Below are 116,968 nucleotides of genomic sequence, written 5' to 3'. Positions count from 1 at the left end.
AATGTAATAATAAAAATGACAGGTGAGAGGAAATGAAGTGAACTGGGTATTACGCTGCAGAATTTTGAGGCAGGTTGTTCTTCGGATGGTGAATTTCATTTGCTCGACATCTCTGAGATCCGCTCGTTCTCCTGGCTGCTTCGGGAAGGTTCCAGTTCTGGGACGTGCCGGCGCCGCGGGACAACGGCTTCCTCGGAGCGTCACGCTTGACTTCTCATAAATCGTTTTCTATTAATTTTGCGTGTTTTTCTCAACGCGTTTCGTGTGACAGAACGTTCTGTGACCCCAGTGTCTTCGCAGTGTGCTGCTTCCCTCTGAAGGACGCGATGCCTTCAGGTTACTGTTGTTTTTCAGAGATTCTGCCCTGAGGGGGACGATCGAACCCTCTGGAGCGCCGTAAGAAACACAAACAACGTGCAGTTATCATCAAATATGAGTTTATTTTTATTTATTTTTTTTTTTATAAATCATCCTTACAAAATTGCCATTGATCTATTTCATTTGTGACCCCTATAAAAGTGTTCTCTTAATTACAAGGTAGGAGGGAGGAGAAGGCATCAGGACAGCTGGGCTTGACCACGACCGCTGAGCTCCACACACGGTAGCTGCTGATTGGGTGTTTAACTCAGCCAATCACTGATAAATTAACAAAAAAAAAAACAAAAACAGGAAGTGGTCATGCGTCGTCGCCGTGGCGACGGTGTCCAAAACGCAAAAGGTGGCTTAAGAGAACGAAAGCTGTGGCTGATCCAGTGTATGAAGGCGGGGGCCCCCCCCCGGGCCCCCCCCCACCCGGCCCGCGGTGCGTTCGCTGCCCGGCTGCAGGACACGACACCCGTCGGCTGTTAAAGAACTCACATGATAAAAGGCACAAAGCAAGAAAGAGACTGGATTCCGGGGCGCTCGGCCCACACACACCCCTCGCCCGGACAAACCTGGTTCCTTTTATTTATTAGTTCGTTTCCTCTCCCAGTTGTGTTGAACTTCAAAATGTTAACTTGCATAATGTTTCCCCACCACCACACTCCTGATTCAAACGGGTGGAGAGGTTCCCCCCCCCCGCCTCGACATCCATCACTCTCTGAACCGCTGCAACCAGAGCCGGACCCTCACCGTGAAGGTTCCCGGTTCGATTCCCAGTGGTCGGTACAGTCCTCTGAATGGTGATACCAGGACTCAACCGTTTCACAGCTCTCTACACCGTCCCTCTTGCATGGCAGCGATGTGTGGATGTGACACAGTTAAAGCAACCAATCACATGAGAATAAAGCCAATAATCTATCAATAGTCTGTATTATATACAGTGGTATTGATAAAAAAGTTCTTTCTGATGCAACTTAAACATTTTTGTCAATTATTTTACAGTTTTACTTGATTTCCTGGTCATCATGTGGTTGGAAAGACACTAAATATAATACCTGCAGCCAAAATGTAATTAATCTGAATGCACTGTGTGAAGCTTTCAATCAGCAGAGTGGATTCTGCAGTTGTCAGTGTTACATTATTTCTTGCTGAAGAGGTGAAAACGCCTCGGAGAAGTAAAGAGCTTTCAATCCCCGTTTGCTCCTCGGCAGGAGTGAAAACCTCCTCTGAATTCCGGTGCGTCGGATGAAGCCCGAGCTGCTTGTGAACGCCGTGTCACGGCCTCACGCTCCCCGTTTTAAAGCACAAAGGCACAACAGCAGAATCCGAACCTGAACCCGGCTGCTTATTATTTTCCTCCTGTCTTCATCCAGAATTTACAATTTAGCTCCCGCGGAGAGCGGAGATGGAGCGGCCCTGCGAGCCCCGGTGAAACTCTCAGAGTGTGATGGATGCTTCGGCGTGAAAACCTCCAATAAAACAAACAAAAACAAATACCTGTGTGGATTATTGTGCACAGACAACAAACTGAATAAATACCACACACTCCCCCTCAACGTCACCGGCCCCACACTTCTAAATTCCTCTTCCTTTCAAAAATAAATATATGTCTATGTACAGAGCGGGGATCAGTGATGGTGGTGGGTTTTCTTCTTTGTGTGTGTGTGGATGATCAGCTGAGGAGGCGGCGCCGCTCCTCTGAGATGACGAGCAGCGACGGATCGATATGGACACACGTGATATGATGGTTTGAAGACGAAGAAGAAAAAAAAAAACCCATGAAGGTTGGAGTTTCTCCTCGATGGTTCCAGGAAAAACGTCCAAACGTGATCTTCGAAACAAAAAAAACAAAAAAACAAACAAACACAGGAGCTGGACGTGACTGACCGGCGCTCAGCATCCTGAAAACAAAAACCCGTCGGCGTGGCGCCGCGGCCGAGCGTGTGGCGCTGATTGGCACGCCCGGCCGGGGCGTCACGCTGGCGGGAAGGCCACAAAGCACGCCGCTCTGAACCCGGAGGTCCAGAGAGCCGGGTTTAGTCGTTCTGGCCGGCGTCACGCCGAGTTCTGAACGCAACCGAGCAGAACTCTTCGTAACACCCGTGAGATAATCTAAGGTGCGAAACGTGGGGCGCTGGACCGGCGGGCTGGCGCTCACGGGGGCAGCGCAGGACGAGGGGTTAAACTCAAAGTGCTGAAGGCGCTGCCCTCCTGAGGCCGGCGGCCCGTTAGTGTTCGCTCGCCAAGTGAAACGTCAACAGAGCTCCAGGAGCCGTCGGTTCAGTGGCTGCGAGGCGCTCTGATATGTCCGAGGAGGGGAAACAAAACATCTGGCCGCGACGCGACGCGCAGTGAAACTGGCTTAAAGGCAGAACTTGATGGCAGAATGGCACTGATGTCTGACAGAAATCAAACTAAATCCTCTCCATAAACATCTCCTCCAAAAATGATGCCGGGCACTGAAGACCGGCGAAGTTTCCTCTGGAAGGACGGCAGATAAAAGGAGGAAAAGGAGGAGGAGGATGTGGAAGAAGAGGTGGAGGAAATAAAATGTGACAGAAGAGCTTGGGTTAGAAAGCAACGTTCTGCTTCATTTCATCCAGAAATGTTCATTTGGCTCATTCCAACGGAGGGAAAATGGACTTCACTCCAGCTTATGGTTGGATGAGCCAACTTCTCAGGGCTCACACACACACACACACACAGACGCACATACACACACGCGCACACACAGACGCACATACACACACGCGCACACACACGCACAGGGAGCGTGAGCGTTTGATTGTGACGGGGGTAAAAGATGATGAACATAAGTGGGGAAGAAGATGAGAAAAGTACGACTGCTGTGGTGAAAATGGGACATGAAATGAGATGTTGTTCAAACTTGAGTGAGAACAGACGCCGATGGAACGTCAGAGAAGAACCGGACGCCCGGGGACCGGCGGGGTGCGTTTGATAAAGCTTCAGAAAAGAAAAGAAAAGGGGGGGGGGGGGGGGCTGATGGCTGCTTTCCAGAGAGGAAACTGGTTGATTACATTTTGAGCTGCAGAGATGAAAGCGATTAAAAGAAAAGGAGGAAGGGGGAACAGTGAAGCCACGGAGCTGGTTTGTACAGAAATCAAACCAGCGTTGGGAGCGGGGTTCCAGTCCGGTCCGCGGTCCTGATGCGGACTGTGGAGGGTCCCCAGGATCTGTCCCACTCCGTCCCTCTTCTACCGACCTGCGTTTTTGTGCCCAGGCGAGCCGGAGCGTCGTACAAAAAAATACTCTGTGCAGGAGTCCTGGTCGTCAGTAGTGCGTGCAGCGCGTCTGCACGTTTTGGCGCCTCCACCAGTTCGTGGACTGTTTTTTTTTTTCTTTTTTTTTTCTTTTTTTGTCCGAACGCCATCTGCTTGTTTTCGATTCACCCCCCTCCCCCCCCACCGTCCCTCCGGCGCGTTACGTCCCGGCGCCGTGGTCATTGGCAATGTGCTGAGTGGAAGACAGAGCTGCGTCTCTCCCCTCCACCGGGTCCCGCCCCCGCGGGGTGGGCTCGCCGCCCGGGGGGCGCCGGTCCTGTCAGAGCTTCTCGATCTCCCTGTATTTCTTGCGGAGGATGGAGACGGCGTCCTTGAACAGGACGGTGTCCAGCCGCATCTGCGAGTGGACCAGCGGCATGCCGCCAAACCAGCTGGCGAACCGGTTCATGCAGGTCTGCCGCTGGGCGAAGTGTTCCGGGTCGGCCCAGCGAGACGAGCGAGAGGACTGGAGGGGGGAGACAAGAAGACAAGGAGGGGGGGGGGGGGAAGACACGTTAGGAGGCCTGCTCCGGCATGAATCGCAGAAACAACAGGGCGAACTGAAAGAGGATAACGTGGATGATGCCGGTGTGGCGGCGCCGCCGCCGCTCCTACCTGTCCCATCATGGTCTCCTTGTACTGCTTCTTCTGGGTGACCTTGATGGGCGGCAGCCTGGTGATGGCCGAGACCAGGAAGTTCATCAGGATGTCCTCGCAGTTGGCCATCTCGTCCACCTTGCTCTTCAGCTTCGTGGGCAGGTAGTAGGTGTACAGGTAGTGATAATATCTGGGAGGACGGGAGCAGAGCAGCGTGAGACACCGTCTACACCGCGACGTCTCAAGGGAAAAAGGAATCGATTTCGCGTGTTTAATCCAGAAAAAGGTTCATGTTTACACGAAACTGTATAGAAACTTTCATTTTTAATCAGTTCTGATCAAAGTCTTCTGACTGGAGGCCATGTTAGCATTAGCATGACGGTTAGCTTCCTTTGCTTCTCTTCATAGATCAGGTTTTAGAGCATCTTCCTCCCACTGGTAATAGAAGAGACGGCAGTCCCTGAGTAACTGATTGACTCTCTGAGCGACGGTTGAATTGAAGCTGACAGGCGTGCGCTTCCACCAAACTCAGGAACTGTTCAGGGCCGTGTTGCTCGCAAATTGACATTTTTTTTTGGGGGGGGATAAAACATACTCGGTGTCAAAAACGCCGGCTTTTCCCGAGGCTGTGCCACACTGAACATCACACCCGCTTTCTAATCTACAGATCGGCGCATCAAAGTGCCGTTTGAAAAGACAGACAGGAGAACAGTGGAGAGCGCGGCGCCGCTGTGATCCCGGCAGAACAGAGGGAGAACAGACGGCGGTAAGCAGGCTCTCACCTGTGGTAGATGGCGGCTCCGGTCAGCACCATGGAGTAGTCGTTGGTCCACTTGGACGTGTAGCCCCAGCGCTCCTTGTTGCTGTCCCAGAAGTGGCTGCGAGCCGGATAACCCACGATCCGCTCGGGAAAACTCTGCCAGACGGTGAAGGCGAAGTCCACCTGAAACACACGGCGGATTCCTCTTATTACCGCCGTTCGTCATCTGCAGCTCATTCAGCCTTTATTACTCTTTAATAAAGCTTCACAGGCCGCGCTCTTAAGAAGTTACCAGTATTTCTTTGGATTATGCAGATTTGTTGATATATTTTTAATATTCCACAGGAGCTCCTCAGAACTTCTTAAATTTATCTACAGTCATTCTTTGAACAATGCGGCTTTTTGGCAGCATAAATTATTAGAATAGCGACATTTCTAAAATAAAAAAAATATGAATCAAAAAGACTTCCTATTATTGCATCGTAACTTCCACATAGAAGCAAATCCAGCTTCTGGCTGCTGGAAACTGAGTCTGCTGATGCTTTTAATGAGGAGCTCCGTTCATACAGCGGGCTGTTTTTTAATCTCTCAGGCCCCTGTGATAAGTTTGCATGTCTCTATTTTCACAAAACTAAAAAATTTACTACAGAAAATGACTCCAATCTCAACGTAAAGCCAATTTTAAGGAAAGCTTCTGCTGCAAAATCCAGTGAAAAAACACAATCCGAGGTCTAAAAACCAAGGCTCTGTTTGAAATTTCTACAATTTGCTTGGTGGTTTGGCCATATTGGAGCCTGTTTCTGGTCACGTTTTCTGGATCTGGAAAACCTGCAGACTGAAAAGGAACGTCTCTCTGTCAGCTGATTGGTTCCTGCGGATTTCCAGCAGTCATATCTAGTAATTAACAGCATGTAGGACTTTCCGTGTCTTAGATAAGGTAATGTCTTCCTGGAGATGGATGATTTATCAGTACAATTAAGCACCTAATCAAAGCCTGACTGGAACAGGAACGTCTTCAGTTATGTTCTCGTAATGTTGAGGAACCAAATGAAGGTTTAGTGAGTTTCATTTCACCAAAAACTGCGAAATTATTTACAGTCGATTATGTAAGGCAAAACACAAAAGAGCGAGTGAGGCGGGGGAAAAAAAAGAGACAAGAGAGGCAGCGCTAACGAGAGAATGAGAACACTTCAGTGAGAACACAACAGAGGCAAAAAGCTCATCAAGCACAAAGCCGTCGCTTCCTGAGCAGCCGCCTGCAGCCAAGCTAGTGTGGCGGCGATCAAAGAGCTCAATCAAATAATTAGACAAAACCATCAGAAAGGCCCGGGCCGCCGCTCAAACGGCCCGCTCTGCATTACACCGCATGTTACACACCAAACTACACCCAGAGAGCCTGGAAAAACACACACTTTATCTGCTCATCCTGCCAGAAGTTTTCACATGTGAACAAATCCCGGAGGGGAGGAAGAAGAAGAAGAGCCAGACGCTCTTTCTCTTCTCTCTCGCTTGCAGTGGGGGGGGGGGGGGGGGGGGGAAACAGAAAAAGGAGCTGAATATTGTTTCAAAAAGGAAGAAGAAAACTTTCCATGACTCTCACAGTCGTACATAGTTTCCAGCTGAGCCAGGATGTGGAGAGTGAGTCAGGACCATAAAAAACATGGCCGCTCATTAAGAGGAGCCGCTGTTGATCCTGAGAGTCTGGGAACGGAGTGTGCTCCAGCTGATCCAGCTGCCCTGATGCAGACCGGCGCGGGGCTGACTCAGTGTTTTCAGGGGACGACTTTTCCAGTCGGCTCTGCCATCTTGATCCTCTGCACAAAACAGCCTTTATGGGACTTGTTCAAAGCAGCATCTGGCTTCCCATGGTGCCGCGCCAAAACATGTCCCCGGGAAAAAAAACAGCACCAGGACCAGAGGGACCGGACTCCAGTCCAGAAAACAGGAGGTGGAAAGAGAGAGGGGAGCGAGGCCCTGGCAGTGAAAGGTGGGGTAATTTAAGAATCCAGCAGCGGAGCGAAAACTTTAAACGGAAAGTAGATCAGAAACGGAGGGAGGATGCAATAAGAGAAAGTTTTCTGCCTTGTTTAGTCTCAGGGGGGAAAAGAGAGAGCGCTCTGTGTGCTGCTCTGCTCTGAGCCGTGGACATACCTCGGTGGTGGACAGCACCGTGTCTTCGTCCAGGCTGAGGACGGCGTCGGTCTTGATGCCCTCGTAGGGAAAGAAGCGGCTGCTCATCACCTGCAGGGGGCGACACACAGGGTTAAAACAGAGCGAGTGGACTGGGAGACGCGAAAACCACCAAACCCCAACAAGCAACAGCTGAGTCACTTTCCCGCTCGGATTTTTGCATCGTTGTGCTTTTTGTTTACACCGACTTGGTTTTTGCATGCACGCTGTGGCTTTGTTCATTTGTGTTGTGACTTCTGCATGCTTGTGGTTTTGTCGTCATGTTGCAGATTTTTCACACCCGTCGTGGTTTTTTGCATTTGTTTTTGTATTTCTCACTGCGGCGACTCGTCTCGTCCTGCAGAGAACTGGGCAGAGAGACTAGTTAGGATGAAGATTGACAAGATAATACTAACCTCAACTGTTTAAAAGTTCATTTATTTTGTTTTTTGGGAAATGCTGTTTCGATTTCAGTTCCACCGCAGCTCACAAAAAGCCTAAGAATTAAGGATGCATGAGGTTTAATAAATGATGCATCGTCTGTTGTTGTCCAACAAGACGATACTTTAAACTTAAAAACCAGACCTGGAGGCGCAAAAACCCTGAATGACACATTTATTAGATCCAATCGTGAGAAAAATAATTCAACTTTGACCTCCTGTCAGCAGAAATAATCCAACATGCCGATATTCTCCACAACGTACCGATAGCATCCAGCTTCTGGAAAATAATGAACTAAAGAGGCAAATCTGAGTCCTGTTTGGGGAAAAACAGCTCAGAACAGGTGAACTGCTTCCTGCGGAGTTCGCTTTGTTTTCGTGGAGGTGTTGATTCAAAGACGACACTTTTCATCTGACTTGATTGAACATGACGTTTCCATGGAGACGCTGAGATCCTGTATCAACGAGCCGCCGCACCTCGACGGCAAAACCATCTTTTCTCCTTTCAGCAGCTCGATGTTCTGCTTTTTGACAGACCGGATTGTGTTTTAAAAACAGAGGAGATGATGTGTCTGGACGTCCTCCATCACTACATCCATCAATCCAAAATTTCTGTTTCATAAACGTTTAGAGTGAAGGTCGCAGTCGTGTTAACATCCAGCAAAAGTGAAAAGATAAAAAAAAAAAAAAAAGAAATAAAAAGTAAAGACATCGCAACTTCTCTCTACTAACAAATCATCTCTTCTTTATTTCCCACCTCTGCTGCTGAGTAGGAAGCACAAAGTTCCAGTTTACAGGTTGGTTGTTTTTTTTTTCCCTCCGCGGCTGAAAACAGCTGAAAATCGATGAGTCGTGAGTTTGAATCATGACGGTAAAAACACAAAGCTAAAAAGACGCTGGAAATGTGAGTGGAGCAGGAGGAAAACCACCCAGCTGCACCGAGAGTGAACTCTTCACCTCACCAGCGGTCACGATCATTTATTCATCTGAAAACACGGAGTGTGGCGGCTTGAGAGGAGCGCAGCGTCGTACCGGAGTCGAAGGCTGGGGGGCAGTGTTGAGCCAGACTTCTATAGCTTTGGCTCTCTTTGTTGGCAGTCGAGGTGAATTCGATTAGCTTCAGTGGGTTAACGGAATAAACCAACATAGATGGTTTCATCTATTCCTCCCATTTCTGCTTCTTTCGCGACTTAATACGCCATCTGGTGGTGGGAGCTCGTATTGCAGCGCTAATCAGATTGACAGACTTATTGACTTCAGATACTTTACAAGAAACACATCGCAGAGTTGCTTTAGAGAAAACCTCAGGGCTGTTTTATTGTTTTCTGAGAAAATTTGACGCTTTGCTGCTTCAAGTTGAACCCGGCCGCTCGGAGATCTCACTCTCTGGATCTCCGTCGACGGAGATAAATGTTTAGGTTCTTTGCTTCCAATATCTACTGTATACATTTTTAATGATTCCACACAAATTCATGTGATTCGGGGGAGACAGCGCTGTCACGGAAATCACGAGAAAAGCCAATATCCGACACTCCACTGCGGGCTGCGCCCCGTCGTTTTCAACAGTGATGGAGTGCTCATACACGTTTCCATTACTGCTGCGGGGTCGTCTTTCTCTTTTAAATCAATAAAAACACATAAACGCAGGCAGAACCGGGGCCTGAGTCATGTATCTTACATGTGACACTTTCCCTCTTCCCCCTCGCTGTGCTGAAAACAGAATATGTATATTTAACAGACGCGGAGGAAACCAAACTGTATAATACATGCCGGTCCTTGAGTGTTAGCTGGAGGCAGAGAGAGGGATGGTGGATGGTGGGCGGCGGACGGATGGAAAGATCAACATCTTGAGGATATTTAGACGGGAAGTGTTTGGTGTGTTGCCGTGACGAGAAAACAGCAGCCTGTCGTCGGCGAAAGAGCGTGCGCGCCGTAAACGAGATGTGTGCATCGACTCACACAGCCTCCCACACGAACGCCGGGCGGCTCGCATAAACGCGCGGCTCTAATGGACACAAACACATCCACAGGCGGCGTGCGCGCCGCCCGGAGAGGCTGTTATTTAGTTATTCAGCACAGCTCTGAAGGTCAGACCGCGGTGAGAAGCCTCCTTCTTTGAAAACACCACCTGCGCTGGAGAGGAGCTCTGCATTTGCATTTAGGAATAGTTGGTGTTTCGCCTCTTTTCTCCAGAAACACCTGCCATTGTCATGACGCCGGTGGCGTCACGACCTGCAGGTTTACCGCTCCTGCAGCCGAGAGCAGCGACAGGCCGCGAACACACACACACACACACACACACACACACACCATGTATTTCTTCACGCGACACGCTGCAGGACGGCGCGGTGGGAAAACACCTCAGACAGGCACACACCTGCGTCAGGTCTTCACACACTGGCGCCATTTCAGGAAGAAACCACGATGTAACCGGCGACGGAGGCTGATCACAAACACCACCGTCAGCCTCACAGTGTCAAAGGTCAGCAGGGCCGTCGACGTCGTCAATCATCAACAGACACCAAAGATACACGATCGCAGACACAAAACGTCAAACAAACAGAATTACTACCACTGTTATCTCCTCTCGTTCTTTCTGATTCTTCTTATCTCACACCATCCTCTAAGTTCAAATTTAGCACCACGACAAATCAACACGCACTCACTGCATTTTACAGGTTTCCTTTCCTGAAATTAAGGATTCTGCAGCCTCACTCTTTGGAGACCTTCGGGAGAGTTTCTTCGGAAATCCGCCTCCTCATGGATCTGTGCTGCTCTGTCTTTATGTAACAGTAATAACCACGCTTCGCGCAGAAGAAAATAACCCGTCCTGAGCTTGAGTTTGTGTTCACATGGATGTAACGGAGCGGCGGGGTCAAGAGCGTCTGCTTCTCATCCACCCCGAAACGCTCCGGAGGCAACGGCAGCCGAGGAAGTCGGAGCCGTCGCTCATTTCGGAGGCGGCTGAGTGACAGAAAGAGAAAGCGCAGCGCCGGCACCTCGTTCAATCCGCCGCAACGTGATGGAGAAAACACCAGCGAAGAAGAGGAGGGGGGAAATAACAGCCAGAGAGAGAGAGAGAGAGGGGGGGAGCGACAAAATGAGGAGGAGAAGGTGATGTTTCCAGCCTCCCAGATGGTTTGTCATGTTAGAAGTGAGACATATCAGCCTGCGGCGTCCTGCTGCTCTCCAGGAATGTGAGCTCTTACAGCAGGAATCTGCCTCCAGCACTTCACCTCCTCTCTAAAGGACGGCGGGGCGGTGTGTGTGTGTGTGTGTGTGTGTGTGTGTGTGTGTGTGTGTGTAGCCTGTCTCACTGCTCTGGGACAAATTGTGAACGTAATTCCCAAAGAACTTTTTATCTAAAATATCTCCCCACATTTGCGGTCTTATTTGAATTTTAACCATCAGCTCTGGGAGTTTGATGGCGGTCCCGGTCGGGCGTCTCAAACCTGCTCTGAAACCTTTTCGAGTGACTTTCCTGGAAACAGAAAGTGTGAGAAAAGCGAGTCAGCCTAACAGCTTCTGCAATTCCTCTACGAGCTCAAAATAAAGCCGGGACTGGAAATGTTCTTCACCCGCTATTTCAACTGAGAACGGAAAACTTCTGTTGCGTTTTGGGCGCCTGTTTACACGACGTCGGCACTTCAAGTCACTCAAAACAGACTTTATTCCAGAAACGGCACCGAGAGTGGAACGTTTTTTGAAGTGATTCGACTCCGTCTCCGTAGAAACGAAGGCAAAACGCAACTTTCTTCTGCCAATGCTCAGTATATGTACAAAAACAAAGTTTCCCTCCAGAGTGTCCAGATTCTCCTGGACCTGGATCCATCATTTCTTCTTCTACAGACAGAGAATCACAGTCACCAACTAACCCCAAACACATGCTTTTGAGCGATAGGAGCCGAAAATCTGTGCATAAAAAAAAAAAGAGAGGAAAGAAAGGAGGAGGATTAGAGAAAGAAGGAGAAAGAGGATGAAGCGAGGGTGAAGAAGGAAGCGGCAGGAAAAAGACGAGAGGAGAGAAATTCCTCGCTTCTCTCTGTCAGTGTGAGGCTGAGGAGCACAGCATGGCTCGGCACGGTAAACACAGCAAACTGCGCACACACACTCACACACACACACACACACACAGAGCTCGCTCTTGGCGGACACACGGCGGCCCCCCGCTGTGACTGACAGCCTGGGAGAAGCACTCGGAGCCGTGGGAAGAGCTGCACCATAAACCGGCCCACCGCCGGGTGACTGACACTGATGTGAGAACCACTTCCTGTGACTGGCAGGTGGAGTTAAGTCCTCGCGGGAGGCGCCGGGACGGGCGGAGGCACGGCCGTGAAGCGTCGGCACGCCGCCCTGCAACAGATGCACTTCACCTTCAAGAAGCCATTAAAGCTGAGATCAGCGGGGTCAGGAGGGGGTCAGGAGGGGTCAGGAAGGGGTCAGGAAGGGGTCAGGAGGGGGTGAAGAGCCCCTCACAGCCTAATGAGGCCGTCATAATAAACGCCACCGAGGCACGCTCCGGGGTGAACGTCAAAACCCCGGACGGCGAAGGAAAGTGTCGTTGGTGAATCTGTTAGTCACAGAAACACAGAGAGGGAAGAATTCTGGGAGGAAACATGGCTTCAGGTTCAAGTTCAATTGAAATGATGATTGGCTTCAGTCACTGTTAGAAACGTCATTGTCATCAGTAGTTTGTTGTGAGCTGAGGTCCGTTCCTGTCTGAAGTGACGGATGTTTGGTCTCCAGGTCTGACCTTCCTTGGTGTGAGAGAGTCGCCAGCGAAGACTAAACAGTCTTTGTGTTTAATCTCTGAAAAGCTGAGCTGTTTGAGGAGATTCTGACAGCTCCTCCAGCAGCCTGTCAGGCTCTATTCTGTGACTTGTCTCATCTTGTATGATTCTCTAATAAATCTCACACTTTTCAGCTGCTTTCAGTCTGATTCCTGTTCCTGTCTGCTTTTGAGGTTTCACTGGGAATTTCCCCGACATTCACCTTCTGCCAAAAGTCGATTGTGTCTAATTACAAACTAAATTCACTGTTGAGGCGATCATTGTCGACGTGGACATGAATGTGAAGGTCGGCCACTGTTAAGGTTTGACCTTAGCTGAACATAAAATCTGAGAATTCAGAAGGACGGCACACCACGACGAACAAAACCGGTCTGAGTTTTCCAACAGGATTTCTGGTTAGTTTCAGTCCCTGAACTGATAAGAAGACTGTTGCTTAAAGATTTCATCCCTCTTAATAAACATAAGATTGCGTGCTTTTGAACTGTGGGAGAAAAACACGTGTGCACAGGGAGAACATGCAAAACGCTGCTCTCTGAAGCATCCAGGTGTGTTTGTTTTCCCTGTTGCTCAGCTATTCATCTCATTTCGACACCTTTGTAACAAAACATTATTATGTTGGCGTTATTTTTCTAGTCATGCATCTAATTTCACTTTTATTTTGAATAATTTATTTTTTCCTGTATTTGTAAGCGAGTCCCTGTTTGTTGAGCGCCTCGTTTTAATGGCACCTCATGCTATTATCCAAATTCTTTACAAGGATTTTCAGCTATCCGGATCAAACATCCGGCAGATGAGCCGACAGTGAAAACTCAACCTCGCAAATGAGCAATTTAAAAATAGACTGCAGTGATTAAACCTAACATGAGAATGAGCCGCTCTCGGTAATAAATAATGCTGCATTTTAACAGCTCCTTTGTCTCTCCAACACATGTTTTGCCGCTTCTTTTCTGCTAATTAGATATTTGGTTAAGATTGAATAATAAAAAAAAAAACTCCACACAAACACAAATTAATGCTTTAAAAATAATCAACAGGAATTGCCATTTCTACGAGCTTATCAGTCGAACTCTTAAAAAAAAATAAAAAAAGCCTTCGCCTTTCGGGCAGCCTGAGTTTATTTTAACGTGGTGTGTATTATTGTCATTACGGAGCTTTAATTAAAAGCACACAAACTGTCCTCTAATGGAATCAGTGCGGCACAAATCGAAACTCATTAACTCGCACAAACTCTCACGCTGGGTTCAAACCGTGGCACCGTACAGTGCAGCTACTGTAAGAGTGTGTGTGTGTGTGTGCGTGCGTGTGTGTGCGTGTGTGTGTGCGTGCAGGCTCACCTTGTTCTCCCCCTCCAGGACGGTGAGCGGCACCGTCCCGAGGTTGGGCCAGCGGTGTCTTCCCGGCAGAGCTTTGTCACAGTTGTACAGGACGATGATCTGAAAGGTGGAAACAAAGGCTGTGATCCGGGAACCAGCGGCTGTTCGCCACGCTCAAGCTGACCGGGTTTCATTTACCCACAGACTCTGTGACCCCTCCCCCCCCCACATCCGCTTTATTCACACAACATTCAACATTTTCAATTGAAAACACAAAGCTGTCTTTGCGTTTTGATCGTCCGTTTACACGACGCTGCTCAGTTAGCTTAGCTTTAGCATCTAGTGTCGCATGATTAGCTCAACATAAAGGAGTGATGCTAACATTAGCATGTCTCCACTCTACCCGTTATGTATCGGCAGCCTCCAACTGGGAGGTTTCCATGTTGGCTGTTCAGATTTTTCCTACCTGGAAGTGGGAATTTTCCCACCTTTCAGATATTAATGAGCCCACCAAAATTCAGCTCCTCCTCAGAGAAATCCGCTTCCTCCTGCTCATGTGACATTTACATGCCCCGTGGCCAGAAAATGTCACCTTATCACAACCTGCCCGCGAGCGAAGGAGCCGGAGGGGCGACCCGAGTGATAAAACACGTTCAATTATGGCTCCGCACTGCTTTTTTTTCCCCCCATTTCGGTCCATAACCAGCCTCGTCTCTGCCGTGACACTGAACACATTATCCAGGCCGCCCGATCCGCCTGTCGCCTCTCCTCCAATCACACCATGTTTTACATTAAGAAGTCATGTCCACGGTCGCACTGGTGTCATGTTTTATATGACTCCACTGCTGCTCGGCGACCTGCGGGTCAGCTGACTCGCTGCACACCTCATTAATATTTAATAGGAAACGCACACATGCAATCCGGTCCCGCCGCACACGCAAACACACACGCGTGTGCGGACGGCTACGCTCCGTCGCCGTTGTCACGTGTCTCAAATCTGACATGATAAATCTCGATGTAATAAAAACCTCCACCGGCAGACGGTGAATCCGCGGCGCTGCACCAGTTTAAAACGAAAACCTGTTCAGGAGGGAACCTCCGCTTTATCTAACGATCTGCCCGACATCAGCGAGTCTGCTTCATCTCCGAAGGTCCAGTTGAGACTGGATCTCTGTGTAAAACCCTCAATCCGAAAACATGCTGGTTAGGCCAATTAGTGGCTTCAGTGAGAATCTGTGTCTGATCGTCCGTCAAGCTTCAGCCTGTTCAAAACTAACTTCCTCCGACGTTGGAAAAACTGGAAATCAGCAGTAAGGTTGCTGGTTATGATGCAGTTTGTGTCTGGTTTTTGCTCTAAATGTCAGAAAGCTGGACTCTGTTTGGGCGCCACAGTACAAACCTGCTGCTCGAGTCCTGGATGGGCAATGAGATGCAATAAAAACATCAACTCCACTGAGTGAGGAACTCACAGATCCAGGCAGAGGAGCTTCTGTCTGAGCGACCGGGTCCATCTGGACCTTCTAGAGGAGGTCTGAGATCTCTGAGCCTGGCTCTGCAGGTTTCCTTCTGGTAAAAGAGGTTTTTTTCTTTCTTTCCACTGCTGCTTTCTGAAAGGTGGTTTTGTTGCATTTGACGCTGTATAAATAAAATTGAAATGAAGTGAATGTTGACAGACTGAATAAACGACACTCTGACTCTGAAGGCTCCCAGAGAAAAGCGGAGCAGACACTGGCACCTTTCCTTTATATCGAATTTCAGGTATCTTTGTACTCTGAGGTTACATTTCACTGTTCGATGTCTCCGTTAAGGTGACCGCAGCAGCTGGAGGAGCAGGTACACCAACCAGACACCAGGAAGAGCGGCAGCTACAGCTGTTTGATGAAATGTAAGATCACCACACTGTCATCAGCGAATGCATAAAAAGACCAAACCTCCTCCTGTCACTGGAGGGAACAACAGGTACCGCAGTGTGTGAATCCACCGGTGCAGGCTGATCAGAGGCAGATGGCGCCCAGCCCTTCCCGGGTGCTGCCGGCGGCCTCGTGCGCGAGCGCGAGCGCGAGCGTGCATAAATGGCTGCAGGAGGAGCGGCTCCCGAGGAAGAAACGCTTCCACGAAAAAAAATATGCGTGCGCGGTGGCACGCGCCCAGCGGGAGGTGCGCCGTATCAGAGAGCGCTTCAAAGGCGTCCTTGTGTCCAATTTAGCCTCCTCCACCCTCGCTGTTCCCTCATTCATTTATTTATAACCCTGCCTCCACCCACCCTCTCTCCTCCTGCGTACCTGCCTCTCCGCTCGGCGTGCGCAGAACGCAGAATGCAAACACTAAAAACAACAATAAGGAGGCGGCGTTTATTCCATCAGCCGGCTGTTACCGACCAAACGGCTGCTCTAAGTATCAATAATGGCGTGTGTGGCTGGATTTTACAGCGCAGAGCCAAATCAAAGCTCACCGGCAGTTTTCACTTGAGAGGAGATTAAATGAAAAAAGAAAGTGTGGCTGGAAGTCATCAAATCTGGAATCACATTTTCATTTTCTATCAGGCAGTTTGGCCGTAAAGAGTGTGTTGCTGGTCAGGGCCTTTCTGTGTGGAGTTTGCATGTTTTTCTTCTGAGAGAAGAAGAAGAAAGCTTTTTAAGAACTTCATATGGAGTGGTGAAACAATTCCACAATAACCTTTAAAATTAAGGTTTTTCTTTGCTGTGGTGGAGAGCGGGGATGGAAGTATGGAGAGGCACTGATTTCATCCTCGAGATGCGTCATTACAGCCTGAGCACAGAGAACACAAGACGACGTGTCCACATTTTCACAAAATTAAGGCTGCAAATGACAACAATCTCAACAAAAAGCCAAATTTAATGAAAAATTCGGGTGCAAAATACAATTAAATGTCCTTGAAAGTCCTCTAGCTGTAGCATTCTGCTTGTTTTTCCAAACTCGCCCTGACAGCGTGGCTTTGATGGCAGCTTTCATAGCAGCATCTCTGATATCTCAGCTCAGTGTTGTGACTGCAACTCTTAAGAAACGTGTTAAAAAAAAAAAAAAAATCAATGTGTTCTGAGAAATGTCTCCCATTTGCTTCGTGGTTTGGCCGGACTGGGGCCTTCTGTGGGCCGGTTTTGGGCCCACGGGCCTCATGTTTTGACACCAGTGATTAAAAATCAAATTATTTGATGCGCTTTATCTATTGATGAATTGGCTCTAGTCACTATGGAGGAGTCTCCGGGACGGAAATAATCCAGCATCTCCTGACCACACCTCCAACCGCTCACACACCGCAAAAACACACAAAACACAGGCCTGCTTACTCACACACTGGACACACACACACACACACACACATACACACACACACTCAGCCATCAGGGAGCAAATTCCATTTCATTTCCCGCCGTGGCGAGGGGCGAACGCGGGAATCAATACACGCCATCTCCAGCTGTGCTGAAGGGGCTCTGGCTGCCATGGAGACAGATGTAGAGCTGCTCCAAACTGCTGCTCTAATTCAATCCATCGGAGCAAGCACACACACACACACACACACACACACACACACACACACACACACACACACAGATGCATACACACACACTGTAGCGTACCTGTGCACAGTACTGGGACTTGGCCACAGCAACCAGCAGCTTGACGATGGGCTGCGACTGCGACACCAGCGGGGTGACCATGTGGATGACGGCCGTGAAGTTCGTCCCTGGTTTAAGACCTGGAACACAAACACACACACACACACACACACACACACATGAATTTCACTCAGAAAACGTCTCTCAGAGCAGCTCTGTGTGAATTCATGGCTCTTTGAAGAGGAAGGAGCTTCACGTCTGTTTTCGGGGAGGTATTGACTGGAAACCAGCCGCTCAGAAACCGCCGGTTTAATTGTCAGTGATGTACGTTTTCCAAACCAGCCTTAAAATATTCAACAATGTTAATGTGTTCAGAAAACGCCAAATCTCCCGATCACTGAATATTTCATTCTGAAAACTCCTCGGCTGGATCTGCAGCCTAATAAACAAACAACTGACGGCGGATGTGACTTTAAATTCGCTCTGACTTGATGTTGGAATAAAGTAATTGAGGCTGAAAATGAGGAGGAAATAAGATATTGAGTAAGACGGATCATAGAGGACGTCCAACTTTTCCTAATTTAAATCTAATCTAAGTCAAGGCAGCAAAGCATGGCGGGGAGGAGACGCATTAGAGGAGGCTGCTTCCCGCCACACAGCAACGCTTTCCTCAGACTTGCTAAACTGTCCTGGTGGTTCGTGATGGGAGGAGCGGAGGACTTCAGACGCCTGGGATCTGCGTTTGTGCGCAGCTCATGAAGAGACGCTCATCAAACATTGAAGAAAACCTTGAGGCAGAATTACTGTTGTGCAGCAAACTCTAAATTTTTTAATGTTCATGCTGTTTCCTGCTTCAGCGCCGCCGCTCGGTGACGCCTCCTCAATCAGGACCCAAACGTTTGGAGCGGAGACGGACGATCGAGGCTGCAGGAAACTATCTGAGGGGCATTAATACGTCCAATCGTAAGAAACTCAGAACTCAGGTGACTCAGAGGTTTAAAAACCCAAAACTGATGAGTTTCAGGTCGAGTTCTGAAACAAAGAAAACAATAAAACTGTGGAGGGAAGGATGGAGGGAAGGATAGAGGGAGGGAGGGAGGAATAGATGCAGGGATGGATGATGGAGGGATGGATGGATGGATGGACGATGGATGGATGGAGGGATGCAGGGATGGATGGATGGATGGATGGATGGATGGAGGGAGGGATGGATGGATGGATGGTGGGATGGATGGAAGGAGGGACGAATGGACAGATGGACGGAGGGATGCAGGGATGGACAATGGATGGATGGAGGGATGGATGGATGGAGGGAGGGATGGATGGATGAAGGGATGGATGCAGGGATGGATGGATGGATGGATGGATGGATGGATGGATGGATGGATGGAGGGAGGGATGGATGGATGGATGGATGGATGGTGGGATGGATGGAAGGAGGGACGAATGGACAGATGGATGGAGGGATGCAGGGATGGACAATGGATGGATGGAGGGATGGATGGATGGAGGGAGGGATGGATGGATGAAGGGATGGATGCAGGGATGGATGGATGGATGGATGGATGGATGGATGGATGGATGGATGGAGGGAGGGATGGATGGATGGATGGAGGGATGGATGCAGGGATGGATCGATGGATGGTGGGATGGATGGAAGGAGGGACGAATGAACAGATGGATGGAGGGATGCAGGGATGGGCGATGGATGGATGATGGATGGATGGATGGATGGATGGAGGGAGGGAAGCAGGGATGGATGGATGGAGCGTGAAATGAATGGATGGAAGATGGACTGATGGATGGATGAATGGACAGATGGATGGAAGGATGGATGGATGGATGGAAGGATGGATGGATGATGGGTGGATGAGGGATGGATAGATGGAGGGCTGCAGGGATGGATGGATGAATGGAGGGATGGATGGAGGGATGCAAGGATAGATGATTGATGAATGGATGGATGAATGGATGGATGAATGGATGGATGAATGGATGGATGGCTTAATGGATAATGGATGAATGGATGGATGGATGGATGGCTTAATGGATAATGGATGAATGGATGGATGGATGGATGGATGGCTTAATGGATAATGGATGAATGGATGGATGGATGGATGGATGGGTCTCTGACAGGAAGAACTCGGCCCTAGTAAAACTAGAGACAGAAATGTGGCGTTTCAGCAGACGTCATCAGATTTCCTCCGGTCTCAGAGCGTCTCTGGTGGACGGTCCCCGATCAGAACAAACACTCTGTAGTTTTAATGTGTTCCAGGAAGATTCAGCACGACTTGGACGCCACGGAAAGCGGCATGAAAGCCTCCCCGGCGTCTCTGCAGGCCGGTTTCCGTCACTTCACTGAGTAAACGCAGACGTCGGAGCTCGTTTCTGTCCGGGAGTGAAAACCTCCCGCAGACGTTCAGGAAACTGAAACCCCCCTTCATCACGGACTTCCTGTAGCCTCTCACTTTCTTCACTCCTTCACTCTGCAACATGCAGGTCATGAAGTTTATCTGCAGAATGTCGCTCGGCCACGATTTAACGGACACATTCCGTCAATACGGTGGAATGACGACGGTTTGCTCAGAGACCTGCGACATTCGGGACCAGTGGAGAACGATTTCCAGGCTTTAGGCTGAACAAGTTCATCTGAAGCCACAGAACTTGTTTAACTTTCAATAAAACACAACTAACAACCCAAACAGTGAAGTTCTGCTATATTTACTGCTGCTCTCTTCTACTTTTGGATGGATTTCTCATAAAGAAAAATCAACTTTTCCAGAGAAGAATCTTTTGACTTGTTCGTTTCAGTTCAGGGCAAATCAATTTCTACTCATCAAAAACTAACGTTGAGTCTTTTTTGACAGTTTTCTTTCAATTTGGTGATTTCCTTTGTTGTGCTCTTCCTCGGTGAGGATTTCCAGCAGCTCAACTTTATTACATGTAATGACTGTGCTGAAAATAAACACAGAGACACCCCCCCCCCCCCCCCCCCCGTTTTATTTGATCCTGCGGAGGAGTTTTCTTTCTTATCTTCTTCCATCCACGTGAGTTACGACACCTCGGTGCGATTCTCGCCACATCTGTAAACTCCAGCCTTCATAACTCATTTTTATCCGAGTGAATCCAGATGTTGCATCAGGCTTTACAGGTGTAGTTAATAAAAGTGTCCACTCACAGCTTTTTGATGCTTCTTTAGTTTAATTACTCTTAAGTTGCTTAAAAAAAAAAAAAAATCAAGTAATTTGCAGCTTCTTATTTAAAAGTCCATTCGGCTGAAGCAATAAAAGCAATCTGCGCCAGCTGTGTGAGTTAACATGGATGATGAGACGCACGCGCGCATGTGCGTGCGTGTGCGTGTGTGTGTGTGTTGTTATTGACTCCCACAGAACAAGAATTAGTGTCACTTGGAAACAAACTCTGCTTCTTTGATTTTCCTCATTTGCCCGTCAGCGACGAGACACCTTGTCTCCTCCAAACCTCTCCGCCTTTAATTGCTTCCTCTTTGACAAACAAATAAATGGGCTGTAATCCGCTCTGTCACCGCGCACGTGTGTGTGTGTGTGTGTGTGTGTGTGTGTGTGTGCGTGCACGTTTCAATCCGCTCTCCATCGGCTGCTGAGTGTGAGTGTGATGATGGAGTGGAGAGGTGAGGGATGGAGCGGCTGCCGGGGTGAGGATGTGGGGGGTGGAGGGGGTGGAGGAGGTGGGGGAGGGGGTGGAGGGGGTGGAGGAGGTGGGGGAGGGGGTGGAGGAGGTGGGGGAGGGGGTGGGGGAGGGGGCCTGCTGAACCGTGGCAGTGCTGACTCAAAAAGCCGTGATGGACGGAGCGGTGTGTCAGCAGGACGATACAAACATCCGTCAGACGCCCAGTCGGCCGCCGCACTCGTTTAGGAGACACAGCCGTCAGAGGAGGGGGAGGGGTGGGGGGGAGGGCAGGGGGGTGGAGGACAATGTACATTATTCCTACTGTTCACTCAGGATCCAGAAACCTCCAGAATCTGTGGTGGAGTATTAAACTCAAAGTGATGAAGAGGAAGTCTGCTCCTGCAACTCGTTATGGATCAGTGTGTGTTTGTGTGTGTGTGTGTGTGTGTGTGTGTGTGTGTGTGTGTGTGTGTGTATGTGTGTGTGTGTGTGTGTGTGTGTGTGTGTGTGTTACTGACCCTGTGTGGCGTAGTAGAAGGGGAAGTCTCCCAGGTATCTGGAGTAGGTAGGGAGGATGAAAAGCCCCCCGGGGTGGCTGTTCCACATCAGGCTGCTCCGGGAGCCGTGCTCCAGAACCCGGTCCTCGATGATCTGCACACCCAAACACATACACACATGTAAAAACACACATCGTTCAACACACACGCCGACCGCCACTTCTTTAACCTCGAAATACATGAATACGGTGAACGACTTGTTTCCCATCAGATCTCACAATGTTAGAATAGAAGAATAGAAGAGGAAAGCTCTCAGACTCAGGTGGCGGAAACAATCAGGATTTGATCAATGAGCCCTGTAATCACAGTTATGAAACGTTTCGCAGAGAGACGGGAGTCTCCGTACAGAGACGGAGCGTTTCGCCACCACGCCACTTCTGACGTCCCCGTCCTTTATCGGCTCACACCGGAGCGCCGAGGCTTTTTATTCACAGGCCCAAATTAAAGCAGGTGAGAAACTGTTCTGAAAGTGAGTCTGCAGGCGGCGGATGAAAGCGAGAAGCCGACGGAGCTTTCCAAATGTTTGCTTTGTATCAGCCTCAATAGCGGCGATCGATCGTGTCAGCAGCGAATCGCAGAGGCACAAAGCGCAGCTGAGAGAAATCTATGTTATTGTGTAATTTTTCTTCCGCTGACAACCCTCAGACTCGAGTCTTTTTCCTTTTTTTTTTCTGGAGAGAGAAAAGCTCAGTCAGTCATCGGGATCAGTCACAAAGAGGAGAGAGCTGGTGGAGGATGGGGGGGGTGAGGAGGAGGAGGAGGAGGAGGAGGAGGAGGAGTGAAGTCTTCATCAGGGTGTGAGCAGCAGTCAGTCCAGCTAGAATTCAAATGGAGTGGCTCACAAGCCAAAACGCACAAGTTTGATGCGTTTTGACTGCAAATAAATCCAAATTTATTCAAATGAAAACTTTCAAAATAAAAGTTTGGTGGTGTAAACGGACTCTAACGGAGGACAAAGTCATCAGCAGTCAGTCAAACCGGGACTGGAATGGAGCCGTCAGTCACACAGGCGCGTCTCTCTCTCTCTCTCTCCCCCGGCCGCCGTGCCCTTGAGCCAGGCTAAATTGCTTCAGTAAAACAGACACAGGTTTGTGGCCGTGTTTTATGGCTGCTATTGAATCTGCTGGCTTGGTGACTCCAAGGAGGCGAGCTCTTCAAATTGTAAAGAAGAAGAAAAAAAACTAACTAATAATGTAGCTGGAGGCGACTTACTGTAATCATATTGACAAAAACAACATAAAAATTCATGGCAGGGAGGCGGCGGCGTGGAGAGAGAGAGAGAGAGAGAGAGAGAGAGAGAGAGAGAGAGAGAGCGAGAGAGAGAGAGAGAGAGAGAGAGAGAGAGAGAGAGAGAGAGAGAGAGAGAGAGCGCGAGGAGTCGGCCTGTGTGAGTTTCTTTTACTTTCTCTGAGCTTCGTCCCCGAGGCCAGTCGATAACCATTTGCCTCAGAAAAACAGATTAACTTGCAATCCGTTAACTTCTCTATAAAAACACTGCCTGCCTGCCACCTCAAAGTCCCCCCCCGCCCCCCGAGCCCTTTACACCTTATGAGGGGCAATTCTGCTCGCTCGGCTGCGGCTCCTCCCCCGTCGGCGGGCCTCAGCCGGGACATGATGGACGACTCAATCTCACCTCCGAACAGCCACAATCAACCAATTAGAGCATGATAGATAAATCCTGCCGCACACTGCCGGCCGGCCTCTAATAGGTGGGTTTAATAGGTGCGGCGGCAGCACACATCCGCGGATATTGACCTTGTGATTGGTCGAAACGGCGCCGCGTCCTGACAGGAAACAGCGCCTGATAGGCCTGACTCGTGTTTCCCTGCCAGCCTCGGACCGGCGCGCAGAAACACACACGGTCAATGAGGAGTGCGCTTGTGAAGGAGCAGATTCAATCTGTCATGGTGTGAGTGCGTGTGTGTGTGTCTGTGTGTGTGTGTACAGGAGCAGCAGGATAAATAATCCTTGTCGCTCGTTATCTCGGCCGCCGCCGCCACGCTGCCATCTACATACGTCACCCGTGCTCCTCTTCACCCTTTCTCCCTCCACCCTCTTCCTCTCTTTACAGGACAGTCAGTCAGGATTAGGCTTTTAGCCTGCGCTGTGTTTGATACACAGATGCACAAACACACACACACACACACACACACACCGAGTCACAGGCCTTCCGCTGTGTCACCTTGCACTTTACTGAGGAGCGACAACATGTCAGCAAGGTTATGGCTGGGTGGTGCCGGGCGTATCTGGCCTGACACATCTCGACATATGGAGATGTGTTCCTGACTCCGAGTGTGTGTGCGCGCGTGTGTGTGTAGCAGTGGCTCACACACACAGCCAGATATCAAACAGACCAGAGATGTAGAGCAGACTGAAGTCAGACTGTAGATAGTGAAGCCATGACAGTGTGTGTGTGTGTGTGTGTGTGTGTGTGTGTGTGTGTGTGTGTGTGCGCCAAAGTCAAATTCAGATGTAGGACTTAGGAAGTCACACTGTTAGTGAGAGGGCCGGATGTTTGGGCTTCGGCAGCGCGGAGAAGAGGGAAATTAAAGGTGTGACGGGGCACCTGAGTGAAGGAGGCGGCGTGAAGCCAGATGGGAGTTCAGGTGTTTCTCCACAACCAGAAACTGCTGCTTTCAAATGAATAATGAGCGACGAAATGCTTCTACATAAACAAATACGCTACGATGAAGGAAAGTTTCAGTGGATTTAGCGTCGCTGAGGATGGGCCTGGATGAGAAACTTATTACAACCTTTACTGACGATCATCTGTTTTTCGTTCTGGAACAAATTGAAGTGAAAATCTTCTCTTCTCCGAATGTCCTCTGATTGCTTTGGCTTTGACGGACGCCGTTTGGAGCAGACAGAAACACGTCTCAGTTCAGAAAATAATCTATTTGATACAAACTGCATCCTGATCGGAGCTGCTGAGCTTCTTATCATACCGGCCCCATGATGAGAGCGAGCTCAAACAACAACACAGAGATGATTTATTCACCTTTACATGTGTTGAAAGGGTCAAACCTTCTTCAGAAAGGCACTTTGTTTCTTTAAAGTAAACATTTTCCCTTTTTTTCCCACTTTTCCTGGAGTGTGGAGGTTAAATATCTCCAGTAAACCATGTGAAGGTTCCTGTCAGGAGCTTTTCTAGGAAACTCTGTGGAAAAACATCAGCTGGACAAACCTGTATTTGGGTTTCAGCCTCGTACCAAAGTGTATGTGTGTGTGTGTGTGTATGTGTGTGTGTGTGTCCACTCCTCACCCCCAGTGTGGTCAGTATGATCTTCTCCACGGAGGAGAAGTACGCCTCCCAGAGGAGCTGCGTCTGCTGCCGGAGGGCCACGATCTTTTCCTGGTGGATGGAGCGCACCGTGGAGGGAATCTGAGAGGAGACGGGACACACACTTCAACGTCACACACTTCAATGTCACAACGCGTTTTAGGATTTAGGTCAAGAGGATGGAATCTCTGAGCTCTTTATGTGTAAGTAGCTCCACTTGAAATCAGAGACAGATAAAACTTCAGCAGTTCAGAATATTTACAATCTTATTAATCAGCGACACCAACGGGAACGGATCCTGTGAGTCTGAAGGTAAAGGTGTGTGTAGGATGGCCGTGAGTCACAACCTGAGCTGAAGGACACAGAGGAGGAGTCACGGTTTGATTCCCTCTTCTTCAAATATATATATACGTTTTAAAATCTGACAGTTTTTATCTGTCAAGTTCCAGTTCTTCTCTCTGCAGTTCATTTGAGATATAAACATCTTGAATATTCTGAGTGCAACACGTGGCGCTGCACCTCTGACGGAGCTCCTCCATTAGAAAACTCAATGTCAAACAATATTACTACACACTTCATTCAAATTAAGATTTAATGGGCATATAATTACTTTTTCCCCCATGAAGTTTGAGCTATTCCAACCAAATCCATTTGCTCATTCTATTAATTTGCCCTCTCGTGTAACAATGTGTGGCTTTGAGTGACGTTTTGAGGCGAGGACTCGGCGCGCCGCTCTGGCTTTTCACAGTTTTTTTTTTTTTCTTTTTTAATGGAGCTGTCAGGTTGTGAGAAAAAACCAACAGAAAAACAGAACTTTAACAGAAACGCTGTTTCGTTTCAGCTCCTGTGTGGCTTCATGTCAGAGAGCGGATGGGGGTGAGGCGGGGCGAGGGGGTGGGCGGGGGGGGAGATGGGGGTGAGGTGGGGGTTCAGATGGAGCGAGGGGGTGGGTGTTGGTTCAGACGGGGGTGTTTCTACCTGCAGCAGGAGCCGCTCGTCGCCGATGACCGCCGCCATGTTCCAGTCGATGACCTCTGAGAAAGGCATCTCCCAACCGTTACTCAGCATCACCGGCACACACGCCGCCTGAAACACACACACACACACACGCACACACGGTGTTACAATTATAAATGCTAAATCTGTCATTTTTCTGCTATCTTTTCTTTTTTGCAGATCCTGTAAAGACGTTTTAAGTGAAAACACACCACATAAATAGATAAATAAATCTTCTGGACGATACAAATGCTTTCCTTCAGTGTCTTGACTATCTGAATGAGTGTGGTTACATGGTGTTTTTAATTCGGAATTGCTTCGTCTTAATAAAGTAATTCAGAATTATATTCATGAGTGTCGTATTTACATGGAAAAACTAAGGATTAAATCCTCTCTCACGCTGACATCTCCCGGAAGTAAACAGCGTTTTTCTTTCGTCTTTCTTTCTCCATTAACTTTGACTCTACTGCTTTGAAAATGTTTGCGTTGTTGAGCGCCCGTCGATCCGCCCGTTTCATTACATCCAATTCTTCTAAAACCGCCGTTACATAAATCCTCTTCATACGAGTCGAAACGCGGACCGCGGGCCGCCATCTTGGAAAATGGCGTCATCACAACGGAGCATGCGCACAACGACCGGAATGAAGTCGCGCCTAATTAGCATATAATTCCACTTCCAAAAGGAGAATGAACCCGCCGGTCTATTCATATTTCAACTTAATTCTGAATGAAGTTTTTAGGAGTTTATATGGTCATTTTAAGGTGGGATTAGGCTTTATTCTTAGGCTTTATTCTGATTTATAGAGGAATAAAAAGTCCCATGTAAACGCACTCCTGAGCACTCCTCAGTTCTACCTGGTCCTGCTCTTTTAAGTTCTTGTGAGGAGAACCTGGAGTCTACTGGAAATGTGGACAGTGGGATCAGAGAGCGCCGCTCACGCACAGCTTCAGTCTGATAAACAGAAATGAGTCTGAACACAGCGTCCAGATAAGCAGGACGGTAGCTTATAGGAGCAGATAACAAGGGTTTCAGCCCGGCTCTGGTGACTGATAGGGACGGAGAGTGGAGATAAATAGATAAATTCATAAATAAATTCATAAAGAAATGGAGCATCGGTGAGATAAACGTCGCTCTGTCTGTACTGAGAGCGCCATGTGGATTAATCAGAACCAGGAAGCGTTTAGTCACAGAGCTGCAACATTTTCAAACCACAAGAAATCAAACACACATACAGAGAATCCCTTAATTACTTGTTGTGTTTGTGTTTATTTGAATAGTGGAGAATCCTTCAGGAGCCTCAGAGCCTCTGGATTCTCTTTCTGTGAGAGTTTCCTCACACGTCGGGTCCAGAGTGGAAACAATGGGCGGCGTGAGGGTTAATGAGAAGAGGTGAACATTTAGAGTTTCACAAAAACAGAAGGAGGATTAAAGAGGATGAAAAGGCGGAAGAAAGTTTATAAATGAATATTTAAACAAAAAAAGAAAAGACGTTAGACAGCGAAGCTGAATGTGACCTTTAGCAGAGGAGTGGCAGAAGGATGGAGGGACGAGAAGAAACATGGAGGGAACAGCTGCCGTGTGTGTGTGTGTGTGTGTGTGTGTGTGTGTGTGTGTGTGTGTGTGTGTGTGTGTCACGTAATGCCGGCTCTGTCTCTCCCGGGTCATAAAGGTGTCAGCTAAACCAGAACTGGCCCTCTGGCTCTGCTGCTGTCTCCTCCATGTGCACGTGCACATGCACGTGTGTGTGTGTGTGTGTTTGTGTCCTGATGGTGAGATAAGCGCTCCTGTGTGGACGGCGGTGTGCGGCGAGCGGCGGTAAAGGACAGTGCGGCGCTGCTGCAGGAGAGCAGGGTACCGATGTGAAAATGGAGGCACAGGAGCAGAAAGGAGACGTGAAGCGAGTAAAAACGAAGAGACGGAGATGAAAAGACGTAAAGGAGGCGGCGGCAGACAGGTCGAGTTCATACAGGTGTGTTATTCTCACCTCTAATCCTTTCAAATTAAAATGGAACTCTGATTGAAAGCATCTTTAAGGGTTAATTTACTACTAAATAATAAACTACTTGGTTACTTTGAAAACATTTTGAGTAAATGAGATGTGTCACATCTATTCGATCCACATCTGCTGATATATACTCAGCGTTCCCTCCACGCTGCAGGGAGCTCTGCTGAATCCGTGACTGAGAAGTGCGTGTCGCCACGGTAACCAGGTGAGTTTACGTGTTTCCCACCTGCAGCGTCTCCAGGAAGCGGAACGAGCCCAGCCGTCTGCCGCGGGGGACCAGGCAGAAGGTGGCGTTGTGGAGCGTCTCCTGGTAGTCGTACCTGCGGACACACAAGCAGAGCGGCCACGTCAGTACACGGTTCACACACACACACACTCACACAAACAAACACACACACACACACACACACACTCAAACACCAGACCAGGAACGGAACAACGTCTGTAATATATACACACAAATTCAAGGACAGATGCTTAATCCCAGTCACATCCACGTTCAATCCTTTTGATTCCTGGACCTGAATGCCTTCCTCCTGTCTACCGTCTCTCTCGGAGAGCAGGAGGCAGAGCCCCCACCCACCCCCTCCCCCCCCCACCCTCCCCCCCCCTCTCCAGTGAGCTGTGTCTTATTGCTCTCCAAACAGGGTGATCAACCCTGCCAGGGGTAATGAGCTGAGAGTGACACCTGCTTCCACCACACAGCTGCCTCACACAGCGTGTGTGTGTGTGTGTGTGTGTGTGTGTGTGTGTGTGTGTTTTGACAGCCCGTGTCTTCTGATGTGCTAACACTGGAGATGCGTGTATGAACCGTGTCATGTAACACAGACCCCATCTTCACGTGTTTCATCGCACGTCAGTGAAGGTCGTTAACTTTCACATCAGTCTGAAGTCACACAGTTTGTTTCCTGAAATTTCTCAGATGTTTCCTTTCACACATTCACACACATAAGCACACGCACACACACACACACACACACACACACAAAGATGGGTGCAGGGGGAGTGAACGTGTCTCTGCTGCAGGATGAAAAGCAATAACTGCGTAAAAAAAAAAAATCAATTAACTCCACTTTTAATATATTTGGTTGATTTCAGCTTTAGATTTCTGTGATTTTCTTTCACAATTTTAAGTCACTTTTACCTAAGAAGTTACAGCTTCTGCTTTAAACACACACCCTGTTTTCTCCTTTAGCAAATGCAGTTTTACAATACTGTTGAAAAGGTCTTTCCGTATCCAGGCTTCCCACTGTTTTTCACATTATTACATTACATTTTAAATAAATACAACTGCTTTTTGAATCTCTGCATTTTAAGGAAAGAATTTATTTCATACAGGTGTTTCTGGCATGTTTTGGTCTTAACTTCATTTAATTTTAACATCTGGACATTTTCACCTTTTGTGTGTTTTCGTGTTTAATGATTTCTGAAGCGCTGGTTGAGTTTAATGTTTAAATTTTGATATAAACACTGATTGATAAAATACCGAACTTGACGATGACGACGATCTTCTGAACGACGCACAGATTGTTTTCAACCTCCGACTGTAAAACCAGTAAAACCCAGATGTTTTCTCAGCATACATAATGTCTACAGTGTTTTTTGTGTGGAAAAAAAGTGTTTGGTGTGTGTGTGTGTGTGTGTGTGTGTGTGTCTGTGTGTGTGTGTGTGTGTGTATGTGTGTGTCTGTGTGTGTTGGGGAGGGGGGTTAAGAGACTGGTGAGGCAGAAAATCATTTCTCATTTAGCCATCGTCTATACAAGGTGAAGGTTACAGGACACACGCACTTATTGATGGTGCTGTCTGAGAGTGTATGTGTGCCCGTGTGTGTGTGTGTGCCCGTGTGTGTGTGTGTGTGTGTGTGTGTGTGTACTGTAGCTCACAGAGGAGTGTGACAGTGGCTGCTGATGCTGCCTCCTGTCTGTTCCTGTGAAAATGGACCGAGCCGACGGGTCAAAGCTGGAAATCAAGTACAGTGTGTGCGCACACACACACACACACACACACACACACACACACACACACACACACACACACACACACACACACACACACACAAACACACACACACACACACACACACTGTTTTGTCTCGTCTTTAGCTGCCCTCTAATAAAGTAGTGGAACATGACAGCCTGTGATGAGAGTCCCGCCCTCGCTCACACCTACATGCACAGCACCTAACACAGTTATCTCACACACACACACACACACGCCGTGTGTGCAGGCGACAGCTGCACGCCCTCACATTGACGTCCCGTCACCTGTCGATGGAGACGAAGAAGCTATCTGGGCCCATATTTCCACACCAGCTGTCTGCCTGGACGGTGTGTGTGTGTGTGTGTGTGTGTGTGTGTGTGTGTGTGTGTGTGTGTGTAGCAGGCACTCATGTCATTGTGGAGACATGAAATCTGCAGGAACAGATTCCGGGTCCAAACCGAGGCCAGAACCGAAGTGCAGGAATGTCGGAGTGATTTAAGAGGCCAGCTTCGTCTCTGATGGTACAAATGTCGATTATTTCTTTCTCATGTCGTCCAAACCGTCACGACAAGAACCTTTCAAATCTCGGAGCTTGCTGTTCCCTGGCTCTGTAGTGTAGTGGACAGAGCGACTGGGTCCATGTGTAAGTCGTAGTTCGATTCCCAGGCAAGCCTTCATTCATTTAACAGGTTTATTGAAAGCAGTGTAAACCTGACCTGAAATACCACACACACACACACACACACACACCGGAGCCCTGGGTTCAAGTCTGAATTCACAGAAAGAAGAGAAAAGAGGAAGTTCTGATGTGAGACCGTTAGAGTTTTCTTCAGCCTTTTCGTGGAAACGGAGGCTCTGGGGATCAGAAGGAGTTCAGTATCGAAGTACCATAAAGGTCAGGCTGCGGCGAGGGACCCGGGGTCTGGTTGACGTGGTAACGGCATGCACGGCTCTTTTCCAGGCTGCAGCGTCGCTCATATAACATTCAGTGGAGTCTGGAACTCCTCCTGGTTCGAAGACGTGAATGGAGGAGAAGTGGGACTCTTTCAATCTGCTGGATGACAGCCTTTCTTCTGTTTTGAACTCGCTGCAACTCTCACTTTGATGGATAATTAAATATGCATAAAAGGCAATCGGTTCCTCTTTAAATGTATTTCTGGTGTGTTTGCATTTTCATTTTCCCGCCTCAGTCTTATTCTTGCAAGAAAATAACATTTTAATTCAAATCAAACCAAAAGAGATAATAAGAACGCTGCTCCATCCTCTGGAACCTTTTCTTTCCTCCTGTGGCAGCAGGATACGACTCCTCCACTCCTCATCCCTCATGATTTACCTGCCGAGCACCTTAATCTGATTAGAACTGGGACTGCGTCTGAAACAGATCGTTTTCTTTTTACGAGGGAGTAAATCGGCGGTTTAGAGGTTGGAGACGTGCGAGGAGGTCGCAGGCGGAGCGACCCCACCCTCACCTCGTCCCCACCTGCTCCTCCCGCCAGTCGTCCTGCTGATTTGTGTTTTCCAGCGGTCCCACCTTCCTCGCTCGCCTCTGTCCTCCTGACCTTGAGCTGGTGGTGAAACCCTGAGCCGAGCTGCTCGCCTGCAGGCTTAGTGTGTGTGTGTGTGTGTGTGTGTGTGTGTTGATGAAGGCAGGGTGGGGGAAACAGACGGAGGAGTCACTGAAGTGGACTGACGAGGTGATGGAGACGAGGAGACGAGGAGACGACCTCCGCCTCGACAGCCCCGAAGCTTCACCTGCGTCCACGTCCGACTGCCGCGAAACACTTCGCCGCCGCCACCGCCAGCCCTGGCGGCAACATCCAACGCCGTCGCCATGGCAACGTGTCATTAAGCGCCTTCGTTTGCAGCAGCTTAATTACCCGGGAATGCTGCGTCACCGTCGGAGACAAAGGTAACGAGGCGATGGATGGAGGACGAACCCGGAGGCTTTTCTCCTCCGTCACCCCACGATGCTTCACTCCCAGACGGAAGACGACCAATAAACTCAATGAGTGGAATAAATACACGAGAGAGATCGGGATTAAACGCACGGCCATGTTGAAATAAAGCACCGACATGGATGTGAAGGTTGAGAGAGCGAAGCAGTCTCATTCAGATCACAACAGCGATCAGCAAATGTAAACATGACATGGCGTCACACGTTCATCCTGGTCCGAGCTGCCAAAGATCAGTCCGATCAGGTCGAGGCCTCGTTTACACGAAAACGAGGAAATGAATCCTTCCTGAATAAGAGGAATCTGTTAATCAGACCAGCTGAGAGTGAACACGTCCAGGATATTCTCCTCATGAGATATTAAGAATGAGAACATCCTCATGTTCACGACAGGAGAGAAGCAGAAGCAGGAGGATAAAACATCCTAACACGGACAAAAGGTTAAGTGCTGTGAATTAGTTCCTCCTCCTGTAACGGCGGCCCGGATTCCCAGGGGTGCAGTTGGGTGGGTGGCCTCCGCCTCCCGGTCCGTCTGCAGACGGCCGGACTGGCCGGTCCCTGAGCTCACAGCTCCACAAAACCTGCAGCAGTAATTTACTGCTTACTGAGACTCCTGGCGGTCCTCTCCCCGGCCCCCGCCGCCGCCGCCGCCCCCTTGCTAATTTCGTTGTCTCTTAAAGGGGGGTTCTGTGCGAGCTGCTGGAATAACGGGCGTCTGCTGATGGCTGCAGGTGTTTTCCTGTACTGTATTGCAGTGGGGTTTGTGAGTACGCTCCTGAGGTTTTGTAACAGGGAAAGAAAAAGAAAAAAAATTATCTGGTAAAAAGACTTTCAACTCATCAGATTAAAAATTCATGATGAAACCGAGCTGCGATTTCTGCGACCTGCGTCGCTTTCCGCACTTCGGAACGGAGGCGAGCCGGGCGGCGCATCAAGGAGTGTAAAAGTTATTTATCAGCGTGGATGTCGTGTCGCAGATGTGCTCGTTTGTCTTGTAAATAACTGTGGAACAGACTAAGGACGGATTCCAGCGGTAATTAAACAGGCGCCTCCTCATAAACGCTAAGCGTCTAAGTTGAAGCATATTGTTGTGTGTGTTCCCGTGAGAGCGCGGCAGATGTGCGGCTCAGTGAGCCGGTGGGGGAATGAAAGGGGGCTCCTGAATTAATGAGATGGTGTGTGTGTGTGTGTGTGCGCGCATGTGACAGGTATGGCCTAGTGGGTAAATGTGTGTGCCACTGCAGCTACATGCAGGAGTCAGCATCCAGATGTGTGAATTTTCAAACCTCCTCCTCTTCCTCCTCCTCCTCCTCCTCCTCCTCACTCTGCAGCTAATTCATTAGCCTAATTAGAGCTCATTAGCCGGCTTATGCTAGTTTGAATTAGCTCTCCTGCTGCGGGATGACCCGCAGGTCTGCGTGGCCAAACAAACAAGCTTCCTGCGGTCGGACCGACTGCAGCCCTGAGGTCTGCTCGTGTCGGCGGCGCGCCCGAGCGGAGAGGCCGGCGAGGTTCGCAGCGGCGGCAGCAAAGGAGGCGCGGCGGTTACGGGAGCAGCCGGGCTGAAGTGTAAAGCGAAACCACAGGAGCAGCTGAGGGGAGGCGCAGCGCTGGCGTGAGCATGGAGCCACACCTTCAGGACAGGCTCCAGGGGCTGCGGAGTTTGCATGTTCTCCCTGTGCATCAAAGGGTTTATTTGGGATTAAAAAATTAACACTGAACTCAACCGCAGCCTTTGGATCTTCTGTCACACTCATATATATATTTGGTTACTTCCTGGATAGTTTTCTGACTGAAAAAACATCAATGAGTTAAAAACTAAATAAAAATCCAGTTGGTTTACTGGACACACGAATATCTGCCAGAAAACATGAAATATGAAGCGGCAGATAAGACCTCTGTCAACAGGACTGTAAAATGACCCCGTCAGCTGAAACCAAAGCCGTGATGTAAAGAAAACCTGAAAAACCAATCAGCTCCCCATTAATCAGACAAACACACCCAGCGTGAGCCGCGTCCGGCCAACGCCGCGCCGCGCCGCGCCTGTTATCACAGATGTGGCAGCAAACAAACCGGAGCGTCGGGATCCTCTGGTCAGCACCGTCTCTACACACACACACACACACACACACACAACATACGTCCATCAGGCAGACCCACAGCCTGCCATGTAAGTCCATCATGTGTTGGGAGCCTTCCCTTCACCGTACTGCGTCCTTCAAAACTGACCAATCCCGCGGTGCGCGGCACGCATCCCCGACAACACGGGAGCAGAACTTGGTTATTCTGCGAGCTTCACCCTTCACGGCTAGCGTACATTAAGTTCCCCCATGCTGCCGGGAAATGAACCCTACTTGTCAGACTTTGAATGGAAAGTCTCCGGTAATTCTGCGCCGCAGCATGAATTCAAAAGTAACCAGGTGTCAGGAATTTCTGAGATGTTACGCTGGTTTGCATAGCTGCGCTGGATCCATGTTAAATGAGAGTCGGTGGGGAGAGCAGCTCCAGGTGGGGGGGTGGGGTGGGGGGTTGGAGGAGGCACCAGCCTACATCAAAAAAAAAAAAAAAAACATGGTGGCACACGCGCTCATATGCATGCAGATTCAAACTTCTGAATCAGTTCAAGTCAGCAGCCTGTTCTGCCCCTCCAGCTACCCCCCCACCCCCACCCCCACCCTAACCCACACGTGTAAGCTTGAATATTTTACAAACACCCCGATAACGAGAAGTCTTCCTGCCGCGATGCTAATTCGGTGTGACGGCTTTATCCTCGCAATCTTTTCAATTTGTCCTCTCAGATTTTTTCCACCGCCGACAGATGGAGGCAATTTTTCAGTTGCATTTAGTGTCTGTGCAGCAGTCCGAGTCCCCCGCCGCACACCCGGCTCCCCGGCGGACGGGAGGCGAGGCCGAAGACGACCATCGGCCACCACCATCACCATCATCATCATCATCGTCACGCCGGTGACTGGCACCTCGCCCTGTGACGAGGGGTCCGGACGCCGCACACGTTCACCGGAGACCAGCTGTGCTGTTCCAGATGGCCCTCAGGACGCCGGCTCCTGTGTGTGTGTGTGTGTGTGTGTGTGTGTGTGTGTGTTCATATGTGAGAGGCAGTCTCAGATTTAGACATGTCAGCACATGCTCTGCGGCCGCCGCATTTTTAACACTGACACACTTTGTCATGGAGGCCAGTGAGACGAGGGACGAGGAGGAGGAGGAGGAGGAGGAGGGGGAGGGGGAGGGGGAGGGGGAGGGGGAGGAGGGGGTCACCGACACGTCCTTTCATCTGACACACCAGACGAACGCCGCCGCGGTCCGTCCCGCCAACGTCACACAAGCAATAACAAGCCTGAGCCGCTGCCTCTCTCACGTCCTCGTTCATATCTGCACACACACGCACACACGCACACATGCACGCACACACACACACTCTGACACCTCCGCCCATTACGGTGGTCCCATCTGCCGCCGGGAAGAGCTCCACTCTCCTCCAATAGGTGAGCAGACACTTAATCGCACCTAATTTCTTGTCTGCAGACCCGGCCTCATGTAATCCCTCTGAAGACTCCTCCAAATCTCCATTTAAAGCCGGTCCTGGAGCCACCTGGGTCCCTGAACACAACACCCCCCCCCTTCCCGTCCAGAGACCCCCGGGGAACCCCGCCCGGAGCGCGGCGGACGGACGGCGGCGAGCTTTCATCGACCATCAGGATCCACGCTTTGAAAAATCGGCTTTGTAAGAGTTTGGAGAAGCAGCTGTGTTTTCCCAACACACACTCTGAGCTCTGACGGACTTCAGGTGGACCACGAGACGAGAAAATCCTTCAGGGAACAGAACTTCGAGCAAATATATTCAAACTGTTCTGGATGGAATGTGTTAATAAGGATTTATGGTCATGAAAAGGCCTTTATTTTAAACGACTCCTTTAACTTTGTGTTTGGAGGTTCGATACACACCATGACAAACACAACAAGCTCCTCCAAAAACATGCAGCTGTGCTGTGAGACGGAACCAGCAGGTTTAGAAATGTTCCTGTGATCGCATTTAAAAAAGAGAGTTTAGTCTTGTTTTTTTAACATGAAGGAAAAAAAAAAAAACATTAAAAAGTCAAACAGTCGTTCAGATTTATTTCCTTTTCCTGCTGCACTGACTCCAGTTATCCTCCTGGTTCATTCTTGAGATTCTCCCACCTCCCTTTAACCCCAACACACACACACACACACACACACACACACACACGCATACACACACACACCCAGAATCATTTGAGAGTGAGTTTGACATCAGCATCAAACACAGGCTATGTCAGCGCCGCATGACATTGGAGAGCAGCATGATGTCGGAGACAGTCAGCGCTCCCAGGGTGTGTGTGTGTGTGTGTGTGTGTGTGTGATATAGAGAGAGGGAGGAGGTACAGCTGTCAATCACAGCACAGAGGCGAGCAGAGCGATACGCTACCCAGTGGGTTCATCAGCACCATGTGTCAGTCACACCCCGAGATCACACTGATTGTCTGTCGGCACCCATCGGGGTGTGTGTGTGCGTGCGTGCGTGCGTGTGTGCGTGTGTGTGTGTGTGTGTGTGACAGTGAAGTGGGCGTATCTGGTCTGGGGAGAAATATCACGGGGAGTGGGATACAAAGGACAAGAGGAAAAAAAAGTGATAATGAGAAGAAGAAAAGAGGACGAACCGTCCACAATGATGCAATTATGATTCAATTTAGATTCTTGCATCAATTATGCAAACATATTCAAGAGACATGTCAAATATTGATAGGCTCTTCAACTCCTCAAACTGTATTCATTAAGGAGCCAAAACCTAACCCCGGCTCGCTCATTAATCATGGATGGATGTCAGCTGGAGGTCCGCATTCAAATTCAGCGAGCGGCCCCCGAGCGTCCACACCAGCCGAGGCTGCCGCGTGAGTGTGTGTGTGTGTGAGAGAGGGTGTGTGTGGACCTGTGACCTGTTACCTGTGAGTGTCTGCAGAGCTGCAGAGGGGAAACGTGATATTCTGCTGAGGGAAAGTGAGCCGGCGTTATTATTGGAAGCTGAGTCTGCCTGGATGTGAGAACTATTATTACACCTGAGCACTGAATGAGTCGCCTCCATCTCTCCATCTGTCTCTCTCTCTCTCTCTCTCTCCCTCTCTCTCTCTCTCTGTTTTTAAGCAGCTCGACACTGGAATCTCTCAAAAGCATCTAAAAATGTCACATTCAGGGATGTAAGCATGAATCTCCACATGTTCTCCAACATACTTTTTTCTTTAAAGGCTACATGAGGAGTTTTATAAGGATGTATTAACATTTATGGACAAGCATCTGGATCAGGGGTGTCAAACAGTTTCATTTTGAGTGAACTGGACTAATGAAATAACCTTTAAATTTCACCTTCACTGGTTTAAAGCTTTTTGACAGCAGAATTTGTCCGAAGCATCTCTGTGACCCAGAAAAAAAAGAAGTACTTCCACTGAGAATCCATCCTCTTAAGACTCTTTTTAACATTATTCTATAATTAACAGCCTCTTTTAGTGACAAATCAACACAAGCGAGCAGGAAAACAACACATGCCAGTGGGCCAAACTGGAGGGTCATTATGATGGTCATCAATCTATTATCATCAGCCGCTGATTGGAAAGGATAAATTAAGCTAATTTGCTCAGACAAAGTCACAAAGGAACTTTTCTTGAAATTGAAATCAACTGAAGTGAATAAATACACCTTTTCTTGGTGCAGTTTGACACAACAGAAAGGATAAACAACAATACGCTATCGACAATAATGGGAACTATTTACTATGGTCTTGGTGCAGAAGCAGCATTTCCGCCGTTTCCATGGAGACGGCGCCCAAAAGCTGCTTTTTTTCAATAATTTATTAAATTTACACCCAAAACAAAACAAAAGTTTTGCGATTTGAAAAAGTTGTCGTGCAGAAGGGGGGGTTTGAGCGTTAACTGACAGCGGCGCTTCAGGCTACGAACCAGCACACCTCGGTCGAATGACACAGTGCGCTGTCATGTGACTGAGGCAGGGTGGGGTCACAGCGTCGGGGTCAAAGGTCGCGGAGGTCCCCACCCAGAGGAACAAAAGCAGGAGCGAAGCCTTTCAGCGGGGATCTGAGTCTGTCTGGAGAGGCTGTGTATGCAAATCTGGGTTACATCAGTTCAGTGTGTGTGTGTGTGTGTGTGTGTGTGTGTGTGTGTGTGTGTGTGTGTGTGTGTGTGTGTGTGTGTGTGTCTTCATGTCGGACCACATAGTGTTCGTACTAACTGTGATGACGAAGCCAAAGTGCAAACCTACTTGGCCCGACTGGAGGCCTCCCCCCGAGCGCTGCACTTGGCTGGTCGTGTGTGTGTGTGTGTGTGTGCTTGTACATGGAACAGCTGTTCTGCAGCGCTACGCCGGGAGGTCAGGGGGAGACACGGGCGTCTACAGCTGTGGCCCCGGGGCTTGTGGGAACTGTGGCTTCAACAACGTGGGAGAGGAGGCGAGCGGCGAGCGGAGGGGCGAGCGAGGAGCAGCGGGACTGAAAAGAGCTGCATGTACAAGAAAACAAGTGGAAAAGAGAAAGCGTGGTTGATAATCCCTCAGAGACCGGCGAGGTCACGGCAGAGAGGCGGGAGATAAGAGGAGCGTTTTCCAGCCATCAGACACTCTGCTTCCTCGGGAAAACCCTCAAGTTTAAGGGAATTAATAACAGTCACACGTTCAGAAGCGTCTGGACTCCGCCGTTAGAGGCCAGGCCCGCGGGCCACGATCGCACGGTAACCACAATAAAGAGCCGGCGCCGGGGATGACGCTCATTTCGGGACGGCACATAATGTGATCAGTCTGAGGAATCGCTTTATAGTTTTGCGCAGACAATCATGAGCTGCTGCTCCGGCAGAGAGACGGAGGCTGACAGCAGAAACTAATAAGGCTGCTGCTCCGGGAGAGGAATGGGCTCATCTCTCCGAGGCACCCAGAAAAACTACTGGAGCTGTTGTACACCATTTCCAAGAACAAAAAAAGCACCTCATCGACGCTGAAACCCAACACTAAATCCCCTCTGCCTGACACACTCGGCAAAAGAATAATGTGTGCAGCAAGAATAATATTTGCAGCCTGCATTATAGCGGCGTGCGAGAGGAGGAGATGGAACTGGGCCAAAAAACTAATTTATGGCCTTTGTGGAAGCCCCTCATAAAGAACGAGAGCGCAGTTCACTCCGCCGGCTGATCTCAGTCCCACCGCCTAAAATCATTAAGCGTCTGCACGGATTCAACGCAGCTGTGGGTGTGAAAAAAAAAAAAAATCAAGCAGGAGGAGAGTCCTGGCAGACGGATGTCACGGATGCTGTTTGATTTTCACCTCTAATCAGGCCACTCGCTACACCGCTGCTGCTCCTACGTCTCGTTTCAAAGCAGCGATACGTTGAGGAGACGAACTCACTCAGATCTGTGTGTGGAGGAACTACAATATATCTTCGACTGGATCTGCGTCTCGGCTCCTTCACGGCCTTATTAACTCAGGTTTTCTTCCACAAGCACCCGATGAAAAGTCTCCACTCCAGCTACAGAGTGGTGTTCGGCAGATGTTGAAGTCAACGCCGACGAAAACCGGCCAACAGCCACAGAAACACCGCCAAACTCAGAAGTGTCTTTTTTCTTTTTTTTAAAAGCAGAATGTGTTGTTAAGTTGAGTGCATCCATTTCAATTACAGACGAGCATCAGATAAAGCCAGCTGGTAAAAACACACATTATTTTTATGAACTCTTCTCATATATGTGACGCCGATGTGAGAAATCTTTCCCAATTACAGATATTCTGGAGATATAAGAGTGTGTGAAGCACTTCAATGAAGAGTTCAGTAAATTGCCTGAACTGCGTCGATGTGGGAGATAAGAAAACGCAGCAGTTTTCTGCGCTTCCCCTCCCCGATCTGATTGTGACACGCGTCCCGCAGCGGCTACGACGCGGGCGAGATTTCCTGCAGCTGATAAAATCGTGTGGTTTTAATACGCAGGCGTGGCGATGGAGCGGAAATAATGCAGAAGGTCACAAACAGGAAGCGTCCCGGTGTTACTCTCTGTGCAGCAGAACGGCGAAGAGGATAAAGATTCACGTGAGGTGAAGAGAAGAAAACCGTCCAGCTGGCTTCAAAAACAACCTTCATTCAAAACAGCCACAGGAAAACCAGGGGGGAGATTAAATGATGGGTGAAGGTGACCTGGTCGATTTTCAGAAACTGAAGCTCCACTGGACGATTTAGCAAGATTCAAAATACTAACATTTATTTTATGTTTCACTCCCTTTAAGGGTCCAGAAAAACCTCCTCCACCCTGATTGGAGAGCTCCCTCATCCATCCATCCATTTCCATGTACATCCCCATCAAACCATGATGTATTTGTGACAAAACGGATAAAAGTTCCTCAGACAGACGGTCGGAGCTCTTCGTGCTGATTCCAGCAGGACGTCTACAGCTCCAGGGTTCGTCGTCCAGCTTCGTGTCGAGCAGCAGATCTTCTCAGCATCGTCACGACCTTTGCTTAGCCTTCCTCTCATTTCCTGCCGTCTCTCCACCGCCGGTGCACATTTCTGCAGACGTGCGCTTCTCTCTGTTCCCGTAAAGGCCGGCGCCGCCACGGCGGTTTGGTCAAAGTTAGCATTTCCAGACCAAACGCTCGCCAACGCTGCACTCTGCAGAAGATCAGAGGCGGGAGGACCAGGGTTTGATTCAGCAGCGTTACACACCCTCAGTGACGAGGTGAGCTGTCCAATCAGTCCGGGCCATGATGATCTCTACCACAACACGTCTATGAGGACAGAAAACAGTCTCTGTAACGCGGAGAACAGAAGCGTCTCTTTCCTAAGACAGCATGAAAGAGCAGAATCACTGGCTCGGTACGGGAATCGTAGCAATCCGTGCCTCTGAGACTTTCCTTCATGTGTTTCTGTTCATTTCTCCTCTGAGTCTGGGGCCATCACCGCTGCCTTCATGTCCCTCCGTCTGCTCAAGGATGAGACGAGGACGAGAGAGGTGAGCAGTGACAAAAAAAAAAAAAAATGAAAAAGCAAAGAAAAAGTGCTGTGAGAGAAAAAAAAAACCCTCAAGGATGTTACAGAGAACATTGGACGAAGCCAACAAGACAGGGACTTTTCAGAAGTATGATTAATCTGATCTGGATACAATCTGGAGACCAGACAAATGTTAATGTGAGATCAGCCTCTTTCCTCCTCTTTTTCTTCTCCTCTTTTCCATTAAGCAGAGGAGGTCTGGGGCATTTCTGCGGGGCAGCGGAGCAGAGAGCAGCCTTCTCCTCTTCTGCCGCTAACAGAGGGATATTGTTGCCGCAGAACCGTGACTTCGGTTACCGAGCATTCCTGCCTCTTCATTTCAAAGACAGAAACTTTAAAAAGGTAAGGCGAGGTGGGAGCGAGAGAGAGAGAGAGAGAGAGAGAGAGAGAGAGAGAGAGAGAGAGAGAGAGAGAGAGAGAGAGAGAGAGAGAGAGACAGAGAGAGAGACACAGAGAGACAGAGAGACAAGCAGGTGCAAAATAACACGGCGCCGAAAGCAGGCCGAGGAGAGAGCGGCGGGAAACGCTACTGAGAGACTTTCTCAGCCGGACAGGACTGCGTTCATCCAGCTTCGACACCTCTTCATCCAGCTGAGGGTGAACATCACCAGTCCATCAGAGGACAAACACAGACACACACACACACACACACACACACACACACACACACACACACCGAGTGTGAAACGTGCTGCGAAATATCCAGACAAAACAAACGGACGTCAAGATAAAACAGTCAAGGTTATCAACCATAACCTTCATGTTCCCCTGAAAGCTACAAACCCGTATATTCTGGTTTTCCTCTCACTTTTCATGACTTCTCAAGTCGTGGAGGAGACGTAAAGTGCAAGTTGATTGATTAACGGATCAATGAACCACTTTAGTCATGAAAACTTGCTTTTTGTTCTTCACAAGAACTACAGCTAAACAAGAAAAGACTTGAGTTCCAACAACAGTGAGAAATACACACACACACACACACACACACACACAGAGCTATCACTTCTTTTAAATTCAGCGGTCGTCTTTTCCTCCGGCCAAATAATCTGGCCGCTTTGATCTAACTCAGCGAGCGAGTGTCATCTCCAATCCGAGCATGTAATTCCCTCCAACATTAGGCGGCGGCGGCGTGTTGTTAGTCACCGGCTCTGGCAGAAGGCCCCGATTTCACTTCCTGAAAGTCACAACAATCCCACCACGGCAGCTGCATTAACCACCCGAGACAAATAGACCTCCGTCTGGCACACACACATACACACACACACACACACACACACACACACACACGGTGAATATAAGAGTCGAGAACACTCTGAATAATTTCATGCATACACACCCGTTCCCCCTGTCACACACACAAACCCGCGGAGGGAGATGGGACAGCATTTAATCCCACAGTAATGGATTTAACTCCAGCTGAGAGTCCAATTACTGCAGCTATAAATGCTAATGGTAGCGCTAATCATAACAATGGCGGCGCAGCTCGGAGCTGCGAGCTCGGACACGCTGCCTTGCTTCGCCCCGGTAACTACGCCACGCAATTACAGCCGAACACATAAAGCAGGCGACTCCAGCTGATTTCATCTGGAGCATCTCATCACTGCCTGCCTGCAAACACTCCACAGTCTCTCAGGTTCTCTGTTTCAACGCTGCTTCAAAGTCCGACTGAGAGATACTAGCTTACGTTAAAAGTGTTCATCGAAAACAATGCTACTGTTTCTGTTCAGGTTCACTTCAATATTCCTCCTTGGTTTGCTTCAGCTGGAGGTTTCTCTGAAAACTTGATCATTGAATGAGCCACAAAGTTTATTCCCGCTGTAACTGAACACTTAACTAGTTTAAAAAATTCTGTGTCTGTGAGTTTATTGAGTTTACAGGAGTGGTCTTCATGTTTTTCATCATGAATTTCAGTAATAACTACAGCTGACAAACAGCGCCAACTTGTGGCCCAGTATGCTAACTACACCATTTTCAGCATTCTCGCTGTTACCATGTAAAGAGACATCGTTTTCAAAACGTTACCGTGTAAACGCAAAACTAGTCTTGAAACAAAAACGCAAAAACAATGCGTCTCCTCTTTAAATAACACGTTATCTGATATCCGTTATGACTCTGTTTCAAAAGTCCTCCTCCATAACCTCTGAACTCTACTACATAAATCAATTTTCATGAATTCAAAGAGTCTCAAATAAGAAACTCAATCATTCAATTCAAAACTGCAGGATTAAGCCTTTACTTGTAGTTCCACTTTTCACCACAAGGTGGTGTAATGAGCCACTGTCAATCTCACCTCTGCACACAGTAACCGTGAAAAAGAAAAAAGAAAGGCGGCGCCACCACGTGTTGCACAACAGCAGAATCAAACAAACCTCACATGCTAAAGCTTCTTCGGGCGCCGTTAACGGTTAACGTTTCAGTTTTGTTTCAGCTAAACTGAGACGGGAAAACGAGCTGACGTAACTGAAGCCATAAATTCTTCTTTTTTTTTTTTTTTACAGTGTGGGCGGAGGCAATTAGTGGGGGTGGGGAGGGTAGCTGACTGAGTTAACCTTTGAAAATATCCAAACAAAATCTCTGGAAAGAAAGCAGCAGTGCAGTCAAAGGAAGTATCTGTCTGGTCATCTGCAGAGTGAACATCACCTCCTGTCTTTAACTGGGTCACACACACACATACACACACACATTCACACACACACTCACACACACTCGGAGAAGTTCAAAGGAGCCAATAAAACATTTACAACATGGTTAAGCCTTTTTCTTCCCCCGCTTCGCTCTCAATCTGCTTGGTGAGCGTGTTTGGTATCCTCCCTCCGTCGCGGTTCTGGGAGCTGCTACCAGCCTGGACTCCTCGTCTTTCTGCCCGGCTCTGCCAGCGACCTTGGGTTAAACACATTTAATTAGCGCTGGCAGGATCTCCACGCCGCCTCCTGCTGGCAGCCCGGAGACGAGACGAGCCCCCGGTCCGACCAGCTCCAGCTACACGCTGTGTTTGCGTCGGCTGCGAACGTGTCCGGCAGATCTCGCTCTCCTCGGGCCTCGTGGTCACTTTGGGCCGAGCCAAGGTCTCGAAGCAGGGAAAACATTCGTGAACGGCGGGGATCTCCTTGTGAGAGACGAGCCAAAGATCCTCTTCACTCGCCGGGTTTCAGTCGACCACAATGGAGATGCTTTGAGACTCTTTGAGGCGAGGACTCGTGCAGCGCGAGACACAACAGCCACACACCGAACACAGCCTGAGTCGGGAGCTTCGATATATACACCAGCGCACGGCGGCCTCTCAGACTTTTGACGGGGAGCACTTATGTGGAGAGGCACATGCGATCCGGAGAGGCGGAGGCCTAATGAGAGACACCAGACAGGGGCAGCGTGGCACAATGCAGCCGGCTGCAGCCTTCAGCGGTGAAAAGACGAGGCTGGTCTTCAAATTCCACGTCTTCCCCTGTCAAGAGCCACTCCATGGATTTAAGGACGGGAGGCTCTTCTTCTCACTGTGAATGCACTGAGAAATGGAAGATCCCTCTGACTGAATCCAGAGTTGAAGAGATATTGTGGTAGAAAAATGAGCATTTAGGATAAATCGATCTGCCCTCCAGCCTTAGTTTGGATCAGAGGAGCTCTGGGTGAAGAGCACAGTTCACCTTGGACAAATCCCTCACAGGAGGAAACAGTAAAACACACAGTCCCTCCCCCAGCTGAGGTAACTCCACCAGCAAGTCTTCAGTTCCAGAAAGAAAGTTCAATCAAGAAAAGTGCAATCCATTATGAAGATTTGTTCCCAGTAAAGTAAAATCAATGTGTCAAGAAAAGATCTGATGAATGAAAGGAAGGCTTTCCAAACATGCCTGTAAATAAGTCCAATGAGTGAACCCATTTTTCCAAACCTTTGGGATTCTGAGGAACTACTTTTTCTTCCACCCGAATGTGAAGTTTGGTTGTCTGAATGCCTGGAGCATGCTGATGAGGACAAATCTGGAGAACGATAAAGTCTTTCTTACTAACATACTCTCTCACATTTGAAGAGATTCTCAGTGTTGTATCGGTGATATGCCTAAACGTCACGATATCTCACTCCCTGCTGTTTTAACTGCCCCCCCCGACCCCCCACCCCCCTGCCTCTGCCCTGGTCCTTCTAAAGCAGCTCAGCTCGTGCTGGTCTTCTTCTTACTACTTCAGTTCGGAAAGACCACATTGGTGATTATTTGCTTCTTCAGGTAATAAATCCAACATACTTTCACTAATAAATTCCAGAGGGCGAGATGTGGGTGAATGCTGGAGAAACGGCAGCACCAAAGAGCTAACCTTTAGTAAATGAATGGCAAGTAATTGCACGCATAAATCAGGCTTTCCTAAAGGCAACGTAATTACAAAGTGTAGGAAAACCTTCTTGGAAAACATGGACCATAGAAATTAAGTTTTTTAACCTACTTATGACTCATTATGAAGAGAATTATATTGGATTTATCTGGATTTTATTGCTGAGGAACTGTCAAATAAGTACAGTAAGTGCAATAACTGAGTGTTTCTACCTTTATTCTCCAGATAAATCCAACTTTAAATATCTGACAGTTCTTTAATATCAATTCGACTGTAATTAGAAGCTGTTGCTACAAATGAGTGATGAATCTAGTCTGTGTTTATAAGTCTGTAATGACTGGTACATGGTTTCAGTCAGTCGGATGTGGAAAAGAGCTGCAGAGCTGCTGTCTCTCTGTCCTGCTCAGAAATTCTGTCCGTTATTATTCTCTATTCTGTTAACATCTCTTTTTTAATAACGTCATAGCTTGTGCAGATTACAATAAAGAGGAACATATTGTGGGAACACAAAACCAATAATAAAGAGCAAACAGATAACGAGCGAAAGTTCTTTGCAGAAGAGGAACATCGGATTTCTCTCCTGAGGGAAATCTACACAAAAACAGGAAATTTAGGTGAGCTTCTGCAAAAATCACAGCAGCATTTTGGGGTTAAAATAAATAAATAAATAAAAAGGTGAAAAAAAAAAGAAAGAAATAAAACGAAATACTTCATTTGCTGGAGAAACGAATCAAATCGGCCTCACTTGGTTTTGAAATGAGAAAAGAGCAATTCACCAGACAGGAGCAGAGAAAATAAAGCTCTGAGAGCTGATGCAATCTACTTTGCAGTGGAACATCTGGGGAAATAAAAAGGTCACACAGATTTATATTTAGATGCCTCGGGGAGAAAATATGCTCCTCCACTCCGCTCTGCAGCCACGAGCTGACAATGGTCCTCGACCCAGAGCCGAATCAACGCCGCGTTAATGGCGGGCGGCCCCGCCGCACGCTGAACGGACGCCGGGTTTGTTTCTGAGAGCCGTCCGGCGGGAGCGAGACGTGCACGTCAGCTCAGACCGACAGGAGATCTGCAGGAAAAAAATGCTCATCTAGACAGTCTGGTCCTTGAATCACAATCTCAGAAAACCTGATTAAACAGTCAGGATGAACAGTGCAGCTGCTGTTCTGCCCCTTCGCCCGAAGCAAAACCTCCACACTGCACCCGGACCATGCCTTTACTGTCAGACTAAACACACTTGAACACAGAAATGCTCGATTTCAAATGCAAAATGCTTCTAAGACATCATATTAAAACCAGAACAGCTGCACTCGGTAGTATGCAGCCAGTCTTTTACAGAAAAACAGTCACAAATGTAGACAATTTCCATCCAGGAAATTATAAACTTTGCTCGATTTAATGTTTCCAACAAATTTTAAAAGCAATAAATGAAATATGAGGGAGTTTATGAACACTTTAAAGTCTTGAAATATCTCATGTAGAAAGATATTCTTATTTGGGAAAAGAAAATAGTGAATATAAAGCACCTGAACCTCTCATTGAGGTATTCTGTTCTTAGCTATTGTTCTGTGTGTGTGTGTGGTTGGATTGATTACAAATCAAACCAACAGCGCCCACTAGGGGCCCAACATGCTCACTACATAGCTCTCAGTGATTCTGCTGTTTTCATGTAAACGTGAAACTTTTCTGAAACGAAGCGTTTTCAATCGAATCGTCATGGAAACGGGGCTTAAAACACGTTTCTTCAGTTTTCTTGGTGAATGTATGGAAATGTAAGATGAGTCCCGTCTGGTTGAAACAAACATATAGTTGGAACTGATTTGCAGCTGCATGCGTGGCTCTGATTGTTGTGAGCTGCGGCGTTGCTGCGGTCAGATGTTCTCGGCTCTCGGGCCGGACGGCGCTCGCCGCTTCCCTTCCATACTAAGCTAATGCTGCGGATCAGACGCCTTCAATCTTTCCCTGCTAAAAAATACATCTCCCAAAATGCCGAAGTGCTCCCCCGAAGCCTTTCAGGCCGGATTTATCCTTGAGCGGAGGAGCTGCAGAATAAGTTCCAGCGGTGCGGTTCTCTTACATTAAACACGTCTGAGGTTTATTCATTACAGCCCGGCGAAACACTCCCGCTTTTTTAAGTGCGGGCTGCCTAATTTTCCAAATCGTCCGTCTTTGATGTAACACTGGCCTTTCTGCTGGGCGCTGGGAGTAATGTCAGCGGAGACGCTGATCGCTGGCATTAAAGTCTTGTTGAGCTGTAGGTGCTCTAACATTAGCTGCCGGCTGACGGCGTTGCCTGGCGTTAATGTCTCTCCTCGTGCTACGCAAGCTGAGATCTCATCAGTCTTCTTTATGACTGTTTGTGTTGGAAATCTAACCCCCTCGGGGACGCGCCTTCGCTCGAGAGCGAGGGGGAAAATATACGGCGAGCATGCAGAAGCGGAATAAGTCGAGCACCGCGGGGACTCGGCGGCGGAGGGAGCCGGGGAACATTTCAGACAAATGCAGGACTAATTAGGGCGCGTGAACAGGCCCCGGGGCGCCCCGCACGGCCTCCGGGGGCTCGGAGGGCTCCTCCGCCGCCTCTCCAGCCTCCAGGACGCGCTGTGATTAATGCCTAAGACGCTCTTTTAACCCGTCGCCGGTTCTCCTGGAGCACGGCGAAGGCGGCTCTTCCTCAGGAGAGACCCGTCGACGGGAGATATCCGTCAGCGGACGCTCCCGGAGCCCTCGCCCCGTCAGGAGACCATCTGCCGCCTGTCCTCTGCAGGGGCTGATCGGCAGCGAGCGATCGAGCGACAGAGGAAATGAATCTGCGTCTCCATATTTGTATCTGGACACCTGAGGAGCCGTACAGGATATTGGACAACGCTGCTGATTTGGGTTTAGTTCAGCCTGGAGATTATTACAAAGCGCAAGAAATGTGAAATAACAACCTTTTTTTTCCCCCCCTCCTTTTTTAATGGATAGCCTGGAGTTCTCACAGAACACAATCAATAACAAACGGCTTTTAAAACGCAACATATACAAACTTATTTTTAACAAAGTGCATCGACTGTTCATTAAGGTTCTGGAGTTCGTGTGAGGTGAGAAAGCGACGAGGGACGAGATTATGGTGAATTCCAGAGTATGAAACAGATTACCCGGTAAAGCCATTACATGGTGACTCAATTTGGGAATTAAGTGGCTAATCAACTTAAACGCAGATTAAATGTAATGGGGAGACGTCAGCGGTGCTTCCAGGGTCAAAAAGTAGCAAAGATCCCTTTAAATCCTCCATGAAGGAGTTCCTGCCACTGTGGCCTCACAGCGGGAAGATGCCCTGCCTGCCCCGAGTTTGCACGGTCTCCCTGAGCTCGTGTAGGAAAGCCTCTGAGTTCGTCCTGTGATGGAGCCTGTGTGGATCCAGAGGCGTAAAGACGCTCGGTTACGAGTCCGCTCTGCAGGAATACGAGCACAGAGCTCATTTATCAGCGTCCCTTTATCTCCAGAATTCACCGGTGGTATCATTAGCTTTACGATCGCCTCATTGGTAATAATTTGTTTAATGTTTGGGGCCGAGTGCGATATTAAAGAATGTGATAACGAAAGGAAAAATCCACCCATGCCGTCCAGTACGCGTGTCTTTAGTCTAATAATTATCTCCTCGCTCTCATTAAAAGGAAACAATCACCTCATTTCAGACAAAGCATATGGAAAGCAGGTCTGGAAGTCAGTGCCAAACATAAGGCCCGTGGGCTGAAACCAGGCCACTGGAGGCTCACCGAACCACCAAGCAAACACTGACAGGAAAACAAGCTCGCTTCACAATGCAACAACTGTAAGAGACGTTTTTCAAACATTTCTCTGTATTTTGCACCAGAAGGTTTCATTTATCCTGTATACTCTGAAAAACAAAGAAAATCTTCAAAGTTCAAAGTTAAAGGCTATTTTACCAAGATGAAAATGGACTATACTGTACGTGCAACCTGAACTAAAACACTCTAATGTAGGTGAATGGATCACTATTCATTATCTTATTAATGTCTTCAATAATGTTTTACAGTGCGGAGTGACATTTAATGTTTCTATACAGTTTGTACCAGTGGACCAATATTTTCCTTTAATGCCCAAAAATCATAATTCTAACAATTATAGTACTAAAACCCATGTAAAAAGCTGCATGTGATTGTATATATTTTAGATTTCTATAAATAATAAAACGTGGGTGGACACACATTCACTTTATATGAATATTTTCTTCCTTTAGAGAGCAGTTAAACTACAAAAACCATCAATGGTCCTACACCAGAAGTCAGAGGGGACTAAAAGAAGAAGTAAAAAAAAGGTTTTAAGAGACTCAAAGGAAATTATGGAACGTTTCTGTATTAGCCTGAAGACAAAATGTTTTAATCAGCGAGCTTCAGAGGTGTTTAGACATAAAATATTAACTTTTCCATAATACTGTTACACTTATTCGTCATAATTTTAGCGTTTTAGCTTCCAAGACATCAGCTAAACAGTATTTAAAAATGTCAATAAAAATATTTAATCAAATGAAATAAGGTTTTTTTTTTTTTAATCTACAATATTGATTTTTACACTTTTCTTTTTAATTGTTGTAAAAATGTTTGGATGATATAAGTTTGGATATACCTGTGATAAAACAACTGACACTTTAATGTTATTTTTTTCCATTTTTTTTAATTCACTGACGCAATAAAGGTGAAACCATAAATAGTAAAGCAAGTTTTAGCCTTAGGTGGGTTCCCATGTGATTCCCTGTGTGTGTGTGTGTGTGTGTGTGTGTGTGTGTGTGTGTGTGTGTGTGTGCTCCTCAGACCCTGCAGAAGCGGCTCGCCGTGGCGAGGGCGACGCCGGCCTCCTCATTACGGCCGAATTAGGCCGTATCGGAGCGGTAAGCTCCAGTAATCAGACTACTTCGGCGGCGCCACTTAATTGGCTCATCGCTCAGCCGACACTCACTCCGAGCACATTAAAATAGAACCGACTTCTGCCATTAATCTGGGACTTTGACAAGGAACGAACAAGGAAAGCGAGGAGTGTTGTTCCACAGTAACAGCCGGAGTGAACAGTCGCTCCGCACATGCTCGGTAGATCGGCAATAACAACAACGCTTTCCTCCAGCTGATTCTCCTGGTCCTGTCCTAACTACTGTAATAATGTGTTTTTCAGTATAAACATGAGAAATGAGACCAAACATGTTGGAACAGAAACACTATGAACTCCACCGAAAAGAAACGGGAAGTCAGTCTGGCTTTCTCCTGTTTCAGTGTGACTGATTCCAGCAGCTCCCTCCGTCCTGCCGCTGTAAACGCTCTTCATTGGAGGATAAAATGAAGAAGGAGTCAGTTTGAAGAATGTGAGGAGGAGAAAGTTCAGATGTTTGTTTTGAATTGGGGGCAGGGGGAGAAAACAGGCGCTGAGACAAGGTTGCAGGCTAAACCAGGACACCGAGCGGGAACAAAACAGAAAAGAGAAACAGGAAACAGATGAGCGAGGGAGATGGACTCGGGCCGGAAATGAATAAAGAGGAGCGGGAGAAGGCGACGGACCCGGGCGGGTCGACTCGGCGCTCGTCTTTTTAAATGAAGCCCGCTCTCCGGCTGGCACGGTTCCAGATGGAAACCCTCTCTGGAGGGGAGTCCTCCACACAGCTCCGCTGGGAAACGGCTCAGACGCACCAATGCAGCCTTTTGTCATGGAGGGCGGGGGGGGGCAGGGCACCACGGTCAAGGAGAGGAAATAAACAGGGTGGGAGCGATGTGGGCACAGACCCGGGCTCCACGGGGGGCTGAGGGGACCCGGTCCACACTGGCTCAATGCATCCTATAGATGTTCCCTCCGTGTGTCTCCGATGCAGGCCTCGCCCCCCCGCCGAGGGCGGGGGCTTCACACTGCGAGCCGTGATGTGATTAAGAGCCGCAGCTCTGCGTGTCGCGTTTAAAACTGAAAACACACCTCGAGATTCATGGGCTGGGAAAGACGGAGCGAGCTGAGAGACTGAATCCTGACAACAAAGCAGGCGGAGAAGAGCCGCTCACTCTGACCAAGCACCAAATACACTCTGAACTCCAGACGGACCATTTCCACTGTCCGATCCAGATGCAGCTGACTGCAGATCTTTGAAGGAGGAGGCTCAGACGCTGTGTTTCTAGCTGCTACTCTTCCAAAAAATTTTAGAATCCCAACTATTTTTCTTTGGATTCTCCCCCAGACGATTTCTCTCCAATGATTTGTTAAAAATATTTCAGTGACGCCAAACACACATCAGCACTCGCATCCCAAAGGAGGAACCAGAACACATTCATTCCAGATAAAAGGATTTAAATCGCAAAAGCGTCAGTCAAACCTGCACACGCTTCTGTCTCGCCTCATCTGCTCTGACCTGACACTTTGTTTTCCACTCTCACCTTCCCAGAAGTCAAACAATCTGTTGTTGTTCATTTGACAGAAAGTCTCCAGCGAAAGCCTAAAAACATGTGTAACGGTGAAGGACGTGCTCCACTTGTGTTCCAGATAAAAGGCTGTAATCGTGGGGATTAGCGCCGTGTGAGAGCCGGCCGGCCTCGGTTTGAGTGAATGACACCTGTAACGCCGCCGCTAACAGCCACTCCATCGCCGCGCCGCACTTATCAGGCTTTTTGGAGCAGCAGTGAAAAGCCAATCTGGCATCACTCACCACCTTTCCTTCACTATCTGACTCAGTGCGACTTGTCAGGAAGCCGCGATCCTCCGCCGAGCCCTCCCGGGATGACAAACGGCGCCCGTGTTGACTGAAGCAAAACAAGCCTCCGGCCGTGCGGCGGCTGCTAAGCAGGACGGCCTCCTGCTCGCTCGCCGGGCCGGTTATTTGTTTACCTTCCACCAGCTGACAGCCGGTTGAGTTTGGAAACACAACGGAGGGGAATATTCTGCAGCGATTTCCTCCATAAGCCCCTTGAGAGTGTTTACTTATCAGTGGGCACACACCCCTATCAACGCCGCCGCCGCGACGCTCCGCCAGCCGGGGAGCGGCGGAGGACGGCGGGAGGCGAGCGCCGGCTCTCTGGAAGCCTTTGATACGTACTCCAGAACATACATGGCTACTTCAGCGGCTAATGCCGCACTCCTCGAACACGTCTGTGTGTTGGCGGCGAGGGGGGCGGCGGGGGGCGGCTTACGAGCATCAGGGAGTAAATTCCTCACTCTCCGGCTTCCCCTGAGACCCGTTCTGCTGCCTGTAGATAAGTGTGGGACTCAGGCTCGGTGGCAGGCGTGCCGAGGTGAAGCGGATGCCGCGGCTGGGGCTCAGGCGGCGATAACCGAGCGCGGGCCAGGACGGAGGCCTGCCGGCACGCCGCCCGAGGAAGCTTATGAAACAATATTAACATTCAGACGTCAGGTTGGGTGGCAAAAAAAACAAAAAACAAAAACAGATGCCTATTGTGACCCACACGAGCCCAGCGAAATGAAATATAGAGGCTGGAACGGTGTCAGGCTGATCCACTGAGCTGTGTGGGCTTCATTACTCCCGCTATCCCTCAGCGACCAACACAATGCAGCCGGCGCCGCTGACTGCTGTCTCCTCTCCATACATCGCAAACCAAAGCACCGTCACTTCTAATTACGTTTATGGGGAGCGGGACCGGGTGGCTTGACGGCATACTGGAGGAGTGTGTGTGTGTGTGTGCGTGTGTGAAGGAAGACAGGACGACACACAGCTGAGAGGATCTGACAGGACTCGTCCCTCAGCGGTGGAGTCCACCATGGAGGTGCAGACACACCGAGAGAAGAAAGCAGGACCCGCCCTCCTCTTCCAGCAGTAACGAGCTCGTCCTCACATCAGCGGTCGGAGCCGTTGGAGGCAGCATTGACAGTTTACATTACATCTCTGTGGGCATTATTCCAGGGACGGCTCCAATTTAAGCATCCTTTGCCTGCAACACACTGAGCGGAGGATGAAGGGGGATGGGCGCTGAATTCAGTACTTTCAGAGGCGCCTAATGAATTCCGTCGGTACTGCTGAGTACTGAAAACGGTACCATGCTGCAGTACCTGAACGCATCTTTGTGACTGTGAGGGAGTGGAAGAGAAGGTGATTTTCCATGCCGGACCTGAATGCAGCGCTGCACGCAGTAGCTAGCATGTCAACAAAACAAGAGCGACTAGAAAGCGCTCCAAACCACCGCTCCTCTTTTCAAAATACGATACAGATTACACTCGCTGTGGCGGCAATACTTCTCCTGGTTTAGCACAACATTTTTTTCAAGGCTGAGAAGTGCAGTATTTTCAACAGCTTCACATCTACGGCTACAACTCCTGCATTTGGCACTATTAGCACGCCACCATCTGTTAGCACGCTAGCCTCTGTTAGCACACTAGCATCCATTAGCGACTCGTCTGCAGTCAGCACCAAATTAACATACACTGAATGTTAATTAACAAATTAACATAAAAGTACCGAAAATTAGTAATGTTGAGTACCGTTGCCGATTCCCAGTTACTGGGTAAACGGTACCGATTCGGTTCAGATGTCAGCAGTACCCATCTCGAAGGATGAAGGAGGAAAGCTTTAAAAAAACACCAAAATGTGTAGAGAAATGTTGGCAAGAAGACCAGAAAGATGAAGTCTGAATCATTAATCCATCCGTCCTTCGGCAGGCTGCACCTGGACAGGTCAAACGACCCCCAGGCAGAAAAACCTCCACACCCTGGACCCGTTTACACAACAACGTTTCAAGGGGAAACACACTGTTTTTGCATTTTTGTTTGAGAAGAGTGTTGCGTTGGCATGGCAATGTTTCAAAAAATGATGTTGTTTTCATGGTAGACCACTAGTGGGATATCGTCCATCTCCTCGTGTCATGTAAATAGAGCCTCAGATTCAAACCAGGGTGCCCCTCACTGTGAGCCTGACGAGCTTACCACTGCTCCGCCATGCCCAAACATTTATCATCATAAAGTAATCATCATTTTCAGATTACCTCTTGTACACATTGAAAACAACTCATCTGAACTTTCTACAGACTTAAAAACTAAGGAAAGAAAGTTTCAAAAAGCTGAAACAAAATGGCTTAAAAGGTGTTAGAGAAGCACTTTAGACCATGCTGGAGTCTGGGACGCAGTGTGTTCGTCCCAAGGCCGCTTCTGGGCTTTGTTTTCTAACAGTGTACACTTAAAGTTCGATGAGTGTAACTGTAATTTGTGGCGAGACCATGTGAGTCCCTGCAGGGCACGGGAGAGGACACGGCCGCTCAGAGTCATGCTGATGGAAAACAGGGCGGCGTGGGAGAGTGGCGGCGGCGGTGGCGGCGGCCACTGGAGCGGGGTTAACATGAGCGAGGCCAGGGAGGAGGAGGAGGAGGAGGAGGAGGAGGAGGAGGAGGAGGAGGAGGCGTGGAGGAGGGAGTGTGTGTGTGCCGCTTCCACCTCCACCACTTTGTCTGACTGATGAGTTCAAACAGGACATGGTAATAGCCTGTCTCCAACATTCCCCTCACCATAAATCTTTCCGCGGAGAAAAATGGGAAAGCAATCAGGTGGGAAGACGGTTTTCTGTGTGTGTGTGTGTGTGTGTGTGTGTGTGTGTGTGTGTGTGTGAGGAAAAAGAGAGAAACACAAAGTGAAACAAGACAATAAGGGACATATACAACATGGTCATGCACTGCGGGGAGGTAAGAGAAGGAGAGAGTGTGTGTGTGTGTGTGTGTGTGTGTGTGTGTGTGTGTGTGTGTGTGTGTGTGTGTGTGTGTGTGTGTGTGTGTAATCGCAGGTAAAACGACAGGACACGGGATGATGAGTGGCCACTCCGGCACTTGAGATATGAAGCTTGTTTTAGTGCGCATCAAAAAATGAAGCTGTCGTTCTCGCCCGGCACTTAATATGATTAAGGAGTGAGAGACAATAGAGAGCCTTGGCCTTTTCTTTAAGGCAGTTAAACCATTAAACGGCCAAAGAAGAGTTATTCTGCCGAGACTGTTGGCAGCAGGCGCAGCGGGCGCGGAGCGCAGCCAGAGATTTAAAGCTTCACGGCGAGATGGAGACTGAGAGGGAAAGATGGAGATGGAGAGGTGGAGCAGGTGGAGGAGGGGAAGGAGGGGAGGGGGGGGGGGCTGCCTCAGCCACTAACTCATATATCTGAGTGAGGAGTGTGAATATTGATCACTTCCTGACCCGTCCTGCTTATCATTCCACGCGTTATGGCGACGGGTATTAATACGCACGCCGGCAGCCCCCGGCGCGAGCCGCCGGAAGGCAAATGAAATTGTGTGCGTTGGGAAGTCGGCGATGCTGAAACACACACACACACACACAATCACACACACACTCGCTCACACAGGCTCTCCAGTGACTAAGATGTAGGGCCTCATCAGACGCACAATGCAGCCAGTGTGCTCGGCGCGCCACATTCAACCACGGGCGCCGTGCGACAGGCCTGACAGCTCTGCCAAACAGCCCGCCGCAGCACGGCGGCCAATGGAGTCGGAGTTTATTGAACGGGGAAGGAGGGACCGAGGGGGAGGAGGGGTGGAGGACGTGTGGAGTGCGAGTGTGAGATAAAGAGTGAGGGAAAAGTTCATTATTGGCTGCTGCAAGAGAACAGGAGGGAAGAGTGAGCGAGGGAGGAGGGACGGCTCTTCACAGACCTTCGTGATCTGAACCGGTCTCGTGAGCGGCTGAGGTTAATGGTATTTAATAAGCTACACCGGCGGCGGATTCATGCATTTATTACAATAATGTTGAACTGTGCCACCTGGAAGGCAGAAAGCTCAAGTTCATTTACATAAAATGTTTTATGTGCTTTTCAAATCCGATCACCTGGAACATGCAGCGCGCCGGGTTTTACACATTTTCCAAGGACAATCTGAGGAGTTTTTCTGTTGATTACAGCCTTTATTGAGAGCGCGCACGCTAACAGCACCACCAAAACGATCCTACAAGGCCGTGAAACTGATGATCCCAGAGGACGGAGCAGGCATCGCGGTTGATAACCTGTGGTCTTACAGTGAGAGAGGTTCACAGAGGCTGAAGCACTGCAGCCATCTATTTCCATATCGAACTCTCTCCCGACTAGAGCAATGGCTCAATTCTTGATTTGCTTTATTTATGTATTCCCTGAAGGCAGCAGCATGCAGTATGTAAATGAGCTACAGGATCATGTCGTGGTTAAAATGTCTGTTACCTTCACTTCAGTGCAGAACTACACTGCATATACAGCAAAAAAAGTACTTCAAGGGTTATACAAAGCCCAGTTTTATTTCAGTTTAGTAAAATTGCATATAAATGACTTTGGATTTTGGTGCTAGCTGCTCGTCACCACATACGATTTTTGCAACATCTTTGTTTTTTACCAACACCATCACTACAGCCGTAGATGTAAAGCATAAAGCCAAAACATGCAACTGGATCGCTGTCAAAATATACATGAACAAATTCCCTCCATGAGCCTGGCAGAACTATGAGGTGAATGAGCAGCAAGTTTCATGTCTCATCCCGAGTATTGATGAAACAGATGAAGAACTCATGATGAATGCAAACCGTGACTCAGTCATTTCAAATCTTTCACATGGGAAAAAAAAGAGTGTTGCCAAAGCTTAATTCATCTGTTTCACCATCAACGTACCAAAAATTACCATTCACCTTTCACATGTAAAAAAAGGAGTGGTGAAACGTGGTTAAGACAAATTGTGTGGCCAGAGCAGTTTTCCCAGGACACTTGTGTTTTCTTTGTTGCTGCAGCTGAAAACGTGCTCACACTCGCCACGAACAAGCAGAAGATCAAGTAACTGAGGTGATTACGACATAAGAAAGCCTTTTCTTTTTTTCCACTGGTGCGATGGTGAAACACCGAATCCCGACGGTTTTAATGAGGCAGTTAAGCACACACACACACACACACACCTAATTCCAGTGTGTTATCACAGGTGTTGTCTTTATGATGAGCCAGATTCAACGTGGTCCAATAATTTCATTAACAACCAAACTCTCATAAAAGCACATCATCCGACAGGGTTTTCAGGTACTCCGTGGAACAGCACCAACTAAAAGCTCAAATCCTTCCTGAACAATATGTCAAAGTGAATAAAAGAAGTGATTGTGCAGAAAATGAAACGACGGGAAGAGAAGTTCCAAAAGGTATCTGGCAAATAAAATCCGACTGTATCCTGAAACGTGGTTTTACAGATAATCAGCTGTTTTGGAAACTCCACACAACCCGTGTGTGACATCAGCAATGTCGTCATGGAAACGTGACATGCCCTATGTCGTAACGCTCAGTTGTCATGGAAACATGATGCACCTCCAGTCGTCATGAACGGTCGCCATGGAAGCGTGACAACAGCTGTATCCCTATGCTCAGACGTTGTGGAAACATGACGTTGTCATGGAAACATGATGCTCTGTTAGATGGTGCAACACTGGTACCGGAGCAGCAAAAGCAGAACCAAATTAAGTAAAGTAGATGAAAAGCACACTTTGGTCTCCACCGACAGCCGTGCAAACGGCATTTTGAAAGCAGCTCCTGATATATTTGACTGTTTTCTGACGGACATGTGACTCGCCTCCCACGAGCGCTCGGATCCCACTGACTGCCTCCAAGCAGAGACCTTGTAGAAGACGGACGATGTCTCACAAAATAGTCTTGACATTGAAAATTAGCCTCCGGTACCGGCGAAACATGCGTCAGGAACACACAGTCCTCCTCCTCCTGGCCGGGGTCAAGACGCCCTGCACCGGGCGAGGCAGCGGACGCCACGACCGCATCGCTTCCAGCAACCGGCGTGGGAGAGCGAGCGCGGCGGCCTTCAGAGCTCTGCTTGTCTGCACACAGTCCGCAGAGAGCAGACCAAACAGCCTCCCACCGCCCGCCGCAAACAAGCAGCAGACCTCACACAGCAGAGGGGGCCGCGGGGGCCGGCGGAGGGCAGGTAGCTCTCTGGAGGAGGGAGGACGCGTTCGGGAAACGGCTGCAGGGCTTGTTTTGATCTTTCGACCAGTTATGACGACACCTCCGAAATATTAACTCCGGGCAGTGAGTCCGTTTCCCTCTGCAGCCGCCTGAAATGCAAATCCACCGCCGAGCCGCTACACCCAAACAAGTGGGTGTTAATTAACCATGCAGGGGGATAATACGCAGTAATGCAGTATGTATTATTTCCATTGTGTGGGCATGTAGGCAAATGTGTATGTTAATGGAGGCCGACGCCGTCTCCGCAGCGAGACCATAATTTGCAAGTTGCACAACCAGACAAATAAAAGTCCCTCACGACGACATGCAGCACAGACAAACACACAGCGCCGGCCTTTCCCAGCATGCACCCTGGTTTGGGAATTCCCAGAGAGTCGCAGGAGCGTCGCTGCAGCCCCACATGTTTTCAGAGGCAATCAATTTCAAGCTCACAGCCAAGAAAAACAAAGGCGCAAAAAAAAAAAAAAGGAGCTTTAATATCGCCTTGAATTATTAAATCCCTGCAGCGCTAAAACAGTGACCCGCTGAACCGGCAGCCGGCGCCGACAGTCGACTGTCGGCTCGCTCGCAGCTCCACACACACAAACACACTCGCCGTCTCGCCACAGGAAGCAGCCATGACAGTTACAATCTAGCAGGTTTGACTGAAGAATACAAATATCTTTCGTATGATCTGATTGAATTCTGAGGCTGTTTGGGGTCTCGGCTGTCTGAACAGGATTCAAATCACAGCTCAACTTATTCCAGATGGATTTCCTCAAGCAAGGTTTATTTCCTGCCATTAACACATAAGATCTTAATTTAAAAAAAAAATAAGAATTTTTTTTTTCTTGATGTTTTTGAAAAACTGAGGAACCGATTTGGTGATTCGTGATTCAGAGAATTGTAATAAAGTGATCAAATAAAGGTAAATTTTTTGGTAACAAATGTTGATGATTAAGGAACGAAACAAAAAAAAAACCCTACATGGAACAAGAGGTTTTATGATTGAATTTTCCATATATTCAGATTAAAACCAAGTTAATTTGTTACAATGACTGGCTACAATAAATAAATGGTCTTAGAAAAACTGTTCTGGGTTCCAGTTTACAGAGAATTAGTTTTACTTCACATTTTTTATTATTTCTAATGTAAATGTTCTTATTCTGTATGGCAGTTTTTTTTAAGCTGAATCAACACCAACAAGCTGCTCTGGAGTTAATAAAGTACTTCTACTGGTTAGAAAAGAAAAAAAAAAGAAAGTACATTTCAGAGATGTTACAGATTGCAGGAGAAGTTTGGACTTGGTTGACAGAACACTCGGTTATTGATCGGTTCAGGTTTATCATCTGAAGCAGAGAAAAAATCCACAGAAGATCCGCGCTCGGCTCTCCAACCTTCAGAACTCCACAGAGCCGCTGGCCTCGCTTCAAACTCATTCCTCTCCTTGCATTTTGCATCACGTGATCATATGGATTAATAACAGCCTTAAATCTTCACAGAACTGAACCGGTGCCGTCTTTTTCATCTATCTTTTGTGAAATAAAAACCAACTTTCTATTCAGCCCAGCAGGCGCTACTGTAAACCTTGCCCTCTGTTTCAGTTTCCTTCTGCCTTCTCCCTCTCTGTTCTTCTCCTCTTCAGCAGATAATCTCTCTTTTTTGGCAGACAACAGAGGACGAGAGTGTCTCTTATTGGGCCGGTTGAGAGACGTCCATAAAGCTGGCCGGAGCACAAACAGAACCTGCCTCTTATTTACACATGTGTGCGCGACGTGTTCCAGGCCTGTTTTGTGTGCGAAATTCGGGCTTCATTAATATGCCGGGCATGTTTTCTATCCCACCCTGCCAGTTCTCACGCCCCACCCAACCTCCCACACAGCTTCACACACTCTCACACACACACACGCAGACACAGACACACACACAGAGGAAGGAGGAAAAGTTTTCTTACCTAGACGGTGTTGATCGATGCGGATGACGGGCGGCGGAGGGAGGCGGGGAGAGGCGGAGAGAGGGAGAAAACACAGGGAGAAAGCTTGATTAGTGTGCGAGTTCAACACTTCCAACCTCTCTGACGGCGAGTTAAGCTGCTCTCTCTTGTTGGGCTCAAACAGGTTGATGTCTGGAGTGCGCCTGAACAAATCCACCGTGCTCTCCTCCGGGTGGAAACACCCTCGGCTCCCTAAGCTTTCCCTCACTCGCCACGGGAGAGGCCATGTTGGGCTCTCGGCTTTTGATTGCCTCAATTTCCACGTCTTCATTCTCCCCTGCTCGCACCTCTTTCAATTCCCCCGACGGCCATTTCACCCTCTCACCCTCCCTCCTAATCTCCACCAGACCTCTACACTCTTAACCCTTCCTCTCTTCTCCTCTGGCTCTCCAGCCTCCTGCTTCCCGCCGTCCAGCCACTTGGAGCGAACAGACAGAAGCACCCTCTCGTGGGACGCCGGGCGGCGGCGAAAGCCCCAATTAGGAGCCGGGAAACCAGCAGGGGGGGCCGTCTTACATCAGCTTCACATGACACAGGTGACCCTTCACTGCACCTTGCATCATTTTATCTTCCAGAAGAGAATATCCACTCCTCTCACTGCCCCTCTGGAGGCGGACATCAAAAACCCAAAGGATGAGCTGAGACAACCACAGATAGTGACCATGGGAAATAAAACCGCTTTTCACTTAAATCTGTGTTCCCCTGCAGAGCCGGGGCCTTCCCGCCGTACGGGATGGTGATACCCGCTCAGAGCTACACCGGACGGGCTCTCCGGCAATCTCATTATTCGCAGCTTTCAGCGGTAACCTGATTTCAGAGTGGTGTAAGCTCGACCACTGCTTTCTTCTCACAGGTGAAGGGATTACCAGGAACCTGGTCACCGCAGACAGGATTGTGGAGCCGGAGGAGCTTAGAGTAAGACGTGAGCCCAGAACCTCGCTCACTTCTTCAGAGATCTCTGAACAAAATGGTCATTACAGGTTCATAAAAACATCCGGGATGGGTTTTTCTGTTTGCACAAGAACAAAAATACTTAAACGCTCAGCTACAATTCACCAATTTACAATACAATAAGGCCACTACGGAGAAAAATGCTGCATTGTCACACAGCTAAAGTGGTGTTATTTTGAAATTAGTCACTTTACGAGCCTGAATTTACACCTCTCTTTGAATGTAGCCAGCGATCTGCTAACAGCAAACTAATAAAGCTAAATCAGCGGCTAAAACGCGGCCGACTGAGGAAGTGGCTCCGGTTTGACATTAACTGTGGCTTCAGAGCCATCAGAGTGAATAAGCACAGCCTGATTGAGAGATAAGAGATTTGTAACTGCTGGTGATAAGAGTACCGTACACACCAGCACCAACAAGATAAACACATTTGTGCAACACTAACAGTTCCAGTTATCTTCAGTGTTGCACACAAACGAACCAGCAGATGTTTTTAAAGCAATACATGACATACAATGTCTTTCATTCTCCATCATCCATAAAAGGTATAACGGTTTTCAATTTTTTCCAAAATAAGAGATGGCGGAGTGTCGCGCTAAACAGAAAGTCAAATCTGTTCAAAAGAAACAAAATTCACAAGCAAAAAATTAGAGCTGAGTGCATCTTTTGCAGCGAAAATTTGGTGTATGAAAGTGTTCCTCACAGTCTCTTTCTATAATAAAGCCGCTGCATCGTCTGCGTAAAAAAAATTCAGAGGAAAACTTTCCATGGCTGAACCTGAATTCACCCACAGCCAGCTGGGATCGGCTCCAGGACCTGCAGGCCTGAATTTAGGATGAATGGACGGCGCTTCTTTAGGTAAACACGGACCTCTCTTTGCAGTGTTTTCAAAACTGTAGTCAGATTTGACTAATTTGAAAACAGTCCACACAGCTCTCTCTCTCACACACACCCACACACCCACACACACACACACACACACACACACACACACACACACACACACACACACACACACACACACACACACACTTCCAAACTCTGTCGTTTCAGGGTCCAATCACTCCTCACTGTAAATATTCCAATCTGCCTTTAAGCCTGCCAATTACTGGGAGATGAGGACACTCAGCAGCAGAATACGGTCTGAAAGTCCCTTTTAAGTCGGCCAGGCGGCTGTTCAGGCAGACATTCAGTCAGCCGCTCACACAGCCTGCGGCGACGGGAAAATTTCCTGCGGTTCAAACAGGAAGAGAGAAAAAGAGTCATCTTGCTGAGGCGGCTAACGTGGCCTCGTGTGGCTTCCAGCAAGCCCTTCAGATGACAGGCAACAAGCACGAGGACGTGTGTGTGTGTGTGTGTGTGTGTGTGTGTGTGTGTGTGTGTGTGTGTGTTGGGGGGGGGTTCTGTGTTTGTTTGTGTGTACAGTGTGGGAGAGGAGCTGGTAGGAAGTTGTGGTGAGAAAACAAACAGTCAATCAACTGCTGCTGATGAGTTTCCACTTAAGAGTAAGAAAGAAAATAAATATCTAGACTTTTCCAGTAAGTGTCAAGACGCGAGTGTGCTACTCTGTAATAAAGTTATTTTGATTTTTCTGTGGTTCGAAATGTTGGTTTGACTAAAACAAGCAATGTGAGCGTGTTTGAAGATGAAGGTACGCCTTAAGGCTCTACTTCAAAAAGGGAATTACTTTTTGAATCACTGGTTCGTCTATTAGGAGATTATTAATTCATTTTTATAAGTATTCCATTAGTCAGGTGAGTGTCTATGAATAAAATATACATTTTCTATCACTCTTGGTCCAATACGATTTTAGGAAAACAGACTTTGAACATCTGTGGTGTACAACACCGTATCATCAGCAAAGTGTCGTAGTATTCCAGAACTCACTGTCTGAGACCACATGTTCAGAGTGAAACCAACCTCAGAGGTTTAAGAAGAAGCCACAGAGCAGGAGATCACCACCAGCCGAGGCTAAGAGGCATTTTAACCGATCTGAGGTGAAATGGAAATGTCTTGTTTCTTCAGGTCTTTAACATTTCAGTGAGACTAAACCTCATGAGCTGAACTGATCCCTGCACCCCAGATCCTTCAGATCTTTTACTTCCACCGTAATAATAAAAATATAACTGAAACAGTGCCAGATTGTCTCTGAACTTTCAACTTTCACTCACCACTGTACCCCCCTGAGGTCGTGACCTTTTCTGATATTTCCAGGAGTCATATCAGCATCAACCCTGATGTTTTTATTTATATCCAGTAAACGCGACAAACTTTGGGGGAATGTCGGTTGTAGCGTTAAACAAAAAAAGCACCAATCTGAACGTTTTTAATGTAACTGATTAAAAATGATCTGAGAAAATGAAGCCTCACAGTCGATTAATCGACCAAAGTGTCTGCACATTAATCTCTCGTCTACTTTCAGCTCCAAAACACAGACGATCGTTTGCTTTTGGTGTTTGAACGGTGTTGAAAATGTGGACTTTCTCCGCCGTGTACTTTCAGGTCGACTCTCTCCTCCAAACTCCGGGGATGAGAGGGAAGGCCGTTGACCTTAAAACAAATCACAGATTGGTTCCGCTGTGACAAAAATTACAGCGAACCGGAGCTGTCGTGTGGATTAGGCCTCCCATAAATCTTTGCAGTGCGGGTGAACAGCTGCATCGAGCGCCCAAGGTGGAGCGCCGCGCTCTCCCGCCCCTTTAAGGCTTCGCTAAATGCCACGCCGCCGAGTGCAAGAGCGCACAGGAGCAAATTCATGGCCACTAAATATCAAACGAGGTTCTGCCAATTAACATGCAGGGAATATATTAGAGGGAAGAAAAGCCTGAAGGAGCCCTAATGGGAACCGTAACAGTCGTGCTCTTTGGAAATACGCATGTGTCGTGTTTATTGGGGCTCCTTTGTGTGAGCTACAGCGCTGGATGAAGGTGAAAGAGGTACTGAGGGAGGGGGTGGGTGAGGAGGAGGGCGCACTGTGTCCAAATTCATGTTGGTGCAAAGCAAAGACAGAAAAAAACATGATTTGAAAACAAATAAAGGGCAAAGTGCTTACTGGAAAGGTTACACAGTTATCACTGAGGTTTCCGACCACTTTTTGTCAGAGTGTGTGAGGCGGGGAAAGGTTGATAGTTGTCAGGTCCGGGCACAGCACACCCCCTCTCACCCCTCCTCCCCTCCCCCTCTCCTCTCCCCGCCCCCCCCTCAGGTGTTTTGACATTTTAAGTGAATTTAAGCACGGCGGCCTTCTGTTGCAACCCAACGCCGCCGCCGCGGCAGCAGTCTCCATGCCGACAGCAGCACCGGCAGTCGTCTCCCACAACCAGCCCTGACATTTTGTCTTCTCCTCGGTACGAGGCGTGTGTTTGTGTGCGTGTTTGTGTGTGTGTGTGTGTGTGTGTGTGTGTGTGTGTGTGTGTGTGCGCACACGCGCCTGCTGAAGAGCTGCTGCTGCTGTGCGCTTCCTTCCACCCACCACTTTTCTTTAGATAATGTAAGAGAAGAAACCTGCACTCACTCAGGTGTCAAACCGCAGAGGAAAGTCTGCGTGGGCTACAGAGGGAGGGAGAGGAGAGATGGAGAGGAAATCCTCCTCTCCTGCACGCCGGCGCTCCCCTCCAGTCCAGCTCGGCGCCCAGACAACGCAGGACTTTGCCGCAGGGCCGACTCTGGCTCCCGCAGGCCGCCGCCGCCGCCGCGCCTTTTCAATTAATGACTATGGCAAAGCATAAAACCAGCCCCCTCTCCTCCTTTTGTCATTGAGATGCTGCATAATTAGATTAGATTCAGATTACCTGGATTATTTTCCACGAAATGATCATGACCGCACTCTGCTGGTAATTCGCACCCTGTGTTTGCACGTGGTAAATAACCTCCGAGCACTTTCACACACGAGGCCACCGCGTTTCAGGCAGGAGCCATCGAGGCACTGAAACCAGGAACCCAAATGTGTTTTCACACACTCTCAGATGCACAGACTGTGAATCTTTTTTGTCTTAATACTCTGCAGAGAGGAGCTGGGGCTTTTCAGGAGCTTCACCGAAACCACCAAAACAAAATATGCAAATATTTCTTGTCTGTGGATCGTTTAAAATCAGACCTTTCTGCTAATCCATCAATCAATCAGCCTGTTAAGTCACATTTTAGGGCAGGTTACATCCTTATGTGTGCAAATTAAAATCCCAATCAATTTGGAGTTTGCATGGCCACGTCTTGAAAACAACGATCACACAACAGCAGAACTGCTGAAACCAAGTAGTTTGCCTGTTGTCTAAACAGAACTTCGCATCTGGTTCCATCAAGAGGAGCCAGAGCAGAGAGCTTGAGTGACGATAGAAAGAATCTCCTCTCAGAAGGTCACGTCTTCAGCAGCGGTGACACGATCATCGACTCGCAGAAGAGCGTCCATGGCGTCGCCAGAAACTCCCTGCTCGAGAAGCATCGAGAAAAGCGTCCAGTAATGTGTCTCCAGGTTCCCCGAACGCACCACGCCGCTGCCAGACAACAAATGCTAATGTGAGGAGGTGCTGATGGCGTGCAGACCCACGCTCACCGCGCCTCTCTTAATTTAGTGACTCTCCAGCACCTTGCGAGGCTCGAGCGCTCGTTTCAGGCGAAGCCCGGTGACTCCGGCTAATGAAACGCAGCCTCGAGTTTCAGCTTTGTTGGTTGTGTTGTTTGTTTGCACAAAGACTTTTGAGATGTGTATGAGAAGGAATGACGAGCGGGCCAATTAACTCGCCTCCGCTTTACTTCCCCGTCGGGACCGAAGGTTCCCGGGGCAGATTTACCCCCTCCGCTGCCTCTAAATGATTCGGGTAGGGTGAATTCACAGCGTCTGAGGTTGAGCTACTTTCTTCTTGTACCCTCGTCCTGTAAAGTAGACTGGGACACCAGAAGCCTTAATTGATTCCAGAAACGCTGCGCCGCTCCTCCAGCTTCTCGCCACTTCTAACCTCTGGTATTTCACCGCATTTCCCCTGCACGGAGGCAAACGTCGAGCTATAGATCAAGCGAGGACAGGCTGTGATCTTTAAAAAACAGACGCCGCATCCTCCCCCGTGAGATACAGTAACGCTGGTGGGAGGGTTCCGACACACTGCGAGCCCTGCTTACTTCCTGTTCTGGAGATGCAAATCGAAGCAGATGTAATGATTAACAGATACAAAGAGCTTTCTGCACGCTGCCAGCGACGCCAGGAGGAATGATTTCCCTGACGGAGCGAGTAATCAGCCTCTTTGTCTGAAAGTGAGCGAAGCAGCAGCTGATTGACAGAAGCCTTGTGAGAAGAACTGCTGCTCTGTGGCTAAAATATCATAAACGTGATCAAAGGGGTCAAATGAAACCGCCGGACATGAAAATATTGACCTGGTTTACAGTAAGAGGGAACCGAAGCTATAAAACTGCAGTCGTGACATAAAAGGGGAATTAAATGGCGAACTGAGAAATTGTAATGCTGACATGTTGACGGAGTTATAATACCTGAATATTCCTGTGATAACCAGTTAGAGAGCAGCAGATTCCCAGTTAACAACAGAGTTAAAACCCTAAATATGACGCAGCAATCCTATAAGTAATGGTTAATTACTGGAAACATTTAATAATTGACTTGAAAAATCAGAGAAAAAAAAAACAGTGTCTGGAGCAGCTCTCTGTAAAGCAGGAGGATTGGAACGATAAGCTGAGTGAATTAACAGCTCAAAGAGAGATAACTGGAACTTACATGAAGGCTTTCTGTGTTCTCATGACTTCAGGTACATTTGATCCTGTAGCTGATCAATAGATCTCAAGTATAGAGAGCATCCAGGAAGAACTTCAGTGATACTGAGGAGCTGCTGATCCAGTCATATGACCATGAAGTCAAGAACAACCAAAGCAAAGCAAACCAAATTTTTTTCAGAAATCAAAATATACCTAAATATAATGAAGTAATGGCAACAGCTGTGGCGCCAAAACCCCCAATGATAGACGTGCTTTTCTACTGTTTCGTAAACATTTTAGCTGAATTTAGAGATCAACGAAACAGAAAAATCTAAATGGTTCAATCCCCTGAAAGAGTGACTACCTATAATAAACAGAGCCGGGGCCTTTAAAAGCACGTCTGCACCTAATTATTATGTACTTAACATCTATTCATTTGCTGGGCAGCGAGAGGCCGATGCTAATCTCATCTGGGTCAGTACACGAGTGTTTATGGGCACCGCGCACACACACACACACACACACACACACACACACACACACTCGCCCACACACACATCATCACCAGGCCTCTCTGGCCACTCTGGAAAACAATAGTATGGACAAACAGGAAGCTGAGCTGGGCACTTCCTGTGGTTCTTCCAATCAGACACTTCCTTCACACTTCATTCCGTGCCTTTGTGCCAACGTGTGTGTGTGTGTGTGTTGCAGACATCCTGCGGGGGTCGGTTAGAGAGTTCCACAGAGGGGCAGGGAGCTGCTATAAAAACATCAAACGGCAGCAGCAGCAGACAAACAGCCAGCGTCACCAGAGAGGCGGCGGGAATCACGGCAAATCAAAGCCTCGCCGAGCTATCCGGCCGAGGCACCACCAGGAGCACACACCTCCGTGTGTGTGTGTGTGTGTGCAGCCCCAAACACCCAGAGAGGGAGAGGCTTGGCTGACGTTAAAGCAGAGTCTTGTGCGTTAAGCTGCTGGAGATGACCTGACCTGGATAGAAGCAGCGGGCCAATAAATAAATAAGTCAACCAGACAGTGTGTGTGTGTGTGTGTGTGTGTGTGTGTGGTTGCATGTGTGTGAGATGAACATCAATGTGGATGTTGTCTATGCATGCATGAGTGGGAGTGTGTTCACCAGGTCGAGATCAATGTGCATATAAGGTATGGACACGAGTGTGTATGTGTGTGTCCCCTTCACTGTATATTGTGTCCACCTACACATACATGTTGTTGGGTGTGTGTGTGTGTGTGTGTGTGTGTGTGTGTGTGTGTGTGTGTGTGTGTGTGTGCAAGTGTGTGTGGATATTTGTGTGCCGAGTTAGTCCTGCTACCTCAGGCGCTCGAGGGCTGATATTAATGAAGCATTTCTCTCTGCGGAGCTCCGTCAGTACAACAAGCCCCTGACGTGATTAATAACTGCCTCCATTCCCTCGTGTGCGTGTGCGTGTGCGTGTGCGTGTGCGTGTGTATTCGTTCTGTGGGCACTTATTAGCGCCGTCTGATGCATTGATTACACTGATTTTACAAGCCAATTTTAGCCTTTCATATTAATGTCCTTGTCCAGACAAAACACTGCTCAGATGAAAAAGGGTCTATTATGCTTTTCCATATTTCCTGTCACATACATAAAGCCCCACGCGGGAGCAAACTAATGACTCTAACCACATATTCAGGCACCTGCTTCAAGGAGACAGCCCCAGCTTTGGACTGAGCTCAGCGCTGTTCTTCGGCTTCAGTGACAGCTGGACGGAGGGGCCGGTCAATTAATCAGTCAATCGGTTCGTCAGTCAGTAAGGCAAGCCAATAAAGGGAAAAAAAACAGAGAAAAAAATTCACGGTAGTGCCAAACAGAACGAACAAACTGAATTCACGAATTAAATGAATGAACAGACAAAACAAAACAAAACAAACATACATGACGGAACGTCACAGAAAAGGGACAAAACCGTCAAACACAAAGAAAACCAATAAGAAGAAACAAAAATCACAAACAGAATGGAAAGAATACAATAATAACAATCAAACTCCAAATGAACAGAAAGAACTAAGCAAAAAAATAAAAAATAAACGGAACACTCAGATGGAGAGATGCATGTTCTCCCTGAGCACCTGTGGGTTTCCTCTGCAGGCAGCGCCGTCGGGTTTAAAGTCCCCGCTGCGTTTGAGGGTTTCTCTCTGAGTTTCTCTGCCTTTCGCTCATTTTCAGCTCAGATCAGCTGGAGCTCCTAAATTTAGATGAAGGTAAAACAGAGGATGGATGAATGAAGCAGCGGAGGTCCTGAATCAAAAACACATCTGAATACCGGCAGGCGCCGAGGCGCTGCGGCTGCCTGGAAACAGTCCCATCCCATTTTTCTTGGGGGATGAGTCGATTTTTCTATTTTTATTACTTCTGTTACCTGAGTTCTGGCTCTGTGCCGATGCAGACCCCCGGTCTCATACCCCAGCGGTCCCATTTCCCCAAATTTACAACTGGGATTATTTTTATGGTCGACTGGAGCCCGAGCTCGCTGGGGCAGCCCCCCGCGTCGGCTGGCTTTTCTTTCTTTATAACGGCAGTGACAATGAAATTGGCCGGCGCCTCATCATACTGGTCTGCGTCCGTGTTTCCCTCTTTTTACGAATTGCGACTGATACACCGACTGAATCCTCTTGTAAAAATGTGTATCCTGGTTGATTTACTTTAACAGAAGAAATACCGGCCAAAAATATTATCTTTTTTTTTTTTTTTTTAAATAAGCTTTAAAAAAAAAAACAAACCCTTTATGTTCTCCCAGGCTCTTGTTATTTCCACATGAGAGCGTTTGCCCTCCGAGGCCTGAGCAGAAGCCAAGTCAACATTAATGAGAAGAGTACATTACGGCAGCGCTTCCTGTTTATGGCGGCGGGCTCGGTCCGCCACTCCGCCGCTCCTCCTGCCAGTCTAATAAGCTTCATATCGGTTGTTGTCTTTCTCCGCAGGACGCCACGGCGCTTAAAGCTTCCGGTTGTAATGAGCCAAACGGTTTAATGCGACCACAAAACAACGACGCAAAGCCGAACGCATCTATTTTACATGACAGGCAAGATGAGGCAGCGTGAGGTTTGCAGAATGCGTTGGTTCTGCACGTAATGTGTGTAAAGTAAGTAGGTGTGTGTGAACGCCGGCGCGTGTGTGCAGCCACATTATCTCCTGAGCGGCTCGCAGCCCTGCTTGGCAAGGCGCTCGCCATCCATCTTCATTTCCCAGGGTGCCAGCGGCGCGGCGTGCGAGCCAGGAGACGCCGAGCGACAAGCGGGACGACGGAGATGCTGCGGTCTGCATGCGATCGTCCAGGTCTGACCGTTAAAGCGACCGAACGCCGAGGTGTCGGCCCTGTCAGGAAAAAAGTGTAGCCATGCTGGCATCTTCAAATCAGATTTAAATTTTCAGTTTTGCGCACTGAAGCGACGCCTTGCAGTGAAACTTAAAGTCGTATCTGTGGAGGAATTACTGCGATGCAGCGGCCCACCACTAGTCGGAGCTGCAGAGCTGCCGGACAGAAAGTCCCGGGGCGAGACGTCTTCTCGCTAGACCGGCAGTTTCACAGAACCCGGAACTGAAAACACGACAGTGACAACCTGCAGCACAGGAAACCAACACTCTGATCTGACATGAAGAATTTATGACCAAACTGAAGGTAAAGCTTTGAGAAAGCGAACAGATGGGAGCTAATAGTTGAGCCTAAATACAAAGCGGTGATTAAATGAGTCCCATTTCCACCCGTCTTCTTCCCCGCTGTGTCCGTGCGGGGTCGTCCGGCTCTCATCACACACTATATATTTCAGGGCACCATGTTTAAGTGCTTCACTAAAAATTGTGCTTAAGTTTTCAATGTTTTTCTGAGCGTTTCCCTTTCTTAAGCGTCGTATAAAATCTGCTTAGTGGGCAGAGGAACATGACGAGTCGCAGCCAAGTTTATCGAATCTACTTTGCAGGGTGTAATAAAGTGCCGGAGTCAGTGGGAGCCTTTAAAGAGATCCATTGCCGTCTGATGAGATGACCTTCATTTGTATTTCTCACCACTTCTGTCTCCTTAAACTCTCTTCCAGCCTCCTTTCCTCCTGTGATGGAATTAGACGTTCTCCACGCTCGGCTTGCAAGACGCTATCTGTTGCACTTGATTCGGCGGCCTCCCGTACGCCTGTACATTAACTCCCCCTGACACGGGACGCCTCAGTGAGCCATCAGCCTCCCGACAGATCAACTTCGCAGAGCGCGATCAGACTCGGCGTCGGCGCTGCCAGCGGATGAATGGATCCACATAAAAATAATGGGGGGAAAAATGAAAACACGAGCGCCGGCTCGGCTGCCAGCAGAAACAAAACCAAATGGACGGGAACCAAAGCACACATCGCCAGCTTCTGTTTCCACTCGCCGTCGCACCGCTTCAGAGGAACACGTGCCGCTCGTCCTCCGCTCTTCAGTCTCCGTACGTCCCCGAGGCGGAGGAATTAACAGTCTGATCACGATTTATTTCCACCAGTGGTGAGATATTAATATATGCACAAGAGTAAATGATCAAGTTTCCTGCTGTAGGTCAAAATAATCATCCTCATATCTGATGCAGAACCTAAATCATTCATTTGAATTAAGATGAATTGTGGTGATTGTGAATATTAATGATTCAGTGCAATAAAACAGTATAGGCTAGTGCTTCAAAATCCTCATGAGCTGCTGATGTTATCAACAGTTTCATTATGATGGATCATTTTTTCTTCTTTTTAATGGGAAAAGAGAGGAGAAATGATGACGGTTTGTGATTAACGCCGCGTCGCGCAGCCTTAATTCACCGCGACACTCGAGCAAACCAACTCTGCTAATAAAGCGAAGCGCGGGACAGCAGGAGCAACATACGGCCCGTCCTGGTTGGTTGACTTTAACCTCGCCGTCTATATTTATATCAGATGGTCAAGAGAGTGTGTGTGCGTGTGTGTGTATGTATGTGTGTGTGTGTGTGAACTGGGACGCTGTCGGAGCTCAACGGATCACATTAATATAAAAAAACCCCACAAAAACAGGTGAAAAGCGTCCAGTTCTATTCCCAGAGTTGCATGTTCTCCCTGTGGCTTCACCACAGCTGTCTCCAACAAACCAAATGCAGGTGTAGGTGACGGACTTCCTCTTTTATTCGCATTAAATCCCAATCTGAAGGCAGACTTCCACCCGGGAGACGGCGCCTCATGACAGCTACGATCGCCTGAATCTGGACTCGAACTCCGGATTGTTGTTCAAGTCAGCAGGAAAAAGCATGTTGATGTTTGTTCCCTCTCCGCAGGCTCCGTGCATACATTTGGTAACGACGTGCGTTTTGCATGCCGGTCCTGCGTCAGCAGAAACGAGAGTTATGGGCCGGCCGGCCGGGTCCGTGCACGCTCTTCCAGGACCCAGTGACATTCTCCAGCGCCGGCTGCCTTCGCCCGCCGCAGCCAGCCATCAATCTTTATAAATCATTCAGTTCTCCTGCCCTGCCCTCCACACACAAACACTGCGAGGACACGCTCGTACACACACACACACACACACACGCTCGTACACACACACCTCAGCACTGGTTTGTTTTCTCCTCTTCTCCTGCAGGATCGCCACAGTTCACAGATCCAGCTGAAACCGGAGCTAAATGTTGTGAAAATGCGCCTGAAACAGACTCTGCTCATGACACACACACATACACACACACACACACTCACACAGTCTAACCGGATGTAAACTTCAGATCCATAACATTTTCCGATGTCCCTGTTCGGGACGCAAAGGTCGACTTTTACAGAGTTTTCAGCCACTTGAAGCTTCCCAGCAGTTCAACTGGATAAACTGAATGTGTAAGAGTTGTGACATTTCCCCGGCCGCCGCCGCCGCCGCCGCCCTGCATGCTTATTAAAGCTCTCCTGTGATAAAAATCCTCCGGTGCACATCAAGCGATGGGCATTAAAGTTTCATCAGCAGCTGCAGTTTGAAGGAAGAGCTCGGTAGTTAGCGCGAGCGGCGACGGCCGCTCTGGCAGAACAAATTACAGGGGAAGGAAGAACGGGAGCGAGCTGGAGAAACAATACAAGAAAGTCATCAAGACGTAACGCAAGGTCGGCGACCACAAACGAGAGAGGAGCGCATTAGCAGTGCTACCTGAGTGTTTGGAGGCTTTACTGAACCAGCAGACAGACAGTATGACCATATTCTGATTTACACAGTAATAATTAGCTAAGCTTGCGAGTCAGGCCATTAAAGGCTCTGAAAGTGACCAGCTGCACTTTTTAGAGAAGTGTAGGCTAATTCTGCAACAGCCTTGTGATTAAAGCTCCCTCACCAGCAGACCGAACCAGAAAACACTGAATGAATGGGTTTAAAATGTCAGACGCCGTCCACACAGAGACAAAGGCATGATGAAAAAGTTTCAGGAAGTGAACAAAACCCCAGGAACCTGTGTGGTATAACGCAAACGCACAACACACAAGTGAGAAAAGAGTGGTGTGTGTTCAGCAGCGACTCCAGTAACTGCCGGACCGTGATGGAACGGTGTCCAGGAAGTGTCGTTCTTTTAATGGATGGAAGGATGATCACAAACTACAAGAAGCAGCAACACTGAGCGGCAACGTGCACATTCAGGAGCGTCACGGAGCGTCCTGATTGATCCACGTTCAGATTACAAGACCGAACAAAACCCGCTTCAGACACCACTGAGTTCCCTCGCTGTTACGATCATCTTGTTTCAGTACAATGAGAATCCCCCACCACTGCACAGCGCCGGCTCCAAAACAAGAAATCAAACACTGTTGTTGGGGATTAAAGGTCAACTCTGCTGCAAGTCTCAACAAAAGACAAATGAAGAAGAATTTAATAGTTGCTCCTCCTGATTGGGACCGTGAAGCAGCGGCCTGGATTACAGAGAATAATTCATCAACTCCTTTTATAACTCAGCTGGGACTCAAGTAAATTTAAAGGATTATGAGGAAGGAAAGAAACCAAATTTCAGTGTTTTGTGAGAGCGTAAATCATTTACTGAGCGAAGGGAAGCTCGGCCGTTTAAAACCAGGAGCCGTCGGCGCGGCTGTCGTCCCACCTTGTATTTAAATAACATGGCGGCTCATTGATCTCCGGGGAGAGGCTCCGATTTAAAGTGCACAGGAATGCTGGAATGTCTCCGGCTGCGAGCCAGCGGCCTTTTCCTGGCCTGACCTTTGACCCCTGCCACTGCTGGAGGGGGGCCGGTGGGGGCACGGCGGCGCAGAGGGGCGACGAGCGGGGCTAAAGTAGGCGGCGACCACCTGCTCAACTTCTGATCTAATGACCTCAGCTCCCACGCACACACACACACACACACACACACACACACACACACACACACCGAACGAGCTCGCCACGCCGTCCAGTTTGCCCTCCTGCATCCAGCTGTAGCTGCAAATGTTTGACGTCGGCCTGTGGTGGGAGTCATGCTCCCCGGCTGGAGTAAACACACCAGCTGAAGGCTGACTGCACACGTCAACACACACACACACACACACACACACAGTGGGAGCAGCCACCTGAGCGACGTTGGGTGTACTCGTCAAACAAACCCGCCAATGTACGTACATCTGTTTGCATGCGTGTGCGTGCGTGTGTGTGTATTTCCGACATTTCCATAACATCATGGCCCGGTCGGCCCCGTGCAGGTTGAAGTCTGTGTGTGTGTGTGTGTGTGTGTGTGTGTGTGCGCTCCCTCCCTCTCCATGTGACCGCCTCGTGCGGGGCGAGCGCTGCGGCATTACATCACCTCGCCGTGCTAACCCCGGCCCGCCGTGCCAACACAAAGACAACTTGGAAGCGTTTTTAAAAATAAACGTGGAGCAGTGAAACTCTGAGTGACTAATCGGTGTGGAGGGTTAAGCCGGGCAGCGTGACCAGCGGGGGGGAGGGGGGGGGGGGGGGGGGGGGTTCTGGAGCATGGCCGAAGCAATCAGACTGAAAAGGGCCTTTATGTCAGATGTGCCAAGTCTGCGGATATATAAGCACAGGGGGACGAATGAAGAAAGAAATATGGCTAAGTGGAGGCAGACAGAAGCCGAATACACACATGTGGCAGAGCCGGGGACGATCCGCCGGCAACATGTGGCCTCAGAGAGATCAATTACCAATTCATAATCCAATTAAACTCTGTGAACTTGATACATGAGATATAAGTGTTTTGTAATTATGTTGAAGGGTTAATGCCTGAAGTCAAACACATTTCAGTTCAGGGGCCACAAACAGCCCAGCTTCATCTTCAGTGGACCAAATATCACCAAAATAACTTTTAAATTCAACCCCCAAGTTAGCATGAACATGTGCAGAAGAAATATCCAACTGGACTGGAACCAGGGAGACAAGAGCATGAATACGAAGCAGGATGAAGTGGTGAAGAGATTCATTCATACAGTACAGGTTCAGCCTTTTCAACCACTTTCCCCTCCTTGGGACAATTAAATGCCCCCCGACGGTCGAGATGAAGAAGAAAGCAGTGAGATCAACACGCTGGAGCAATGTATGATGGGAATAAAAATATATATGTGCAAGTGGGAGTGACGGCGGAGCTGCGAGAGACGGAGTGAGAGGCAAGATGAAAGATGGGGAGATGAAACGAAAGAGGAATGCAGATGAAAATAGAGAAAGCGTGCAGCGGAGCCGAGCATGCAGGGAGTCGCGGGGTAATTTGAGATGATGACAGTGCTTCCTTTTCTGACTCCAGTTCTGGCGTTTCCATCGGAGACCGACGGAGTGAGAGAGCCGCGCTGTAACGCTACACCGGCCGGGTATAAACAGCAGTCTGCAGCGCGTCAGGCCTTTCATTTCTGCTGATTCGTCCTGGAAAATACATCCTATATAGAGAAGACGTCTGCGGTCGGGCTGATTGGAAAAAGGAAAAAGAAGCGGATTGAGCTTTCAGGGAAACGCGCACCGGTAAATACAGCAGCCGCGGCAGCATCTGGGTGCGAGGCGGGGATAAACACAGGGTATTCCCTCGCCGCTTTCTGTCCACCGAATGGAAACTGAGAGGAAGTCTCAAAATGCAAGAGGGAGAAAATTATAGATCTCTCTGTCACCGTCTGCTTATGTCATGAAAACCACGCAGCATTAGCGGCGACGGCGGCGGCGGCGGCCGAGGCACCGGCAGCAGAAAGGTCCTGCAGCGCCGTCACCGAGCAAACAAATGGAAACGGAAGCAGAGAGAAGAAAGAAAGAAGCGGGATGAGGACGCAGAGTTAAAACATGCAGGAAAGAGGGGGAGGGGGAGGGGGGGAGACTTCCCGAAGACGGCGGTGTGGTCTTTAGGTGTCTTAGCCACGCAGGCGCTCCCACCGCGGATCAAAGGCAGAGAAGTGGCGCGGCTCTCGGCGGCATTAAGTCACGTTAAGCCCAGACGGAGGCCGTACACATGCTCCACAAATAAAGCTGGCTGGGATTAGGCTGACAATGGCCCCCAGTGAGTCCCGGGCTTCCCGACAAGGTCAGAGCGCAGTCACACAGGCCGAGGGGGGCGGCGGCGGGGGCGGCGGCGGTGGGGAAGGAAGGGGAAAGGATGTGCTCGCTTCAGGTGTGCTTGATTTATTCTACCAGAGGAAGGAAAACCCAGAGTTTCCCCTACATACACTTTACTTGGGCGGGCCGCCCAAGTAGATTGACACCCGCCGAAGAAGATGAATGAAAAAAAAACGCGCGGTCTGTCTCTCACACTGGGTGTCAGGCTCGCGCACCCCCGTGTACTCTGATCTCTGGACACATAGCATGGAAGCATGCGAGTTTAGCCGCTACCGGCTACAGGCTAACAGCCTGCAGGCTGCAGATTAATGCTGGTCGACCGTCCCGGACAGTAAAACTTATAATCAGCTCGATTGGCTGATTTTTCCTGCAGAAGCTCCTCACGCTGTTTTATTGAGAAGGCCGTATGTTCTGGTGTGTTTGTTTATATGACGCTGCATGTGCAGCTCCGAGTCCTGCTCCGTGTCTTCTTCTCTATTTTGGAGTTGCTGTGTCAGAGTGACAGTGCCATCTGAAGGCCTGGCGGGTGAACTACATCGGTTAGAGTCCTTGTTATGTTGCGTGGATGTAGATATTTCCTGAAGCGATGCTGTATGGACAGGAAACTGAGGAGGAGATTGTAAACAAATAAGTTGGGCTCATTTGTAATTCAGGGACAGGTAGACATCCAGTTGTGTTCCTTTCTCAGCTGCTCATAAGACCACATCACACTGGAAACATCTGGAACCACGTAACATTATTAATTTTCTATAGTCTTCCAGTCATCGGATTTTCTCTGAAGCCCACAGAGAAGACATTTACATTACCAGCAGAGTTCTGTCGGATTTGGACGTCTGTTGCTGTGAAAGTTAGGATACATAGATATGTTTTGTACCCTAATCTTGATAAATGTAATAGCATTTCAAGAAAATTGACCCCATTTAATGACAAATAAATAATGTTTGCACCACCTGAGCCCACAGTAAACTGTCATAAATTTAATCCAGTACAATAAAAAGCTGTGATTAAATGCTCCTCCAAGTAGATAATTATCGTCCATTTATCGTTATCGAGGTGAACTGCTCAATATTATCGTGATATTGATTTGAGGCCATATCGCTCAGCTCTAGTAAGTGATTTAAACCATAATGCATAAGAGCACAATGTGAATAATTTCTGTTAATTTTCTTGTGCTCTTTTGCATTATGGTTATGCAAGTTTTTTTTCTCTTTTAGATCAAAACTGAACTGAGGAACAGGCTGCAAGGGGAGCATCTTGCTGCATGCATGCGCATCAGCATAAATGGACCTGAGCCCTGATCTTTTCCGTACCGAAAGGCATTGGAGATCTTTTTTACTAAACCAAGAAAAATACACTGCTCTGACACAAACTGTCAGCTTTGCAACTAGCTTTGCAAGTGGCTTTAAATGGCTATTTTTCCTTCATTTTTTTATTTCGCTTTTCTTTTTGGTTCTGTTTATGTTAAAGCAGGCTTAAGATGTATCTAGAATAAATAATACATGGTTCATAAACCAGTTTGACTAGATTATTGTGAATGCACTTATCAAAGACCGCAACGTCCTCCTACACCGCCCGGCCCACCACCACAAGTAAATTCTCAACCTAGGGGAAACACTGAAACCTGAATGTTTTTTTACAGGTGAACAGTCGAAACTTTGGTTGACTTTTGGATGTCTGTTTACACGACAAACTGAAAATACAACTTTTTGAAAATACTCTATAGTCGACATTCAGACAGTAGAAACACTGATACGGCGCGCGGCACTGCAGTAAATAGCTGATCTGCTCAGTAGACGGACGATAAAAACGGCGTGTGCGTCATCTCACAGTCCAGATTCTGCTGGACCGGGTAGTTCCAGAGTTGACAGTAACAACGTGTTGTGCAAAAGTCAATGTTCATAGTGCACTGTTCTCTGTAGCATTTCTGAGACTTTATCACAAAAACCAACTACAGCACCCACTAGTGGCCCAGCATGAAAACTGCATCGTTCTCAAAACGTTGCTGCGTGAATGTGACGCTTTCCTTAAACAAAACAGCAAAGACGATGCGCTTTCACTTTAAACGTCTCGAGTCAAAAAACACATTATATTTATTGCACTAATTAGGTCTGTTGTTTGAGATTATTCATTCAAATAAATCTGTTTTTGCTCTGCTGATTTTGAAAACTTTCTCTGACGTTTGATGTGGTGATAATACAGACTTTAAAAAAGTATTGAACAGCAGCATGGAGTTATGGTTGCTTGCAGTGTGACATTAGGAGAGCTTGGACAAACCGGATCACAGATTAAATCAGACAGTCTGGCAGCACCGAGGCCATAAATGACAAACCTGTAGCTTTTTGTTTTTGTGGAGATCCGCTGTCGGTGAATTACTGCGGTCAGCCCTGAGCTTTGTGGACAATCCATTTTGTTCCCTGTGAGAAAAAAGTCAGCTGCTGTTTGGGCGGGGGAATGCGACCTGGCAGCGGCGGGATTTGTTGTAACTTAATAATCAGAAACGCAGCAATACCTCGGATACATCGCATCTAACCAGGCGGAGCTCGGCGCGCCGTGCGTGGAAACGCGGTCCTGAGACGCGGTTCAAACGCCGCGGCTCGGTCTGCGGCTTTAAGCGGGGCCTTCAGAGGGCTGACAGCTGAAATGAAACGGCAGCGGCTGCTTTATGAAAGCAGACTGCAGGCCACAGAGGTGCAGACCAAAGAGACAGAAATACACACCAAAAGGTGTCAAGCTGACTTTAAGTTAATATGGAAAAAAAAAAAAAAATCTTGCGGCATTCGCACAAACACGAAGGTGCCGCCGGTGTCACCAGCCTGTCAGCTCCTGCATTAAAAACCCCAGCATGGCCACACATTTAAACCCGCCAACACACACACACACACACACACACACACACACACACACAGCATATATATGCATACCAAACCCACAAACAACACCAGCGAAGGGTTTTCTATAAACGCAGTGACAGGGAGCCACGGGGAGCGAGCACGCCGCCTTTCAGTGTGGAGGCGATGAAAGGGCGAGGCTCCGCGCTGAAGGAGCGAGAAGAGAGGACAGAGGGAGGGGGGTGTGGGGGGTGACGGGGTGGGAGGGGGGGGGGGGGGGGGGGGGGTACATGAGGGGATCAAAGGGGCATTTCAGAGTCAATCCCTCGTTGGACTGCTGGGGAGCTGCTGGCTGTCAGCAGCCATGAGAACAAACACGGACAAATGTGACAAGTTTACATACAAAACCTCCGCCGTCCAGCAAATCCCGTTTCGCAGCGCCTTCCATTTACATGCGCCAATCTCCGGAGTCTTACCGTGTTTTATCCTACGCACGAATCACAAGTTTGGCGTACTTTCATCCCAAGTGCCGAAAAGTGTAGGTGTCCTGTTTGGTAGCCTGGGTGGTCCCGGAGGGAGCGGCATCCGTCCCTGCAGCAGTGTTTGTTCGAGTTTTAACTGCCTTTAACAAGGAATCTGGTTCAGATCAGAGATCTGCCTCGCTGTCTGGTCGTCCCGAACGCATCAGGAAACTCAGGGCTGTGTCAGTTAAGAAATAAGCCACGCATTAAGATGAACACTGCTGTGGAAAAGAAGTAACATTTCCTTTAGAAGAGAATCTTATTCTAGGACTTTAATAAGCATGAGGAAACTCCACTGTATGTAAAACTGCTTTATGTTAACAAATGTTGCTTGGATCAAAAACTATCTGTTGTTTTTATTTCGAAGCATAAATGTGATGAAAATGGTGAAAAAAACAATGTTGACAATGCTATGTAAATGTTTAACAATGACGACTGTTAGTTTAGAAGCTAATTTAAAATTTCTGAAACAGACATTGTCAAAATGTTACAGTGTAAATGCAAAATAAAAACACAAAAATTCAGCATTTTCTCGAGAGCGGTCAAGGCTTTTTTGGCGGTTCACCTGAACTGTAGCCCTTAAATTTAGTATAACTTAATCCTTTGTGCTGGTTTGTGGTTAGCATGCTGTCTGCTAACTGTTCACACTTTGAACAAATATATTTTCTAACTTGAAGTTTTGCGACGGCCTTGGTTTTGTCTTTTCTTCGAGTTTCTGCTCAGTCAAGCTAAAATGTTTCCGGTGATGCTAATTGCTCCCGAGCTAGCTGTTGGTTGATTTTTCGGGGGGTTCAGCAATGAGAACATCGCAGAGTGGCTCAATTAGTTTTACTGCAAATGAAAATGTAGCGGGTCACGACAGTGAAATTGACTCTAAACGGCATAATTATGGGCTGTAAAACAAAACTACATGCTAAGAGATGCTAAAATGCTCCGAAGGACTCACTGAAACTGCAGAGTTGGGCGCCATTTGTGTTCCGGTTTATCTCCCGCACACAAAACTTTGCTTTTTGATGTTTTAGCATAAAAACCTAGATTAGTGCAGCTTTGGGATAAAGGCGGGCGCTCTAATGACATTTCACAAAGACACACAAGTTCACACACACTGTGCAGGAGCTGCAGTTGGAAACTGTATATGTTAAATAGCAAAGCAGGAGCTGCACCCACACATATAGGAAAACGGAAGCTGAGGCCACGGGGGGAGCGATTACCTGTTTTCATTTCTGATCTATACCTTTTCTTTTCCAGCCTCAGTGCTGGCACAAACACAGTCTATTGTTTCGCAGCGATTGTCCGCCTCACACCTTCCATTCACATTGAGCCCAGACAGTCTATTCAGCCGTGATGAGGGAGGCCGCTTCCATTCTCGCACTGTGCCCGTTTCCCATTGACTGGACAAATAAGCGATCGTCCAGGTCGTTTATCTTACACACTCCTCACCAGCACCCAGGCGGGGGGGGAAAAAAAATGCCTGGACAAGTGAACTGAGTGAACTGTGGCATTTCTCTTCCCACAAATGACCTCCGCTGAAAGCATGAATCTGCTTTTACCTCGTTTCCAACCTTTTAAGAGAGAGAGAGAGGCGTACAGTCAGAGGGGGGGACCAGGATGTGTCGTCCAGGATACCGACCGCGTTCGGCCCCACTGCGCCTCGCTGGCCGCTTTTCCTGAAGAGGATTAGAGTGTGTGTGTGTGTGTGTGTGTGTGTGTAGGTTTGCACTGGCTGATGGGTTACACAGCAAAGAGCTCTCCCCCGCCAGTTTGTTTCCTCGCACATGAGCACAAACACAACCCTTTCCAGACCACCAGCCCCACAATTCCAAAGCAGAAATGCACAAACACACTGACAGAAACGCACACACACACACACACACACACACACACACACGGCAGCAGAACTCACGCTGCCGGGGTCATGGAGGAACAGTCTTTCATAACCTTATAAGAAAGACTTGTGCGCAGTTTCCTCTGCTGAACTCTCAAATCTCACGAGACGAAGGCTTTGTCTCACGCCAAGTGGTAATCTTTGCCTAAACGCAGGAATTCCTCCTGTTTATCCAACTGTAAGACATCATAATGGCTGTTTGGATCCACAGGAAATAAAAGCCATGACTCTTCCCGTGCTGGTTATATGTCCTTAAACTGAGCATATAAACATAATTTAGAATTGTTACACCTATGATTTCACCCTGAAGACGATTTGTCATCCTTGTAACTCATCCACAGCAGGCTCACAGTGAATTCTGCTCTAAAATGTGTGTTTTGGGAAAACAATCCACAGTTTTACCCTGTACTTATTGATTTCAATTGTAATTTCCCTACTTAAATTCAAAGACAAAAGCCATATTGGGAGAAAGCATCCTGACGTTAAAACATTCCTGCTTTTTATGTTTTGTACCAAGATACTGTTTGAAACTCCGATTGGGGAGTGCGGATCGAAAAACTCCTCTTTTGCAAGTTACATGATTTAAATTTGGTGATTAATCAGTGTTAGAAAAATAAAATGCTCAGAAAAAAGCTGAAACTTTGTGTTCAGGCTCGATATGTTAGATAAACTTCCTCAAGTCTTACCTTTGACCTTAGAAACTATGAACTGTTCTGCCTCCTCAGATCGGAAAGCCAAAGTCTCTGGATAAATGATATCGACTGAGCGTAGCTAGCACTGTTAGCCCTGTTAGCGTTAGCAGACTGTGCATTGCTCCAGTGGACTGAACATGTTATTCTGCCACCTTCTTTCTACTTTCTAGATTGAAGTACTGACAAACTGCCGCAGTTTTGCGTGAGGTCGTCTGCTGAACTTGCCGTCACACTGTTCTGCTACATTATAAACCGCAGCGTGAGCGGTACCTCCCACTAACTAGCGAAGAAACTGGCATTTAAGTCAACTAATCCCTTCTTAAAATCAGCGATTAACCGGCTTGTCACTTCCCAGCCGGGCGGAAAAAGACACAAGCCCCAGGAGAGACCTGCGTTTAGTGGAACCGAACGCCAACCTTCCTCCTGACCCCTGCAGGCTGGAAGAGCCCGGGCTCTGCTACGCTAATTCAAGTTCAAACTCTAGCGACATGGTCAAAGTCAGAGCAGCCCGTGCTTCTTAATTACAGCGGAGGAGCTGCACATGTGCTCCGGCATCGCGCTAATCAACAGCCAGCCGTGCGTGTCAACCAACAGCGAGGCTCCACAAAGAGTCGCCGGCTTCCTAATCATCACCTCAGCACCGCTGGATATTTTCTCAGCTGCCTCCCCGTCTTTCAACCAACATAAAGTCTCCGGCTTTCTGTTGGAACTGCTCCTCGTCTTGCAGGAGCGCCGGGAGAGGAAGCGGAGAGCATCGGGGGAATACCCCCACCACGAACAACCGTCACACGCCACAGCTTCAACACAGCCGGATGAGTCTGGGCAACGGGGCGGCGGGGAAACGCAGAGAGGGATTCAAGCGACTTAAACACGGAAGAAATGTAAAGCGGTCAAAGCCCAGAGGTGTGCTTTTAGCTTCCCGTTAGCCTCTCCCGTTTGGCCAGCAAAACCGTTTTCGATGCAGCAGAGAGAAGCGGCTCATCATGTGACTGTCCCCAGAGATCCATTTTCCTCGATCTCTGTTCCTTCACCGCCAGATACCTATACATCCTGTTCTACCCCCCTCCTCGCCCTCCTCCTCCTCTGCCACCTGCCTTCATCACTTCTTCCTCACACCTCCTCCTCCTCGCTGCCAGATTCCCTAATGAGGCTCGGTGGGAATGCTCTCTGGCTCCCTCCCTGAAGATAGGCCCGCTCGCTTTCCGTTGTTTCGGAGGAGCTGCTGGAACCGATTGTCTGCTGCGCCGACCATATGGCCTCTCTGCCCCTGCATACACACAACAAACACACTCTCCCTCTCTCACACACACACACACACACAGGCAGAACGGGCAGGCGAGCTGGGCTCTTAGTAGCACACGTCCTCTCCGAGCTAGCGGGCGCAGCCGCACGGCTCTCACTGCGTTCAATTTGGGAAGGACGAACATATTGCGAAGACACAACAATACCCAGAAGCGCACACACTGAAACAGCAGGAGGCTGGACGGATACATCAGAGATGTACTCAATCTGTTGGCGGTGGAGAGAAAAAAAAAAACCATGTTTCAGGAACGAGGAAGTGAAATTAGGGAACGCTCGTTGAGTTATTAAATGCCAAAAATGCGCCCCTTCATCATATCCGAATGTTTGAAACCTCAGCTGATTGTCCATTTCTTCCCAGGTCTCAGGAAATTCTGATTGTTCATAATCTGGTCAGCTTCCTCCTTCATTATTTTCCCACAGAGTGAGGGGCGGAGCTGTCAGGCGGAACGTGCCTCTTCCATGCGACTAAACAGCAGACATGTCCACAAAACATTCAATGAACGTATTGATTCAAACTCTAACTCAATCATCTCTAAAATTTACACTGAATGGTACATTTTGGTTAAAATCCAACTTCTCTGTGCTTTTATCTTGAAATATGTTTATAATGGCCGATGCCAAGCGGGATAATTGGAGACTTAAGAGCTATAATGAGGGTCTGTAGTTGAAGCACAATAAACGTTTGTTACGGTCCTGCATTGTGGTTGGTTTACATTTCTTTACTAATTCTACTTGAGGACTGCACCATATATCTAATACTCATTTATCAATATCGGCGTGTAATTATAAAGCGAAACAGTGAAATCAGTGAGCTGCTAACAGAGCTTGAAGAAAAACTAGACGTGAGGAGAAAACTGAACACATTGTTCTTGTCGATCTCAGAGATTTCTGCTGCTGAGTGTTTTTGGCAGATCCTGAGATTGCGAGGCAAAATAAATGAGGATAGGATCTTGACAACAAATGATGCACCAGAAATTCCTCAGCAGGTTTATGACCTCTAACCTTAGCCTATACAGGTATGATGGATGGTTTTAAAAAGGTAAATCACTGATCTACATTTACATGTCAGAGCATAAACAAACCCTAAAAGGCATGAATCTACTTCCTGTTTCAGTCCTTCTGAATTTATACATGTTAAATTCTGTTGCAGGGCTGGAACTCGCCACACAAAAGACTCCCAAAATAACCTCAGTTATCTAATTTGGCGCTCGTGCGTGCCATCAGGTCCATCTGAGGAGGCCGGTCTTCGGTTGTCACGGGCTTCCCCAGCCTGTTACAGCTCTTTGTATCAACTGGCAACAGTCCGCTCTTTGAATAGACCCAATAAAAAGGACGGATGGGGACCAGAATAGACAGAGGAACCTCAGACGCCCTCGGTCCGTGGGCTTAATGAGAGGTCAGCACGGGTGCCAAGTCTGCGCAGGATTCAGGATCTGCAGTCGCTTCCAGGGACGAGTCGACGGTGCAAAACCAGAAACAGCTGGTCGTTAACGCTGAGCTGTAGCAGAACAACAACCAGTTGTTTGTGGGTCAGTGATGGTCCGACTAGCAGCACCAGCTCGAGGCTCAGCGTGCCAATTCCATTTTGGTTTCCTTTTACAATCGTGCATTCTTTCCACTACTAAGTAGAACTGAAGTGGAATATTTTAGAAGCTTGGTTGAGAACTGAAACATGCTCATCTTGTCATATAAGAGAATTGTGAATACAAATGATTTGACGATTCAATCGTTAAACGCACGTTGAGACCAAGTGCGAAATTCCAGCAGGGGGCGATGTTGTTGGTTTCAAAAAGAGTCCGGGTCTCATTGGAACCCATTCAAAAATGCTGATTTTCAGAGTGCAAATAAACACATAAAGCGTCCGGTTTCAGAACATGTTCTGGTCTCCATCACTAGTTTCTACAACCGTGTCGTCTCGACCAGACTCTGATTTTCACATCAATCATCTGCTGATTTTATTTTATGAGTTAAAGATTTGAATAAATCGCCCTATCACAGCGCCTCCTCTGTCCACGTGATAAGGTCACGTGACAGGCTGGACCAATCACATTTACATCCGGTTTTAAAAGTTCAATATGGAGATGTGCTGCTCAAATCACCAAAATGGGATTTCAGAACGCTGTGGGGAATCTTTAATATAGACTCAGTGGTTGAGAAGCAGCCAAAATCATGTTGTAGAACTCAATTCATCTCTCCACTGCACCAAAACTGACGACGCAAAACCCAGAGCAGCGTTCAGAACAGATCTGGCGGCGGAGCAAACGGCGCGTCCGCCGGACGACTTGCTGCTGCTGGCAAAGATCTTAATGAGGAGATGCTGGCTGCTCTCTTTCTGAACTGAACGGTAAAGACGCCGAGCTGCTCTCCCTCCCCACAATCCTCAGCAATATGCCGGTGATTGGATAATAAGCTGCACCTCGATGGAGAGTCGGGACCGCCGTGGTGTTTGTGTTTCAGAGAGTGGCGGGGCGTCGAGCGCATCGTGATGGGTCAGACCGGTTCCGTTTGGCTCGCCCTGCACTCCTCCCTCCCTCCATCCATCCTCCCCGCTAATCTCTTCCCCCCTCTGCTTCTTTTTCTGTTTCTCTTCTCCCTTTGCTCTGACTCATGCAGTTAGCAGGAAGACTGTTTTGTCCAGGTCTATTTCTGGATGTCATGCTGTGGGATGAGAAAAATACGATTAAAAAACAGAGAGCGGGGAGAAAAGACTGATATTTCCCTCACGGCTTAAAGATCGAGGAAAACCTAAACCGTTTTTATTCAAGGGAAGAATAAATGACACCCGGCAAAAAAAAAAAAAAAAAAAGCAGAAATGAACAAAAATAAAAGAGTCAGTGACATTAAATAGGCCTGAAAAACCAGGACCATCCCTCATCTGACACACCGGCTGCATTATCACCGGCTCACAGCGCGATCAATAACTGAACCTGATAACCATTTAACAAATTGATTTCTGAAATGGAGCTTTAAATGGATAAAGGCCGCAGATACACGCAGATATGTGCTCGAGAACGAAACCATGAGCTCTATTTTGTTTCCATCCCTCAATCTGCTTCTGGAAACATTTTCTTTTTTCCTTTTAAAACTTTTTGGGCACTCGTCCAATTATTATTACTGTTTGGATGGCGTGCAAGTTCACCTCTTCTCCTCTCCAGTAGGAAACTGGAGAATTGCTGCATGAAAAGAGGCACAGAGAGAAGATTTTATTTCTTCCTGATGGAGGCATGTTCTGTATTCAGACGATTTTCTTCCTTTTAAGCAGACTGATGGAGGCACACCTGATTTTCATTTCAGCTTTTGTGACATTTAAAAGTTTGCTTGACAGTTAAATGGAAACTCGGTGATTCATCGTGGGAGGAGAAAGGAGGGAAAAAAACACACAGGGAGAGATGCAGAGGAAGAAACTGGGCGGTTAAAGGGAGGAAAGTTTATCAGTCACCCTTCCATCCATCTTCCATCCTGCTCCATCCACCTGAGGAGCTCTGCAGCTGAACCCAGCCTGCCCCGGGCCTGATTGATGACCCAGGGCTGCATGCAAATACAATCACTGCCACTCAGTTTTCCGCCAGAGGCAAAAAACTGACACGGAGCTCCAGAAAAATGCATTCAGTCCCTGTAACCTGTGAGAAATCCATCTACCTGCTGCAGCCAGCACAGGGCGGTGGAGGCGTGGACCTGCTCCCAGCTGGCTGGGAGGAACGGATCGATACCGATCATACAGGCGGCAGATGATCACACACCTTCACATCGACGATTAACTTCACAAACAGGCTGTTTTCACTGTGAGAAACTAACAGGACTTCGAACCGGGGTTCCCTCAGTGTGAGGGAAGAGCCCACTGTACCACTTGTCGGCTGGCTCGCGGCTCTCCAAAGCGAACGCTGGTGTTCACCTTGCTCTGCCTTCCTGCAGGAGCCGAGCTCCTCTCCTCACATTCCTGCGTCCTGGTTTTAACCTCGCAGGCTGAACTCCCGCCGTCCTCGCTCTGATGAATGCCTCCTGCTCCGGACTTCACGCAGGAGAGGAGTCGTCTCCCTGCCTCACAGACCAAAACAAACTCTGGGTGTTCATCATTCCTCCCATTAGCTCAGCGCTGACCGGGATGTTCCACAGGCCACTGGTTCCCCCCTCCCTCCTCTTCCTCGGGGGGTCAAGGTAAGTTCAGTCCATCCCTGTCCTCCCCCACGTGTGATCCTATGGGGAGTAATCCCTCACTGCACTGATGCACACACACACACACACACACACACACATTCACCTCCGCCGGGCTGCGCGTTCACCTGAAACCAGGGAGGTGTGTGAGCGTGACTCATGATCTCCATGAAGCCCCAGAGGAAGGAGGGAGCAGAGGAGGAAGAAGAAGGAGGAGAGAGAAAATGAGAGCGGTGTGTTTTCTTCTGGCGGAGGATAAACGGGCCGGCGGAGGCAGGCAGGTCCCCGCAGATCAGCAGAAAGCCCAAGAATGTGACTTCTACGTGGGCCAGGGCCCGGCGCTAAGCTTTGATCCCTGACTGGAGAGAAAGTCGGATTTTCCGGCACAGTGAGTGACGGGTCGGGGCCGGGACTGCGAAAAGGCAGGAAAAAAAAAAAAAAGAGGAGTGCATGAGAACAGGAACAAGGGGGGGGGGATAGTCCTCCTTTCAGCCCCCCACCACACTAAGTCATTTCTTCCTTGGCAACAATCGGGCACAAAGCTGGAGAGACGGGGGGGCGGGGGGGTCACTGTACCAGAGGCAGGGGAAGATGGATCCCCGGACAAGCGGGGAACAATGGCGGCGACACGGCAGAACTAATGGATATGAGAAGACGGGGTCAGCGCTCTGATGTGCCGGGATCTGGCTTCACTCGTCCCTCCGTCCCTTCATTTCCTTTCTCAGCGGACATCCTTTGAAATGCTAAACAATCAGGGCAAAGTCCACACCTCTGCCCCCCCCCCCCAGAACAGACAGCTAATTTCTCCCTGGCACGGCCTGCCCTGCGCCGACGGAGCGACGAGAGGCGGCGGGTTGAGGAGGATGAAGCCGGGCCTTCATTCTTCATCATTAACAGACTGGCAGGCGGGACAACTCAAACACTTCCTCTCAGCTATCCTGGGTGGAATTAGACGGAGCGAACCGGAGAGGCCGGGACCCGAATCACAGAGTGCATGATGGACGGCTGTGGTGCAGTGGACCAGCAGGGTGTATTCCTGTACCCCGGTTTGAGTCCCCATCTCGGCACAGTATTCAGTTCTCCCAGTGTGTGAGAGTTAGGAGCTCCGTGAGTGTGTTGAAGCAGAGAAACATCACTGTCCTGGTGGATTTATCGACCTTCTTCATATCAAACTAGTCACTTCTTTTATTGCCGTCGTCTATGTTTAAACACGTCTAACCAGAATGTGCTCAATATTTGTTTTTCTAGTTGCAATTAAACAGTTTTTCAATTTTTTCTTTCCTGGTCCGCTTGCTTTTTCAATCCAATTTCTAAAATGTCTGAAACAATTGTCTGTCCTTTCTCATTGTTTTTTTTAAATGATTTGGAAATTAATTCCGTGTTCTTTCAGTGTTTTATCTCAGAAGCATGAAGCACTTGTACTTGACTGTGTTTCATTTTCACCGAATTTCTGATATTCCCTAAAATATTTTTAAGAGGTATTCATATTTTCAGCGGTTTCTTTCAATACATGTATGATATATGCATCACTTTGATGTTGCAGAGCTTAAAAAAAAACAGGCTCAGTAAGTTTATAAGGTCTTTTATAACCATTTATAAGATTACGGTAGCTCCTGGTAATTGATGAGGCATTTGCTGATAAATTCTTATTGGCTGTTGGAGGGACGGTGGAGGACGGCGAGTCACCTGTGTCACACGGCTGGTTCATGTGAATCATCAGGTTACGTAACAAATGACTGATTACCTGAAATGTGAGCTGCAGCGGGCAGAAGAACCAAAACACTTCCTCTTGTGTCTTTGCCAGTAATCAATAGAGGAAACTGCTTCATTTCCTCTTCAGTTTATTCCAGACTTACAAGGTAAATGTAAGCTTTAACTCAAAAAAGTGTAAAATCTTGAGGAAATGTGTTGATATTTTAACCTTATTTCTGTTATAGAGATTGGAATCACGAAGCTTCTACTTTCCTAACATGCAAAATGTGCTTTCAAAACTGATTTTAACATTAAAATTGCCACTTTTTGAGATGCAGTAGGAGCACAGATGTTTTTCTCTCAAATGATCACTAATGTCATGACTGACGTTTACAGACAGACGATGCACGCAGGTGATTCCACCGACAAAGTCAGTGCTGTTTGCTGGTGGCGCTCGTGGCTTCTTCCATTATCCACGGAGATTTTATCCGGTCTGTAAAGGCCTCTCCTTGCCTCTGTCCTTGCTGGAGGCGCCGGGGCTGCTCTTCATCGGCTCCCAGCTCTCGCTCATATTTTGGCGCCGTTACATCAACGGCTCTCTTCTGAGAAATCCTTAATTAATGCGGGCAGAGCAGAGGTGACTGGCTGCAGTCAGAAAACGCCCCACGGGGCCCAAACTGAGGTCTGGCTCCGGCGGGTGGGGGCGGCGAGCGCTGACCACACTGACTGCGGCAGCTGTTCGCCGGCGCCGTGTTGCGGTTTCAAACAAACACGGTCACACGTGCGCGCCTGTGCCGGCGTTTTGGTCCGGAGCACGGCGGGCCTCTGCGGTCTGGACGGGTTCAGTCGCACACATGCTCTCCGTTTATGTTGCCTTCACAGGCATCCTGTGGTCTGACACACACACACTCACACACACCACATATTTCCATCTCCAGCTTTTCCCGTCGGCTCCATCGCCGTCACTTGACTCCAAAACATCTCCACTGTCCCTCCTTTAAATTCATTTCTCGCTCATTTCTCCCAGCGCTGTATTGACTCTACTTGTGTTTCTGTGTGTGTGTGTGTGTGTGTGTGTGTGTGTGTGTGTGTGTGTTGCAGATGTGCTGCTGATTACTCGTGGGTCATCGGTTCGTGGAGTGTATTCTGCATCGTTCCACTCACTTTCTCACTCCGCCTCTCCGGTCTGACTGCTGCCTCATTCGGAGGTCTATTGTTGGGCGAGTTTTCTGGCGGGGGGAAGGGGGGTTGGGGTGGGGTGGGGTGGGGGGGGCAGTCCGAAAACACAAACCAGTCGGCGTGGCCGCAGCCGAGCGTGACCGATACAATAACCCCTGCGGCGGAAGCACCCATGTGCTAAATTACTGCCACAAATGTTCTCCCATCGGGCTGCGGCTCGACCATCACAGCCACTCGGCTATCTCTTCCGTCCAACAAGTGAAGCTTGGGTTAGAGTTGAGACGAGGTCGACAGAAACAGCCGGAGACTTCGGCCAAGTTCGCACGAGAACCTCCTCAAGGGTTCTGGGAGTCAACGTTGCTCGGAGCCACGGAAAACGCAACTCTTGGGAAGTGGAACCTTTCCAATTAGCAAATCTTTAGAGGAGGTGCCAACTCGTTTCAGGACTGGCAAGTCTTTAAAATAAACTCGGTTAACCACAATCTGCCACTTATGTCATTCATAACCCTCCAAACAGCATTCTTCCGAGCAGGACAAACCGTATCATCAGATGAGCGCGAGGAGGCGTGCGGAACACACTTATGGCCTTTGTTGACGAGAAGAATAGAATAGCTGCGCCCACTTTTGATTGAATTTCTTTTCCTGCTGTCACACTTCCATATAAACTTGCTCTGCTTCATACCGTGTACATCTCTGCAAAGCCACACCTTGAAGGAGGAATTTCAGCTCCACCCCAATCTCAATTAAAGGATGGAGAGAGATTTGCATGTGCTACTGCTGCGTTATCTGCTTAATCTTTTATTACATTCTGTGTTTAAGTGGAATGTGGGCGGCTGATGTGAGACTCAACGGGGGTTTATCCGTCATGACATGAGGCTTCCAGGACCTTGAAGGCTTTGAGAAGGTTCAGTTCTCCACCGGATCGTAAACTGATCGTAAACCCTCACACGCCACCTTGACGACAGATCTGAACCGAGCTCGCCTGGAAGCGTCTTTCACGGAACTGGCTGAGCAACATCGTTCAAGTGGTTTGCTGAGAATCATAGCAATACAACATTGCATTGTGTCGTATCTGGATTTAAACTGGCTCATCTTCATGCCAGTTTTCAGGAATACGTATTGTGACGGCTGATCAAGCATCTTTTCACCTGTCACATCTCCGCACACCCATCAATCAGCCCTATGAAGGAATGTCAGCTGCACCCGAAACACAACGATGGGAACGTCTGACGTCTTCTGCTGTCGCACGAATCGATGACAAGTAATTTTTTTTTTTAATCTCAGTCCTACAATTAGATGAATATTTGTGGCTATTGTAACTTGGAACAAAGCACAAAGTGTACAAACCAGAGCAACGGCAGGTGAGGCTTCCCGGCAGCTTCACTGTATTTAAACTTGATTTCCTCAAGATTCTTGTTTTCAGACAGTCAGATGGGAAAATCACTGATGCGTTCATAGTTCAAGTTTCTTTTTAAATTTTCGAGGTTCAACAAAGAAGATTTCTGCTACGTTCAGAAGAAGAAACGACGAAAATCTTTGGGTTTAGTCTGATTTAGACAAGCTACATTATTAAATATGTGATGAAAATTTAATACAAACATTTAGGTAGAATGCAACAAATATTCAGATGCGGGGGAACACGGTGCTGATGGAGGAAAGGTGGAGGAGGCAGTTTAAAGTTGAGTAGGTTTTATTTCTCACACTTCATAGCTGACACATGCACAGGAAGAACATAGAAAGTGCACACAGGAGCAGTCGGAGTCAAACCACAGTCATCAGGTACATATCTGGAGTGTAGCTCTTCAGGAAGAGATGAGAACTGCTTTCAAGACTGGGAAGTCTTTGAAAAACCTGGGTTAACCACACTCTTCCACTGATATATTTCCTAAGCCTTCAGACAATCATTCAGAGTGTTGTTTTGGCCAAGCAGGATGTATCATTCGATTAGCACGAGAAGGCGTATAAAACACTTCTAAGGCCTTTGTTGAGAAGAAGAATAGAATAGTTGCACCCACTTTTGATTGAAATTAATTTCCTGGAGTCACACTTAGTTATAAACTTGCTCATCTTCATACCGTGTACAGCCACACCTTTAAGGAGGAATTTCAGCTCCACCTGAATCCTAATTAAAGGATGAAGCCAGATTTGCATCTGCTACTGTCGCACATATTAAAGACTTCTATTGAATCTTTTATGACATGACGACTTTAAATGGAATGATTAATGCTAATACCAGACTCAACAGTGCACACAGAAATCAAACCACGAAGACATCCAGGCGACTCCGACCTTTTGCTGATGACACTGCAGTAGTTTTTCAAAGCAGATTGTACAAGAAAATAGATAAAATCTTATCACTCTGACCATAATCTACAAGAAAATATAAATCTACACAGGAATGACAGAATCAGACAGGTGGGGACTTTTAACAGGGAGGTGGTTGAACAAACCACATGAAGGTTAATGTCATATCTAAGATGCTTGGTCTCTTAGTAAGGAATTGGAACATGACCAAGATTCAAAGAATAGTTTACTAAAAAAAAAAAAATAAAAAAAAAAAAATCAAAGATACTCAAGAGATACTTGTCTTACATCAGAATTATAAAAAGCAGTGATGCATAATTTGTGATGGAATGAAGTTCAGCACTTGAACAGCCGAGTCCCTGAAGACAAAGAAGCATCAGCCGCTCCCTCTTTCACGACATTCAGTCACTTTTGGATCCAAATTCCTTCACCTTCAAGCCAATCACAAATTTCCACTGTCCAATAATCAGCCTCACCTGTCGTTCACGTTTCTTCAAAGCTAATAATTACATTTATACAGGAATTTCAGTCGCGCCCAAACAACAATGGATGGAAGTGATGACTGACGTCTTTGCCTGTCAGTCATCAGTTCATCGTGTTCTCGCCACGTTTTCAGAGGCAGCCGGAGACGCTTTAGGTTTTGAAGATCAGTAAGGCTCAAAATAATAATGGATTTAAAAGTCAATGTGATAGCTTCATGTTCTACATGCTTATTCCACATTCCCTTGATGCCATAAATCTTTTCCAAATTAAAAAAAAAAGACTCCTAAAGCATTTATTTTCCCCAAAACATATCTGAAAAATCTGAGTCCTCCTCTTTTAGTAAAACCGAAAATACTCTGTCCATCAGCTGTTCAATCACTTAATGATTCGGGCGGTAAAAAGGGAAAATCTCTTGACTTCTTGCACCGGTCTATAACTCTTCCAGGACAGAATCTGTCATGCAGGCACAGATGGATGTCAGGGCTGGTATTACTCTGGGACGCTGCCCTGACCACTGATATACACACTCACTTACTGCCATATTGATTCATAAATGGTGGATGAGCTCCTGCTGGCCATTAACTGACCCATTAACATAATGTATTCAGACCCAATTTAACTCCGTGACAGCAGTTTGTTTGCCAACACGATGGGACTCTCTTGACAAAGGAAATGGCGACTCGCCGATGCCTCTCGAGCGACAGGGACGCCGGGTGCGATTTGATGTCTATTCCGAGCAGACAGAGGCTCTCATATGCAGTTGAAATGATCTCACGGTTCAGTGAGCAAACACACATGTACATAAATACACCAAACGCTGCCGAGGAGACAAGCGATTGTGCACGCGGGCTCTCAGATCCGCGCCGTACTCTGCTGGAGGCAGCGCGATCACGGCGGCAGTAAATAAACATGAATTAGAAGAAAGGAGCTGCAAACATTGCACATCTCCAAAAGTGCAGCGGGTGGTCGCCCGTACACCAGCGTCCGGCTGTGCCTGGCACAACGGATCGGGCTTATTCATTGACAGAGCAGATCTCTCCTCTCGCCCGCCGCCGTCATTTCGTGCATCCGCTCGTGTCGTGGCACACTGACAAACACCGGCGGCGTGACACACAGCGGCCTCGATAAGGTCATGTTTGGTAACGCTATCTGACAATCATTAACAAGACGGCGGAGTCGCTCGGCTCCGGGCCCTCCCCGAAGGAGGAGGACGCGCTCCGGGCTCCCATTACGACGCCATAAAGAAGCTTAAGGAGGGAAAAGTGAAAATGTGATCAGTTTATGAGGTGAAAAATATGCAAAAAAGCTGCGAGGAAAAGAAAACCCCGACACCCATTTACAATCCAGTCACTGCTCTGTCACGTATACGCCGTTTTCACATTCCAGTGGTATTAGACGATAGCCTGAAGGAGGTGTTTTCAGCTTAAGAGGAAATGTCGTTTTACAAGGAGTTGATTCCATAATATGTACTTAAAGCCAGCTGCGGCTCAGCTGGGAGAGCGGCTCGTCTTCCAGGCTCAGCGCCGGTGGCTTGATCCCGTCTCACGCTGTCCATGTGTCAAAACGTCCTTGAGCAACAGGCTCAGTCGCAAACTGCTGTCAGCGGAGGCCGAGCTCTCTGCGTGGCAGCAGGCCCTGTTCGAGTTCCTGTGACCTGCTGAGTAAAGCAACTACAGACTGATATTTACCATTTAAAGGTAACGTCTAACATCTTACAAATATTCACTTTCTCCATTTCTGAGAGCCTCGAGACGTCAGGCTCATTAGTTTGACTGATCAGCAGGTAACCCATGCTACATGCTACATGCTAAAGAGTTCCAGGGCTCACACACCAGTGATGCTAGATGCTACGTGCTAAAGAGTTTCAGGGCTCACACACCACTGATGATACATGCTAAAGAGTTTAAGGGCTCACATACCAGTGATGCTACATGCTAAACATGATTAATGTCTGGCTGATACACTCATTTACAGTGACGCAGTGGCTGTTGGAAGTAGTTTGTGGCAACATAATGCCTTCACATATGGACTATGAATTAAGCTGTATGGCATTTATTAAGTACGAGCATCGATATGCTGTACCTGGAAGTAGCTAAAGGTTAGCACTCGTTCTCGTGGCCATCAGTGCTTCTGTTAATCACAACGATTCAAAACTTCAACAACCAATTCTCTCTCCCTTCAGTGCCTCCAAGTCCCAAATAAAATGCTGACTCCACAAAAAGAAACGTCTCAACTTAATAGCGCCGCGCACTCCACATCTGAAAGAGGGCAATCTGCGCTGAAGTGCAGGATATGAAATATGCATAGCAATAAAAGTAATGCCAGGTTTCTTTCCTGAGTGCACCCTGAGTTAACACCATGTGGAGCGATAAAGCGCGTAATGCACTCATCAGAGGGGGCAGGTGATGTGGACAGCTTTGAAGTGATTAGCAGATAACACGGCTAGCGGATGCTAATCCCGCTTATGCTCCATGATTAGCTCAGAAAGTGAAGCCAAGGCGCTTTGGGCTCCGCCGGCGCTCCGTGAACCCACTCCGAAAGGACAAACGCGAGTTTTTATTGACCTTTTTAGCCGTTATGTCTGGGTTTACAGCTCCGAATGAAGCAGCAGTGATAAGGCCACATTTTATGGACGAACTTTTGACACAGATGTTCCTCTGTATTCTTTCACTTTGAGAATCCACAGGAAGTTCCCCCTGATTCAAAGCAACAATATTTGTTCACTATTTCACCTCCTGCTACCACAGTTTACTAGAAACAGTGTGCTAAAGATGTCGCTCCCCAGTCAGGACGTCTTGATGTGGACCCACCTCAGACTGTGTTAAAGCCGTTACTACTGAAATAACCAGGACTCACTGCGTCAGGAAGAAAAAAGTAATGCTTAGAAAATGATACTGTTTTCATGCCAAAGTTGCCTTGGATTTAAAAATCAGACTTTTTTTTTTGTGTCAGAAACCTACAGCCGTACATATTTTCACATCTGTAGAGTAAACCGGAGGAGCCTCGTTTCAGTGTTAGCAGAACCAGAATGACGATGCTGTTTCTCCAGCAGGTAGAAGCTTTTCACAGCTCTGCCTCTTTAGATGGACTTAACGCTGCTTTTGCCAATGAAACGTAGTGAAATTTCCTTTTATTTACACTTGTGTGAATGCACGAACGAGGGTGTTGGTGTGAACCGCGTCGAGACTGCAAAAGGCAAACCAAAAACTTTCAACGGCTGCAAATGACGAGGCAAGATCAACGGGTGCAAAAAAGAAAGGGACAGCAAGCTGGGATGGAGCCGAAATGCCATGAAGGAGCTGCATTACGTGCGTCAGGCAGGAGGAAAAGACTCGCTGCTGAAGTGGCCAAATGAGAAGGTGCAGGAGCTTTTTACAGTGTGGGCAAACCTCAAACCTCCAGCATGTAATAAAGATGATTGCGGCCTTTCCTCCTCGCAGTGTGTCGTCCGCAGAGTGACTGCAGACGGCCTGCTCAGCGTGCGCACTCTGATCACAGCGGCTCGCAGGGGCCATACCGCCGCCCGACTTTCCCCGGACTTCATTTATACTCCCGGATAACGCTTGCTGTGTCCAAGCTAATGGCGTACGTCTCAGCCAGGTTGTGTGATTTAACATTTCGTGACTTTCATTCTTCATTCTGGTCTCTATTATGCCTTCCAAACTAACTAGTGCCACTGACTCGCAGTCAAACTGCAACTTCATTTCTATTTTTGTCACATCCAGGCTGAATTACTGCCCCATATACTCAGTTTGAAAAAGTTTAATTACCAAAAATGAGATTTAAGTGGTTCGAATTCAGAATATATATAATGTAGCGTTAAAGCTGAAGTTAATAACATTCATTAGAATATACTGATCACCACTCTATCCTCCTTAGGGAGATAAATTGTTAAGTATTTCACTTATGTAGTAGTTTTCTACTGCAAAAACACACTCTTAAACACATTCACACACACCAATGGAGGCGGCTGCCATGCAAGATGCTCAATCCAAGCAATTTGGGGTTCTGGCTCAAGGACACGTCAACAGGCTGAGATTCAGGAATCAAACCCTCAACCTACTGGAGAGACGACTACTCCACCACCGGAGCCACGGCCAACCCAAGGGACAAAGATGGAGAAAAAGAATCAAGTCCCTGAGCCGCATCGAGAGAAAAACTTCTGCTAACACACAAAGCGTCTGCTTCACAGAACTTAAATTACTTATTAAATGAAAATGTGCCTGAAAAAAGTGTCGACAGTCACAAGAGCAAATGCAGCGAGGCACAATTTTTTTTTATCACCACTATCAACAAGGGAAAAGGATCTGATCAAACCCCGGAGAAAGATATGAAAGCGGTACAGATCAAGTTCATGCAATAAATATAACAAGAAAAGAAGATTATGAAGATTTTCTTTTTTCTGCAGGAAGATTTTCTGATTACTTGGGGGAGATTTAAAATGGAAAACGCGCAGCAGATCTGGCAGCAACGCCGAAGCTAAAGCAAACTTTGTAATGACACAGCCCTTAGATCTACTCGCCTCAGCCGTCCCAGCAGACACCGCAGCTGGGAAATGCATAGCAAGGCATCTATTTTTTGGAGATGCAGTCCGTCTGTTCTCGTTCCCGAGATCCTCCCCTGTGCCGTCCTCTAAAAAGTTTATCTGCATCCAGAGATGCCGCCGGCTTTGAGGCTCATTTGGTCTCGCTTCACACTCCACTTTAAATGCAATTTATTGAATAATGAATCTCCTCTGCTCTGCAGACGGGGTGATTTTTATAATTTCACTCAACATTCAGTCACAATGTATAAAAAAAAATTAAAAAAAAAAAAAAAAAAAAAGCAGGCCTTTAAGGTCACTCTCTCATCCCGGATGAAATTCAGATGGAATTCCATCACGCAGGAAGTCTGCTGCCTCCATGCAGCTGGGTGAGAATGCTGAGGTCCGGAGGCTGTCTGCATCCATGCAAGGGGAATGAGGAGGCTGGGTATGAGCGTACATGCTGCTTAATATGAAGAGCAAAAAAAAAAAATACATGAATAAAAACTCCTCTCGCTGATACATTATTCATGCTTCATAGCTTCTGGGGGTTCCACATGAGTGGCCACAGTTAGAGTTAGCACCGGGTTTCAGCCAAACAACATGCCGCTGAGTATGTAGGAGTGTGTGTGTGTGTGTGTGTGTGTGTGTGTGTGTGTGGACAAGAGATTGAGAATCCTGGGCGGGAAAGTTGCCTGCAGGCTCCGAAAAAAAGAACATTCACTGAGGAAAGCAGAAAAAAAAAAAAAAAAAAAAGGCGAGTCCGAGAACGGATGGAAGGACGCACTCCTGAATCAGCAGTACTTTGCTGAGGGGAACGAACACGGGCCGGGCATCACGCGCAACATATGCATATGCACAATTTAACACACACACATACACACAGAGAAGTGTAAATGTAACACGTACTCGTCTGGATTTCAGCCAAGTGATCCTTCCAGGCCAAAGGAGGAAAAACTCACTCTGCTACAAAAACACCAAGGTAGCTAAAGGTGACCAATCACACCGTTAATGCCGACCGTATTCAACTGTTAGGACTTTAATTGTCTTAACCCCCTCATGACGAGATCTATTTAATTTCAAACCGAACCCCATTTAAAAATATGCAGCGTTTTAACTCTCAATATGTGATTGTAAGTCCATTTAGGGAGCTGTTCAAACGCTGTTTCAAGTGAAAACGCAGTTTTTCTATTATTGTATCAGTAAAGTTTTGCGTTTTCCCAGCAAAGTGTTGAAAAACGCTGAAAACGGCGTAGTTTTATAGTGAAACCCTCACCTAACCCTGCTATATGAACACTTTCTGCTGCTTTCTGACGTCGTCAGCTCTCATGAACGGTTTTGGAGTTACGCTTGCGATAAGTATACGTTCCAGGGAAAACAAGGGGTTAAGCTCCTGAAAAAGTCGGTGAAGCCTTCAGAATATACCTGCGTATTTATAGACAGTGAGCCGAGTCGCTGTGAGCAAATACCTCCAAGTCACCAGATACTCCACAAACTCCAGACTGGGCCCACTGGCAAACAGAAGCGCTTTCTTTAACGCAGACAGGCACACACATCTGTGTCGGAGGAACCGCACGAGAATTTGACCCGTCACCTCGATACCGAGGCAACGACGGTGAAAACACCCTGAGCAGAGGGGGGGGGGGGGGACACGCACGCAACGGGCGACAACCAATCACACCGATCGCTTCGCCCGCGTCTGAATCGACTGGCGGCTCATTTTGATGAAAATAAGCAGGTTTCACTGCATAAATTTAAATGTCTATATTTCATCTAATGTGCGAGCCAGAGGGTTCGCAGGTTTTTAGAAACCTAATCACTCTCCCCTCAGGGAAGCGACACCGAGACTCCTCACAATTTCCATAACTTGCTGAACATTATTAAGTGTCTATCTGGCTGCTCCCTTCTCACCGGGGTCGCTCGGCAGGTCGGCGCTCGGCAGACCTCGTTTTTTCCTCCACGTGCGCGTCCCGTCACAGGCTGGACTCGAACCGGAATCCCCTACACCGGACAATAAAGCCCTACAATCCAAACCAGGCCGCTGAAACGCCGCGTCTTCAGTCCTGCTCTCAGTTACTTTCTAACCTTCAGATTCAGCTGAGGCTGCTTCAAACACCATAAATCGCTGGACTCCTAAATAATGCATCCTGTAACGCTTTGATTTCGCTCTTTGAAGGGACCATTATGCCTGATTTCAGGGCTTCGCTGCAGAACGTTCTCAGAGTTCCTCGCCACATGCGTGCGTGATGCAGCCGGTTCCTCGTGAAAACGTACAGAGGAGGGTGTTTGCTGCGGGAAGTTATTCAGAATCAAATGACTTTATTGATCCCCGGGGAGAAACTGCTTATGTTCCAGATGCTCAGCCCAAGAATAGAATTAAACACCGAAGGAAAGAGAACAACACGGTCATAAAACAAAGATTAAAATAAAAAGTGATACGCCGAGGCAAATACGAGGGGGGACCCAAAAGTTTCCGGACTGATTCTATTAATAAAAAAATACAATGAATTTCCGACTTTGGCCGCTAGATGTCGCTACAGGATAGCCTCATGCATAACTGTGCCAGGTTTGGTCTTCCCCCGTGATGCGGTCAGCTGACAGTCACTGTTTATGTTGACAGAGTTACACCCCGCTCTTCGATTTTTCAAGATGGCGGATATCCACGGATATGCGCTCTGTCAAAACATTTTCTTTTTTATTGGAAAAACAGCGGCAGAAACACTCACCATGTTGCAGACATTCTTTAAGAAGGATTCTTAGGGTGTCTGAGTGGTTTGGGCCCTTTAAGAGCGATCGGATTACATCACGAAGACCAGGCACGCAGAGGACAACAATCCACTTCCAGAACAGAGGAAAACGTCACAAAAACTGAAGAAGACGTCCTGGTAGATCCACGCAGGACTTTTGATGACATTGCAGATCTGATGGGAGTATTGTAGAGATCCAGACAGATAATCCTCAGGCGGTTATTAGAAGCAGTGAGACGAAGGCACCCGGAAATGGCCGCATCGTAGCTGACAGCAGACCACAGGACGCCCCGTTACGCACAGGAATAGCACCAAATGTTGTGCGTAAAGCCTATTTTTGGACTAAAACCGTGACCAGCCAGCCTCCCCACCGCCATATTCACCTGATCTGGCCCCAGACGACTGCTTTTTGTTGTCAAAGATGAAACTGGAGCGGCAGCGGAAAGGTAAGGCAGGCATACAGGCGGGGGAGGGAAAATCGAAGTTCAATCTTTCCGGCACAGTTACGCACGGTCATGGCGACTCTTCTGAACAGTGAAAATCTCGGGTGCAGCGTTGTATTCAAGCCAAAGGAGAGTACTTTGAAGGTGACAGTTTCAAATAATTGCGAAGATTAAAAAATAAAAAGTTATAAGTACAGTCCGGGAACTTTTGGGTCCACCCTCGTAGAACACACATCGCTCGGGCTCTGGCATTTTAGATGAGTGAAGACTTGGGCCAGTAGCTCCTGTTTGAAAAAAGTATTTAAAAAATCATCAGTCTGCAAACCTTACAACTAAAAGAGACATTTTTGTCCGAGTTGCCACTAAATAAAGAAATTTACCCTTGAGAAACTACACAAGTCAGAAATTCTTTGCTGTCTTTTTCACAAATATCCACACTATAACTCCAGTCCTTGCTGATTTTGTTTTACTAACTGGTCATTTTTCTCCTGTCGGTCTTTTTGCTTGGTTTCACCCATTTTCAGTGGAGGATGGATCCATGTCCAGGACGTATGCAGCTATACGGCGTATCGTATATTGGTAACCCATATGTGATTATTGTCACATGATACTATAAATGGATTTTTGTCTAGTGTCTGAACACACAAACAACTATATAAGTGGAGTTCAATAACCTTTTACCATCGAGGTAAACCAGAACATCAGACGAGAGAACATTAAAATATTTTTTTCCTCTTAGTCACCACAATGTGGCAAAATTGAGAAGCAGGCTTAATTCACTGGTGTGTCACTTTGTGAGAGCGACACGGAGCCACGGCAGAGCGGCTGAAGGTCACAGACCTCCGGTCGACCAGATCCGCCGCCAACAATCACGTCTTTCTTTTCCGCCGGTTACATAAGCCGAGGGCTGTGAAGCTCCTCGCTCCGTTCACCTGTCTCACCCCAGACAGCCAGGGAGCGCCGCGTCTCGCGAGCGGCGAAGGCAAACAAGATTCGGATGCTTTGAAAACAAAGTGCTGTCGTGTCTCAACTTTCTGGGGAAATAAACACTTCGGCTCACCCCCACAAAGAGCGCACAGCTCAGCGAGCAGCTAAACAAAGCGGGATGCTCGGCTGCGCCGCCTGAGACGTTCCCCACCGAGCCCCTGCTCTCCTCTTCCCACTGTACCTCGGCGGCTCCCTCTCTCAGCCGGATCACCGGCTTTCCCCGCTACAGCTCCCTCTCCTTCACTTCTCCTTTGTGTTTGCGATGTGGTTGGGCAGCCGGAGCGTACGGGAGCAGAAATGAAGTTGCCGAGAAAGAAAAAGCTTCCTGCAGTTGGTAGTAGAGCCGCAACAGATGGGTGTGGGCAGAGCTCGGTAGTCGAGTGTACATATCGCACCCGTGCAAACAGTCGGATTCACCTGTGGAAAAATGTCATTAAATCACTAAATTCCTGCGGAGCGGCGCTGCCTTTTGGGACTGACAGGCTGAGGTCTTGAAGCGATGTTGGCAGGCTTTTCCGTGAGACTTTTCCACATGTATGCAGAATTGACTATTGTGTATCTGGGCTTTTCAGGCTGTGGGTGGGAGTGTGAGACAGAAGGAATGACTGCATCAGAGGAAACTGTGAGCTGGGAAGAGCAAAGGAGGAGAAAAGACAGGAAGAAATTGCAGAGGAGAGTGGGCGTTAATTTAAAATATCCAGCACTGCCACCAGCAGCTGCACTTTGTCCGGCGTTGGCTGGCGAAAAACAAGCATGCACTCCTCTGCTTCATCTGAAAAGGAGGCCCCGTCAAGCTCATGAATAAACACCGCGCAGCACAACCGGCAAACAAACTGCCAAGGAGGCTGCGGAGAACGGCAACACACCCAGATAATTCTTTCCGTACTCTCTCCGGTCAATCACACGCCCACGTTCTGGGCACACTCAGGCTCTCCTCGGTGAGACCAGATGCCTTCTTTCCCTTGTAACCATCTCCTCTCATTCCCCGCCGCCACGTCCGCCCCTCCTCCCCCGTCAGTTTTGGCTAAGCCGCTGATCCGTGAAGTGCTGTGGAATCTGCCAGAACCAGAGCCTGGTTGTCCATTGCCGGAGCCGTGTGAGCGGCCATTGTTGCCAGTTGTCACCCTGGCTTTAAAGAGATGCGCAGGCAGGAGAAGTCGTAGCAGGAGGGGAGACGGAGTCGACGGAGAGCGCTGAAACACGGGGGGGGGGGGATAAAGGGCGACCATATGGAGAGGCTGCGATGTCAACAAGGCACAAGCGCTCCCTCTGGAACCAGAGCAAACTTTGGGACAATGGGAGCCCTCTGGGGCAGCCCCAACTTTTACACCCAAAGAGTGGGAGTCAAACCGAGCCATAAAGCTCCGAGAACCAGACGGGGGAAAGAGCCCTTCCATCAGCCTGCCAGGCAGCCAGATCAGCCCCAACAAAACCCTCTTTCTCTCCTTGAAGCCTTGGCCCCTTAAACTGGGAGACATGCACACATTCTTCAGTGACATAATGCTTTTTTAAGCTATTGCCCTATTCCACTCCCCCCGCCCCACCCGCCCCTCCGCCTCCTCCCCCTTCCCTTTACTCAGATTTCCTCCTTTTTCCCAATTACTATTTGAATATGAATACCAGCGGAGGGGTTAAGTGTTTGTTTTCTCTCTTGTGGCAGCGAGAAGTGAAGGAAGGAGGTCGGCGAGCAAGTCGCCGTCAAACGATCTGCAGTCCCATTGATGTGCCGTTGGTAGGTGTTTGCTGAACGGCCTCTCGGGGCAATAAAAAGCAGCCATTCTACAGGGCTATAAAAACTGGCTACTACCCCGCCAGCCCCCCCTCTGCTTCCCCCCCGGTGGAGTTGTTTCAACGCCCCGAGGGAGACGCGGAGCTCGCAGGAGGTGAGATCTGTAACAACTGCTGACAATGCCGACCGACAATGGCCTAATGGCCGTTTGGCTTTATTGTTACGAGAAGATAGCGTCATTTGACTCCAGTGTCCGCAACTGCCAGAGCAGATATAGGTCGGGGTTTCGGCCCGCTGCCCCTCGCTGACGAGATCACTGTGGTCAGGCGCTCCACGGCCCCGGTTCCCCGAGAGACAGTCACTCAGGACGAGGGACGACCGGACCACCAGCAACTCGTCCCCTACATCCGACACGGCCTGACCCATCACGCACCAACACACCCAACGCTGTGCTATTCAGTAGATGGAAGCGCTGTAACTACAGCCTCAAGTACTTGTGCCTACTTGCCCAGTGACACGAGGAAACAAGGCCACATCTGGGCAACCCATCCATTTATCTACACCAGCTTCGTCCAAGTTTTCCCAACCATCCGTGGCTGGATGTGGATGAAAGCAGGTTCCGCCCACAGGAGACAGACAGTCAGACAGACAGACAGACGCAGCCGGAGCTATGTCAAAATGTCTGGTCACCAACGGACATCAAACATGCTTCTAGACTGTGGGAAGAAACCCACACAAGCCACAACCACAGACTCGAACTGTGGATCTCCTCGATGTGAGGCGAGTGTGTGAACCTGCGACATGCTCACTGATTAACAGTCACCTCATCACTGGTGGGAAGATTTACTGAGAATCTGACTCTTATCCAAGATAACATCAACCTGCACGCTTCAACTGTGACTCACTGCTTAAACAGACCCGCCAATAACCCAACCACGGCAGAGGCCTACATGAATCATCACGACATGAACGGAAAGTCATTTAACCTTTCGGGGATTGAGAACCTGACATCTGGGCCATAAATCAATAAAACATTGTTCTGTGATACCAAACTGCATTGAATTGCATCATATGTGAATTTTACTGGTTTTAGACTCTGCATTACAATAATTATTATCATTGAGCAAACTGTATCATTAGCTGTAATTACAGTTTTGCGACTGCACCAATATTCCTCCCTGCTGCTCTGTCACAGTGTTCGATGGCGAGCTTCTTCTTTCACGGCGACACACCGTTTCAGTCACTCGGCGGAGTTTCAGTCGTGCGCCGACTGAAAGGATCGACGAAATCCGCAGTTAACTGACCAATTATCCACAGTAATAGGCAGTCTTAAAAATCTGAAAAAGCAGATGCAACACTAATTATTATAAGTAGAGCAACGGTTGTCAGTGGAGTCTGTGAAACAACAGTCATTTAGTTAACCGCATTAGCTGTCAAGGTCAATGGCAAAAGTGATAAATAAGGTTTTACTGCTACTTGCTATACTCCCGGTCTCCTTACATATTGATGTGTGAGAGGAAAATGTCAATTTTCTCTGAAGAAAAAAAAACAAAAAAAAAACTAATTGGAGACGCATCATCTCAAACTTACCGACTCCCTTCATTGTGCTATTTAAGCTCACTTCAGTGATTTTATCGTTTTTGATTGTTGCTGAAAAGTATTCTAAACGCCCCTTTTTCTCAAAGTACTGTAATAATTCACTGAGAGTGAAGGAGAGTGGCAGATTCCTCCGCTCTCTCTCTTTTGCTCGGTGCTGTAAATATGGAAAACAACGGCTCAGAAAAGTAAAGGTTCTAACTGTAAAACTAAATCCGTGAGATTTCCTAACAATGAGGCTGCTTAGACGTTAATCCGTCACGTTACTTGTCACTCAGGGTGTGGTCGTCTGAGCTCTCTCTTCTCTCTGTACCGTCCCGCAGGATCGTCTCTGTTTTAGCCGTCTGTCCGACACAGCAGATCGCCTCCTGCTCCCACCCGGACCAAACCAGATTCTGGTCATCTAACAAGACATTTGATTGTAGAACTGGTTTGTAACTGTGTATATTTAAAGTCTTGAGGTGCAGACGGGTGTTTAAACACAGCAGTTCTTCAATGATCCAGTTGACACATATTTGAGTGGGCGTCCTGTGAAGGGTTAAACCCTGAAAACATGAAGGAAGAAACGCCAGCAGATGAAATTGGAAATGTTGGAATGATGTAAAGGGGAATGTTGCTGCGTCTCGGCATGCCCCACGCCACACAGCCAGAGCCAAGAAGTGTGTGTGTGTTCCTTTTTTTTTTGTAACTTCATCTTTACTAGGAAAAAAAAGAAGAAGAAGAGACAGATGTCAAAGCGTTGAGCTCATTGTACTCTCCAAACCCACAGACAGCAGCCAGATCTTGCTTTCATCCCTCTCCGGCGGAGACTTTAATGAGGGGCCAATCACGCGTCTGTCCCGATCATCGCTTCTCGCCTCAGCCAGTCACGTACCTGTCGGCTTTAATTGAGTTCACCGGCGCCCAATCGGCTTCCCTCCCCGGCTTTTGTTCCCGCTCTGTTCTGCGCCGTCAGAGCCTCTGAAAACTGGGCGTCCGCTCGCGTTACCTGCCTGCAAAACTTTCTCACGCCGCTGCATCAGCAGCAGTGAAGGATGGGGAGTCAGAGAGAGGAGGAGTTCTACAACGTTCACACTGTTTTCTATTCATTCATCCCCCTTACAGACTTTGACAGTTGCGCGGACGAAGACGTTCTCACGTCTCGTTATTCTCCAGTCTTTCAATTAGAGCGGCTGCAGGGACAGCAGGCCTCATTTTTTGACACATCTCGACAAGTGAGCAGTTTTTAATGGGGGAAATGACTCTCGGGGCCGGACCACCGCTGTGCCAATACCTTCATCGATTTTCTGGTTTTTTTTTTTTGGAGGGAGGAACCTCCAAGCTGATCAATCTGCCTGCACCCCTGAGCCAGAAGCTGCCCGGCATGCACGGTGCTCCATGTCCACGCATGATGAGGGGAAGATGGGAATCAAACCGTCGATATTTGGACGGAGGACGAACCAAAATCACCACAAAGACGGCAGCGTCCGTCAGCTGGCTCAGGTTTTAGGCTGCACGAATGGAAAAACTCCAGCAAGTAAAGCTCGCCAAGTCTGTGTGAGCGAGTGCAGAGTTCATGTCCGACCCCCCCCCCCCCCCCCACCCCCCACCCCCCTCCCCCTCCCCCACCCCCACCCCGGTTCCCTCACCCCTCCACCGACACCACCTCTGAGGCCAGGGGCAGCTTGGCTGTGGTGGTAATCCCTCAATGAATGTGGGTCAGTAAGTGGGGCTTTGGCTCCGTCACTCAGCGAGGGGACAGACAGAGGGGCCGTGACCCCGGCCATCCTGTGCACACACACACACACATACATACACACACACACACACACACACAGGCACGGATGGATGAGCAGCTACACAAACTTGCACAAATGAAAACAAGGAGTAGAACTTTGCACAGGTCAACGGACTCCAAACAATCCCAGATCGAATCTGTTTCTCGGGAAACTAACTGGCGCGATCACATCTTTTTATTCAAACTGCCAACAATCCACCAAAAAGCTTCAGAATATTCAGAATGTGAACTGAATATTTGACGGATTCTGTTAATTGATGGGAGAAAATGACCTTTCGCGTCGTCCCCGTGGGCTCTGTGAGCTTAAATTCCTCATTTTTCGCCCTTTTCTGACAACTGACGGGTAATTGAAAAGTCAATCTCATTATTTGATCCCTAAAGAGACACTTTCAGTTAATGACCTGCTACACGAAACTACAAACCTGGTAAAGTGAAGACGTCCCTGTCAGACTGAGAGGTCAAACCTGGCCCTCCACACTCATGGAGCGGCTTGTTTTTGGCCCACGGGCCTTATGTCTGACACCCGAGTGGAGGGAAGCTGGTCGGAATAATGTTTTGGAATTACTGGTGTCGGGCGTCTGGGTTTCAAGCCGAGTTTTGCTACTTTTTGTTGAATAAGTGACTTTATAAAGACATGAGCCACACAGTGGTGCAGCGGTTTGCTCTCTGGCCTCACGGTGAGGAAATTCCCAGTTCGACTCCAGGCTTGAGGGAGAGTTTGTCTCATTTCTAATTTGATGATGTTTGGATCTGATCTTTTGTCAACAGTCATCTGGAATCGGCTCCGATCCCTGAAAGGATTAATGCCTCTTTCTCAAATCCCATAATTAACGTGAGAACCTCCAGCTGTTGTGTTGCTCCTCATTACAGAGTTGATATCTTCAAGTCGTGGAGGGCTGGTTTCAGAGACGCAGACGTTTAGAACATGTGGTGAATTTTTTCCTTTTTCTCATATCACACACCCCTAACTTCCAAGAAATCACCAGCTACAAAAAAAAAAAGAAAAAAGAAAAAAAAATGAGGCAGAGGGAACCAGTCAGGACTTGTAACCGTGACACACTGACTTGGCCCACATGTTACCGAGCGACTGGAGCGCACGGCTCACACAATTACGAGAGAGACAGGGAGGCAGAAGAGGCTGGAGGGGATCGGAGATGGATACACATCCTGATAAGATGAAATAACAAACACAGGTTTTATGTAGTTATGGGCTTAAATCCGTCTCTAAGACACCCGGCGAAATATCAAAGAGTCCTAATTAAGTTGCAGCGCGTTCAAACTAATTATCCTCCACATCATTAACATTCTCCGTCATGAGCCCGGTGCTTTATCTACGAGGGAGCAGGCAATCATGAAATATTCATGATTTATTAATCTGAGTACAGAAAAACAAACAATGGCGGCCCGGGGAGTGTGACACCCTCTCCTGCCAAACACGGTGGGAGCAGCGGCGTGTTCGCTCGTCGTTCTGCCCTACAGATCTCCATCAGGCGCCGCCGCCACGCCGTGTTCCACCCAGATCAGTATAGAAAGTACAACTGCAATAAAGGAGGAGGGGGGGAGGTGGGGGGGGGGCGGCGGCCTCCACTTCTCCTCCTTCCATCTCGCCGCTCACATCATTTTCTGGAGTGAGGGGGAATTTCTGCTGATGACACAGTTGTGAAAATGAAAACGCCACTCGGCCGGCTCCGTGTCACTGTCATCCACTCCTAATGGGAGCGACGTGCGCGGCGTCCCGGACTCTCCGCCGCTTTCATCCCCGCACTCCGGCGTTATCATCACTCCGTCTCACACCCACTCGCTCTTCAAAAAGCTTTGGCAAACACATTTCCTTCATCTCCTCTTGACATTGCTGTTCTCCGAATCTGGCGCGCCGGCCTCCGTCTCTCTCCTCCAGCTCTCCAGTCCCCCGGGTGACCTTGAGCGGCGGCCGCCAATGAAGTAGCTAAAGTACAAAGTCAATACGAGTCAACAAAGCTGGTTAAGTATTAAATGGGGGGATGATGACGCTGCCGTTAGCGGGGAAAGGGCTTAACCAAGAGCGGGAGGAGGAATACATGCGGGCCGGCTTTAATGGAACACTCAACAGTAATAATGATGTACTTTCTGCAATTGACTGCTGATATCGGACCAGACTGTACTTTGATTTCTGCGGGATAATCTGCTCGCCAGGAGAAAAGAGAGCACTTACCGCGCCCGCACAGCGGAGTCACTGCTGGCCTACATATGTGGAATAAACGGAGCGGCGTATGGAGACAAACACTGGAGCGTGGAGAGCAGCAGCGTTACAGTCCGGCTCCGAACGCGACGCCGTGCAAAGAAAAGCCTTTACATCAAGATATTCAACTGATTTAATCCAGGAAGCCTGGGAAGTATGCAGAGAAGTCATATTTTAGTTGGGTTTTTGATGCAGAAAAGGAGAAGTAAAGTGCTTATTTTCATAAATAATAAATATTCAATAACACCAAATTAGTCTCCCTATTAAAGTTAAAGCACTTCAGTTCTGCATGCTGCAGTTCAGGAGACGCCAGGCTGTTTACTCTCAAATATGAGAAGAAAAACCTCCATTAGGACGAGTGCAGCATATTCCGAAACTGAATTCAGTCGAGTATTTATATCTCGCTACGCTGTCGCAGGACGAAAAATACCTGGACTCTGCATGAGCAGCCTGTTTGAGCAAAGACGTCACTTTCTGATGCACTGCACTCACGGCGTGCAAAACTTTCAATTAATCGTGACACAGTTGACCATATGCATGAGCCCTTGGAAATAAATAAAGGAGAAACGACTTATTCCGCACATTCAAGGTCAGGAAAAGAAACGAATCGCAATTCTTCCATCCAGAGTATTCCAGAAAAAAAAAGTGGAGTTTCGTCACAACAAGGCACGGCATTACTGCAAAGAAATTTCACCCAGCGTGAAATTTTTCGACTGCCGAGCCTGTAATGGCCTTTCACCGCCCTCTGCCCGGATTACTGTCCGCAGCCCTAGAAACCCGGGTGGATAATGTAGCCGTGAATGGCTCCTTTCATCAGCGCTCGGCCATGGAAGTGGACCGGAGTGAGTCCGATTCAGAGCTGCTGCAGCTCACTAATCGATTGAATAAATGTGCGGAGTGTGTGCGTGTGTGTGTGTGCGTGTGTGTGTGTGTGTGTGTGTGAGTGCGGTGCTGTGGGTGGGAAGCCTCTCCAGGTCCCAGTCTGCCCTCCCGCTGCATTCTTCTGTCCGGCAGCATTCCTCCAGGGGGGTCAAAGGTCGGGAGAGGGAAGATGAGCGTGGAAGCAGCAGTGGTGTGTGTTCAGTGCGAGTGTGTGTGTGTGTGTGTGTGTGGGTGCGTGGATCTGCTCTCAGTGGGCGGATGTACAGTGACTGCGAGCAAGAGAAGGTTTTCAGCGTCGGTTCACACGACGTTTCCAGTGAAGACGCGTCGCTTCAGAGCCGAGCGTCCGGAGCGCCGGGGTTCGTCCCTGCAGCCGCCCGGGCCGCGGCGGCCGCTGCAGCAGCTGCTCCGACACGTGTGTGCATTCCTGAGTCTGCAGCAGCGCGTCGCCGCGAGGCATCGCCTGTCCGCCCTCGGCCTCCGGAGAGGCGGCGGCAGCCAGCTGGCGATGGCCGAGGCTCCTCAAAGGGCTTTAAGTTAGATTAAAACGGAGGCATCAGTTTGATTAAATTTAAACAGGCTGCTAAATCATAACAGAACGAAATGTTTTAAATATATTAGCTGTGCCGTGTTGCCAAATCCATAAGAGGGCTGGAAATCCGAGCACAGGTTAGGACCCACAAAAATCAATTAAGAAAAAAAAAATCCAATCTGGTTCACAAAGAAATAGAGAATCGGCGAGATGCTCCACATGGCAGCCAATCGCAAAACCGCCAAGCTAAACTCCGCAGAAGTGTTTTGTGAAAGTAAAATTGAATCTATTGAATCTGAGCAGGGACAGAAATCAAATCCAGCACTGATGCTGGAAATGAAATGACTAACAGGCAGCAGCATCGATCCAAATAAATCAACTGTGAAACACGGTGCAGTGGAAAGAGTGGGCAGCACGGGCTCCGATTTCCACGAACCGCGGCCATCAGCGGGATCAATCATCTGATTACGGCAGCGAGATGTTCCAGAGACAAGGCCACCTCTGGGAGCGGCGGCGGCGGGCCGCCCCGGTGCAGCGGCAGCGGCAGCGGGCCGCCCCGCGCCCCCAGACGACTGGAATGTCAGATAATGGATGGCATATCTCTCCAGGTGACACCGAGCCCAAGGCATCCCGGGAGGAGGAGGGGAGGAGCGTTTTGGGGGGGGGGGGGGGGGGGGGGGGGGGACGAATGGATAGACAAGTGCATGCTTGTGAAGTTTTGTTAGAGTTCCCTTTACTGCAGCAGACATGTGAAGAGCTGGAGGTTCTTGAGTTCACTCCAAGTTCAAGGAAAGTCGCTTCCATGTGTTTGTTTTAAGGACTAACCCCCCCCACCCCCCCACCCCCCATTGAAACATGCTCACTCTCCACATGCTGCCCACCTGTTTCCCTCCTACAACACACAACCCTTCAGCCCATCCAGGCTTTACAGACGCTGCAGTCCACAGCTGGATAAACCTGACGGCAGGTGTCTGCGGCGTGATCCGGCTCCGGCTCCGCCCTCCGCATTAAAACACACCAAGGCCTCGAGTGCAGCCTCGATCCCCAAGAGGGAGTCATTAATTATCACCTTGACAAAACCAGGCCTCCAAAATTAGAGGTAATCAACTGTCCCTGGGGGCTAAATGGGAAAACCGTGACACTAACTCCGGGAAATTAAGGTGGTAATCAACCCATTATGACTGATTTACATGCTCTCATCCACCTCGCCGTTCAGGATTCAGCCCGGCGTGTGACCCCCGGCGGCGTGAAGACCGCTCGTCATGACTCGCTCCAGCGCCGGGACCCGATTCTGGAGCAGAAACTCCCACGGCTGACTTTCACTTCATTTGCACTACCTACAAGGCGCAAATCAAACGTGCCCATGCATATCCTTGTAAAAGGCTGATGGGGGGGGGGGGTGAATTCCTCCATCTGAGGGAACGTCCAGGGAGTGAAAAACCTTTTTCCTCAGGGACACTCCAATAGACATACAGCATATCAAGGAGGGGGGGGCACAGGAAGGTTTCCAGTCCCACTCAGAGGATTTCAGCATCTCTACTGTGAATCATTTATCCTGCAGTTCAGACGGAGGACAGTCGCCACATCATTCTCCACAGAAAGGGGAAGCTCACAGCGGACGAGCTGATCTAATGAAAGCTCTGCCTCGGTCAGAGGAGAGGGATGAGGAGAGCGAGGAGGACCGGACGCTGCGCGCAGCGAGCGAGCGAGCGCGCGCGCTTTGGATGACGGCCGTGCGTAAACTGACTCCGTGCGTAAAAGCGCGGAGGAAACCAGCTTTCCCTTCAACACCAAAGCAGAACGAGGCGGACTTACTTGTCATACTCCGCGTTGTCCTTGTCGCAGCGCGCGTCCTTGTGCTTCTCCCAGTCTCTGCCGTGCCTGCAGGTGGTGAGCAGCACCACGTCCTCCCCGTTGTGGACGTGATATAAGGCATTCCTAGTGTCCGAGCCGATACCGGTCAGGTAGCGCTTCCCCTTGAACACCAGCAGGTATTTTCTAAAAGGCGGGATGGTGTTGTACTTCAGATAGCCCCTCTCCCCCCCCGTGATGGGGTGATCCCTGGAGAAGAGGGGGAGGGACACGTCGAAGTTGGGTCTGAAGTTGTCAATGCCGACGCTGGCCTTGGCCAGCATGGCCTGGCCGATGTCGAAGCCCAGCTCTTCCGTGTAGTCCGGCCACGTCCCCGAGTACAGGTTGAAGATGAGGTGGTTCCTGCCGTCGTTCCACAGGGGCAGGCTCTGGATCTTCGCCTTCAGGTTGTGGACGTACTGCGGGGACAGCTGGTCCCGGTCCAGGGTGTCCAGGCTCAGGACGAACAGGCACGCCTGTCCCGGGTCCGAGGTGTAATACCTGGAGCCCTCGATGATGGATAAAATACTCTGGTAGGTCTCTGAGATCTTCTCCCCCTTCTGCTGGGGGTAAACATAAACTTTGAATCCGTTCCTGCGGCACACGGAAAAGTCGAAGCAGGACTCCATGCGGCACATTCTGCCTTTGTAAACACTGGTGCTGACATCCTTCCTCTGCGCCGGAGACAGGCGCAGGTTGTACTCCTCGTTGTCCTGCTGGTCGCACGGCAGGAAGGAGTTTAACGGGTCCGAGTAGTGAGGCCAGCACTGGTCCAGCCGGGACCCGGTTCTGCCCCGGCCGTGCCGGCTCCTGCTCACCGCGGGAAGTTCCACTCCTCCGAGGTAGGCGAGCAGCACCACGCAGCAGCCGGCGGACAGCAGGATCAGGTAGCGTTTTTTGGCCTGCATGTGTCCTGGGAACGCGGGGCGAGTTGTCCACGAATCAGAAAGGTAAAGTCGCCCGAAGTGAGGCTGTCAGTGACCCCGGCCCCGCCGCTCCATCCCCCGGCTGCCTCCGACGATCCGCGACCCCCCTTCTGCGTAATCGGTTCCCAAATCCAGCAATTGATCCAGTGCATGTGGGCGATTTTACGAGCGGTGTCCGTCTGTCCCTCTTCTGCAGACTTTCGGCATGTCGCGCGGCGCCTAAACGCCGGGGCTCGCGAGCGCGTCCGGGGACCGGCGGGGTCCGGATCAGCCGCCGCGGCTCCGCAGCCGCATCCGGGCAGGGAAAACTGTCCGGGAACTCTCTCTCTCTCTCCCCCCCGGTGGGTCCGCGAGGCTCTCCCCGCCGTGGATGAGCGCGCCGCCGCCTCCCCGGGCTCGGTTCCGTCCTCTTCCCCCCGCTTCTCCCGCCACGCACCGGGGGGCGCGTCGCAGCGCAGGAGCGGCTCAGCGGTGCAACTGTAACCTGACGAATCCCTGCATTTCTCTTATTTCTCACGAGCTCCAGGCGCGCTCCAGCAGCGGGACCGTCATCCGCGGAGAGGCTCCGCGCTCCGCGCCACACTCCCGCACGCTCGCAGCGCCGCGCACTCACTGCTCCGCGAGACGGGATTCCTGGATCCCAGTGTCCAATTACCGAGTGCTCAGTTGTTCCGATTGTCGGTCGGTAACATTCCAATCCCGACACGACGGCAGCTGACGCGACGTCCCATCCAGGGACGCTCATTGGCCCGCGCCGCGGCGGAAGGGGCGGGACTTAGCGCCCATGCACCCATTCATAACCGGAGAGTCCTCCGCGCGTGCAAATTATGTGATTGTAAACCGGAGAGGATGTTTGGAGAGGAGCCGCGGAGCGCGGGTCTGAGGGCACGTGGGGGGTGGGGAGATGGGGGGGTTAAAAATGATTTGGGGGGTGGGGGGGGGGGGGGGGGGGAGGGGGAGGGGGGGGGGGTTAAAATCAAATTTTCTTATTGAAAAAAACACAACACCTATTTTCAAAATAAGAATATTTTCCTGCATAATTAAAAGAAAATTTAGCCAAACTGCGGGAGAGGAGACTGATATGAAATCCTCTCCATCAATTAACAAGAACATAAAGGATGAAGGAGAAACAAGCAGCAGTTCATAAAATCACCCATAATCTGTCTGTCTGGACAGTACACAACTGAATGAGGAATAAGAAATGAGAGAAATGCATCAGAAATAAGAGAGAAATAAGAGAAAAGCAGGGATTCGTCAGGTTACAGTTGTTCCGCTGAGCCGCTCCTGCGCTGCCATGGCCATGGGGGGAAACATTTTATGTGATTTCTCCTTTGAGCTCCGGCGTTTGACCCCACAAAATATAAGAATGTTGATGCTTGGAGGTACAGTCGTAATGTATTTTAACTTTTTGGATCAAACAGTCATTAACAGGTAACAGAAAGGAAAGAGAAACACGTCTGAAAATCCATCAGTTAAATTAAAGATCACCGATAATATTTCTGGACTCATCATTTTGTTAAAATTAGATATATTGTGGTTAATTTCCAATTCAAGATCACAATCAAGGCTGGTTATCTGCCCACTATGGAATAGAATAGAACTTCCCCAGAGGGAAGCTCTGAGTTATTGTCACATATTTAACTGTATCTGAAATGAAGTCATCAGGAACTGTTGGCCCTGAGGCGTTTTCACCTGATCTAACCTGGCTCTCTCTTAAAGAAAATAAAATAATACAATAAAACCGGAGAGCTTTGAGCAAGGTCACTCATACTGAGGTTAAACATCATGAGGATCGTCAATATGAAGGATTTCTTTCTTCCTAAAGCTACAGAATCTGTCAAACTTCTGATATTTGAAAGCTACTTGAGTTTTTTAATCACCGAGGTATGATTAATATGATCATTGTGATTGTGGGAATATTTTCGGGTCTAACAGGATTCAAGATGAACAATAGTGGTTGGAGGTGGAAACACTGCAGACATCATCTATTCATCTGTTTCCTTTCAGCTGGTTCCTCACACGCTCAAGGTCAAGACTTAACCTGCTGATTCTCACATTACTGCTGTCATTAACAAGCTTTTTCTTCCGCACTTTGCTCCTGAGTTTAAGTAAGCTTGCTTAAAAAAAAAAAATAAAACCAATGAAAATGCTCAAAAGGACAGATTTTGCCCTTGACCTGCACGAGAAAAGCCCTGTTTCATGTTTCATGTCTACATTTGTTTGCCATCCTTTCCATTGACTCCATTGTTCTGTTGTGTTTTGTTTTGTTTTGTTTTGGTTTTTTTTTTTTGGGGGGGGGGGGGTTTGCATGGATTTGCTTTAAATGAGGTTGAAAAGTAACTTACACTTAATTGAGAAGAGTCCTTTGTAATTCCTATTCATTAAATAAAGAACAGAAAAAAGAGTCTGTGACGCCCTGTCCTGTGTTCATATCAACGTTCAGTCCGCCACAGGTTATGAGAAAGTGGTCAACGGACTTCCTTAAATTCTGCTTTTCCACTGCATGAGCAGCGCGCTTTACGCTGCTAACCACATTCACCCATTCACACAAACACACTGGAGGCGTGTGTGGTGGAGGCGGCTGCCATGCAGGGCGCTCAATCCATCCACCGGGAGCCGTTTGGACGGGGAGATGAGGAATCGACCCAACAGCGCCAACCTGTGGTCCAGCATGCTCACTCCATCGGCTTCAGCGGTTTCAAGTCATGCCCGCGTAACCATGAATCTTTACTGAAAGGAAAACACCAAAATGATGAGTTCCTGCTTCACTCAGCTTTAACTTCCTTCCTTTCTTGCTCTTAATTAATATTCTCTGTTCTCGTGTCTTAGATGAAGACAAAGCAGACGGCTGTGTTTCGACCGCCGGCCCTCCGGGACATTCACCATGTTTTCGCTGTGTTCTTAATCACCAGCTCCACTCCTTGGATTGGGCGGTTTGTCGTCGGGCGGGTTCACGCGGAGACTTGAAATCACGAACCCGCAGACCAGACGGCGTGGAGACAGTCAAACGCCGTAAAGTCAGATAAGCTCCGTGCAATGTGGCTGAAACATGTCGCAACACTGATATCACCCAAAAACCCAACATCTGCTTCAGTCAATGATCTCACTGCTAATTTGGACCAAGCTGTTTTAATGAGGAGAAGTTGCTGGAAGTCAAGCTGGTGCGGAAGTTTTCTCCCCTCCACTAACAAACCAAAGTGACACGGCGGAGGCGACCCGACCCGCCTGACAAACACATTAACGGCGGAGGAGTGGCTCTCGCCGAGTGTCACCATGCCTCATAAGCCCGCATAATCCTCCCCGCTGCCATTCGGTGGCACAACACTCGGGCTGGGTGAAGAGGCCATCCTCATTTTTTATCGGCCAATTAGCTCAGAAGAGGGGGACTAATTAGCCGGGCTGGCTGGGAGACAGGCCAGGATCCTGCGGTTGGCCAGCGCTCGGCGTCAGAATATGCCGGTGATGAAGAGGACTGGGTGCAGTTCCAGAGGACTGCTCCTGCCTTTGTGGTCGTCCTGCTTAATCCAAAGTTAAGTACTCGACATGGGGAGGTTT

At 48.5% G+C, this 116,968-nt stretch overlaps 1 protein-coding gene and 1 long non-coding RNA gene across 2 annotated transcripts; both read right to left on the bottom strand.

Annotated features, from left to right (window-relative positions):
• Positions 1-959: 959 nt before the first annotated feature.
• On the bottom strand, positions 960-114,086 carry ext1b (exostosin glycosyltransferase 1b). The gene is made up of 11 exons (XM_030082158.1): positions 112,452-114,086; positions 28,008-28,101; positions 25,758-25,865; positions 24,762-24,881; positions 21,461-21,593; positions 17,313-17,431; positions 13,735-13,833; positions 7,153-7,242; positions 5,024-5,184; positions 4,260-4,431; positions 960-4,110 (listed from the first exon to the last, which is right to left on the bottom strand). Exons 1-11 carry the CDS (start codon positions 113,393-113,395, stop codon positions 3,925-3,927), a joined length of 2,226 nt encoding a protein of 741 aa, XP_029938018.1. The 5' UTR covers positions 113,396-114,086; the 3' UTR covers positions 960-3,924.
• On the bottom strand, positions 31,003-42,019 carry LOC115380878 (uncharacterized). Its single transcript, XR_003930371.1, has 3 exons — positions 41,756-42,019; positions 33,164-33,174; positions 31,003-31,013 (listed from the first exon to the last, which is right to left on the bottom strand). It is a non-coding gene; the product is annotated as an uncharacterized LOC115380878 (long non-coding RNA).
• Positions 114,087-116,968: the final 2,882 nt, after the last annotated feature.

The sequence above is a fragment of the Salarias fasciatus genome, chromosome 22 (genome assembly GCF_902148845.1).
Source record: "Salarias fasciatus chromosome 22, fSalaFa1.1, whole genome shotgun sequence".
In the NCBI taxonomy this organism is placed as follows: Eukaryota; Metazoa; Chordata; class Actinopteri; order Blenniiformes; family Blenniidae; genus Salarias; species Salarias fasciatus.
Note: the sequence above shows the minus strand (reverse complement) of the source record. Positions and strands in the feature narration are given on the sequence as shown.

Bases quoted from the DNA above. Each gene is read 5' to 3' on its own strand.
- ext1b (XM_030082158.1), bottom strand. From the start codon at position 113,395: ATGCAGGCCAAAAAACGCTACCTGATCCTGCTGTCCGCCGGCTGCTGC. The intron at 28,102-112,451 runs GTAAGTCCGCCT...GTGTGTCCGCAG, and splicing joins GACAACGCGGAGTATGACAA to GTACGACTACCAGGAGACGC. The intron at 24,882-25,757 runs GTAGAAACACCC...GTCTCCTCTCAG, and splicing joins ACGAGCGGCTCCTGCTGCAG to ATTCCCTCCACGGTGCGCTC.